The sequence below is a fragment of the Malania oleifera genome, chromosome 4, assembly GCF_029873635.1.
Source record: "Malania oleifera isolate guangnan ecotype guangnan chromosome 4, ASM2987363v1, whole genome shotgun sequence".
Classification (NCBI taxonomy): Eukaryota; Viridiplantae; Streptophyta; class Magnoliopsida; order Santalales; family Ximeniaceae; genus Malania; species Malania oleifera.
In genome coordinates, this window is record NC_080420.1 from 6,207,260 (window position 1) to 6,351,438 (window position 144,179).

Genomic DNA, 144,179 nt, shown 5'->3' on the forward strand with positions numbered 1-144,179 from the left:
TAAGGTGTGGTTAAAGGTTGGGGTCAACCCTGTGAATATGACCTGGGGTATTCCCTTTCCCAGCAAGGAAAGGGTATCATAATCGGTGACGCTCCACTCGTAAGTCAGCAAAGTTAGTGGAATCTTCTTGCTAGTTAACCTGAGACGGGGACGTAGGCAATGTTGGGCGAATCTCGATAACAAATATCGTGTTTGCTTTCTCTTCCCTACGATATTTAATTTCTGCACTTAAATATTTATAATTTTATTATTGTGAATGATTGGGAAGTACTGAACTTGCTATATCTGTTATAACTTCTGCTCAGTTTTATATTGTTGGGTGATTGATATTTGCATAGACAAACCCTAGGTTGTGAAATACTGGTTGTGACTCTAATTTCACCTAGGAATTTTTTAAATACCCATTTCACCCCCCCCCCTTCTCTTGGGAATACACCAATTCCAACAAACAAATTAGTGGCAACTCCATTGAACCTTTAATATTATTATTCCTCATCATTCCGAATTCTTCTCCAGGACATTACGACAAATAGAAAATTGAGAATGTGTATAGTTGTTCCAACGAAAATACTTTGGAATAAAATCATCCCCTAACATTAATGAGTGCATTTAGATTTTATAATTTCACATTATACATTGATATAAGTATTATAAAATGTGTAAAATAGTACAAATTAAAATACTTTTAAAAGAATAAAGGGAAAAAAAAAAAAAAAGATAATTCTCTGGTGACCAAAATTGTAATACCAAAATTTTCCATCATGTGTAAATTTTAATTTCCTTCCATGTCCAAAAAACCAAAAGCCAATATCATGTTCTTACTTTTTCGTTAAGAAACAAACAATCTTCATGGAGTCATACTGCGGAAAACCATAAATCAATATTCCATTGCTTCTTATTCGTTCAACAATTGGTCTTCCCACACACCTCTCCTTCTTTCATCGGTTGTTATATCCAAGGTGTTTCTTTGTTGGAGCTATTATGTCATAATGCCAAGAATCTCTCCTCTATGGCCATTTTCCTTCGTTGTTCATGTAAAAATAACAAATAGAGAAAATGTTGCAAAATAGAAAACACTTCAAGACACATGATAATGTCGTTTTTCTTAAAATGATATTTGCCCCCACTAGATCAGTGTGTATTAAGTTAGCAAATATGTTTTCATGATACAATGAAGCCTATAATATAATATGATATCAGTTTCCATTATACACAAATGGAAAACTGGTCACAAACACCCTTAGAAGAATCTGAAAAAAAATTCCAAAATTCTATTTTTGCAAAAAACAGAACCTAGGATTGAAGAAAGCATAATTTGTGAAAGCTTTATGAGAGAAAGAGAATGAGAGAATGATTGAATATTTCTATATATTCTTGAAGTTAATTTTGTCTTTAAATATACATAATTAAGCCTTTTTGCAAAGGTTACATCTGTTCAAATATGTTTCATTAACTGCCATTCGCGATGTCAATTTATGAAATCGACTAGGCATTGACCTAGTCACACCAAGCGTCAACCTGGTTGCGCCCTGGTCAAGCCTTCGTCGACATAGTCTAGAATATATTCGATTCTTTCTTCATGTTCAGTAGACTTGGTCGCACTTCCTAAGGTCTCTTGGTCGCGCCCTAGTCGAGACATTCTGGAAAATCAATTATTATGACCGTTAGATTAATTATATGGTTCTGATTGCACCATTTGATCTTATAAAAAATATAATATTAATTTTAAGTCATCCAATCAAAATCAATGGCCTTGTGTGCCAACTAAATGCACTACTAGTGCCCTACATCACAAGCCACGCCACGCCGCGCACGCACGTGTGTGTGCGGATGGTGTGAAGCACCGTCCTAGGGTGCACTAGAGTACACACTAGCACTATCTCTTAACCAACTTTAAGAGATTATTCCACCTTATCATTTATTAATCAATTTTATTTTTTTACTCTTTCCAATGTGGGACAAACCCACATAGAATTAAATGCTCCTCATGAATGCTTTAGAGAATTCATAAAATGGAAGATTTTGAAAACCCATAAAATCGATTATTTTAGAATATATTTCAACATGTCAACCAAGTTTGGCCCTCTTTTCTTATAAATTCTCCCCATACAAAGTTTCATCCCATAGCAATCTTGAAGAACATTTTCTTAAAGAGCAATCCCTCCCACGAAGAAAGACTATCAAAGCTTCTTGTGCAAACCGAATAAGTTATGTAATGCCCCGACCCTCTAAGTGGGCCCGGAGTGCTACTAAACATACATACTCTCTAATACCAACTGTAACGCCTTGACCGTCTAGGTGGGCCCGGAGTGCTACTAAACATATATACTCTTTGATACCATACATATACAACCCGCCCAAACAAGGGAAAAACAGGTGTTCCATACTGATTTGCTTAAACATACATAGCGAAAATACATACATCATCTAATACGTACCAGAGTTTCTAACTGTTTCTTATATACATCCATACGTAACTAAAAACATAATTTGCTATTACAATCCCCAAAATAGACAGACACTATCTAATATCTCACTAGCTCTGACAATAATTATATGCTATCTAAACTCAGCTCGGAAGAACGCTAGGCTTGATCCCTCGGAGGACTTGAAACAACATTTGTATACTAGGGTGAGACACCTCTCAGTAAGACGGATTATATTATCTTCAGTGTGTGGTTAACATGAAATTTCGGGTGTACATATATTGCTAACAATTAAACACATTTAATTGGCAATTTAAAACTGTACTGAAATGTAGATCTGAAAAAATACATAATTTCTTACTAACATACTGCTAGCTCAATATAGCCATTTTTATAGTAAATGTGCGCATATATGCCCAGAAGATACAACCTGGTCTGTAGGACTAGCATCGTTACACCATCACATACACGTGTGACATGCTTCCCCCCATGACGGGTTGTACGACTTGAAGGCTGGACCTAGCAAATAGCCGACCTACTAATTCTAAGTCCAACATAAAGTAGTACGATGGTGCCTACTCTCTCTATGCCTGAAGGCTGGCCGAAGGCTGAGTCATACGAAATTACTACATCTGATGGGGCCCCAGAATTTCTGCATCAGGGAGTACTTTACCCAGGTCACCAATCGCCTTTCCATACCCACACTCTATTCAAGATGTGTGGTTGTAACTCTTGCCTAATCATATAGCAATGGTACCGTGCTCTTACCATGAGATCATCATAATAGGGCTCTACTATCATATATGGCAATTTACATCGTATAAAACTATAATCATAATTCATTTCATAAAACTGTATACAACATAATCTATACATATCTCTATAAAATATTTGTTAGATACTGTCTCGGTAAAAATTGGCGTATCTTAACTCGGCTTTTAGCCATCATATCTCATATCGGCATATAGTCATCTTATCATATATATCATATCTCGACATCTAGCCATTATAATTCAGTATTACACAAAACCTGCTTATTTAATGCCAATTAAAAACTTTACTCATGCCACATAATTTTCCATCTAGTAACCCATAAATAAATCATCTGCTTGAGAAAGTAAATACTACTGCCAAAACTGGGGTATGAATATCTCCAGGTTGTTATTTTACTAAATATAGATATATAGCTAAATACGGGAAAAATGGAGATAATCAACCCTACCATCTTTGGTTGGTTTTAAAACAAGCCTATGGTTTAAAATAACAATTTCCTAACCGATGAAAAAGTTCAGAAAGTCCAATACTATACTTTAAAAATATCATACTTAAATTTAAACGGTTGGTTTCGAAAATAAAGTCGGTTAACCGAACTTAGACCCAGAATGTAACGACCTGCTATTTAACTGGGGTTTTTTTTTTAATATATACTATAACATTTAAAATGCTCTGATACCACACTAGATTAAACCCAATCATCAACCTAAGCAGCGAGAAGCAAAAATCAAATAAACATAACCATATGTAATTATATACAATACCAGAGTGCTAAATTATTTCCCAAAATATACATGCACGACTGTTCCCCAAAATACCCTTAACTGGTTATGGCTATACAGAAATACTCCAAAACAAATACTCACTCTCTACTGATAGGGCAGTACTAAAGACCCTCTACCTACGAGCCTGATCAGCTCGCTTACCTGGATCACCTGAAAAATATTAAATTAATTGGGATGAGCCAAGGCTCAGTAAGACGAAATATGCTATTACTAGTGTGTGACAAATGAGTTACAATATTGTGAAAATCTATTATTATATAGTCATGTATCACTGAATCTGTAAAGTACAATACCAGTAATATAATCTTCATCTTTTACCTGTTGCTTAACATTTCTGTGCTTTAGGTTTCTACTCAAAATACTGCTAATATATATATACATATATTTTCTATTTCTGTAAACCTGTATAAACATAGTAATAACTGTAAACTTCCCTGTGGATAACTGTGTGTCATGATTTAACCCCTCATGACAGGGTTGTGCAGCCAGTAAGCGAGATTTACCCTGGCTGGCCAACTAGGAATAAATCACTATACTCCATAGTCTGATCAACCCTCCTCAACCCATATTTAATGGGGAGCCTATCCACTTGTGGGCTCTATGCAATCGACCTTTATACCACATATTATCTGAATAGGTGGTTGCACTATATATACTATATGTAGCTACGGTATCATGCTCTATAACCGTATGATCCAACAGGGTCTGATACTATATAATACATCTCAATATACAACTATCTGTTTTACCATGATTCTATAATAACTGTATAAACCATGATGCTGTAGAAAACTGTATCTATATCAACTTTGTTTCTGCAATTAACTGTAAATTTGTACGTCATGGTACTATAAAACAGTATAATCATGGTATTTTTGTAATTGCTGTAAAATACATTCACTGTCTGTATATTCTGTAAAACACATCTCTAAAAAATACTGTAAAGCATATTTCTATACTATATCTATATTCTCAAGCCACACAGTAATTTTAAAACATATTAATCATACTTGATAAACTGTATAAGTCTCTGCTATGAATAATACTCTGGTGGAACATTTATAATTTTATACTAAAATTATACTCAAATAACCTAGCATAGCATATTTCCCTTACCTGTTTTCTGCTAAAAATTCCCTACTATAACGGGTCCAACACCCGCAGGGTTCTCCACTCAACACCTTGAAAACCATAAATCCCAGAACAAAATGTCACTATTTCTATGTCTACAACATTTTCTACAACTGCTAGAAAGTCAAATTTCGAATGAAAGACCTTACCCTGGATTTGTGATGAATCCCAACTTCGTTCCACCGACGATTCGCTCTGGTAGACTTGAAGAGAACTCCTCCAGGAGCGTCGTGGTGGCCTCAAATCGTCGATCCGGCGATTGACGGGATTGAAATTGAAGAGAGATAGAAGAGGGGTCGTAGGAGAGAGAGAGAGAGAGAGAGAGAGAGAGAGAGAGAGAGAGAGAGAGAAGAGAAAAAAAAGCGGCGCTGATTTTCTGTGATTAAAATGAGTTTAGGGCTATTTATACTGTGGGCTTCGTCGGCGAGCCACGTCATCTCGTCGATAAGTCCTTAAGTAATTTCATTGACAAACCTTTCCCTTCGTCGAAAAAATTCAAAGTAGCCCAAATTCTTCTCTCGGTATTTTCTCGTCGACGAAACCCCTGTATTCGTTGACGAGGCTTGGAAATTTCTTGAAATTATTATTACCTCCAAAATGCAATGTCGTCAACGAAGTCGGCTACCTCCTACTATTACTGATTCCATTTCCCTCCCTCTTTATTATTTTAATACCATTATTACTCGTGTTGTTACACGGAAACCCTAGAAAAGTCGTAATTGTATATCTAAAAGTTGTTTCAACATTCCATTCAGTTAGAACTCATAAACATAGCTAACATAATATAATTCCCTTACTTGTTTCTTGAAAAACGACTCGAGACGCTTAAAAACCAAACCCTAGATTTTTACCGAGATTAAGAATCCACTCCGCTAGACTTGTAGAGATTCGCTCCCTGATTCTTGCGGCAACTTTTGATCGTCGAAACGGGAAACAATCAGCGAGAGATCGAAGAGAGAGAGAGTGTGGGCGCTAGTCTAGAAAGAGAGAGAGAGAGAGAGAGAGAGAGAGAGAGAGAGAGAGAGAGAGAGAGAGAGAGAGAGAGAGAGAGAGAGATTTAACTTTCTTAATGAAGAAGCGAACAAAAATCCCATTTATAGACCTTTGACTCGGCCAGCTTCGTCAACGAAATGACACCTTGATCAACGAACTATAGAAGGTCATTTGTCGATGAAAGAAGGGCTTCTTCGACGAACTCTAAGCTTGATATTTTTTGTTGTTCTGGATCTCTTCGTCAATGATGCTCTGAATTTCAGCGACGAACCACAAAAGGGCCTTCGTCGACGAGAACATGGACTTCGTCGACGAAGCCTACTAAAATCCCCTTTTTAAAATTTTCCTTTCCTATTTTCTTATTCAATTTCCTTATTTTCCTTGTTCGGGCCTCTACAAGTTCCTTGTTCTGTCCAAGTATAAATTTTCATCGATTCAAATACAATATTTACTGTTAAAAAATGCATGTTGAATACTCTGTGTGGCCATGTTTAGTGTTTCAATACAATTTCAGTCAACATGTCCAGTGATTTTTATTAGTGTTCTATAAATTTTAGTCTAGTGTTCTCGAGTGTGCATTTGGTTGTCGAAGATGTGGTTATATTTGAAGAAGCTATCTCAATGCATATAGGATTGTAGATATTCTTTTCTAATCTCATTGAATACATCCGATAAAATTGTAGTAAGGCAAATATATTCTTCTTTGTACTCTTGTTCTTATAGTTTTGATTATTGAGCGCTTTTGACCAGCATTGTTAGGGATGAAAGGAATATGTGTATGGTATTTGATGCACTATATCTGAGCAAATTTTTTATGGTGAAAATATTGATCATATTTTATTATATACAAAGAAAACTTTTTGGAATAATGAATTGAATCCTTCGTAGTAACACTTATCCAAATAGTTGCATGCGAGAGTATGATTTCAAACCTTAAACTTGAATATGGGTGAATTTGAACAAATTTTAATACAATTTTACATTACGTCTTATTCAAATCCAATATAAATTCAAATTCAAGACCTTTCCAAACACAAGGATCAAATTTCTCTCTATGAAACTTACTGAAAAGATGAAAATTAGGAGGAACTTGTTTCTACTGAAAGTTGGCAACCTCTATTTTTGGACAAAAATTCAAAATATGAATATAAATACCATAAGTCATATTTAATAATTGTTTTTCCTTTTTCCCTAATACAATTTAATTTAGAGGTGAATCTAGCTAGTGGAAGGTTGGATTCTTGTTCAATCATTCTACGGCACATGACTAGTATGTTAAACGTTAGCTACTAAATTCATAGTTCTTATTTAGGCGTAAACCCTTAATAAATAGGCTCCATTTGTTTAAAAAAAGGTATGATATTGTTTAAGTATTACATTTATAAAATTTATTCTTTATGCATTTGACAAGTCAAATTTTGTTTGCCATTGTCATAAAATAGTAGATATATTGATCATACATGTTCTTTGGCGTATGTATATATATGTACATAGGTTATTTTAACATTAACTAATGACATAATTAAACTAATTCTAAAATACAAAAACCAAAATCATGATAGTATTTTAAGTGACAAAAATCAAAATTTTAATTCTACCTTTCATTATAAATTTATGAAATTAGCACATATGTCCAAAAGTCAAAATTAAATGTCATCCCTTTACATCTCACTTGATTAATGTATAGTATCTATTGGTAGGCTCGTCAAGGCTTGAGTCCTTAACTACCAAAAATAATATTTATAATCCTAACTATCCCAAGTTCAGTAGAAAGTGGGTAAGTCGGGTATCGATCCACGGGAACTTGAAACGCAGTCAGTAAACCACTTCCAAGTTAGTTTATTATGGCCTTGTTATGAAAAAGAAGTAAAAAGGTGATAGTTTGCAATAGTGGGTGTTTTCTACTTTCTGGAAAGCGATTAAATCTATTACTAGAAAGCAAGTAAATTTACAAGTTACCCTACTCCCACAAAGCAATATCGTGGTCCGAATCAGATGCTGGACGCCATGCCTTTACCTACGTTCATTCAAAATTCCGTAGAAGTACTAACCCGAGCGGGCCAAAGCGGGAGAGAGGCGATTGAGGGCACGAGGTAGTAAAGGCGCACCAACCGTCCAGAGCACGCTTGGGAACTAGAGTATACCATGTCTCAACGATAAACGAACACCTCTGCAATTCCGTAGCTGACTATTTCCCTCTGATTGATACGTAGAAGTGCTTATCCTTTTCCGCAATCCTTCATCAAACACACAGCAGGTAAATGGAAAGTAGTAAATGAAAGCATATAAATGAAAGCAAGAGTAAAAAGATCATCCCTTTATTATTCAGAACGTCTATCACTAACGCCAAGAATTACAAAAGGAGTGATCGTGTAATATACACTGATAGCACACGAACGCCGTCGGTTGTCATAACCCGGCGAACACTTCATGCTCACACTGAAACAAGAATGAAAAAACTATGCTACTCCTAATCTAACTTGGCTCTCAATGACATCTTAAGTCTGTCACTAACCTAAGAGAGGCTAAAAAGGAACCCAAAGCTCATGTTCGTAGCAATTATTTATAGGCTCTAGGGTTTACAATGCTTGTTTTACAATTTAGGAATGTTTGCAAAAAATCTCGCACAGCAGATTGTCGTTGTTGACCAAGTTGCCCCTCTGTCATTCTTGTGCACGCCCTGATCGAGGCTCACGGGAAGTCAAGGATTCAAATCTTTAATGCCTTCGACTTCATCGCGCTTCATGGTCTTGCTGGTCAAGACTTACAGTATCTCAATCTTCAAGAAATCTCAGTATCTTGGCATAGTTGCCCCTAAAGGTCTCTTGGTCGAACACTTCATCGAGATTCTCGATATTTTTGAATTTCAGTTCTGTCTTAGCAGCTCGACGTGGTCGCCCCAGTGGTCACTTGGTTGAGCATTTGGTCGAACCTTGCAACAATTTGATCTCAGTCTCAACCTTGGAGTTTGCAATGGAAGACTAAGTCGCCTCTGTGGTTTGCTGGTCGAGCCACATGGTCGAACATCATCTTCTTGTTTAATTATGCTCTAAAGCTTCTGGAGTTTGGCTAAACGTCTAAATTCAAGCTTCGACTCCTCCAAATTCTCCTTGGCTTCTTGTAATGTCCATCTCCACAATTTTAACCTATTTTTCCTAAAAAGACAAACAAACCTTACATAACTCTGAACAATGATAACTCTGGGTAAATATATAATAAAAGAAGGATAAGCATAAGTAAATGAGGGTCTAAAATCATATATTGAGCTAATTCTAAAAGACTAAAAGCAAAATCATGATAGTATTTAAAGTGACAAAAATCAAAATTTTAATTCTACCTTTCATTATAAATTTATGAAATTAACACATATGTCCAAAAGTCAAAATTAAATGTCACCCCTTCACATCTCACTTGATTAATGTATAGTATCTATAGTCTCCTAACCTTTTACAATTTCCAAATAAATGTGTAGTTCTCTCCAAATTCTCTTTCGTCTTTAACATTGCTTCTTTGGTTCCTCTACGACTTTCAATTTTTCCCTCAAAACTTTTTCCCTTCCTCATCTGAACCTATCTTTATGGCTACATATATTTTTGGTTGTAAGTTTTGGTGAAGGGTTATGAATTCAATCTCCTTGCAAATTTAAAAGAAAAGTTTGTTTTTGGAAGTGGGTTTTGTTTTTGAGATATTAAGTCCCAAACATATTGGTTTGAAGGAAAAATATTATATTATCCTACCTCAACACAAGAAGCAAACTTTTTTCATTCCTCCCATCTCTAAAAAGTTATACTCGTGCCTCCCAAACACTTCCTAATTGGTCAACATTCAGAAGATCACCTTTAGTTACCCTCTCCCCTTTTGCTACACCTCAATTGTTTATCTTCCCCCTCCCCTACTACTACACATTGTTATTGACAGTCATAGAACATTGCAAATGTTGCAGCTCACAAATTATTATTATTATTATTATTATTATTATTATTATTATTATTATTATTATTATTATTATTATTATTATTATTATTATTATTATTATTATATCGTTAATAAAAAATTGTATAATTAATTGGACTAGCAGCATGGTCTGTGTAACTATGGGTTCTTTAGTCCTGAGCAATAGGGAATCCATAGAAAATCAAAATTCCCCAACTCAAAATGTAGAACCGAAGGTATAGAATGTATTGTCCAATATTCACTCTTAAAGGAAGAAAAGAACTCATCTCAAAGCTTTACAAGAGCATCACAGTGAAAAGAGAAAACTAATTCAAACAATCACCTTCTTTTTCATCTCTAACTATGATATCAAATTCAGAGTTGATTTTGTAATAGGATAAGTTAAGACTGCTACTGCTCTATGCCTTACCGACAACATACCACACTAACTCTATATATTGCTTCGTCTAAATCCCTCTCCTCTCTAAAAAATTATACCTATGCCTCACAAACACTTCCAACTGCTCAACATTATGAAGATCACTTCTAGTTTTCCCCTCCTCCTTTGCTACACCCTTGTTTCTCATCTTTCCCCTTCCCCTTTACTACACATTATCACCAACAGTCATAAAGCACTGCAAATATGGCAATCCATAAATTATTATTATTATTATTAAACTACTCCTTAAAGCCAAAATTTATTTAATGGTAGTCATCATGTGATAAATTTTATAATGCCTATAATACCCTTGAAAAAAAAATTAGTTCATAAACTAATTCCCACAGTATCCCGAGGAGTTGAATAGTAACCCACATGACCACAAATGAGGCCTCTAATTCTTCCATGTGTCCATCTTTGCATTGATTCAACATTTCTTCTTCTCCATTTACGGTCAATCACCATGCTAATTTATTGCAACTTTATGCTACAAAAAGTCTAATGAAGGCTTCTATAACGACCCCGACCCGCCACGTTGGCCCAAAGTGCTACTTTAGTGACGTCAGTGTACCTAGTACCTTATTCATCATATATATAAAACACATATATGCAGCGAAAATAAAATATAAAATCCTCAAATTACTTTATCAGAGTTCTAACTATCTTTATATACAAATATATCCGTTTTCACATAATTATGTCTCATAAAACTAAAAAAAAAAAAATCTCTATCTACACACTACCTACATAAAATTTACACCTCTAGCTCGGCTCTTCTAACCCGCTAGAACCGATCTTTAGGATTCCCTAAAAAGACAGTTCGTAAAGTAGGGGTGAGGCATAGCTCAGTAAGGGAAAGATTAAGTTAATGTCAGTGTGTAGCTAACATGCATTTAGTGTACATAAATAACCAGTTTACTAAGCAAATAAACACATTTATGAAAACATTTTTATTTTACACTCACACACACAATTAGCCGAGGATAGGTAAGATTACTCGCCCATACAAGTAGCTTCCCTCTGCTCTAGTACCATTACTGCTACCAGGGTACTCACCTTTCTCAGTAAGCCCTCAAAATTATCTTATTAATTAACCGTATTCACATAAATTAACAGATATGCATATAAGACACTCCTTGTGACAAACACGCCATTTACATCCTCATTGCACGGGTTGTGCGGCCCGAAGGCTGGATTAAGCCTGGGTGATCAGCCCAAACAAAGTCAAATACAACATCCTATGCAAACACATCTGCAGGTATCCACAACAAAGCTGCAGGTCAAACGCCCTTACTTCAACCTCACGCAGGCAGTCGGCTGGACCCCCTACACTTCTATCCAGACAATGTGGGTGCACTTGGTCTAACTAACAACGGTACCGTGCTCACAATACACTGGTCCCCAGGATTACTAAAGTATATCATGCAATTTAGATAATAGAAATCACCATTTAAAATATTAATTCATATATATTTCCTGTTATTCCAAACACCTAGCCCCCGACCACAAAATATAACCCGATATATAGCCATCAATTAAAACTCGGCCCTTGGCCGTCAAATAATAATCCTGGCCCTTGGCTAATCAAATAACACTCGGTCATTAGCCGTTAATTCAAACACCTGCATTTCATAAACAATTCCAGTATTTTCACAAGCATTTCCAGTATTCTTCAACAATTCTAGTATTTCTCAAACAATTCCATATTTCAAAATCTCAAATCCAGATATACAATAATCCATAAAAATTAAATCATCTGCCACACGATTTTTTCCACATTCTAACATATCCATATAAATAAACAAGCTTTCCACCGTTTATTTTATTCAAAAATACCATATCATATATCCTAGGTTTGTTAAATCCATTTGAACGGCTGGTTTTCAAAATAGCCTTTAAATTCCCAAATGAATAAATAAATAAATAAATTTATATAAACATAACAATTTAATTGATTCAATTTTCTTAAAATTACTGACTTAACTTATCCTCTTACCTAGTTCCTAAAAAAATAACCCGATAACACCTCCGCCTATGCCCTAGGTGTTCAAAAACCCCTAAATCCTGAAATTCAAATTTCACCATATTATTCGTCATAATTCCTAGAATAACTTCCCCTAAAATTTTCCTAAATTTTGAATACCCTAAATAGCCTAATAAAAGCCTAAATTATCAAATTTACCCCCGATTTAGGATTGGTACCCCGGAACTCCGATTCGAAAACTCACTTCGGTTAGATTGTAGAGAATCTCCCCACGAGTCTCATGGAAATTTTCGTTCGTTAATGTGGCGTATAGTTTAAGAGAAATTGAGATAAGTTTGAAATTTATCCTTACCCCAAGAGATATGCTTACGCCGCTCCCACGACAGATTCGTCCCAGTAGAAATGTCGGTGGCGGCGAGTAGAGCCCAACGGTATTTTCAAATTTTTGATCAGCCGAGAAACGAAGACGAGATGGAGGAGAGTGGGAGAGAGGAGCTAGGGAGCTAAAGGACGCCAGGAACTTAAGGACGCCCTGTGCTGTTTTTCTTTTGTTAGAAGGTTACTTCCTTCCTGAAGCCAGAGGGTTCAAGAAGGTTATATGTATTATATTATTATATTATTTAATTAATTATAATTAATTTTTTTTAATTTTTTTTAAAATTTTAATTTTAAATTTTGATTTTAGTTTTAATTTAATTTTAATTTTAATTTTTAGGATTACTACATTCTCCTCTCCTTACGAAAATTTCGTCCTCGAAATTTGTTATGAATTGTTAGAGATCCACCTATAACAACCCCGACCCACCACATGGGTCTGGAGTGCTACTTTAGTGATGTCAATGTAACTAATACCTTTTCATCAAATATAAAACACACATACACAACGGAAATAAAATATAAAATCCTCAAGTCACATTACCAGAGTTTTAATTATCTTTATTCACAAATATATCAATTTTCACATAATTAAATCCCATAAAACTAAACAAAAATAAAATCTCTATCTACACACTACCTATATAAAATTTACACCTCTACCCCACTAGACCTGATCTTTAAGATTTCCTGAAAAGATAATTTGTAAAGTAGGGGTGAGGCACAGCTCAGTAAGGGAAAGACTAAGTTAATGTCAGTGTGTGGCCAACATGCTTTTAGTGTACAGAAAATAACCAGTTTACTAAGCAGATAAACACATTTATGAAAACATTTTTGTTTTACACTCACACACACAATTAGCCAAGGATAGGGAAGATTACCCGCCCATGCAAGTAGCTTCCCTCTGCTCTAGTACCATTACTGCTACCAGGGCACTCACCTTTCTCAGTAAGCCCTCGAAGTTATCTTATTAATTAACCATATTCACATAAATTAACAGATATGCATATAAGACACTCGCTATGACAAACATGTCATTTACATCCCCATGGCACGGGTTGTGCGACCCGAAGGCTGGACTAATGTCCTGGGGGATCCACCCAGACAGTAGTCATCCATACTCTCCGCTAACATACTCCGCGGGTACACGCAGCTACAACTGCTGGTCCGATTGCCTTCACCCAAGGGTGCATTCTCCTCACGTAGGCAAATTGGACAAGGCCACCCTACACCTCTCAGCACATGTGTGGGCGCACACGGCCACATAACAAATCTCTAGCAACGGTACCGTGCTCATACTACACTGGTCCCCAGAGTTCCTAAAGCATATCATGTAATTTAAATAATAGAAAATATCATTTAAAACATCATTTCATATATATTTCTTGTTATTCCAAAAACCCAGCCCCCGGCCAAAAATACAGTTCGACATATAGCCATCAAATAAAACTCGAATAATAATCATGGCCCTTGGCTAATCAAACAATACCCGGCCACTGGTCGTTAGTTCAAACCCCTGCATTTCATAAACAATTCCAGTATTTTCACAAGCATTTCCAGTATTTTTCACAACAATTCCAGTATTTCAAAATCCCAAATCTAAATATACACTAATCCATACAAATTAAATCATCTACCACACAATTTTCCACATTTTAACATATCCATATAAATAAACAAGTTTTCCACCGTTCATTTTATTCAAAAATATCATATCATATATCCTACATTTATAAAACCCATTTCGAACGGAACTCCCAAATGAATAAATAAATAAATATATTAATTTAATCGGTTCAAATTAAATAAAATTCCTGAATTAACTTAATCCCTTTACATGATTCCTAAAAAAAAACCCGCTAATACCCCAGCCTACGCCCCAAGTGTTCAAAAACCCCTGAACCCTGAAATTCAAATTTCACCATATTATTAGTCATAATTCTTATAATAACTTTCCCTAAAATTTCTCTAGGTTCTGAATACCCTAAATAGCCTAATAAAAGCCTAAATTATTAAACTTACCCCCAATTTAGGATTGGTACCCCGGAACTCCAATTTGAAAACCCGCTCCAACTTGATTGTAGAGAATCTCCCCACGAGTCTCCTGGCAATTTCCGTTCGTTAATGGGGCTTATAATTTAAGAGAAATTGAAATAAATTTAAGATTTGGCCTTACCCCAGGAGATATGCTTACGCCGCTCCCACGACAGATCCGCTCTAGTAGAAATGTCGGTGGCGGTGAGCAGAGTCCAACGGTATTTTCAGATTTTTGATTGGTCGAATAACGGAGACGAGATGTAGGAGAGTGGGAAAGAGAGGACGAGGAGACGAAGAAGGGGGGCCGTTGTCTATTCATCCTGCAAGGTTCTTGAAGGATAAAGATCCTTCAGAAAAGGTAAGTTTATATATATATATAATTTATATTTTTATAATATTATATTATATTATTTAATTAATAATAATTAATTAATTAATTTTAAAAAAATTTAATTCAATTTTAATTTAATTTAATTTAACTCCATAGTTAAGCGTGCTTGGCTTGGGGCAATATTGAGATGGGCGACCTCCTGGGAAGTTTTCTCAGGAAGTGTGTGAGTGAGGACAAAACACACTGAAAAGGACACGTGTTGATCTGTGGGGCCAGTCATTAGTCCGATAAGGCCCGCCCCCCTTTTGTTTGGTACAGGTGGAGGAGGAGAGATGTAGTGCTCCCTGGCAAACCCAGGTTGGGGCGTTACAGATGGTATCAGAGCCAACACCTAGCTAGAAGTGTGATGAGATTCACATCGCCTGGGTTTGGAAATGTGGGTTCGCAATGAGGACGTTGCGTTCTATAGGTGGGGGAGAATGTGATACCCCATGGATGAAAATACTTAAAAAGATTAGATGTTACTACCTATATCAACAAGGTGCACCTTTCTTTTCGGGAATTTTCCCATAAGAACTCCATAGTTAAACGTACTTGGTTTGGGGCAATATTGGTATGGGTGACTTCCTGGGCAGTTTTCTCAGGAAGTGTGTGAGTAAAGACAAAACACGCTGAAAAGGACACGTATTGATCTGTGGGGTCAGTCATTAGTTCGATAAGGCCTGCCCCCCTATTGTCTGGTTTAGGTGGAGGAAGAGAGATGCAGTGCTCCCTAACAGACTCAGGTTGGGGCATTACAGCTTCTATAAAGAAGTGCAATAATAGTAGCCAGAAACACAACAATTGATTGCTTTGCGGCTATGTTTTCCTCTTCAAATATATACTTCAAAGCACATCTCAAATTAAAAAACACTACAAATGTGGCAGTGCACAGGTTATTATATCGTTAATAAAGAATTGTGTAACTAACTAGACCAATAGCTTGACCCGTGACACCATGGTTTCTTTAGTCCGAGCAATAGGGAATCCTTATAAAATCTAAACTCCCCAATTCAACATGTAGAACCGAGGTATGGAATGTATCGTAAAATATCACTCCTAAAGGAAAAAAAAAAACCTCATCTAAGAACTTCACAAAAGCAATCATAGTTGAAAGAGAAAATTGATTCACTATTCTTTTTCATCGCTAATTGTGCTATGAACAACATTTAAAGTCGATCCTATAATAGGAAAAGTTAAGACCGCCGCTGCTCTGAGCCTTACTAACAACATACCACACTAACTCCATTTATTGCTCCATCTAATCCCTATACTCTCTAAAAAATTATACCAGTGCCTCTCAAACACTTCCGACTACTCAATATTACGAAAATCACTTCTAGTTTTCCTTTCCTCCTTTGCTACACCCCTGCTATTCATCTTCCCCCTCCCCCTCTGCTACACATTGTCATCAACAACCATAAAACACTGCAAATGTGGCACTTCACAGATCATTATTGAACTACTCCTAAAAGCCAAAAGTTATTTTCATGGTAGTAGTTGTGACGACTTGCTTAATTTCCACATTTTTTTTATATTAGAAAATCACAAAACTCAACTCAGCAGATCATAATTCACCTGGACCCGTGGGTACCAAGGATACATCAAAACACATTACGGAAGCCTAAGTTGTGACAACCCAAATAATAATGGGATTTAAATAATAAAGAGGAAGGGAAATGGAAACAGTAACAGAAGGAGGAAGTCAACTTCGTCGATGACATTGTACTTTGGAAGGAATAACCGAGGGGAAACATCAGAGCTTCGTCGACGAGGGTTTTAGAAAATTCGTTGACGAATGCAGGGGATTCGTCAACGAGAGTTTTAGAGAATTCGTCAATAAATACAAGGGATTTATCGACAAAGAGATACCGAGAAAAGTTTTGAACCGATTGAATTTCGTTGACAAGGACTGAATTTCGTCGACGAAATTATTGAAGGACTCGTCAACGAATGACGTGGCTCGTCGACGAATCCAGTTCTGTAAGTATCTAAAATCTGAATTTTTTCTTCTAAATTAAGCAAACTCTCTCCCCTCTCTCCTCCCTTCGGTCCTCTCTCTCTCTCTTCGATTTTGGGCTAGATTTATGCCGGTTCGACATTCTGAAGTCACCACGACGCTCTTGGGGAAGTTCTCTCCAAATCTGCCGGAGCGGATTGTTGGTGAAAGCAAGTTGGAAATCATCCCTGAGTTGAGGTAAGGTTTTTTAAGCCAAATTTGGTCTTATGGTAATTATAGGAAATGATGTACACATGGAAATATTGAATTTTAATACTGGAAGTTTTCAGTTTCAGGGTATTGATCAAGAAATCCTACAGGGGGTAGACCAAGATATTTTAAGGGCTTTCTTAGTAGCCAAGTAAGGGAATAAACTAAAGCAGTTATTTTTCCACACGTTATTATTATTATCAGCGAAGAAATGTTCAGTAAATATGTATGATTCTTGTATACTAATGAGAAAATGTGTGTTACGGGGAAAATATTGCTGTTGTACGAGAATTGGGATTTAAAAATGAAAATACATGATTTGCCCAACTTGTGTGGCATGAATGTTATTTTTCATGAAAAATATTATGATATGAAAGATTTTACTAGTAAAGCATGTTTTCAGGGATTACGTAATAATGCAGTAAATGATAATTCTGAAATACATGATAAATGATTTATTTTCAGAATGATATGTAGATATGTTGGGCACAAGGCCGTAATTATGATATGTTTGGCACGAGGCCGTAATTATGATATGTTTGGCACGAAGCCGTAATTATGATATGTTCGGAACGAGGTCGTAATTACGATATGTTCGGCACGAGGCCGTAATGATGTTATATATGATCATGTATTATATGTTATCAAAACCCGAATGTTAGTTTAGTTCCGTTCAGGGGTTCGGTACCGTAGCTTATAGATCAGATGTTTATGATCAGATTAATGCTAACCACCCCACGAGAGGGTGGGAGTTAAATAGTCGATGTGGCTTTTAGTAAAGTGTGGACGTCCACCTGGTAGTCCAGACCAGGGTGTGGTGGGCCCATCGTACTTACAGACATTTTTGAATCGGTAGTGGTCGGTCAACCATTGTCGGGTCCCTCCTTCGGGCTGCACAACATGTCATGGGGGCTAATACATGACATCAGTTAACTATTTATCTTGGATATGTTTTTAGTATTATCAGTATAACAGATGTTTACATACGATATGATTTATCAGCAATTATGAAAGTATATGATTATTCAATACATTACGATAAATGTCTACAGATATATAAAATCTACTGTATATGAATAATTACATTAAATATTCATGTTGTCACACAACTGTATTTAGTTTATTTTCCCTTACTGAGAAGTGTCTTACCCCCGAACTAAATGTATTTTTCAGGAGACCCTGAGTGACCGGCGGGTCGTGGCCGCCGTTGAGTTAGTATTATTACCCCCTTAGGAGGGTAAGATTTTGTACTAGGGTCAGAGTTATTTTGTGTTTGACCCTAGAGTTATTTTGATGTTTATAAGGATGTATAAAAATACAGTTTTATGATGTTGTAGTAAACTTTGGTGTTATGCTTTATGGATGGATGATTTAGATTTTATATTTACTGCTACTTAGGTTTCCGCTGTGATTGACAAGTGTCCCCGTTACCCATGGGTTTGGGTTGACTTTTCCATTTATTATGTTATATTTTATATTAATAAATTGAGGTCGTTACATAAGCAGCACGAAACATACAATCACAATATTATAAATACGAAAACATCCATCACATTACCATAAATACCAGAGTCACTATATCCACAGTATTTCAGTATATACATCCCAAAAACAAGATCTAAGGACATTTCCCACAAAATCTAACTGTCCCTACTAAAACTTACCCTTCAAAGAGAGCAAACAAACAACACTAAATCAGTGGGGCTTTTCTCGCTCTCCTATCTGGGGCTCCTGAAAAATTTATAAAATTTTGGGGTAAGACACCTCTCAGTAAGGAAAATAAACTAATACCAGTGTGTGACAACATGAGTATTCCGTGTTACACATATACCATACAAAACATATTCAGTAACTGTTTTGTCAAATCTGGAAAAACATATATATATCATCAAACGTGGTAGAACATACTACATTATCATAAACATATTTCATCTCATATAATAATAATAATACAAAAACATTCCTGGTAGGTTAGTTGGCTGTTGTCATGTATTACCCTCACATGACTGGGTTGTGTGGCCCGAAGGAGGGACCTGACAATAGTTGGCCGACCACCACCAAGTCAAAAGTACATTCTGTAAGTCTGATGGGTCTGCCAGACCTGGTCCGTACACCATGGGTGTTCAAAGACTTCTTATAAACCACATCGACCATCCAATCTCACACCACTCCGTACAATAGCGTTAACACAAATATCATGATCATGATGACCATGGACACATAGCAATGGTATCGTGTAAGTGCTACCCTAGACCAAGCTTTCAGGTTCTGATATCATATAACATATACTGAAACTGTGATACATGGATATTTCACATCATTAATTATCAAATCAATCATATCATTTTGCATATATACGTATATCATGAAAATCATCGGCCCGTGCGCTAGTATTACACATTTTACCATAGCTCGGCCCGTACGCCGACAAATCATATCATAGTATAGCCCGTACGCTAGAAAATCACATCCATAACTCGGCCCGTGCATCGGCAAATCATATACATAGCTCAGCCTGTACGCTGGCAAATCACATCCATAGCTCAGCCCGTACGCCGAAAAATCATATACATAACTTAACCCGTACATTGGCAAATCACATCCATAGCATGGCCCATACGTCGACAAAATATATCCATAGCTCAGCCCGTACGCTGGCAAATCATACACATAGCACGGCTCGTATGCCGGCAAAACATATAAAAATCTCGGCCCGTACGCCGGTTTTCCATTATAAAAATCTGTATCATTAACACATTTCCAGAAACAGTATTTCATATTAATGTCTACTCATGCCACACTAAACAGGTTTTTCGTATATTTAACTTATCATCACTTTCAACAGCATTTTCCTAAATATAAATCATATATAAATATATTTATTGTCCTAAAATCAAATGCTATAACAATATACATATTTTTCATAAAATACCGACTTAGTTTATCCCCTTACCTGATTCTTGAAAAGCCCCTAAGAAAATTTGTCCCGCACCCGCAGGGTTCCCAACTCAACACCCTAGAAACAGCATTCCCCAAAACTAAAGTTTAGTATTTCTACATGTATAACACTTTCTACAACTGCAAAATTACCAAATACTGAGTAGAAAGCCTTACCCTGGATTTGGGATGGTTTCCAAATCAATCCCACCGACGATCCGCTCCGATAGACTTGTAGAGAACTTTCCCAGAAGTGTCGGGGTGGTTTTAGATCGTCAAACCGGCGAAAATCCGGCCCAAAATCTTAGTGAGAAGAAGGAGAAACCGTATGGGGGAGAGAGAGAGGGATTCGGTGTAGGAAAATAACTAAAAATTTTTATTTAACCCTATTTATACTACGGGATTCGTCGACGAGCCACGTCACCTCATCGACGAGTCTTATAGAAAGTTCGTCGACGAACTTCAACCCTCGTCGACGAATTTCTGGTTTCCACAAATTCTCTCTTGGTATCTTCTCATCAACGAATCATGTCCTCGTCAACGAGCTCCTGTTATACCTTTGTCGATGAGGAACTGAAAATTCCTTGGGATTATCCTTTCCAAAATGCAACGTCGTCGATGAACACAAAGCGTTCGTCGACGAAGCCGACTGCCTCCTTCTGTTTCCGATTTCCATTTCTCTTTCTTTTATTATTTAAATACCATTATTCTTCGGGTCGTTATAATAGTCCTACAACAACGACAACAAAACCAAGCCTTAGTCCCACAAAATGGGGTCGGCTATATGAATCCTTTTTCGCCAATTTATGCAACCATAGACCATTTCTTTTGATAGATTCAAGGATATTAAATCCTTACTCACTATCTCCTCCCAAGTTATTTTAAGTTTGCCCCTACCCCTTCTACTGCCTCCCACAGTAACTAAGTCACTCTTCCTCACAGGTGCACTATGTGGCCTACGTTGCAAGTGTCCATACCATCTAATTCGTCCCTCCCTTATCTTATCTTCTATAGGAGCTACACCTAACTTACCATGAATATGTTCATTCCTTAATTTATCTTTCAATGTTATACCACTCATCCATCTAAACATTCTCATCTCAGCAACTTTTACTTTTTGGATATTATGTTTTTTCGTCGCACAACATTCCGATCTATATAGCATAACTGGTCTTATAGCTATCCTATTAATGTAACGACCCAGCCCTTCATGTGGACCCAGGTCTTCATGTGGACCCAGGTGTCACTCAATTATACATAATATCTGTACATGTTCAAGATACGTAATCAACCCGCCCTAACCTGGGACATAGGAGTATAAATCATACATAATTTCGATGTAAATGTTGTGGAAAAACATAAACATCCATAGGGATTTCTATTAGTCTTATACCAGAGTTTACTAATACATCCCCAATTACATAAAACCAGACATGGAATAAATCCTGTTATTACAACCCTCCAAAAAAAGAAACTTCATCGAAGTTTAATACAAGACTCAAATGCTTACGTAAGCTAACCAAAAATAATCTCCTAAGGCCCTTTTTCTACTAGGACCGACGTACTGATGGACCTGAAAACAAAGATTGTATAATAGGGTAAGACATCTCTCAGTAAAGAAGAAAGTGTTACAACAGTGTGTGACTGCATATATGCACATTTTCATACAAACTCATACGTTTGAAACATTTGTTTATAATACTGTTTCGTATAACATTTATCTGCATCATGCATATGAATATTAGAACAACAATCAGCTTGTCATACATGTATTGCCTATTTACCCCGTGGCATGGGTTGTGCACTGATATCTCCAACAATGCCCTGTTCGTGCATGCATATGTCAAGTATCTATATATAGTTTGCCCCCATCCAATAAAAATTGAAATCAGGTCCCTACCTTAATTTTTGGGAAAACCCAAAAATCTCCAAAACGACGATCTGATCCACTAAAATTGTAGAGTTTCCTCTTTTGATCCGCGCAGTACCCTCCGTCTTTGGAAACGGACGACGAACGATAAAGAATCTTAGAAAGAGAAAGAGAGAGAGAGAGAGAGATTTCGTTGGTATAGGGAGAGAGAGAGAGAGAGAGAGAGAGAGAGAGAGAGAGCTTTTGGGAGAAACTTAGCTCTTAAGCAACTCAAGACGGATATTTATAAATCCTTTGACCAAATCCAACTCGTTGACGAGGCGGCGTCTTCGTCGACGAATCCACCACACAGCTAGTTGACGAATCCGCGACACAGCTAGTCAATAAGGCCATCCCTTCGTCGTTGAGTTCAAGTTCCGAATATTTCTCTGATCCGCTCGGTATTTGCTCGTCGACGAGGCTCTGAAGGACTTCATCGACGAATGTGACCCTTTGTCGACGAATCCAGCTTATACAGGTTTGGGTCTCTACAATTAAACTTCCCTTTCAATTTTAAAGGTATTCTACGATCACATAGCACACTTGAAACACTTCTCCATTTTACCCAACCTACTTTAATTCTATACATTACATCATCTTCAATTTCTCTTTCAACTTGCATAATAGATCCAAGGTATCAAAATTTACAAGTGCTTTTTATTTCTTCATCATTAAGTTTAACTTTGTCTCCAATATTCCTCTTATCATTACTAAAATTACATTTCATATATTCTGTTTTATTTCTACTTATCCTAAAGTCTCTAGATTCCAAAGTTTCTCTCCATAATTCTAACTCAGCCTCTACTCCATCCCTAGTTTCGTTAATTAATACAATATCATCTGCAAACAACATACACCATGGAACCTCCTTTTGAATAGTCATAGTCAATTTGTCCATCACTAAAGCAAAAAGATAAGGACTCAAAGTAGATCATTGATGTACACCTATGGTAATTGGAAATTCTCTAGTTTCTCCATCTATAGTCCTTACACTAGTCATTACTCCATCATACATATCCTTAATGACAACGATATACCTACAACATACACCCTTTTTTTCTAAAACCCACCATAGAACTTCCCTAGGTATCCTATCATATACTTTCTCAAGGTCAATAAATATTATATGCAAGTCCCTCTTCTTTTCCCTAAATTTTTCCATTAATCTTCTTAAAAGATAAATAACTTCTGTGGTAGATCTCTTAGGCATAAAACCAAATTGATTTTCTGAGATCTTCATTTCTAACCTTAATCTTTGTTCAACTACTCTTTCCCATAGTTTCATTGTATGACTCATAAATTTAATTCCACGATAGTTATTACAATTTTGAATATCTCCTTTATTTTTGTATATAGGTATTAAAGTGCTTTTCCTCCATTCATCTGACATTTTCTTAGTTTTTACAATTGTATTAAATAAATTAGTTAACCATATAATTCCGTTATCACCCAAGCATTTCCAAACTTCAATTGGGATGTTATCTGGTCCATAACTTTCCCATTTTTCATCTTTTTTAGTGCAAACTTAACTTCATTAACTCTAATTTTGCGAATAAATCTTATATTTTTAGTCTTTTCCTCATTTGACAACTCTAAGTTTAAGCCTTCTATTTGGTTTTCGTTAAACAACTTACTAAAATAACTTCGCCAACTTTCTTTAATATCTTCGTCCTTAACCAAGACAATATCATCCTCACTTTTTATACATTTTACATTTCCTAAGTTCTTGTTCTTCCTTTCTCTAACTTTAGCAAGTTTAAATATATCTCTTTCCTTTTCTTTTGTACCTAATCTATCATACAAACTATTAAATGATCTATATTTAGCTTCACAAACGGCCCTTTTTGCATATTTTCTTGCCTCCTTATATTTTTAAAAGTTATCTCTATTTCTACATTTTTTCTATGTTTTATATCAAATTCTTGTTGTCTTTATTATTTTTTGTACATCTTTATCCCACCACCAACTCTCTTTGCTATTCAAGAATCTTCCCCTTGATTCACCTAAAAATTTTTTTGCCATTTTTTTATAGAGCTAACTAATCTATTGCAAAGAATATTTGTATCTATCCCATCCTCTATGGTCTAATCCCCATCTTTGATCATTTTATCTTTAAATTTTATTATATTTTCTCCTTTTAGGTTCCACCATCTAGTTCTCTTACACTAGTTTATTTTATCATTTTTCTTCCATTTTTTAATACATATATATCTAACACTAAGACTCTATATTGTGTGGTTAAGCTTTCACCTAGAATAACTTTACAATTCTTGCATGATAAACGATATACCCTCCTAGTTAAAAAAAAAAAATCTATTTGACTCCTATTTTGTTCACTTTTAAAGGTTATTAAGTGTTCTTCTCTCTTCTTCAAACAAATATTCATTATACTAAAATCATATGACATAGCAAAGTCTAAGATCATCTCCCCAGACTCATTTTTGTCTCCATATCCATATCCTCTTTGTATCCTCTCATAATTTTTATTATCTCTTCCAACGTGTCCATTCAGATCTCCTCCTATAAATATTTTCTCAATCCCTGGCATGCTTTGTATAATACTATCCATATTTTCCCAAAATTATCTCTTCAGATTTTTTGCTAAGCCAACTTGAGGAGCATAAGCATTATTGATATTTATTATCTCTTGTCCTAATACCATCTTGATTTTTATAATTCTATCCCTTACTCTAGTTACATCAATAATGTTATCTTTTAAGTTTTTGTCTATAATAATACCTACTCCATTCTTATGTTTTTTCTTTTCCAGTGTACCAAAGGTTAAATCCTGATTTATCAATTTCTCTAACTTTCTCTCCCACCCACTTAGTTTCTTGAAGGCAAATTATATTAATTCTTCTTCTAATCATAGTATCCACAATTTCCATGTATTTACCTGTAAGTGTCCGTATATTCCAAGTTGCTAATCAAATCTTAGTTTCCTAAACTAACGTCTTTACCTGCCCCATCTAGAATGATGCAGGAACCCTCGCATATTTGAGACCGTACCCGGGAGACGACACAGCGCGTCGCTTCGGGACGTCAACCTAACCCACTTTTCACTACACCCGAGTGGTTCAAGTGCAACGCGTCACTCGTAGGGGACGCCCTAGCAAATATTTGGTAAGGATTCATATCATAGTGATTTGACAAATTTAAAGCTGGCTATCAGCTATCTAATGCAATCCTCCTCCTTTACTCGGGCTTGAGATCTGTTGTGTGTGAAAAATTAGGATATTAAGTGCATCACAGGCGGAGTTATAGTAATAGTCCTCATGTTCTAAATGTTATAATGCCCATAATACACTTGAAAATAAATTAGTTCAAAGACTAATTCTCACAGTACACTAGGAATTTGAATAGTCACCCATTCAACCATAAATGAGGTATTTCATTCTTTCATACATCCATTTTTTTGTTGATTCTTCATTTTTCTTTGCCCTTTACAATCAATCACCATGCTAATTCATTTCAAATGCACGCCATAAAAAGTCTAACTAAGGTTTCTATAGATAAGTGTGATAACATAATAACCAAAGGTCCCCACTTGGTCAACCCCAATGCTTAAACATAGAGAGAGAGAGAGAGAGAGAGAGAGAGTCAAGAACCAACGGTCATAAGAAAAAAAAAATTAGGAAACCAACAGTCAAAAAAAAAGAGAGAGGTCTTTGAGAAGACTAACTTGATTCTCCCCCTCCATTAAAAGACTTCGAATAATAGGTTTCATATGGATCCCACATGATAAGTATCATATTTAATCTAGTGGAACCCATTTTTATTTGGAGTGATTTCATTGATTGGAAGGGCTATTGGAGGACTTGATTTTGTTTTTTCAATAATCACAGGATAAGAAATATTATTGCAAAAAATGAAGCCACTTTGAGAGAAATTATCGGGTAATTTTTTCTGCCATATGCTTTGACCCAAACCCAAGGAGATGATTTGAAATGGAAAGGTATAAAAAAGAGAACGGGTCATGGGTCAGCCCATGGGCTGGGTCTAACTTAGTCAGCCGTCAAAATTTTCAGCAATTGACCCATTTAACTTTGGTATTATATAAATAAGAGATCAACCATGTCCCTCTGCCCACTTCAATTCTCACCCTTAATTTTGCCTCCCACAGATAACCACCACCATTAATGGCTTCCTTACAAGCTTCAACTCTCCTACTCTGTTCTTCTAAAAGAATCAACTCTGCCATACATGTCCCAAAAAACCCAAGAAGACTCGGCCTCTCTGTTCCAAAACTGCCAACTAGAAAGTTGGCAATAGAGGAACTCATGTTGAGATATGGATTCACAAACACAATCCCAATAGAGAGTACTGAAACAAATACGAAGGAACCTCAGAACAATTCTTCTCCTCTTCGGGTGGCAGCCGCCAAGCTTTACACCATCATGGAGGCCGTGGCTGACCGAGCAGAGATGCACAGCAACCTTGCCGAACAGAGGAATAACTGGAACACACTTCTCTTGAACTCGATCAACATGATGATTCTCACTGCCTCAACCATGGCTGGACTTTCGTCCACTGGAATATTTTCATCGCCTTTCGTGGCTTTTAAAGTGTCTTCCACTCTCTTGTTCGCTGCAGCCACAGGAATGTTTATGTTGATGAACAAAATCCAGCCGTCCCAGCTGGCCGAAGAGCAACGAAACGCGACAAGATTGTTCCGGCAGCTGCAGACCCAAATCGAAACAAAACTGGCCTTTGGCATTGACAACCCAACTCAAATGGAGGTGAATGAGACAATGGAGAAGGTTTTGGCACTGGACAGAGCTTACCCACTTCCCCTGCTTGGAGCTATGCTTGAGAAGTTCCCTGCAGAACTAGTCCCTGCTGTTTGGTGGCCCTCTAACGACCATGATCATTCCCTAGGAGATACCAAACTAAATGAACAAAACAAAGGGAAAATTCTTAATGTGATGACACAGAAGAAAGGAGAAAATCTTAATGGGTGGAGTGAACAGCTGGAAGGCGAAATGGGTGAGATTGCAAGAATTTTGAAGAGCAAAGATGAGGCAGAGTATGTGAGACTAGGCAATTTGGTGTTGAAAATTAACCGGGTTATGGCTGTTTCGGGCCCTCTGCTCAGCGGGGCTGCGGCTCTCGGATCTGCTTTTCTGGGTTGTGGATCGTGGCCAGTGACACTGGCCACGACTGCCGGAGCATTGGCTGCCATTGTGTGTACTTTGGAGCATGGTGGGCAAATGGGCATGGTGCTTGAGATGTACAGAAACACTGCTGGATTCTTCAGGCTTTTGGAAGAATCGATTGAATCAGAGCTTGGAGAGAGTGAAAAGGAGAGGAGAGAGAGCGGGGATATGTTTGAGATGAAGGTGGCTTTGCAGTTGGGAAGAAGCTTGTCTGAGCTCAGGGATTTTGCAGCTCATAGAGATGGTGGAAATGGTAAGGATGAGTTTGCAAGCAAGCTTTTCTGATGTACAAAGAGAAAATTTTTTAATTTTTTAATTTTTTATCTGGTAAGGTAGAAAGAGAAATTCTCGATAGTCAAAATTCTTTTATAATCTTGAAGTTGTATAAAGAGAAATTGCTTCCATATTGTCTGGCATGTCTGCTGTATATGATTTTTTTCACCAGGTTGTAAAATAAATGAATTGTTTTCTTTCGATTCTTGCTTATTAAGGCTTCTGCTCTTCACCAGTAGAAAAACCAATGACACTTTGCTGAGAAGAAGTAATAATTTACAAGATTTGAACTCAATTTAGGTTTCTATGGCATCATCTTTCAGAAACTGGTTTATTTTATACAGTCTGTTATCCATGCATCATTGAGTAAACAAATGAAAAGAGGGCAAAGGAAAAGATAAGAAGATGACAACTGAGAATATCCTAGAGCAGGTCCCAAAATAATTTTTTTTCCCTGAGAATACCCGTGCATTACTACGTTGAGAATAAGCCACGCCTCCATAAGGCTGCCGTATCCTTCTACCAATCCTGTAAAAGAAATGGCTAGTAAGTCTTCCATTCCAAATCCTCCAACCAAAATCAGTGTAAAAGGAGACCAGAAGCTGTCTCAAAGTTCTTGAAACACAGCCACACAAACATCGGGACAAAGAAAGAGCCTCCAAAGGTCTTCTGATTTGCAACCAGTTATATTAGCAATTATTTTATATAGCACAACCACCTTTATGCCTAAAGGTAATATGGTATGGTTAATTGACTGTGTAATTTGAGTGTCGAAGGGGCTGATATGATGAAAGGAAATGGTTGGATATGGGCAAGAAGACCATCGGCAAAAGTTCTAGAGTTTCAAGCCAATCTTAGATGCAATCCTAAATCCTAATGCAGCTGAAAATGATTGTATTATTTGGGAGAAAACTATCTCTCCTCAAGGTTTCTTCAATTTCCTACTCAGCATGGGAGCACATAGAATTAAAGAAAAGTGCAGTCCCCTAATTCTTTGTTAAGGCATTGCTCACCCCACAATGCAACAGCTTAAGCATTTAGGTGAAATGATTGCTTAACATGATATCAAAGAGCCATGATTGCCAAGAGATCCTAAGTTCAGTCTTGCTGCCCAATTTATTGTATGATCGATAAAAATTATCTTATTCCCATAGGGTGATATGGGTCTATTTGTCTCTCTCCGTGTGGGGAAATGTGTGTGTGCGCGCGCACGTGTACATATGCATATGTATGTATTTATGCTGCTAAAAGTTGTTTTCATTTGTTATTTTTAACTTAAAAAATACGAAAGTATCACATCATTTCCAGTTTTCTTAGAATACAATTTTTATTTTTCAACTTAAAAACTTTGTTTTCATGAAAAGATTTTTAGAACTAAAATCATATTCTTAGATTATTATTTTACATGTAATTTTTTTAAAGAGAAGGCAGTGCAGCAATGGGACAAATGCCTGGCTTATACAGCAAGTATTTAGAACATCCCAACAATAAATTAACAAAAGCATTCAACAGCAGATGAAGATAAGATTACAAAATTGCAGGAGAGATCAGACACATTAACTCCTAGAATATCAGAATCAAATTGATGTCTAGAAGTTAGACTGAAATTGGCTGATAAATGATCAATGGAAAGATGTAATAATGTTAAAAGAGGGAATTGAGGCATCCATGGTTCCTTTTAAGTTTACCTAATACTGCCTTCTTTTCTTCTTCATCTTTTCCCCAACACTCAAAAAGCACCAAGTAATATAGTAAAGAAATCCCAGCTATCATTTGGTACTGATTGCAACTACCGATTAAACTTTAAAAAATTGACTGCATTTCACATGCTGAACTTTAACAAATCAGTCTATACAGAAGTTTATCTCCTGTAGAAACAAGAAAGTATGGATATTTATACAAATGGTTCAGGAAGAAAAAAGAAAACACTGGAAGCATCTGATGCATAACGTATGGACTAAAAAACATTGTTTGGCTCCATTCTTTTGATCCACATTTCTTGCTCCTAATGGTAACAATCAGGCTAAAAATCAAGAGATAACTCCGGCCATGGAAAACAACTCTGCCAAATCCCCGACTGATAATTTTCCCAAGAAATTCAAAGAGCCAGATAAGGCCCTGCAATGAAAACAAAAATAAATGCATCAAGTCTACTTGCAGGTGAAATCCTATTGTAACCAGTCTACAGAGGTGAAGGCTGGTCAGGCATACCCTTCTACTGCAGTTTCTTTCTTCTCCTGCAGCTTTAGAATTCTTTCCTCAACACTGTTCTTAATTATGAACCTTACAATTCTGAAGTGTGCCAAAATTATCATCCAAAAAATGAGGATTGCTTGGTGGATGATTGATGACGGTAATAAGATAAAAGAATTCAAAACTAGCAGGTTTTATCCACAAAAATAAAAATAAAAATAAAGCATAACCTGATTGGCTTGTACTGGCCAATTCGGTGTATCCGATCAAATGCCTGTCGCTCCACAGATGAGTTCCACCAGGGTTCCATCAAAAAGACCTGGCAGGTCCAATGAGAACTAAATGATTATACTGGAGGGAATTAGCTTAAAAATTGTAGGGACCAACAGGAGCTTTATAATTTCTACACAAAAGCTTGTTCAAGAGCAGCCATTTAAAGAATCTCCCATTTGGGAGCGGCCACTCTCCCATGGTTTCCCCACAAGGAGGAACCAGAATAAAATTCCATGAAGCTGGATATGTCAGCGAATAGGGGCCACATGACCCTGAAAACTCCGTGCTTCCCTTGCAGTTTTAGTATAATATTTCTATTAATTGTATGAGATGAACTTTAATAGGTTTAAACATAAATTTAACGCATCCACATTTTTTAGAAATGAAAAAATGTAAGTTTGCATCAGCAATCCTCCCCCCCCCCCCCCCCTCCTCCTCCTCCTCCTCCTCCTCCTCCTCCTCCTCCAGACCCAACCACAACAAAACCCAAAAAAAAGGTTTGTATCCGCAGTGGTACTTGCTGTGGGGTCTACCAAAAAATACTAGGACTACTTTCATATACCATTTTTTTAACTACAAAGCATAGGATTAACAGATAGAAAAACAAAAAGAACAGAATTCTGGAAGGATGCTATAGGACCAGCCATGTTATATGGATCAGAATGCTAAGCAACTATGTAACAAATATCCAAAATGTTAAAGTTGTTGAAATATAAATGCTAAGGTGGATGAGTGGTGTAACATTAAAGGATAAACTAAGGAACGAATATATTCACAATAAATTAGGCATAGCACCATTAGAAGATAAAGGAGGGGAAGCTTAGATGGTTTGGGCATTAGAAACACAAACCAAATAGTGCACAAGTGAAGAGGAGTGGGCTAGTTATTGTGAATGGTACTAGAAGTAGGCATAGACTTGCAATGAGATAGTGAGGAAGAATTAACAACTCTGAAGTTAGTTGAGGAAAATTCTGTCAATCGTGTGAATTGGTAGAAAAGGATTCATTTTGCCGAGCCACACAGTGGGACTTAGGGCTGGTTATTGTTGTTTTTGTTCAAAATGGACCCAAGACTTATCCTATGGGAATATATAGTTCAATGCTTGGATTTGGATTTATGTGGATTTATTGATTGCGTCGAGTTTTGTCCAAATCTGCGCATCCATCTCCGTGCTGCCAAACACAGCATTAGAATTCTCCAAACTCCACAAGATTCATTTCTCCAATGGATAATCTCCCTACAGCCATTATATCTCTTTTTTTTTTTTTGCTGATCCATTTTACTCTGATGTATGAGGAATGTTTTGGGCCATATTTCCAGAAGAGATATCATAGACAGACCATATAGGAGGAAGATGCAATTCCTGAACTTTTTGCGGCCATTAAAAATAACAGAGGCAGGTCTTGTTAGAATCTTCTAATCCTGCCTCAACAAGAAATCAAGCAGCACAAAGCAAGGCATTTTACTGGCTTCCAAACAAATAAAATGAAATATTTCATTTTTTTTTCTCTAAACTACATTTTAATAAACGAAAAAACAGTATCTCCTGTAGACACCCCATTCTGTGTGGGGCCAAATGTAATAAATTAGGCATTCTCATTATTCAGGGGGGGTTTGGAATACTGAATTCAGGGAAATACATCAAATAAATACCATGGAATATAAGAAAAATACAAAAGGGAATATGCCAGAATATTCAATTAAATTGAATGATTTATTTCTCAAAATTGAATGATTTGCAATAAAGAATGATGATTTGTTTCCTAATTCAATTGACTTGCTTGAGATTTACATGGAAAAAAATTAGTAGGAGACATCCAGTTGAGCCTATGATGAAAACTTTCTGTGAATGGAAAGCACGCCATGGAAAGAAATGAAATTGTCTAAGATAGTTTGATTTGCTTTTAATGATGAATGAGACCCTAGCACTATAAGAAAGGGGCATCCGCAAGGGGAATGACGGCCACACGAGAAGAGAGGAGAAAAAGAAAAAACAGAGAGCTTTGTGCATCCTTGGGACAGCTAAGAAAGAGTGAGGAAGAGAAGAAAATTGTTTGCTGAAAATTCACGATTGGAGGTGACTGCGCAGTCAGCTTGATCTTGACGATCAAACGCCGATTTCTCGTCTGATTGAGCTGAAATTTTGATAAGTTGTTCATGACTCATCCTTCTTCATTTTGGTCTGACGGATTGTCATTGGAAGCTTTGTAAATTTGGTTTCGTGGCTTGGACAGCAGCCTCATTGCGGCAGCAGCTTCAGGATTGGAGAAGAAGAGATCAAGAAGAGAGAAAGAGGAAAGGGAAGCTAGGGCTGCAAACCAATCAAAAGAAAAGAAAGAGAAGAAAGCACACAAAAAGGATTACATCTTCAAAAGGTATGAGTTTCATGCAAAATAGCATTTTTATGTTTATACTTTGATGATTGCTTGCTTCATGTTTGATTTCTCTTATGTATTTGTGTTTAAAGGAGTGAGCTTTGAAGGGAGTTAGGAAGTTTGGCAACTTCGCATGGCAGCCTTGGTGGCCAAGTGGGCTAGGATTAGGCTTTCTTCTTCTTTTCTCTTGATTTAAAATGTGCAACCTTGTGATTTGAATAAGTTGCAGGGCTGCTTTGGAGGCTTGCAACTTGGTTAGGGTTGGCTTTTTCTTATTTTATGATTTAAATCTTGCGTCCTTGATGTTTATGGATTAAGTCAAATTGCTTCTTTGATTTGAATGGTTGTTGGTTTCCTTTTTATTCATGTTTCCTTTTATAAGAATACAAGGGTTGTTGGTTTCCTTTTGATTCATGTTTCCTTTTATGTGACCACAGGGTTGTTGGTTTTCTTTTTGATTCATGTTTGCTTTTATGTGGCCACAATGGTTGTTGGTTTCCTTTCTTTTGAATCAAGTCTCCTTATATATTACCACAATGTGTTGTTGGTTTCCTTTTATTCACATCTCCTTATGTATTACCATAATGGTTGTTGGTTTCTTTTTTAACCAAGTTTCCTTATATATCAGCACAATATGTTGTTGATTGCTTTTAAATGCTTCATTGTTCTTTTTATCACATGATATGACTTTGGTTTGCTCATCAATGCATGCATGTTCTTAAAAGCCAATTCATGGCATATTGGACATTTGGAACTTAAACTAGGTTCTCTTGTGTTTTACCACATGATATGGCTTTTTACCAAAAAATGAGGAAAAGTCTTTAAAACCCAGAAAAATCTAGGAAAAATGTTGAAAAATTTTAGAAAATTTCTACAAAATTTTGGAAAATCTGGGAATTTTTTTTTAAAGATTCTTTTGCTTAAAAAAGTTTGATGATTTTATTTGATTTTTGTGAGTGTGTGTCCCAATAATTTTAAAAAGGGCAATTAGGTATACCTCACCTGTATTAACTCTGAGGGGGGTTTATCTAACAAGACCCCCTCATTTGGAGGTCTTATCAGACATTCTTAAATCGCACTAAGATTTTTTAATCTCCCGTTAATTTTGTTCATTTATTCATTTATTTGTTTGTTGATTTTAAAAGGAGTTAATTACAAATTATTAAATTCAATTTGGGGATAATTCATAATTAATTAGGTACTGTTCGCCGAATGGATGTATAGGGGTACAAATACCTTCCCCTCACATAACTGTACTCCCGATCCTAATTCTAGTATAAGCAAATTGAGACTACTAGTTCCTTGGCCTAGGTTTAGTCTAGTGACTAATCAAATGAGTAGTAATTAGGTGTTCTAACCGTACTCAGGTATATAATAGGTTAGTGTTGACTCCAAATTCAAAATTTTCAAAAATCAAATTTTATCACCTCGCCTCCCCGAGGCCCCCACTCCCAATACATCGCGACATCTCCAACAGTGAAGATATAAACATATTTTATGAAAATCATAGCAACATTTCTTTCAATTTTAAGTTGGGAAAGTTTGCTCACATTTGATGCAACAGTGAGGTTGAGAGCCACACCTCCAGCTTTCAAACTCAAGAGGAAGATCTTGCAATCTGGATCAGCATTAAATCTTTTTACTGCAGCATCCCTTGCAGCCACAGTCATGCTCCCCTGCAGTTTAACACAATTTATGCCGGACTGCAAAAAGTTCAATAAGTTAAAATGGTTATATATAATTATTTTATCACATCCAACAACCATAATCAAAAGGTTTTATTTTTACCTTTTGGAGGGAATAATTGACCAAATCCAAAAATGATGTAAATTGACTAAACACAATGGCTTTTGCAGAGCCATCCATTTCCATCATGAACCTGATTTCTTCCTTCTTTAAAATCATCAAAAATGAAACAATGCATAAGAAAATAATGGATAAAAATGGCAAAGAAAATATGGAAATTGAATTAAAAAGAAACAGGACCCAATACATCAAACTGTGGTAGCCCCATTGTAAAGAGGTATGAATTTTGGCAGAGCAGCTGAGCATACATCAGTACACAACTCACCTCAATTAAATCTTAATCACTGCTAAAATAACTCCTATTTTTGACCGATTCTATAACAAGATTTTGGCACCAAGTGGTAGTTTGAAAAACTCAAGTGTATGCAAGATGATCAAATTTTGTGTGGCTAAAAATGTCGAGCAATTGAGAAAAAGTATGTTTACATGATTGCATCCAAAATGAAAATGTTGAGATCAATGAGCAATAGCATAAGAAAGGATAGAATCATAAATGATTATAGACATGAGAGGTTACAGTAACAGAATCCAAGATGAGGTGAATAACAGAAAAATGGAATTAAGAGTTCTCTTAAAAATTTCAAGTACTACTCAAATACTTCTAGTACTCTTGGATTATAGTTGAGGTTCATTACTTCTGAATTGACTTTTGGAGCTTTACAATTGATTATGATTTAGTAATATTTGAAGATACAAGAAATAAAGCCAAGTTAAATTTGCTCATAAACAAAAGAAGACAGAGTAACAAAGTATAAAATATGCAAGTGACTTTACTTTATCCACAGAACCTACTTTTTCTTTCTTAGAAACAATTTAAATTCTTATTAAATTTATTGTATATTTTTTAGTGGTGTAGGGACAGGTCTTATAAGTTTTGATATTCTTTTTTTTCCCAAAAATCAGTATGTTAAAAACTTGACATACACCATTGGCTCACAACCTCACAGCTTAAGCTTTTAGGTAAAGTGGTCGTCTAACACAATATAAGATATCGAGTGGATTTCAAAACTTATAATATATTAATTGAATTTCAAAACTTATATATTCAGTGAAATTCCAAAAATCTCACTGCAAAATTGTATAGAGTTTCATCCAAATCCACACAAATCCAAATCCAAGGCCCCAAATCCTACACCTATCAATGTGGCTTTGCCCCTGATCTGTTTCTAATGGCAATTTTTCTTGAATATATTGCAGCTTTCTCATTTCCATTAACTAAGACATAAGAAAAATCAGTTCTAGTAAGCCCTCCATCATTATCTGAAGATGGAAATTTTTCTTATGCATAGAAGATGCTATAGGACACAGGAATGAAGTGCATGGGTGTCAAATTGTGCACATTTTACAAAAGAGTGAAAATTAGTTTAAAGCATAAAACGACTGGTGTCTGAATTAGATTGGGTCATATTTGTTAGGCATACAGTTCTACATGGTGATATATGGTATACAAGGAGAAAAGATTATTATAACTGCTGCCAACCTGACTAAATTTTTAAAAATCTGGAAAATATGACTGTTTCGGCTAACTTCCTTCTAAGAAATAATTCACTTTAAATCTCACTTTAAATGAAATAATGTAAGCTTAATATTCAGGCATCAAAGGTATCAATGAATGCAAATCAACTAATAGAAATGTAACTATTGATGCATCAAACTCCAAGCTCTCTTTCTTATCTCAGTTTATAAACGGCTATATCAAGTTCTCCTGTTGTCAATGGGGGAGATAAAATAAATAATTACAAAGCAGTCATACCAGAGCATCAATTTTTGTGCTTGTTTGAAAATCTTCAAGATAAATGCTATCTAGGATACTTGATTTAGAGACTTTATTGGCTGATTTTGTGCAACAATTCTCAGAATTCATCTTCGTTATAAAGTCAACAGAAAGAGGAGTTGAACAAGAGGGGCATGAAGCTTTTCCCATCAATTCATAGAAATTCAACAGGCATGCTCTGCAAAAGATATGCTGACAAGAGGTGACCTGAAATAGAAAGCAAAATGGAGAGAATAAATAAGAAACTAAAGCAGATCATTTTTGACATAAATTCCATAATTATCACAGATGAGTAATAATTATCACAGATGAGTAAATAAGTAGGAAAAAAAAATACAAATGAAAACTCACCACTTGATTTTCTGCACTCTCATTACAAATGCCACAGTCCTGATACCCAGTCTGCCATGCTGCAGTCTTATGATAAACCACAAGATAAGGGTGATCAAGTGCCTGCAGATTTATAGGACATGCTGGTCAAGCATTGGAAAACACAATTCATCGGTTAACTAGGGAATTGTATTGAACATAGAATACATGGACTACACAAAAAGGGAGGGAAATATGAGTTTCAAATGAAATTTACAGCACATTAACTCAAACTTCGGTCAAGAATTTAAGTTTCATTACAATCAATTCGAAATGACATAGGAAGAAAAAGGATTCACATGAAAACCAGAGCACCAGGTGTACACAAAGCAAAAAATGGAATTTACCATGACTTGAGTATATATTTTTTTTCTACTATATCGTAAAATCAAAGTAACTTGGTTCACTAGTTTTTCACAGGTTCCATAGCATTAACTTTCAGAGTGTCTGACAGTGTATTATTATTACCAGATTGCAGACAAAAGCCTTTACCCTTTCCTTTTAATTACTCAACATCTTTCCATACCACGTGGTATAGCTCACCAGGATTTTGGAAAATAAGAAATGGTTATGACCCCCCAAAGAAAAATCAAATGAAGACTCTTCTATAGGAAGACCAACAAAAAAAAATGCATGATTTATGATTTAGTAGTTAGTGTGTACAAAGAGCACTCAATATCTCATGCCCAATTAGGGCAATATCGCTACAAACAAGAAGAGCTGTTTTATGGACAACTCAGCTTGTTTTGGTATGGTACAAGGCTCAGGTTGAACTAAGAACTCAGTCTTGGTCTCTGTATGAACAGACAAAGTTGATCCCACCAAATTAGGTATGTCTCCTAAACAAACAGAGTTCTGATGCGCAGGTTGATGCAGCCTGTGTGCTTAACTTGCTTTTTATCAATCCAAGCTTAGCAGTGACTTGATTTGGCTTGAAAGGCTTGTTATGCCATCTCAAGATTGAGCTTGAGATTGAACTTTATTCGGCTCGATTAGTTTTAACAGTGTTGTGTAAATTTGAAAACCTAATCGTGCAGATAGATCTCCCTCTCTAAGCATAATCTGTGTCATGTACATTACGATGACCATCATACCCTTACTAAGTCACATTTACCAGCACACAGCAGCTACTAAATAACTGAACCAATAACCAGTAACAATGCCCCTCAAGCTGGAGCATATAGATACCACATGCTCCTAGCCTGTTACAAATGGGTTACCAGAGCACTCGAACAGCTTTCCCATGTGGGTTACCAGAGCACTCGAACAGCTTTCCCATGTGATAAGACTCACTAGAGACTAGAGACAGAACTCAAAGCAGGAACCATGTGTTTTAACTTGTCCAACAAAAGATGACCAAGACAACACTGGATTTGAAGTTGTGTAGCAGTAGCACTGAGCAGAAAATGAAGGTAGCAACTAAAAGTAGTAAAGTTAACCAGCCTGTCCCCCGCCAATTGTTTTCCTCATCTTCGAATCTTGAAATTTGAATGACGACAGAATGAGGAAAGAATGTTATGGAACAATGCTAAGCAACATGACAAAACATGAGAGAGAGAGAGAGAGACGAAGTATGATTTATTGTCCCTATTCCGTTTAGGGTAGTGAATCTATCAGCAAAGGAAAAATAGGGCAAGTTTTCAAATACAAGCGCAGAAAATATGTCAAGTATACATGACATATGGTCATAACAAGTTAACAACTGAATCTATAACCCAAGGATTAGTGAGAGAGGTAATACATGGCAGGCTAGCAATGCCTATCTGAGCAAGAGATGCAATGCAATAGAAGCTTGCTTGTACACTTCATACTGCAGGTACTTCGAGTACTCCCCCTCCGAAAGAGATACAATACATTGGTCCCCGACAGAAGATCCAGTGAGAGTGAAATCTGTGGTGTCTGCATTGGCGATGAGTGGGGGTTTACCTTGAATATCACAACGCTACTCAACTGTATAATCCCTTCTTCCAGAATGAGTACACTTGTATCAGGGACCTCTACCATGCTTGCCCCTTCCTCACGACTAGCCAAACCACCTTGAGATCTTTTGCTACTACCCGGGTGATGGACAAAACCACCTTGTGAAACAAATTTAATCGTCTTGGAACTTGAGGTTAACCAGCAAATGAGGGACAGGTAATAAATGGCAACTCTGCATTAACAAGAATCTGGTACAAAACTCATTCAACTGGTTTTAAACCCGCTAGGACTCGAAGAACTCTGTTTTCCTTTGCATCTTATGGACATTGGTTGTTATTGGTTGCACGATGTTGAGCTGTGTTAGGACCCTATGAGCAACTAGAAAAATTGAGACACCAGAAATTTACATGGTTCGGTCAAGATCGACCTACGTCCACGGAGCACACCACAATTCACTTAAACCACTGGGAAAGAAAATACAATTCTCTCAGGCCTCTCTTCTCCTCTTCCTCACACTCTCTTCTTCCTCTCTTTTCTTGTCTGTGTATTTCATCTCTCCACAGCTCCTCTATTTATAGGTAGCTGGTAATCAATCATAATAAATTATAATAAATTAAATTTGAGAAATTACATTCATCAAAATTAAATGGCCACGGATAACATCTCCAACTTGCAGCTCACGCGTCTCTAGCTGTACTCACGCATCTCCAGCTCAGCTCACGCATCTCTTAGCTCCAGCACAACAATCTTCCACTTGGAGATGGAGACGCCTCCTCAACTAGTATCAGTATATGAACAAATGATGTGCTCAAAATATGTCTTCAGGTATGAAGACCAACTGAAGTTGAACACAACTTCAACTTCTCTATAGTCACCACCTTAGTTAACATATCTGTCGGATTTCTGCTACCTTGGATTTTTTCAAGTGTCAACACGCCGTCCTCTATCAGAGATCTGACAAAGTGATAACGCAATCCAATATGTTTAGTTCTGGAATGAAATGCGGAGTTCTTTGCCAAATGTATCGCACTCTGACTATCACTGTACAAAACATTCCTCTCTTACTTTAATCCAAGCTCTGTTAACAAACCCTGAAACCAAATCATCTCTTTACTGGCTTCTGTCACTGCTACATACTCAGCTTCTGTAGTGGATAGAACAACAATCTTCTATATCTATGACATCCAACTAACAGCTGTTATGCCAACAGTGAATATATATCCGGTGGTGCTTCTGCGATGATCAATTTCACCTGCAAAATCAGCATCTACAAACCCTTGGATTTTCAAATCGCTTTTGCTAAAACATAGGCACTTATCAATAGTGTCACGTAGATATCTCAAAATCCACTTCATTGCTTCCTCGTGTGTCTTCCCTGGATTTGACATATACCTGCTGACAGCTCCCACTGCTTGGCCAATATCTAATTAGGTACCAACCATAGCATACATGAGACTTCCAACAGCTAAGGCGTATGGTACCTTAGCCATGAAATCTTTTTCTTCATCTGTCTGGGGAGACTGATTCTTAGAGAGACGGAGGTGACCTACCAATGGTGTATTTACAGCTTTGGCACTGCTCATGTTAAACCTCTGTAAAACACGGCTGATGTACTCTGACTGAGATAACCACAACATACCTTGTTGCTTATCTCTAGAGATCTGCATCCCAAGAATCTGCTTTGCAGTACCCAAGTCTTTCATATCAAATTCTTCTAACAATTGCTGCTTCAATTTTCTGATCTCTTCTATATCTGATCTTGCAACTAGCATATCATCAACATATAACAATAAGATAATATAGTTAGTACGATACCTCTTAAAGTAGCAACAATGGTCGGCATTGCACTTCTGAAAATTGTTCCTCTGCATACAACTGTCAAATTTCATGTACCACGGCCTAGGAGCTTGTTTGAGACCATACAAACTCTTCTTCAATTTGCATACAAGATTCTCTTTACCTTTAATTGAGAAACCTTCTGACTGTTGCATATAAATTTCCTCATCAAGATCACCGTGAAGAAATGTTGTCTTCACGTCCAATTGCTCAAGATGTAAACCCTCTGAGGCAACAATGCTCAAGACAGATCTGATGGTTGTTAGCTTCACAACCGGTGCAAAAATATCAGTGTGGTCAATTTCTTCCTTCTGTTTGAAGCCTTTGACTACTAATTGGGCTTTATACCTCTTGGATCCATCATGCTCTTCTTTGATCTTGTACACCCATTTGTTGTGAAGAGCCTTCTTACCATTGGGCAACTTAGCTAGTTCCCATGTTTTGTTACAGTTAAGAGACTTCATCTCGTCTTTCATTGCAAGCTCCCACTTGCTCAAATCTCCTGCCTGACATGCTTCAACATAGCATTCAGGTTCTCCTCCATCTGTAAGAAGTAAATGATTCACATACCTCCTATTTGGTACATGCTGTCGAGAAGATCTCCTAAGCTCTGGTGCTAGAGTAGGAGGTGGTGGTGCAATAATCTGCTCCATAGGTTCCTTTGCCAGAGGATTCTCGGTATTCTACTGAGGATTCTAGGTGTTCTGCTGACGTATCCTTAAACCTTCTAGAACATCATCCACATCTACAAAGGTTGTTTCAGACTGTAGATTCTGTTGTGTGTCTATCTTTGTACATCACCTTTTGTTCAAAAATCACATCTCTGCTTCTGATCACCTTTTTGTTTTCATCATCCCATATACAATACCCATATTCATCTCCACCATAACCGATGAAGGTGCATTTCTGGGATTTCGGATCCAACTTATTCCTGACATGATCATTGATATGTACATATACAACACAACCAAAAACTCTCAAATGTGAAAGTCTTTCCTCTTTATTGCTCCATACTTCTTCTGGTAGATTATAGTCCAATGGCACTGATGGACTCCTGTTAATCAAATAAGCTGCTATGTTGACTGCTTCTACCCAAATCATCTTTGGCAAGTCTGACTGCATACGCATGCTTCTGGCTTTTTCTGTCAACGTTTTGTTCATCCGCTCGGCTACGCTGTTGTGTTGAGGTGTACCTAACACAGTTCTTTCCATTCTGATACCATGCCCATAGCAGAATTTCTTGAACTCGGTGTCAACATACTCACCACCGCTATCTGTTCTCAACTTCTTAATTTTCAAACCAATTTCGTTTTCTACCATTGTTTTCCAAATTTTAAAAGCATAAAAAACATCAAACTTATATTTCAGGAAGTAAACTCATACCTTCCGTGAATGATCGTCAATAAATGTTATGAAGTAATGCTTCCCAACTATGCATGAAATGGTCATTGGTCCCCATACATCTAAATGAACTAGCTCAAGTCTCTCCTTCTTTGGGGTACTGATGTTCGTCTGGAAACTGACTCTCTTCTGTTTCCCCATTATGCAATCCTCACATGTGTCAATCTTCACCGACTGTAAATCACTCAACTTACCCTTTGAGTGCATCACCCTGAGTCCCTTCTCAATCAGGTGTCCGAGTCGTTGATGTCATATGTTGCTATCATCATTTCTTGTAACAACTATAATAAACATGCATGCATTAGGAGTTACATAAAGAGTACCACTTTTCTTACCTCGTGCAATCGTCAGTGCACCATTTGAAATCTTCCATTCATCACCAATGAAAGTTGTGTTATATCCTTCATATGCCAATTGACCGACTGAGATCAAATTCTTCCTCAGGTCTGGAATATATCTAACATCTCTCAGTTTCCATATTGACCCATTCATTTTGATCTTCACTGTCCCCTTACCGGCAATGTCACAAGGTTGATCATTGCCAAGATATACTTTACCGAAATTACCTAATGTATACTCCTCTAGGCAATCTCTACTGCAAGTGGCATGGAATGAAGCTCCAGAGTCTAACACCCAAGACTCCTTTTTGCTCTCCAAAGAGCAAATCAACATATCATCATTTCTGAAGCAACATTTGCTTCTGTCTTTGCCCTCATCTCAAATTCTTTTTTCAAAATTTTGCACTAGTTCTTGTAATGATCAGTTTTTCCACAATTCCAGCACTCAATAATTTTTGTGCCATGGGAACCTGTGTCCTGAGAACCTCTGAGATTTCTAGATGTAGACCACCTAGGCCTAGATCTGCCGTGGTTGTTTGATCGTCCATGCCTGTTTCCTCTGCCTCGACTTTCCATGTTCAAGGCTGAACTCGAAGTGGAACCATGGTTTGACTGCATTCTGATTTCTTCCGTCAAAATTATGCTGACGACCTCATCGTATACAAGCTTTGATTTCCCTGCGGTGCTACTGATTGCAGTAACAAAACCATTCCAACTTTCGGGCAACTGACTAAGAATCAGTAGGGCACAAATCTCACTATCAAATGTAATCCCGATTGAGGCGAGTTAATCAAACAACTCGTTGAAATTATTCAAATGTCTGCTAAAACTTTCACCTGCAGACATGGTCATAGTAAATAATCTTTTCATAAGATGTACCTTGTTAGCAGATGACAGCTGCTTGTACATATTAGAAAGCGCATCCATTAAAGACTTGGTGGACGATATATGCTTGATATTGAATGTCAGAGACTTTGACAACGTCATTCTGATGGCTCCGACTCAGCGCTAACAGGACGCGCCGCTGGCTCACTGACGTGGATGGGCCGGGTATGGATCCAAGTGGGGTCTGGAGCGGGTTTCCGAGTCGGGTCAAGGGTTGTCGGGTCAGGTCGAAGCGTCCGGGTGAGGAAGACGCGTGGCGCGCGTGCGGGCGCATGGCCGGCAGGTCATCGACGCATGACGGTGAGTGAGAACACGGACCGCTCCGGCGAAGCGCATAGTGGCGCATGTGCTTCCGTCCGAACTCCTTTCAAGCTCCGATTTGCACCATTGGCTTTTTCTCAGCAAAGTGAAAGTGATGGTGGCCTCAAAATTCAATTTCGAGCCACTGGACAAAGCTCTGATTTTGGTGAAAAACTCTAATCTGGCCTTTCTGCTCCAAACCGGGCTCTAATACCACTTGTTAGGACCTTGTGAGTAATCAGAAAAATTGAGACACCAGAAATTTACGTGGTTCAGTCAAGATCGACCTCCGTCCACAGAGCACACCACAATTCACTTAAACCGCCGGGAAATAAAATACATTCTCTCAGGCCTCTTTTCTCTCTTCCTCACACTCTCTTCTTCCTCTCTTTTCTTGTCTGTGTATTTCATCTCTCCACAGCTCCTTTATTTATAGGTAGCTGGTAATCAATCATAATAAATTACAATAAATTAAATTTGAGACATTACATTCATCAAAATTAATGGTCGCGGATAACATCTCCAGCTTGCAGCTCACGCATCTCTAGCTCAACTCACGCATCTCCTGGCTCCAGCACAACAAGCTATTCATTAATTGACCTCATCTATGCAAAATTGCACTTCTGCCTCCCTGTTCAAGTTGAAAATACTAAAAGAGAGAGATCGTACATGCGGGTTAGAGTTACAAGAGATAGAAGTTTGAGACAGTTCCAAACTACCTTACTTACATCCACATACACATCTAGTATTCTGAGGTTCCACTGAGTTCTGCAGCAAGGAGACAATCAATTTGTCTTCCTGCACCCATACTTCTTTCCATTTTTCATCTTTGGATCCATAGTGAAACAAGTGTCCGGACATGCCTAAGCCTGTCAAATAGATCTTGATAACCTTAGGCAACTGCACATGGCTACTTCCATTCAACTTCTCAGTTGTAATATGTGACAACAAAGAAGGAAATGTACTTCTAAACGGACTTCATCCCAACATACACATAATTGAGTCCACCGACGAACAAGATAAACAACCAGCTTGAAGTACAAAACCACAAAAAGCAGATTACACTGTTTCAAGCTCAATGAACTCAGCCACCACTGGCAAACAGCCTCCAACAGTACTATACAAGTACTCCCAAAGCACCGCACATGAAGAACTAAAAGGTGAGATTCTTTGGATGAAACCCTCTCACAAAAAACTTGATAATATGATTTAGAGTGGGATTCAAGCCAAAAACAAGGTTGTAGGAAGCCTATCACAATGGCTTGTGGAGTTGGCACGGTGAGCCTTCTATCAGCATGTGAGGGATTCTCTGGCAATAGGATTGTAGAGCTTCGCAGATTGGCAGTGTCTGTGGGTGATTATGGTCTTGGTTTTGCAAGATCTCAAGGAGTTTTGGTACTCCTGAACATGCAGCGTCGTCCACCAGGAAATTTCCAGCAACTACAATTTCTTTTGATCAAGATCTTAAGTTCTGATTTTGACAAAAATATCAAGGCTACAAAATTGTGGAAATTTGGAAGGAAATTTAAATATTCGTTGTCAATTTTTTATTTTTATTTTGTCTATCAGTGAAAGAATTTTATAAATTAGGCATCAAAGGATGCCAACCCAGAGTGCACACAGTCAACCACCCTGCAGGGTGTCACAGAAATCTACAATTACATTGAGTACATTCACTACAAGCCCACTATGCCAGCTGGAAACTGCAGTAACCAACTGCTCTTCACTAATCTGAAGCAATGTACTTGAATTTCTGAATGCTGTCCTGTTCCTTTTTTAATAAGTACACCAGAAAATTGCAAGAGGGTTGACTGTTGAGAGACAATGCCTTTCTCTTCTCCTTGGTTGCCCAAATCCCTTTGCAAGCCCAGAGCTCCCCTGCCACAGAGTTGGCAGCAGCCCACCATTGTCCAATCAAGGTCAGAGCCATATTCCAAAGGTTCCTGGTCCAGGAGCAATAAAGGAGGATGTGCTCAACTGATCCTGCATCACTCATGCAAAGAAAATACCTGTTGGCGATGGTTGACCCCCTTTTCTGCAAGTTGTCCAGGGCTAAAATAAGCCATGTGTTGCTTCACAGGCAAGAAAAGTAACCTTTGTAGGGGCAGCTGTCTGCCAAATGTGAGCCCATGGGAGGTTGTTGAGGTTTGATTCCACTGGCGAGAGTTTCCTGTAAAAGGATCTGATTGTGAAGACCCTGTTTCTATCTAAGGTCCATTCTAGTTGAGCGGGAATGTTTTGGTGCCGGAAGTTGTAGAGATTGCTGTAAAAATCAGTGAGATGATGGAGTTCCAAATCTGCAATGTTTCTAAAAAAGGGGAATATTCCAGAAGATTCCCTGATCTGATATTTGAAGGTGATGAGTGATGAATGATGAGGGCTCCTTTATCACATGCCAAGTTGTAGAAGGAAGGAAACAAAACACGAGCCTCAGAGTCATCATGCCAAAAGTAAATGTTGTCCCCATTCCCCACTTGAAATCAGATAAAAGGAAAGAAGTCAATTTAGCCTTTCCTGATGAATTTCCATACCCCTACACCATGTGTCCTCTACCAGCCTGAGTGACAGAAGCATTGATTCACCATCAAAGGTGGTCTTTCTCTTTCATAAACCTCCACAATCATCCCCAAGAAGGGCATTATTGAAAGTTTGGAGGGATTTCACCTGAAACCTCCCAAACAAATAGGTTGTTTAACCACGCCCTATTTGACAAAGTGGGATTTGAATTCTGTCCCAAAGCTCCTCGATAGGAACCTCCTTTGAATTCCTTCAAATCTCTTGGCAACCGAAGCTGGTAAGGAAGAAGAGACATGGGAATAGACGGGAAGAATTGTCAAGGTATTTGTGATCAGATGAGTCTCCCACCGTTTGATTTTCATCTAGGTATTTAGATTTTAAAAATGAATTAGTAGTAAAGCATGGATTTAATTTATGAAACTTTAGAAATTGTTTATAAACATATGAATGCAAGATATATAACTAAAATATTATAAATAAAATACATCAATGACACATGTGGTCTATAAAGTGCAATACTATAATATAATTATCATTTTAAACATATTTAATTAATATAAATGAAATTCATAAATTAGTTGGATATTATTGCTTATACAATGCAGATAACTTGGACATAAATAGACAAATAAAATGTTATAGTAGATATCCAACCTTAATTTTTCATAATTTTAAGTGTTTGAAGCTATAATTCATGTCATTCTTGTAACAATCTTTGGTTTTGTAAATGCAGGTTCTTGGATGTGCCGATGTGGATGGGAGGCAATATTGCATACAAGAAATGGAATGTAGTGGAGGTTACCAACAAGGAGAACCGGGCAACCTTTAGGAGCTCAAATGTGAAGTGGCGGGATGATTATGTGATGATTATTACAGTTTCAGAGCGAGAAGCTCTAATTTATAGAGAGAAAGTCTGGTGAGAAGTGAGGGCCAAAAAAGTTTCAGCTGAATGAGGTGACAAGGGTAGTATTTATAGTAATAATTAGAAGCCAGCCTCTTGTTCAATGAGGGAGGATCATGGTTGTGTAGAAGGTTTCTACCAATGGGAGAAAGACAAATTCAGTCATCCAGCAGTATAACAAGAAGTAGCTAAAATGAAAAATAATAAGGAAATGCCACGTCTGATGGATGACACTTGAGCTAGCTAATGAAGGGTTAATTTAAGGGGGTTGGGCCACCCTTAATGGCCTGGTTCAAGCCCACCAAGCCAAATCTCTCTATAATATCCTATGACCCAAGATTAACAGGGAGACCTACCACGTGTCTGGCAAAACGTGGGCATGTGTGGGTAGGTTACAGCCCCAGCAAAGATTGCGGGATTATAAGTCAGTAGAACAAGCAAGTAACATTTGATTGAGGGTGCAAATAATATTTTATTAAGTGATTGATGAAGATAAAAGAAGGCATACAGAGAGAGAGAGAGAGAGACTTCAATGTCATGACAAGTCATGCCTCGACCAATAAGAAAGTGATAAATTGTCGCACCAACAACATCATGACACATGGTCAAGGTGAGAGAAAAGAAAAGAAAAAAAAAAAAAGAAAAGAAAAGAAAAAAACACATCACAAATGACATGTAGTGAACACTTAGCATCCTAGAAAAAGGTTGAGTCATGATTCTTGTAGCAAACCCTGATTTGAACTCATCAAACTAAGGTCTCTAAAACATCCTATGACTAGGATTAGTAAAAACCGAGCCACACGTCTTTGTGGCCTATATGAGGCACTCTTTGCCAATTTTGACCTCTTGCAAGAGTGCAAACATTAGATAATTAACAATTAGTTCAACATTGTGCACTTTAAATGTGATAACCATACTCTTATGCCACAATAAATTTAAAATACTTCGATAAATTAGCATGACTCTTTGTTTTGCAATAAACAGGTTCAGACTAACCATCTTATTCATTTAGTTGTGTTAACTTATATTGGAAAATCCCATTTGACTTATTAGTGGTAGGAGGGGCTTAGAAGAAAACAAATTATGAGGGATATGCTAAAACATAAATGACATTTTGGGGAAAAGAGGGGGAAAAAAACAAGATGGGGCATGCTGAAACCAAGTGTGACACCTGGCAGCACTACAAACCTGCAGCAGCCACCTAGCTGCTCTTTAAACCAGCAGACAACACCTAGCACACAGATGGTAGCATTGCACGACCCTTGTTGCCACCAGCTGCTGCTCCCATGTTTCCAGCCTAGAAGAAGACACTTGGCAAGCAGCTGGCAGCAAGTAACTAACATCTTGACCCTTCCAGCCCTGCAGAACAGCCTCAACACGGAAAACAAAAAACCACAAACTCTTGCTGTAAACCCTAGTTATAGAGAGAGAGAGAGAGAGAGAGAGAGAGAGAGAGAGAGAGAGAGAGAGAGAGAGAGAGAGAGAGAGTGAGAGAGAACTCTGCAAAAAATCAAGGAAATTCAGAGAAAATCAGGATAAAATATAGGAATTCAAAGGGAAACTTAAACTAAATTTGAAGAAACTGAAAATCAAGGTAGGTGTTCTTAATTTTCATTTATTCACCTAGGGATTTTGGGTATTCAAAAGAAATAAGGGTAGAATCTTGCACAGAATTGAATCCTAGTAAGGGAGATTTAAGCTTGTTATTTCTAATTATATGGATGCATATATGTTTTCTTTGGTTATCATAACTGCATATCTTGTTTAGCTGGGAAATGTTCATGTGTAGATATATATCTTGTAAGGATGATTGTTATACTTGCTATGGAAAAGCTTGTGTATGCATATGTTGAATTGATGTTGTGTGAAATAGCTGGCACCATGTGTTGTTGTGACTGTGATATAGTGGAATTTGAGCAAGTAGGGATTGTGTCTCCCTTGGGTTAAATGCCTCAAACCTCTGGAGGGTATTTTCGCGTTAAGCAGTGGTTGGCCAAGCTGGAATCTGGCACTTGTTTGAAATAAACTGTACACTTAGTTGGGATAGCGCTGCCATGATGAGAGAAAATGTGTAAATGCATGCTATTTGGATGTTATGCGATGGCAACTTTAGATGAACATATTGCTCTAAATAAAGAGTGTGTTCATGCATATTGCTTTAAATAAAGAGTTTGTACATGCACCTTATGATTATGCATGCATGTAAGAACTCATGTGTAAGTATTGAAATCCTTATTTGACTAAGGGGGAATTAAGAATGTCTACTAAGCCGGTGGTTGCTCACCCTATTCCTTGATAATTTTAGGTTCAAACTGAAGGAGAGCTCCACTTCTTAAATTCTCCAAGGGACTGCCATTTTTTACATGTATTATAGGTTGGCAGGAAGACAATAAGGATACTAAGCTTGTATTTGGTTGGTGGTTTTGTATGTAGAATAGCGAGTGTGAAAAATGTTGTATGTAAAGTACAGCCCAATGTAAAGAGCTTGTCACTGAATGAAAAATGTATTTAGTTGCTTCATGATATACATGTGTTTTTCAACAAATAATCGCTCTTAACTGGTTTTTAACTTGTTTCCAAATTACAGTTTTGTAAAAAGAAATTATTGCCTAGGCCTAGTGACTCCATTGGATTTTAGTTGGAGTCCCACCCAGCCGGTCACGTGCCAGAAAAAGGGGCATGACATATAAGCTCAATCTAGGTCAATTTCATAATCTAGAGAAAAACAATAACTTCACCCTTTGCACCATTCACCTCCCTCATGACATGCTACAAATGGAAGCCTAGGGCCCTCGGTGTTTAAGAACACATAATCATCCATGTATTTTGCCTCCCTCTTTTCTAGCCCCATTAGAATGTTTGGACCTCTCTTTGCAATCTCCTTCACATAACAAACTCAATTTTTCATAAAATTTTAGCTCTATATATTCATAAAGTAAACATGAATGTTATTCTTAATGACATTTTATTACTTATTCAAATTCCATTGTAAGGGAGAAAAAGTGTCACCCATACAATCATCAAGGATTGGACTCAATTTGAAATCCCTAATTAATGTTTTTGGAAGGAAAAAATTTTAGAAATTGGATTAAAATAAACTTTAAACCCTTGTTACATCTCAATCTAACAATCTCTGCTTTCAGAATAAGTGGTTGTCTATCTTGCTAATAGAGTCATTATGACATCAAGATCTAGTCTTCACATCCAGATACCAACCCCATTTATTTAGAATTACACATTTAAAAAAGGATTTAGTGGGTATTTAGTCATTGTTACACCTTGAACTAACAACTTGGCTTTTAGATTGAGTATTCTCAAAAGTAAAAACATTAAGAATGATCTGGCTATTGTTTGATGATACTTTGAATTACTCAAGAGAAATTAGCATACAAGTGGCAAGATACCAATGATGTCTCATGGAGTAATTACATGAAAGTGGGTAACGTGTCACTTATTTGTTTGTGAAATAATCATGTCTTGACACCAAAAAGAAAGAAAGAAAGAAATTGAACATCTCATGCAATTTCAAGTTGAATTTTTTCCAAAATTTATGTCATATAATACCATAGAAGGATTTTATATTTTCATAATGAAGAGATCAATTAACGTGTATCCAAGACTAGTAATTCACCTGTCGCAATCGTGTAACTAGTTGATATATGTGACAATAATTTTCCATTACGGTTCCAGCTTCGACATAACTGCAAACAACAAAGCTCAATATATTGAAAGACATTTAGGATTTGGTCGAGGTCCAACATAATAATTAGCTATACAAAGAAAGGAAGAGCAATGCAAGCAAGGGTACTACAAAGCACAAGCCAATGTCTTATCAAACAATGCCAGCTAAGATATACAAGTAAGAATTTATGCTTTAAGATGAAACTAATCTAGTAAGACGGTTGCAAAATTGAAGAAGTGATATAATATCCAAAAACTAGAATAATAAATTTTATTCTCATCAATGTATGAATTCATGGAAAGAAAAATCCCAAACAACAAAAAGGCAAAATCATTGAGTGGAGAGAGAAAAAAAAAAAAAAAGTGAAAGCTAACTACAAATTATCGTTGTAGGTGGCCTAACATTATATTACCAGATTTTTAACCCTAATGACTCTTAGAGTGGATGACAGAGGATAAGCTTAGAGATTTTGGAGATTTGAATTTTGCAAATAAGTCAAAATGCTAAAGCTTAATTGTATATTCTAAGTACAAAACTAATATCATTAAGAAGGTACACTAGGAATTGGAGGTGGTGAATTACAACAAAAGATTAACTCTTACTAATTATAGAAACAAATTAGGTGTCAACCAGCTTACACTTGAACTCACAACAAGACACTCACAGCCAAACTTCAAACACTTACTTATACTCAATTATATTCCATAATTACAATATATCCAACACTCTCACACAAATCTTACACCCATACTTGGATTGGTGCACAACGCCCACCACTCACTTTCTCTTAGCACTTTGCACAAGCTCACACACCTTTCTTGCTCACTATAAGAATAAAGCCTTAAGCTCCTTATATAGAAACTCAAAAAATTCTAGAGCTAAATTCTTCTGCAACCCTAAGCTAAATTCTTGTCTATCATGGACTTCTATCTTTCTGGTGACTTAGCTCTTCTTTCTTCTCTATCTTGACTTTCTAGGGCTATATCTTCCTAAACTCCCTCTTGGCTTGGCTTGGCCAGTCAATGTCAATCTAAATTTGCTTCTGTATTTTATCTTGCAACCTTTCCATAATTTCCTTGTTATTTGGAAGCAATATTGCTGTGAATTGTGATGACTACCATGATGATGCCTATCGAGCACTACATTCCTGGGGGCATAACATCTCCATCCCTTCCTTTGATTGTCATAGCCCATGAATTTACAATGGCCTTCTTGTCAAACTTGCTACATGATCAGGCACAAATATATAGCATATAAAGCCAAATTACTCAAAAATGACACACCTTGGGTTTGATGTCCCACAATTTCTCAAACAGTAAATAAATCCTAGCTTTGTTGGAGGTCGCCTGTTAATCACGTGTGTTGCACGTTTTCAATCTTCATGCACTCAACCCAAAAAACGCAATGGCACATTCTTGGAATGTAGCATACTTCTATATATTTCTGCAAGATGCTAATTCTTTCTTTCAGCTATAACAACTTGTTGCAGTGTGTCTAGACAAGTCAATTGTCAATGTAAACTACATTCTTGCAGATAGTCTAAGAACTCTTCCCATGTATATTCTCCTCCATTATCTATGTGGAGACATTGCATTTTCCAGCCTAATTCTTTTCCACCATCTTCATGAATTCTTTAAATTTGTTTAATTCTTTGATTTTTCTTTCATAAAGTCAACCCAATAATACCTAGAGAAGTGATTTGTGAAAGTTATCATGTATTGAAATCCGTTGATGGAGAGTTGTTTTACTTTCCAAACTACATCTGATGAATTAGTTCAAGAGGATTCTTAGCTCTAAACTTTGTATCCTTGTGTGCTAACTAGCGTGATTTCACACATTGGCATCTAGAGCACGCAATATCTTCTCATAACATATACCTAGAGGAGGCATGTGAGCATTGACTTCTTCATCATTATATTTAGCTTGTGATAACTACATATCTAAGTCTTGCGTGCCACAAATCAGAAATCCCTTTATTTTTGTCTTATTTAGGTATGCTTCTTGAGCTGACATTATGTAGATAGATTCCAATCTTTGTCCCTTCATGCTCAACTCACATGCTCAAAAGTCTTGCAAACCCTGACATCATTCAGGCCAAAGATCTTGCAATTCCTTGAAGCAGTGAGCTATGATACCAGTAGCAAATTTTTCTCCGTTCCAAGAACATCAAGAGTTATTCACAGTTTAGAGTTGTTGGTGGTTACCACTACTCCCCCTCCCCACCCTTTGTATTAGGAAATACTTTATAATTTCTCCTTGTTTCTAGTGTGATTGGAACATCCATAATCTACTATCCAATCACCATTATAATTAATTAGTTTATCACTTACTGTTATAAGTTGTGATTCTTTCTTCTGTCCGCTGACACAAGAAGACTTGTCCTCTATTGCTGCAAAGGATGCTTCAAGGTCCCATTCTTCTTTGTTGGCATTCTTACTCAGGATCAATGTTGCAGCATTCCCTTCTGCGTCTATACCAACAATCCTGAGCAAAGTGTCCTTATGCAGTAATTATGGCATTTGTTGTTTTGCAACTAATATTTCTTATCTTCATTTTCTTCTTTGTCACAGTAGCTCCCAATGTGTCTCACCCTTTTTGCCTGTCTTCTCGCTTCCTTCTTCATTTGACTTCAAAATGTGATCTTGCAGCTACTTTATCCTTTCCTTTAAAGCTTCTCTTATTAAAGAGAACCTTTTCATCATCCTTTATAGTGACTAGACATTTTTTTGTCCAAAGCCTCTCAATTCGCTAATATATTTTTCAACTCTATTAGAGTTGGTTCTTTGGCCCATCCACATTTTGAGACATTATATTCCAACCTAAGGATAGGAATAATAATTCTTCTTATTCTTGTCTCCGAAATTTTATTTTGGATCTAATTTTGAAATTTCTTCACCAAATAGATTTAAATTTTGTAAATATAGACTTCCCCTCATGTTTTGCTATGAGATTAACAAAAGCTCATTTTCTAACCATTGGAGCTTTGCATCAATTGTTTTGGCGAAAAAACTGCTAGGGTGTCCCACACATCCTTGGGTGTTCTCACATCCTTGATGTTTTGTAATAACTCATCTTCTACCATTACTGTTAGCACACACAATGCTTTGCTGACTCTCACGTTCCTTTCTTCAATTCTTCAACATCAGTTGGTGGCGTAGTCTAACTACCAACAATGGCCTCTCACAAGTCTTATCTAAGCATGTAAAATTGAATGCAGATACTCCAATTTTTATATTTGTTGTGGTTAAGATTCTTTATGTTGCTTATCGAGGTAGCAATATCTTCCATCTTTACTTGGTGATGCCCCGCACTTAACCAAGTACTCTGGTCCCAAACCAAATGACCTTGCAGTCCCAGACTACACTACTAGAGAAATTTCCTCATACCACGATCTTCTACAACAGTCACTCATTGCCGATTCTAATACCAAGGAATTGGAGGTGGTGGACCCCAATAAAAAGATTCACTCTTATTAATTAATGGGAAAAAATTAGGTGCCAAGCACATTACACTTGAACTCACTTCAAGACACTCAAACCCAAACTTCTTTTTTTATAATTAAAGAGGATGTATTAGGAAAGAGAATGCACAATGATAGCAAGGATACTAAATCCTCAAAAGGAAAAGGGAAAAACAAAATAAATAGAAAAAGATAATATAAAAAATAAAAAACAAAACAAAATTAAAATACCTTTGGAATCTTTCTTGATAACTTTTTGTGTTTTCTTTTCCTCCCTTCAAAACCCATTTGCACTTCCTTTTGGCGAGCATAAACCATTCAACTCCTCGAATTATTCGAATTGGCCCCCTTACCAACTGGATTTCCAACCAAGCCAAAATAAAGTCCTGGATTTCAACTTGACAAGAATTAATATTCTTAGAAGCAGAACCCCTACTTTCAACCCTGGAAACCCACTCATTATTGTTCTTCTCTTGAAGAGGAGAAGCATTATCCTCTAGAATATTAGTAGATTTTTTCTTTCTGCTTCCATCTCCTTCTCTTTATTGATATCAGAGCATCTCTCCTCATGATAACTAGGATATTTTTCGAAAAGGAGCATAACTCTAAACCGATCAAAACCCATGTATATCGCTTAAAGATGAGTGCAATTCATCCTACTTCTGCTTTGAAGAAAGACACTGATCTCCTATAGCCTCATAGGTCTTTAACAAAAGGGCTTCATCAAGATTGGGGATCTACAAAGGCTTTTGGCCCTACCCATTCATATGGCCCATCCGTGTATTACCCTGTTTATTTTCTTTCTCACTAACCAAGCCCAATAAAGAGTCATAAGACTGCTATTGGGCCTCCTTAACCAACAAGCCCAACAAAGATTTTAATAGGCTTTTATTATTTTCAAACAACCGGCTCAAATCAATATTAATCGAAAAAGACCCAAGCCCAGCCCATTCGATCTTCATCATGCTATCACCCATGTAGGGAACCCTAGCTGCCTCTGCTCTCAACTACTCAACCAGAACCTTTGCCCCTAGCACTGTTGATTTCTCGTGCATAGCAGGCAGAAGGAACTCCTCTTGCATTTTATCTTCACATTAAATGCAGACACCTTGTACACACCCTTAGAAAGCAGCACCTACGCTTCTTGAAACTACCTCACTATAGGATAGATTCCCATAGATCTTTTTGCTATCTACTCCAATAGAGCCCGATGAAAAAGAACTCACCAAATCAACGAATTCATCCCCAAATCGAGACCAACCATCACATTCGGTCCTTCAGGAACAAAAATGGAATACCTTTTACCTCTCCATCCATACCTTAATTCCAAAATTTCCCTACCCTGGTCGCATGAATCCCCATCCAATAATCAACATAGCCCATCCTGAAGCTTCAAAAGCCTTTGCTAAACCTATCAACAATAGACAAGAACCCCTGTGAAACCCATGTTGCTGCAGCTAAAGAAAGTCGTATCCACTGATTGCATTTATGTTTCTCCTCAAGAACAAAAAGAGCTCCAACCTTGCCTACTTTATCCAATGTCATATCGAAGGACTTCCCATTGATCTGGATTGAGTGAATCCCCACCATCAATAATTGATGGCACCATAGTAACGAGCAGAAGTGAGATGAGCGATATAGAAAAAAATAGCATGAGAGAAAACCATTCCAAGAGAACTAAGAGTTTAGAACTTTTTTAGCTCTCCATTCTTCCCACTCCCACCCAACTGTAAACACTTACTTATACTCAATCGAATACCACAATTACAACGTATCCAAACCCTCTCACACAAATCTCATCCCCACACTTGCATTGATGCCCAACACCCACCACCCACATTCTCTCGCATTCTTGACACACACACCCATCTTTCGTGCTCACTACAACAATGGAGCCTTGAGCTCCTTATATTCTGTGAGAGTTCCTCTAGGAAGATGCCTTCAATTTCCAAAAATGAAGAGAGAATTATAGAGAGAGGGAATTTCTAGAGAAAAAAAAAAAATAGAACTTTCTAGAGGAAAATAAAAAGAGGGAGAAACTTCTAAAAAAAGAAATTTCCTGGAATGAGAAAAGGAAAAACATTCTAGAGTTTGAAAGTCAATGTCCTCTCTACAAGGTATACACATTAAGAAAAGAAGATTGCATGTTGTGTTTGGAATTGGAGGTGTGGACCACAATAAAAGACTAGCTCTTATTGACTTCAACTCACTACACAAAGCTCCCGCGTATGCGAGGCCCGAGGAGGGGGTGGACCACTATGGGTCTATAGTACACAACCTTACCTTGCATTTTTGCAAGAGGCTATTTCCACACCTCGAACTTGTGACCTCCTGGTCACACGGCGACAACCTTATTGTTGCGCCTAAGCTCCCCTTCCCTAGCTCTAATTGACTTGAGGAAATAAAATAGATGCCTATCACCTTACACTTGGACAACGAGACACTCACATCAAACAACAGACACCTTTACACTTGGACTTACAAGTTATAACAAAATACTCCCATACATTCCAAGTATATCTCACACTTACAATGTGCCCAACAATCACATAAATCTTACACCCACACTTGGATTGGTGCCCAACACCCATCACTCACTTTCTATTGGCACTTTGCACACACTCACACTTCTTTCTTGCCCACATAGCACACACAATTTCCTTGTGCTTATCCAACGTTGGAGCCTTGAACTCCTTGTATAGGTGCTTGGTGCCAACCAACTAGAAATTTCTAGGTAGCTTCCAGCGAGTGCTTCTAAAGAGGAGTAAAGAGAATTCTGGATAGGAAAGTTTTGGAGAGGGGCAAAGAATTTTCTAAAGGAAGGAGAAATTTCCCAGAAAAAGAGGGAAGAACATTCTAAAGATTGAGAGAGAGAGAGAGAGAGAGAGAGAGAGAGAGAGAGAGAGAGAGAGAGAGAAATTTCTAGAAGCATCTAGAGAGAGAGAGTCGGTGCTCTCTGAACACTCCCCTCCATGACTACACTCTCTCAATGTCATTCTAGAAGTCCTACCAAGTTGTTTTCTATAACTTCTGAACTTGACATTGCTAAGTCTTTTTATTAAATAGGTCTACAACTTGGTTTTACGTATTAATGCGCTCCTATGCTTTATCTTCTTCAGTTGCTATAATAGCATTTCTAGGATTTGCCTTTTGTTCTCTAATTAACTAGCGCGAAGTTGAGGTTGAGGAGCTACTTCTTCTAGCTCATCTAATTTACTCAGTCTATCTTCTTCTGTAGCCTTGGGGTAAATTCCTATCTGCCACAGACTCTTAGATTTTTCCAAGGGCTTAGTTCTAGACTTTTCTCTTGTTTGATCTTCTAAGGGTCTACCTTCCTTAACTCTCTCATGGTGCTGAAAATTGTCAATTGAGTTTGCTTCTCCATTTTGTCTTGCAAATTTTCTTTGATTTTGTTGCCATCTAGGAGCAATATTGCCTATGAAGACCATCATGATGATGTCTCATCAAACACTACATTCATAAAGACACAACAACAACCTGTTATGGGATCACAACATCTCCATCCTTTCCTTTAATTGTCCTAGCCCACAAATATGTAGCTTATTCCCTTCTTGTCAAACTTGCTCCGTAAATGATTAGACACAAATACATAGCATGCACAGCCAAATACTCGAAAATGACTCACCGTGGGTTTGATGTTCCACAACTTCTCATATGATGAAGTGAGCCCACTTTGCTTGAGGTAGTCTATTAATCACATGCACTGCTATCTTCATGCTCTCAACCCAAAAACGTGGTGGCACGTTCTTGGCATTTAGCATACCTATTTTTGCAAGATTCTAATTCTTTTTTTTCTGCTACTACATTTTGTTGCGGTGGGTCTGGGCAAATCAATTGTGGATATATATTACATTCTTGCAAATAGCTCTTTCAATGTATCCTCTCCCCCATTTCTATGTGTAGGCATCATATCTTTCGCCCTATTTCTTCTTCCACCATCTCGTTGAATTCCTTAAATTTATTTAATGCCTCTAATTTTTCTTTCATAAAGTCAACCTAGACTTACCTGGAGAAGTCATCTATGAACATCATCATGTACCTAAATCCGTTGATGGACTATTGTTTTACCCTCCCAAATGTCTGAGTGAATCAGTTCAAGAGACTTCTTGGCTCTAAAAATGGTAACTAATGTGCTTTTCCATAGCGGTGTGCAAGACACACAATGTCTTCTCGAACATATACCTAGGGGAGGCTTGTGAGCATCGACTTCTTCATCACTATTTTAACCTTGTGATATCTTACATGCTCAAGTCTTACACGCCACAAGTTTGTTGTCTCATTGTTTCTTCTCCTACCTACATATGCTTCTTGAGCTGACATTACATAGATAGACTCCATTCTTAGCCCCTTCATGATTGGTGCACCCACAGGCTAGAAAATCTAGTACACCTTGACATCGTTCGGGCCTAACACCATGTAATTCCCTAAAGTAGTGAGTTGTAATACCAGTAGCAGATTTTTCTTTATTCCAAGAACATGCAACGCATTCAGCTGTATCGTTGTGACAACCAATGCTATAACTGCAGGAAAAGAGGGCACTACGCTTGAGATTGTTGGTACGAACAAGCTAAAGGGAATGCCATGACACCCATCTAGAGTAAAAATGGTAGTGAAGAAGAATGGGACCTCGAAGCATACTTCGCAATAATGGAGGATATGTCAAATGAAGAGCATGCAGCTTCCAAACCAGAGGAAGAATCAACACTTATCATGATAAGTGATAAACTAATTAATTATAATGGTGATTAGATAGTGGATTCTGGATGTTCCAATCACATGAATGTATTATCACTATCTTGCCAATATGAGTTATTGGCAATTTAGAGTTGTTGGCAGTTACCATGAATCGCCCTTCTTTATATTCAAAAATACTTTCTAATTTTCCTTTGTCTATAGTCATGTGATTGGAACATCCAGAATCCACTATCCAATCACCAACAACAACAACAACAACAAAACCAAGCCTTAGTCCCACTAAGTGGGGTCAGCTATATGAATCATTTTCCGCCAATTTATGCGATCATGGGCCATTTCTTTTGATAGATTCAATGATATTAAATCCTTACTCACTATCTCCTCTCAAGTTATTTTAGGTCTACCCCTACCCCTTCTACTGCCCCCCACAGTAACGAAGTCACTCTTCCTCACAGGTGCACTATAAGGCCTACGTTGCAAGCGTCCATACCATCTGAGTCGTCCCTCCCTTATCTTATCTTCTATAGGAGCTACACCTAACTTACCACGAATATGTTTATTCCATAATTTATCTTTCAATGTTATACCACTCATTCATCTAAGCATCCTCATCTCAGCAACTTTTACTTTTTGGATATTATGTTTCTTCGTCGCCCAACATTCCGATCCATATAGCATAGCTGGTCTTATAGCTGTCCTATAAAACTTCCTTTTCAATTTTAAGAGTATTCTATGATCACATAGCACACTTGAAGCACTTCTCCATTTTACCCAACCTGCTTTAACTCTATGCATTACATCATCTTCAATTTCTCCTTCAGCTTGCATAATAGATCCAAGGTATCGAAATCTACAAGTGCTATTTATTTCTTCGTCATCAAGTTTAACTTTGTCTCCAATATTCCTCCTATCATTACTAAAATTACATTTCATATATTCTGTTTTGTTTCTACTTATCCTAAAGCCTCTAGATTCCAAAGCTTCTCTCCATAATTCTAACTCAGCCTCAACTCCATCCCTAGTTTCGTCAATTAATACAATTTCATCTGCAAACAACATACACCATGGAACCTCCTTTTGAATACTCTTAGTCAATTGATCCATCACTAAAGCAAAAAGATAAGGACTCAAAGCAAATCCTTGATGTACACCTATGGTAATTGGAAATTCTCTAGTTTCTCCATCTACAGTTCTTACACTAGTCATTACTCCATCGTACATATCCTTAATGACATCGGTATACCAACAACATATACCCTTTTTTTCTAAAAAACACCATAGAACTTCCCTAAGTATCCTATCATATGCTTTCTCAAGGACAATAAATATCATATGCAAGTCCCTTTTCTTTTCCCTAAACTTTTCCATTAATCTTCTTAAAAGATAAATAACTTCTGTGGTAGATCTCCCAGGCATAAAACCAAATTGATTTTCTGAGATCTTCGTTTCTAACCTTAATCTTTATTCAACTACTCTTTCCCATAGTTTCATCGTATAACTCATAAATTTAATTCCACGATAGTTATTACAATTTTGAATATCTCCTTTATTTTTGTATATAGGTATTAAAGTGCTTTTCCTCCATTCATCTGGCATTTTCTTAGTTTTTACAATTGTATTAAATAAATGAGTTAACCATATAATTCCGTTATCACCCAAGCATTTCCAAACTTCAATTGGGATGTTATCTGGTCCCATAGCTTTCCTATTTTTCATCTTTTTTAGTGCAAACTTAACTTCATTAACTCTAATTTTGCGAATAAATCTTATATTTTTAGTATTTTCCTCATTTGACAACTCTAAGTTTAAGCCTGCTATTTGGTTTTCGTTAAACAACTTACTAAAATAACTTCGCCATCTTTCTTTAATATCTTCGTCCTTAACCAAGACAATATCATCCTCACTTTTTATACATTTTACATTTCCTAAGTCCTTGTTCTTCCTTTCTCTAGCTTTAGCAAGTTTAAATATATCTCTTTCCCCTTCTTTTGTACCTAATCTATCATACAAACTATTAAATGATCTATATTTAGCTTCACTAATGGCCCTTTTTGTATCTTTTCTTGCCTCCTAATATTTTTCAAAGTTATCTCTATTTCTACATTTTTGCCACGTTTTATACCAAATTCTTTTTGTCTTTATGATTTTTTGTACATCTTTATCCCACCACCAACTTTCTTTGCTATTCGAGAATCTTCCCATTGATTCACCTAAAATCTCTTTTGCTATTTTTTTAATAGAGTCAACTAATCTATTCCAAAGAGTATTTGTATCTATCTCATCCTATAAGGTCCAATCCCCATCTTTGATCATTTTATCTTTAAATTTTATTATATTTTCTCCTTTTAGGTTCCACCATCTAGTTCTCCTATACTGGTTTATTTTATCCTTTTTCTTCCATTTTTTAATACATATATCTAACACTAAGACTCTATGTTGTGTGGTTAGGCTGTCACCTGGAATAACTTTACAATCCTTGCATGATAAACGATCTACCCTCCTAGTTAAAAAAAAATCTATTTGACTTCTATTTTGTCCACTTTTAAAGGTTATTAAGTGTTCTTCTCTCTTCTTCAAGCAAGTATTCATTATACTAAAATCATATGACATAGCAAAGTCTAAGATCATCTCCCCAAACTCATTTTTGTCTCCATATCCATATCCTCTATGTATCCTCTCATAATTTTTATTATCTCTTCCAACGTGTCCATTCAGATCTCCTCCTATAAATATTTTCTCAGTCCCTGGTATGCCTTGTATAATACTATCCATATCTTCCCAAAATTGTCTCTTAAGATTTTCTACTAAGCCAACTTGAGGAGCATAAGCACTAATGATATTTATTATCTCTTGTCCTAATACCATCTTGATTTTTATAATTCTATCTCTTACTCTAGTTACATCCACAACGTTATCTTTTAAGTTTTTGTCTATAATAATGCCTACTCCATTCTTATGTTTTTCTTTTCCAGTGTACCAAAGTTTAAATCCTGATTTATTGATTTCTCTAACTTTCTCCCCCACCCACTTAGTTTCTTGAAGGCAAATTATATTAATTCTTTGTATCCACAATTTCCATGCTTTTATTCCAAGTTGCTAATCTAATCCTAGTTTCCTGAACTAATGTATTTACCTGCCCATGTCCAGAATGATGCAGGAACCCTCGCATATTTGACACCGTACCCGGGCGCCGACATGGCGCATCGCTTCGGGGCGATGACCTAGCCCACCCTCACCCACTTTTCGCTACACCCGAGTGGTTCAAGTGCAACGCATCGCTCGTAGGGGACGCCCCAGCAAATATTCGGTAATGATTCATATCATAGTGATCTGACAAATTTTACGCTGGCTGTCAGCTACCTAACGCAACCCTCCTCCTTAACCCGAGCTTGGGACCGGCTGTGTGTGAAAAAATTAGGACATTAAGTGCATCACAGGCAGAGTTCCACTATCCAATCACCATTATAATTAACTAGTGTGTCCCATGCATCCTTGGGTTTTTTGCGTCGTTGATGTGTTGTAATAGCTCATCTTCTACTTTTTATCGTCAGCACATACAATTCTTTGTTGGCTTTCACTGTCCATTTTTTCAATTCTTCAACATCAATTGGTGGTGTAGTTTGACTATCACCAACGATCTACCATAAGTCTTGTCCAAGCAGGTAAAACTGCATGTCAATGCTCCAAGTTCTATGGTTGTTGTGGTTGAGCTTCTCTATGTTGCTTGTCAAGGTTACAATATCCGCCAATGTTACTTGGTGATGCCCTGCACTTAACCAGGGAAGCTTGGTCCCAACCAACTTACTTCACGTCCCAAACTGCATACTAGTGTAATCTCCTCAGACCACAATCTTTGCAACAGTCTCGGATTGCTAGCTCTGATACCAGTTGTTGGGAATTAAAGGCAGTGGATCACAATAAAAGACTAGCTCTTATTGACTTGAGGAAATAAAATAGGTGCCCAGCACCATACACCTAGACAGACAATGACACTCACCAAACAACAAACACCCATACACTTAGACTTGCAACAAAATACTCACATACACTCAAGTATATCTCATAGTTATAATGTGCCAACACACATAAATTTTACACCCATACTTGGATGGTTGCCGAGTACCCACCACTCACTTTCTATTGACACTTTGCACACACACACTTTTTTCTTGCCCACACAGCACACACAATTTCTGCTGCGTACACTCTTGTTCTCTCCTTGCAACAGCACACACAATTTCCTTGTGCTTATCCAACATTGGAGCCATGAGCTCCTTATACAGGTGCTGAAAGTTGATGCCAACTAACTAGAAATTTCTAGGAAACTTCCAACTGGTGTTTCTAAAGAGGAGAGAATTCTAGAAAGGAAAGTTATAGAGAGGGGCAGAGAATTTTCTGAAGGAGAAATTTCATAGAAAGAGGGAGAAATTTCCAAGAGAAAGGAAAAAAAAAAGGCCGTACCCAGTGCACAAGGCTCCCACTTTGAGTGAGAGAGAGAGAGAGAGAGAGAGAGAGAGAGAGAGAATTCTGAGGACAGAGAGAGAACTTTCTAGAAGGTTCTGGAGAGAGAGAATCAGTGCTCTTTGAACAAATTGGTGATACTTACAGACTGCTAAGCCAGATTAGGTGCAAGTATGATACCACAATTTGGGTAAGGCAATCACTTCCTCTCTTTTACAAGGTCAAGCTCATCCATGCAGACACCGAGCTTGTCAGTTTGGTACTGCTTTGGTACTTGAAAGCCTTGAGTACCATATCAAACCACATTTGCACAGGTTTGGGCATCAGACGTAGGTGCAAATTTGTCAGATTTGTATAATTTCCAAAAAATAAGAACATGTGGAAATGGTTGAATTATTAAAAGAAGCCAACTCTCTGTATTTTATTCCTCATGGATACTATATTTGGATTTAAAATGGTTTTTCCAAAATTAAAAAAACCACTCATATATGTACACATGCAGCAAAATATATATATATATATATATATGTATATATATATATATATGTTTCATAAACATGGCTTACAAGAAGAAATCCAAAGAGATCATCTGATCCTATGCCCAGATCAATATTGTGTGCATAAAAAGGTTCTAAGATGTGCCGAATACAAATCTAAATTTGGTGGGAGGGGCAAGAATTGTTGAACTAGCACGGCTCCTTCATGGCACCATGTAAAGATAATGTTGAATGTTGAACCACCGCCTAAAATTTATGCTTCTATGTGAAGTGGCGGCTTAACATGCTGTCAAAGGTTTGGTTCCAGGTTATCTGCATTTTCACAGTGCACTTTGTTTTCAGTTCTTACAACTTGTTCAAGTTCATCTATTTGCATCCTTGCATGCAAAACATGAGGGAGAGTGTGGATTGTTGAATACCTTTGGTATACATTGTCAGCCCACCACCTAACAGCTTAAGCTTTGCTAGGTGAAGTGATGACTAAACTGACATGTTCAACAACAATCAAGCATATGCGACATTTGTCTCCAACTGTGGCGTGGCAATAGCAGCTCATCAAATAATTCTGAGTGTCTCACTAAGAAATTTGTAATTTGAAACTTGAAAAACATTAAAAAAAATTAAAAAAAGAATAATTAAAAACTCATTAAATACAGAAATATCCACCAGCTTAGTTAGTAACATTTTAAAGCATTCTAGGTACAAAATGTCTGCCCGCCCAAGTCAAAACATTTCTTCACCTATCAACAACTAAGCATTCTCATATGCAATATATTAATTTAAAATAAAGTAACAAAATAGGGTGACTAGACTTCATGATAAAAAATTAAAAATTTTAAAGAGCCCCAGCATGAACTACATTCCATGTGCAAGTACTTTACAGCTAACAGTACATAAATAGAGAGAGATAGATCTAGGTGCAAAATGCCAGCCTAAGTCAAACATTTCTTCTCCTATCAACAACGAAGCATTCTCATACACAATATAACAACAACAGCAACAACAAAACCAAGCGTTAGTCACACTAGGTGGGGTCGGCTATATGAATCCTTTTCCGCCAATTTATGCAATCATTGGCCATTTCTTTTGATAAATTCAAGGATATTAAATCTTTACTCATACACAATATGTTAATTTAAAATTAAAGTAACAAAATAGAGTGACCAAACTTCATGATAAAAAATTAAAAATTTTAAAGACAGACCACCAGCATGAACTACATTCCACATGCAAGTACTTTGCAGCTAACAGTACATAAATGGAGGGAGATAAAAAGAGAGTATATACATTTTTTGCTAGGTAAAAGGAGAATATTTCAAATAAAATAAACAAGAAAATTTTTTATTATAGAGCATGTTTGGCATATGGAAGACACACGTATTGAATTCTGATTGACTTTGTTCACGTAAGGTCTTGTAATAATCTCCCTCTTTGACATCCAAGACATCTTGCCTCAGGACAACCTAAAAAAAAAGCAGTACAGAAGTCAGAAAATTAAACAAAGACCAGTTTACTACTACTAATCTGGCATACGAAAAAAAATAATCCAAAAAATAATGGTTTACGATTATTAATCTCAAGAGGTTGTTCAAGATACCCAAAAATGCGATTAGGAGGAGTCATTTTCCCAAAATAGGATTTAGGAATCTGTTTTTTGAAACCACACTTAAGTGAATTCTCACTTGATAAAAAGAGGCATGGGGAACTGGTGTAACTCAGTTGCCAAAATTCCCAAATAGCCCTTTCAGAGAGATGGAGGGGGTATGATGGATAAACTACTTACAATTCTAGGTGGGAGAGCAAGATCTGCAGCCCTTCCTTTCTTAGTTCGCCTTAGCATTATACTTTTAAGAACCTTGTGCTTTAGCAAAATCATAGCCCTTGTGTGCACAATTTTATCCTGCGATCTTGTTCGTTTTACTATAAACTGACACAAAAAGATAGCAAATTTAACTAATGTCATCAGAATCAATTTTGGTTTAGGAATGTTGTCAGGAATTGAATCTAATCAAATTGACATCCCAAAATAAACTACATGATTTACCATGAATTACTGAAAAAGCTCATAGGAAAAAGGTGTAAATGAAAAAAAAAATCATGATAAATGCATAACAACTTTTATTTCACCTGAAAGATTATGTTATTAATTATAATCTATGAAAAATTTCAGGGTTGCTGGGAGTTCTTCAAGGGAGGCCTTTTCAAAGTTATTCATATATATTTTGACAATGGAGTGGTAGGAAGGAGTATGAATTCTATTTTCATTACCCTGGTGCCTAAAAGAGATAGTGCGGCAAAAGTAAAGGCACTTTAGATCAATTAGCTTAGTAACTAGTGTTCATAATATTTTAGCTAAAGTGTTGTCTAAGAGATTTTTTCTCTTAGTCAGAGCACTTCTATAGGTGATAGACAGGTTCTAGACACAGCCTTGATAGCAAATGAGGTGGTTGTAGATAGAGTCTGAAGGATAGAGAGGTCTAGTGTTGAAATTGACTTCAAGAAAACTTATGATGGATGAGTTCGAGTTTCTGGATAGGAAAGGATTTGGTTTGAGGTGGAGCAGATGGATTCGGGGGTGTTTATCTTCGGTGGTTTTTCCAGTCTTAGTGAATGGAGAGGCAAAGTCTTGGTTTCGTGCATCCAAGGGTCTGTTCAAGGAGTTCACCTTTCTCCTTTCTCTCTTTACTATTGTGGTTGATGCTATGAGGATGATTGACAGTAGAATTGAAAGAGGTTTGTAAATGGGCTTGACATATGCTATGAGGATTTGACCATATTACATCTTCAGTTTTGCAGATGATTCTATCCTTTATCTTTTACCTTGCGTTTGGGAGCATTGGATTAGGACCTTAGACAAGTCACAATGCCAAAAACTTACTTGTTTTTTGGAAACCTTTATATATTACCATATAAATATTGTTTTGTGTCCATGTCGCATGTTCCATTCTTCATAGCTCATAACTCTTAAATTCAGAGCTAAAATATGGTATTAAGGTATGATAATGCAATTATTTGTATTTAAAAGGAAATTGAATATGACAGCATTTTAAGTATGAAAATTAAATTCTTACCGATTCAATTGAAAATTTACAAAGTTCTTCTGCACAGGACTAGTAAGCATAGATTCAAAATTAACTATAAGATTCAAACTGTTCACTTAAAGAAACAATTGTCTATGATTTGCAATACTCACTCTGTTAAACCAGCAAAAATGCCTTCCATGAGAACAAGGACACTGTCCTACATGACTGCAAGGACAAAAGATAAGTTTGAATAACAAACTGAAAAGAGAACTGAATATTTTAAGAGAAAAATAATATGAACAGACAAAGATAATAGTAAAAATGAAAATGTGTGATAGGATGAAAGAAACAAGCATAACTCCTTGTCAACACGCAAAACCAATAAATCAAAATCCCTCTCTCTTGAAACACAAAATAGAGGTTCAAAAAAGATACCAACAAAAGAAAAAACTAGAGTTAAGACAAGAAAAATGACAAACATGCATTATACATTTCTGTTGCGAAATCCCAATGTCAGATCACAATAGTATTGTTTCAAGTTCTAGATGCAGCCTTCATGCCAAGCAAGACAGCCCTTGTCCCTTTCCTTTTTCCATTCTGCCTAAGATGGTATAGGTAGAAGTTAAATATACCACATCTTCCTATAATTGCATGTTATATACCACTTTACCCAAAAGCTTTAGCTGTCAGGTTGTAGACCAACATTGTATATCAAGCCTTACCACACGCCCACACCTGCAGCCCAACAGGACGTGGGAAGATAAAACACACAATAAATAACACCCGTTACGGGGAATATGATAATTTTTTTTTAACACCACACAATAAATGCGGGCAACGAGAGTAGAACCTAGGACCTCCTAGTAACCTGGCTCTAATATCATGTTAGATTACCACTTTACCGAAAAGCTTAAGATGTTAGGTTGTGAGGCAACAATGTATATCAAGCCTTCTCAGTGCAATAGTTTTGTTTCACACTTTGGTTACTTAATATATGAGATTCCTATTCTTCCCATGACAAGAAAATGCTACTTATGGAGGGGAAGACGCCAAATACTTTTGGGTGGCAAAACCCCTAACAATTTCATGGTATTTTTCTGCTCACATAACCATTACTTAATGAAAGATCAGTAGAAGAGGAATTTCAAAATATCACAATGGCAAACGTCTCCCACCTTTTTCCTTCCATAATTAAGCATATGTGACCAGGATCAGTGCTCAGACCTCTTACATGGGTTCAGGCATTCTAAGGAGCTTAATTTTTGAAACTTCCAAATGGAGGGAGGCTCATGCAAGTCATCTTTGGGCTGCAATAATCAGCACTTGAAGGAGCATAACTTTAGAAATACCATAGGGGAGAGAGAACATCTCTACCTTCTTGTAAACCATGATGGTTCACATAAAAAACAGGGAGATCACTAACGTTGGCTCTTGTTAGAAAGATACTAAAGTCATTCTTGGGTCCTCTTCTAAGAAGCTTAGCTTCTAGGTGGAGTGGTTTCTTAAAATGGTGTTAAAGCCTCTTTGACTAAAGAATTATGTTTGGAAACTTACTTAACCCTATTCTTCTAGCTAAAATTAAAATTTCAACATCAGATATAGTGAGCCTGTGCTTTATTCACTCTTCAAGCCCAATGAACTTTTGTGTGTGGGCAGTAGAGAGATAGGGGCCCTCGCCTGCCAAGATTCAGCCTTTAGGTGGAGCAGTTGCTTAACATATCCATTGTGGTTGACTTTGTGTTTTTCCTAAAGCTTTATTTTTCAGTTTTTCAGTTTTTAAGCCTTCTAGACTTTTGAGGCTTTGCAATGTTAGTGAACTTCTTGTTGATGTTTGTTTAGAGATAAAGATTCAAAATATTCATTAAAAGAGCCATAAAAACATCAGTAAATTTAAGAGACATATGAACCTTAAATTGTGAAATTTTAATATCACGTAAGAAATTTTTTTAGATAATAGAATTTTTTTTATTTTTTTATTTTTTTATGTTTTAATTTTTGGTTTTTGGATAAACAAACTGTAAGATCATAGAAGAGAACTGCACAAACTATCTAGTATGGCTAAAGTTAACAAGATTAATAGAAGTACAGAACCCAACGCACAAGGCTCTCATGCCATAACAGGGGTCTAGAAGGGTGGTTTGCCAAAGTTAAAAAGGTATTTGACCAAAAAAGATGATACCTAACAAAAAAAAGTACCAAATATATTTTTAAAAATTCAAATTTCAAAAGATGAATAGGAACATCATAAATGCTTATGAACCAAGTACTACGATTAAAGTCATTTAATTTAAAAACCAGAAAAAAATGAAGTTTTTAAGATTCAAACAATGAACCTTTCTTGAAAACCAAATTACAGAAAAAAATTCTTTTAAGTTGAAAAGGCATGAAACAAAAAATATTTTTAAAATTATGTCTTAAAAATCATTTGATGATACAATATTCATATATAGACCCAAAAAAAGACGATTTAAAAGGCAAAAACTAAAGTTCCTCTCCACACTCTGCCCCAGCCAAAAAGGAAGCGGTGCACAGCCCACATTCATTAAGCAACATTGAATTTTACATGTTAAAAGTCACATTTGGAATTAGAGGGTAAAATTTTGCAATCTCTTTACCCAAATATTTTTTAGATTAATTAAATGCATAATGAACACATAATAGTACATTTGAGTTAAAAGAGACTCTTCAAATTAACATTAAATGGCCTAAAATCTTCATCATTAGACAAACTATAAAACAGGCATGTGAATTGTTTTTTGCAATCAAGGAAAGCAAGTAGGCTTCAAGAACCAAGGAAATATAGTAAGATGTATTCAAAAATGTAAATTAACTGAAAATGGAAAATGTGTTTGGGTGTTCAAAGAGTGTTTCTAATATCACAACAAAAGGAAAAACATAATCCATTTATATCTATAATTTATTATAACTATGTAATGTTTCTTTGGCATCATGAAACACTGCCACATCTAGGGACATTACTTGTCATGAACAAATAAATCAATACTGTCTAATATCACTGCAAAAAGATAACGAAGTTCGTTTATATCTACAATTTTTTAACCAATGTGTAATGGTTCCTTGGCATCATTACACAGTGCCATATCTAAGGACATCACTTGTCATGGCTATTAACAAATAATATGTTTTCACGAAGATGATCACTTATTGTTACATATGACATTCACTAGCCAAACAAAAGCAGTTGGAACCACTAAACTTCACATGAACGCCAATTCCAAGCATCTAAAAATAATTTGCGAGTTAAGACAAAAACATTCATCATAGTTTTATTTCATAGATTTTCTTTAGTCTTTACAATTGCCAAATATTGACAAAAAAAACTCAATGACTGCACATGAAACTATTTTTGGCAGGCTACATCGCATCTCTTAGTTTATCACATGCAAATTGTTGGGTGGAGTTCCTTAAAGGTTTCAAATCAATGTGGCATATTTCGATATGTTCCAATATCACAACAAAAATAAATCAACATGACTTGCCATGAATAAAGTAAATCAATATGTACTCATACCACCAAAAAAAAAAAAGCACGATTCGTTTATGGCTACAATTTATTATCAATGCATAATGGTTCCTTGGCATCATGATATATTGACATATCTAAGGGCATAGGCACCATTATATTGCAATATCCAAGCACATCACTTGTCATAACTAATAAAATAATATGTTTTCAGCTGCAGTAGCCAAACACAAGGAGTTGGAGCCACAACACTCCGCATGAAAGTCAATTCCAAGTATCTGAAAATAACTTAAGAGTAAAGAGAAACACATTTGGTAGCTTCGTCCCAAAGATCTCCAAAATTCTTTACAATTTCCAAATAATAACAAAGAATCAAGGACTGCACTCGAAATGATTCTTGGCGAGCTAAACCACATCTCTTTGTTTATTGAATACAAGTTGTTGGTGTGGTTCCTCAAAGCTTTCAAATCAACATTTCATTTCACTTCAATGAAAACTGAAAGGAAATTAACTCGCTACCAAATCGGTAGAATAAATAACCAAAACTTGATTACTAATTAGAAATACTAGAATTTTGGAAGGGCTTTGCAGTTTTTTTTTTAAAAAATTCCCAGGCTGTCTGCTTCTCCAACCTTCTTTTGCTCGTGTATAAGAAGCATGGTCTTAAATTTCAACAAATTTGTTGAAATTTCCACTTTACACCATCCCCAAAATCAAAACAGCAGACAGTTTATGTTAAAATTCCACGAATTATCCAAGAAATTTCAAAATCTTGTAATTTCAGCAAGATTTTTCAAATATTTGTCTATGGAGCAAGATATCCTTGAAATTGAAATTTGAGATTCAAAACCCAAATTGAAATTTCATTCTTTGCAAGTTTTCTTCTTTTATTAAAAATAGGGTTATTACTAGAAGGATATGAATGAAATTCTTCAGCCTTTTGAAATTTTATGCAAAAATTGAACCTTGATATTAGCTACAACATTTTACTTGTTATTTCTAAATTAGTAGTATATGCATATAACTAAGCTTCAGTTGATTTATGAATTTGATTTATATTAAAAGAATATGGTTGGTATGATTTTTGTACCCTAAAATAACTTGGAATGAGATTGTGAGGAAGGACATAATAGATCTTAAACTAGTGAAGGAAAATACACTCAATCGAGAGACTTGGTGGAAAAGAATTCATGTAACCAACCCCACCTAGTGGGAGCTAAGGCTTGTTGTTGTTGTTGTTGTTGTCTTACAGTTATCATATCTTAATACATCACATACCTGTCATTAATGCATTCTATTTGCAATGTTTCGGTTCTAAATCTTGCATTATCATATTTATCAACAGTTCTAAATCTTAGATCAATGGTAAGGTTGCTCCTTCGCGACCAGTTGGTCACGGGTTCAAGTCCAAGGAAACAGCCTCTCAGCATAAAAGCAGGGATAAGGCTGGCATACACTGTGACAACCCTCCCCCTAACCTCGCAAAGCTCGGAGCCTTGTGGCCCAGGGATGCCCTTTTTCAGCTGCTTTTTGAGCATGCCTTGTCCTCCTCTCTTTGCACTTTTGTCTTTTTAGTCAACATACTTTTCCTATCCAAAGAAGGGGAGCCTAGAGGTTGTCACGATGTGACCTTCAAGGTCATGAATTCAAGGCGTGGAAACAGCCTCTGCAAAAATGCAAGGTAAGGCTGCATACTATTGAACCATTGTGGTTCACCCCTTCCTAGACCCCACATACACAGGAGCTTCGTGCACTGGGCTGCCCTTTTATATTTTTCTTATCCAAAAAAAAAATGTAGACAACAAGGAACTTAGAGAAGGATGAAGTAGTTATGAACTTCTACTGCCAAATCAATGCAGGGCCGATTGCCAAAGAAGTACACAGGCAAATAATAGAAAACAATAGGAAAATGAGAGAGAGAGAGAGAGAGAGAGAGAGAGAGAGAGATTAAAAATGAAGAGAGAACTCAATTTAAGACGTACTGTATGGTTACACATCAAGCCTTTATATAGGCTCTTTCATTTTGGTAAATAAGGAAACAATCTCTAGGAGGGAAAACAATCTTGGAAATAAGATTAAATCCATAAAAATTACACCATCAAATAATTGTAAAATATTTGAAACATAAAAATCTAAGAGAATCATTAGTGCCATTTTGACACTAGATTTTAATGACAAACATTTTCCATAGTTGAACGTTATGGAAAACTAATAGAGGACAGTTACCAGCGATAATTAGAAAAAAGAGAAATGACACCCTTCTTAGGGGGTCAATTTTTAAACATGTTTTCTTTGAGCCTGTCCTCAAGGTGCTGGTCACCTTCATATCTAAACCCTTCAGCCAGAATGTTCATTCATGATCACTTTCCTAAAAATCATGATGTTTTAGGAGGAAAAAAATTAACATTTCTGACTTCAAAGCACAAATATAGTTATTAATAAAATGAAGTACATACAAAGAAGTGTGTGAAGGGATGGCGAAGAATCTTACCAAAAAAAAACATATTCACGTACTGTTGCTAATAAATTGGAATTTTATTAGATAATAAGGAAATATACAAAGGGAAAACAGAGAAGATGCATACAGAAGTACAAACACTAAAAACTGAAAGTAAAAAAGCAAATCACCACAGTACAAAACTATAGTTATCACAAAAGTACAAGACAAGAACCCTGTATGTAATGGTTCATCCACCTTAGATCTGCTTCAGGCTCACATCACTTCACAGCCTACCCCCTCCTTGGCTACTGAAGCAGCCTTCCCAACAATGATGCCAACTCCAGTAGAACTACAATAGTTTCTCTCCAGTGGCACAATAAGCAGATATTACTTAAGGTCAAATGCCTTTACTGACAATCTTGAAACAGAACTAGGCAAAAGTTAAGAGAAATTCAAGACAGGGGAGTACACCAGGAAAACCAATAAATAAAAAATCCACTTACCTAGCCCCTCACAACAAAACCACAACATTTTCATCAATTCAGGCAATAGGTTCAAGGAATTCTCCAGAAACACTCACTTTTCAGGCCCTGTACAATCAGCATCTCAAGCTCTTGTTGACAAATAGCCTTGTGCTGGTTTTGTAAGACCTACTGGAACACTAATCATTTCAAAATATTAAGCTACTGGGATTTGAGCCCAACAATGCATATCAAGCTATCCAATCCTCTACCTTAAATGCTTTCCCATTTCATGCAGGTGAACAAATAGAACATTAATGGATGCACAAACACAATTAGAGAAGCTGCGGTATAACAAATATAATGGGGGAAGAAACCCAGATGACAATACAAGAACTTAGGACCTCCTAGAAGTAAAGCTATGATACATGTCAAATGACCAATTACTCCAGAAGCTTAAGTTGAAAGGCATTGGGCCCAACAATATTCGTCAAGCAATCGAACACTATCTCTCATTCTATAAAGCTGATTCTTTTCCCATGTATTTTTAGTACATCAACACAGATGATTTATAATAGGCTAACATTTTTGGGGCTTTTGGCAAGGGAAGAATAAGAAAGACTTGCGGCAATGCTCTGTTGTGGCTATTATTTGGTGCATCTGATTGGAAAGGAACGCTTGAATTTTCAAAGATGTGGCTACTAATAACAACTTGTTTTGGAGTAGAGAAGTCTATGTTGCATTGCTGTGGATGTTTTGCTAATGGATTTTTACATCATGCAACATTCTTCTCCCTCCTAATAAATTTCTTTGTTTATCAGAAAAAAAAAAAAAAATGGCGTGCATTTCAAAAACATGTATTTCAAATCTTGAATTTGAAATACATGGATTTTCAAATTCATTGTTTGAACAATATTTTAAGGACTGAATTTGAAAAGTGCGTATTAAAATTCATTCATTGGAAACTCCAAAAACTTAAGTCTTTAAATTTGAATTTGAAGCAATGTGAACATGCCTCAAAACTGTAAAGAGGGTTTAGTAAGCCCTTGCCACAGCCAAGGATGCCAAGCCCTTGTACCTTAACTCTATTACCAGATCCCTCTCCACCACTGCCACCCTCAGCATCTCAGCTGCAGCCTGCCTTGTCATCCACATCTCACTGCTCCAATACACAACCAATCAAGTAATCAAGCAGTCCATTACATTTTTACTCAATGTGTTGCTGGCACCAACTATGCTGCCAATCAGTGACAAAAGTGCCAGCATGGCCTTGAAGCTCTTAACCTTGGTAATTTCAACAGAATAAAATCTTCAACAACTATATTGGTTCTGAGTCTCAGAAAGCATCAATGGCTGCAGCAAGGCATATCACCAGCACCATCAGCGAGTTGTACTCCTGCTCGAGTGTTATTACTTTAGGCAATGACTTCGAGAATGCAGAAAACGGTAATTTTAAGATCTGCAATGACATGGCAGTGACAGCATCCACGTAGGCAGATATGACAACAGAATGGGGGTTGTAGAGGCAGAGGATGACAGTTGCGAGCATCTTGCAGAGTGAAGGAGAGAGAATGTGATCATGAGTCCAAGACGAACAGAACAAGCGGTGAGCAATCAACAGATCATGTAAAGAGGTTTCAAAATCTCACCATGCGTCTATTTGAGCTTTCCAAATTCAAATTCACAAGCCCAAATAAGGGTTCCCAAACAGTGAAAAAAAATTGGCTCACATCAATTATTTAGAATATGTTCAAAAGAACCACAAAAGGCTAATTGTCCAAATCATGAAAAAATAGTTTCAACATAGGGAGACACCAACTAGTCTTCCTGCTCATGCACCAATTTTGTATCATCCTCAATACCATCCTTGATCTAAATGTCAAGATGAGAATACTAAGATGGATGAGTGGTATAATGTTAAATTAAAGAATAAACATATTCACAGTAAGTCAAGCATAGCTTCTATAGAAGATAAGATAAGGGAGGTGTTAACCTTATAGGTCACACCCGGTTTTGATAATGACAAATACTTAGGTATTTGATGGCTTTCAAGTGTACGTGCAGGCTTGTATGAGCATTTCAAGGAATGGCACTTGAAGCAAGATATGAAGATTCTAAGGATTCTCTTTCATATTGCAAATTCAATTAATGTAATATGTGTCTATAATAGTAACTAGGTATATGGTCTGTAATAATTACCTGCATGTCATGCATATAGGATCTATTGTAAGCTCAGTAAGACCCTAGTATGACTCTAGGTCCCAACACTCATGCACATATATCATACAGAATTCAGGAGTGTTAAAAATGAATTAAATTGAATATTATAGGGAAGTTTGAGAGAGCTCGGGCAATCAAACCCCAGGAGTTCAAAACTCCTCGGGCGCCCGAACTGTTGAAAAGTCAACAGTTGACCTAGCTCTTTAGCAACCAAACCATTTTTATGCATATCTTCCACGGGCGCCCGAACCCTTTGAAAGGGACCCCTCACCAACTCGGGCTACCGAGAAAATCAGTTCAAAAAAGGCCCGGGAGACCGAATATCTAAGTTTGGGCTACCGACCCAATGACCGGGCACCCAAACCTATGAACAAAATGCTATTGACTTTTTTTTGGGCTACCAAACCAAAACTCAGGCTGCCGAACTTATTTTAAAGGTTTTTAAAAATGAGTCCAGTCGGGCGACCGAACCTTCTCGGGTTAAAATTATTTTACTCGAGGTAAACACGGGTTAATTTGGGTTTATTCTTCCTAAGCATTTTAGAACTTTTCTAATAATACCCTGAAGGTCCCAAACGGTTATATTTTTTACCTTGCTTATAAATATAGGCTCATTTGTGAGGATTAGCAATTAATTAGCAAAATCATTAGCCAAGAATCCTCTCTACTCTAAAAATCCTACTTTGCTAAAATACCCTCAAATACTCATTTCTTTGATAAATCTTGAATTGCAAGAGCTTAGTGAGTGTGCTTGTTATTGCTAGATAGTGCTAAAACTCTCATTTGCTTGATTGATTATTAATATTATTTTTTGGAGAGTTTGGCTAAGGTTTATCCCACTGATTTCATATTATAAATCTTTTGTTGGGATAGACTAGCAAGCTTAGGAGTCTTTGCATATTTGTTGCAAGACTCCCATAGCTTTGATTTTTGTTGTGCAAAAATATTTTCAACAAGCCAAAATATTTTTCAAACTAGTAGTGTGTTTATTTCATTGAAGAAAATTTCTTGAGCTAGTTTGAATATTTGATTGATATCTTTGGAAGCTTGATTAGCTATTGAAATTTGCTTTACCTAATTTCAAAGATATTGCTTGTATTGAACACTCTTGAGCATTCCATTGATCATACCCTATTGAGAGTTATTTGCACAACTATTTACATCATTAAACTTACACTATATTCATATTGTTGATGTATATGTAACAAGTTATATTGGGTACATATTTGCTTTACATGAAAGCATAATCACTGTACCAGTCTTATTGTGAACATATTGTTGTATTCCAGGCGTGGCTTGAGGGGGCGGTAATCCAGTCCGGTAAGGATTGTCTGTAAAGGTTGAGGTCAGCCCTGTGCTAATTGACCTGGTTGTTTAGGTGTCGCTCCACCCGTTTAAGTGAGCATTATAGTGGTAATCATTGTGCTTGTTAGCCAAGGCGGAGACGTAAGCAATTGGCCGAACCTCGATAACACTTCTGGATGTCACTTACTTTTTACTGCTTTCTGGTGTATGCTTGGTTGATTAAATTGTGCTATTTAATTTCTACTACATATTGCAATTGATTTATTTTACTTGTACTAGATTGACTTTAAGGTTGTGAAAATACTGTTGTTAGGGTATTGACCTAGGGCATCAATTTTAAAATATCAATTCACCCCCCCCCCCCCCTCTTGAGATCACGGTAAAGCTAACAATTGGTATCAAAGTCACATAGCATAGACTCATAGTTATTTTGCAAAGGATCTTAGCTGGCTCATAGCACCGTGACCCCTTTCCCTGAGGGACCATCTTCCACACGACCTCTGGTTTTCAGTGGTGTTAATTACACCTTTTGGAAACAGAGGATGCGCATCTACCTTCAAAATATAAATTGGAAGGTGTGAAGGATCGTCTCTAAGGGAAATTATGTTCCTATGAAAATAGAGGGTGAGACTAAAGTCCCTAAAACTGAGGAAGAATATAATGATGATGATATGAAAGTTGTTAGTTTGAATGCTACTGCTATGAATAATTTGTATTGTGGTCTTGATGTGAATGGGTTTAATAATGGCATGTGCTACGGCACAAGAAATCTGAGATAAATTAGAAGTCACATATGAAGGTACTAGGGATGTGAAAGATAGTAGGATAGATATGCTGACTAGTGAATATGAGGCCTTTAGGATGAACGTAAGTGAGTCCATTTAAAGCATGTACACTAGTTTCACACACATTATAAACTCACTGCATGCACTAGGTAAGACCTATCCTGCATATAAGATGATTAGGAAGATCCTTAGAGGCTTGCCTCCCATTTGGGAAGCTAAGGCTACGGCCATTTTTGAGGGTAGAGACCTTAAGGCTATAACTCTAAATGAATTGATAGGTTCCCTGATTACCTATGAATTAGCTATAAATGAGAGACTCGATTAACATAATAAGGCGAAAAAGGTGACTGCATTGAAAACTTCCACTAATACATCTAGTGAATGCAGCGAACCTGACTCTGAGGATGATATGGCCATGCTAACTAGAAAATTCAGCAGATTCTTCAGGAAGAATAGAAAGCCCTACAAAAGATATAGGGAGTCTGCATCTGAGAAGGGAGAATCTAGTAAAAGAAAAGAAAAATCAAATGCTCCCACGTGTTACAATTGCAACAAGTTGGGCACATCAAGCCGCACTGCCCACTACTGAAAAAGGATGCTAGGAAAAAGGTCATGAAAGTAGACACTTCATGTGATAAATTAAGTAGCAGTGACTCAGACTCATACCGCAGCGACTCAAAGGTTGCTAATCTGTGCTTAATGGCACATGATGATGAGGTATCGTCTTCTTGCTCTTTATCTTCATATTATTCATCTGATGATTGTGATTCTGATTGCATACCTACGTTTAGAGAATTACAATTTGAATATATTCGTATATTTAAACTATTGAATAAAATGACCAAAGAAAATGATGATTTAAAAAAGAAATGCGAAAATTGGTCAAAATTGTTTGGGGTTGCAAAAACCTCTCATGCTTCAATTTTGAAAGAAAAAGATGTGACTATAGCTAAGCTTGAGAGGAAATTGGAGGATAGCTCCAAAATTGTTTTTAAATTCACCGAGGGCAAACGCAATTTTGAAAAACTACTTGGTGCCTAAAGAAATTCTCTAAGTAAAGAGGGTCTAGGTTTTAATGGCATTGAAAATGTTAGACGACCTAATCTTTACTTCGGACATTTCACACGCAAATCAAAATCTCAAGTCCCACCTAAAGATCCTAAGGATAGAATGAAATGCTTTAAATGCAAACAAATTGGCCATATTCAATTTGATTGTCCACTTAGGAATAAGCATGCGAAAATTAGAAAGGTGTGGGTAGTTAAGGGTGATCTAGTTACTAACCCTCGTGGACCCAACAAAATTTGAGGACTAGCATCAGTTACTTAGTCTATCTTGCAGGTGTGCATGAGATCGTCCTCCTCCAAGGATAAGTGGTACCTGGATAGCGGGTGCTCACAGCACATGACTGGCGACAAGGCAAAATTTGCGTCAATCATTCCCAAGGATGGAGGGTATGTGACGTTCGGCGACAATGCAAAGGGACGCATCATCGGCATAGGTAAAGTTGGTAAGGATCCTTCCTTGGTTATTGATAATGTTCTATTAGTTGATGGGTTGAAGCATAACTTATTAAGCATAAGTCAGTTGTGTAATAAAGGATATAAGGTATCATTTGAAAATGATAAATGCATAGTTGAAAGTAAATCGGATCATAAAGTTCTTTTTACTGCAGATCGCCATGAAAATGTATACACTACTACTTTTGATAACTTAACTTCACAACAAGTAACTTATTTTTCTACAATAAATGAAGCTAGTTGGTTATGGCATAGGCGATTAGGACACGCTAGTATGGATTTATTGTCTAAACTAGTAAGAAAAGATTTAGTGAAAGGCTTGCCTAAAACACCATTTGTGAAAGATAAAATTTGTGATGCATATCAAATGGGTAAGCAAACAAAATCTAGCTTTAAGAAGAAGAAATTTATATCTACCACTAGACCACTTGAAATGTTTCACTTGGATTTGCTTGGTCCTAATTCTGTGCAAAGTCTTGGTGGCAAATCATATGCTTTTGTCATTGTTGATGACTTTTCTAGGTTCACATGGGTGTTATTTCTCTCACATAAAAATGAATCATGTGAACAGTTTACTAAACTTTGCAAGAGAAACCAAAATGAAAAAGGCTATAAGATAACTCATATAAGAAGTAATAGAGGCACTGAATTTAAAAATGAAGGCATAGAAAATTATTGTGACCTAGAGGGCATATCACATAACTTTTCTGCACCTAGGACTCCTCAACAAAATGACGTGGTAGAAAGAAAGAATAGGTCATTACAAGAAATGGGTAGAACTATGCTGAATGAACATAAGCTATGTTAAAATCCCAAGTATCATTGTAAATAATTAACAAATTAGGAAAGTGGGTAAATGTGGGGGATTTGATATTATTCAGTAAGGGGATTGTTTCCTTGTTTAGAATAGGTAATTGTATTATATAAGATTGGGATGTACATATGAAAGTTCAATAGAATTCAAGGCTTCTGCTTACATGGTATCAGAACTAGGGTTTCTCAACCTTAGCTAACTATGGCCAGCGGCACCGTCAATAGCAGAGGGTCGACCTCTTCTGCAAATATCGACGGCGACTCAGAGGCCACATTTGTTGGGGGTTCGAATGTGCTAGACAACATATCCTTTCCACTCTCAGTGGAGAAATTAAATGGAAAAAAATTCCGTCAGTGGGCTCAATCCATAAAATTGGTGATTGAAGGAAAAGGGAGGCTAGGTTATCTTACTGACTAACGAAGGAAACCAAACTCCACCGACGTTGTCACCTTGCAAAAATGGAGGTCTGAAAACTCCATGGTCACCACTTGGCTTGTCAACTCAATGCAGCCATCACTAGGGAAAATCTACCTGTTCTTGCCAATGATAAAGGACGTTTGGGATGCCGTTCGTGAGACATATTCTGACGTCAAGAGTTACTTGCAAATCTTCGAAATCAAGACCCGATTGTGGCAGATGAGGCAAGGTGAGAGAGGCGTTATTGAGTATTTCATGGAGATGACACATCTCTGGCAGGAGCTTGACCTAAGCATTGACGAGGAGTGGGAGTGCTTCGGCGACAGCACACGATACCAAAGGAGGCTTGAAAACGAAAGGGTCTTCGAGTTTCTTGTCGGCCTGAACCGAGATCTGGACAACGTGAGGGGATGCATCCTTGGCTAGCGACCTCTTCCTTCAACCCGAGAGGTCTTCGCAGAAGTTAGGAGGGAGGAAAGTAGGAGGCGTGTGATGCTAAGGCCCCGAAGTGATCTTGTCGGGCTAGACCTACCCATATCCACCCCAAATCTAAATGGGCACACGAATGGGCCTAATGTCTCGGCCCTTGTATCAAAAGGCCCAGGGGGATCCAGTCAACAACCACAAAAAGGTAAATTATGGTGCGAACATTGCCAAAAAACAAGTCATTCAAAAGATACCTGCTGGGATATTCATGGAAAACCAGCAGATTGAAAGTCGAGAGTGACTCGAGACAATACCAAAAAAATCATGGGTACCAGGCTAGCACTGACAAGTCAACTGAAAATTACAAGGAGAAAAAACAATACCTCTTCAAGTAGTGCATTCAGTCCTGAACAGTTAGATCAGCTATATAAAATGATTTCGTCAATTCAAACATCGGGTCAATCTTCTTCTGGTTCCCTGGCTCACCGAGGTAATTATCTATCAGCTTTAAATACTACATCCTGTTACAAATCTCCATGGATAATTGACTCGGGTGCATCTGATCATATGACTGGTTCCTATCAATGTTTTTCATCCTACTCATCATATTTTGGGAATTTGAGAGTAAAAATTGCAGATGGCTCTCTCTCACCAGTTGTTGGTAAAGGAAGTATTCGCATATCTGACTCTATAACTTTACAATCTATCCTACATGTTCCCAAGTTATCTTGCAATCTTTTATCCATCAGTCAATTGACAAAAGACTCAAATTGTTCTGCTAAATTTGTTTCATCTCATTGTGTTTTTCAGGACCTATCATCGGGGAAGACGATTGACACTGCTAAGGCGTATGAGGGACTCTACTACTTTGAGGAGGCAAGCTTAAGTGAACTATGTAATACTGCAATTTGTGATTCTGCATCTATTTCTAGAGATAGTGAACTTTTGTTATGGCATTCAAAAATGGGCCATCCCAATTTCCAATATTTAAAACGTTTGTTTCCGTTTATTTGTTCAAATAAAAAGTCTCCTAAGTTTCAATGTGAAGTGTGTGAGCTTGCAAAACACCGTCGTACTTCTTTCCCATCATCCATATACAAAGCATCTCGCCCATTTACTATGATTCACAGTGATTTGTGAGGTCCCTCGTGTTCCCTCAATCGCACCAATACAAAATGGTTCGTTACTTTTATTGATGACCATACTCGTCTTTGTTGGGTTTACTTGCTGAAAGACAAAACTGAAGTCCGCTCCATTTTCATCAGTTTTCATTCCATGATTCATACACAGTTCTAGACTCATTCAAATTTTACGTACTAATTATGGTATGGAATATTTTAATAATATTTTGGGAACTTATCTTCAAGAAAATGGGATTGTTCATCAAAGTTCTTGTGTAGATACCCCTCAATAAAATGGGGTTGCTGAACGAAAAAATAGACATATACTTGAAGTAGCCCAGGCATTAATGTTCACTACCAATATGAAAAACTATTTTTGGGGCGATGCCGTCTTAACAACCACACATCTCATTAATCGAATGCCGAGTCGAGTACTTTCCTTTATCACCCCTCTTCAGAAATTCCGGGAATACTTTCCTACCTCTCGACTCCCCTCCAGTCTCCCGCCGAAAATCTTTGGTTTGTACTACTTTTGTTCATGTTCATGCACACCACCAGGATAAATTGGATCCACGTGCCATTAAATATGTCTTCCTTAATTATTCCCCTACCCAGAAAGGCTACAAATGCTATGATCCGATCTCAAAAAGGTTGTTTGTTAGACTTGATGTTACTTTCTTTGAAACCACTCCTTGGTTCCCAAAGCCCTCTCTTCAGGGGGAGAAATAGAGTGAAGATCGGTTCTTTGACCTCTTTATTATTGAATCTGCGTCATCTGAACCCGTACCACCTATTAAGCCTCCCGTTGCTTCATTCCCTAACCCATCTATCGAGCCTTCCATTGCATCACTTCCTGACTTGTCAAACACAACAGAACACTTAAACTCAAGGGGAGATACAGGAAAGCAAAACAACGCAGACATACTTGTTTACTCAAGAAAGTCGAACACAAAGAACAGGGAGAATCTCATACCTGAGGCACCGAGAGCGTCAGAACCGATGATGGCTCCGAATAACCAAGAGTCCATGCCCAATCCTGATCTGGTAATTGAGCTTTCTTCTGATAATCCTGTACCTGATGATATCAATTTATCTATTGCAATCAGAAAACAAACCAAGTCATGTACTCAATACCCCTAGTCTAAATACATGTCTCATAAAAGCTTGTCTACAGGACATCGTGCTTTTGTCTCTAACCTTGACAGGATGAGAATACCAAAGAACATTCAAGAAGCTCTAGAAATACCTAAATGGAGAGAGGCAGTCATGGAAGAAATGCGGGCCCCAGAAAAAAATGGAACTTGAGAGTTGATAAATTTGCCGAGAGGGAAGAAGCCAGTGGGTTGTAAATGGGTCTTCACAGTGAAATATAAATCTGATGGGACAGTTGAAAGATATAAAGCCAGACTTGTTGCAAAAGGATTTACACAGACTTACGGCATTGACTATACGGAGACATTTGCACCAATGGCAAACTTAAATACAATACGGGTCCTCTTATCCTTGGCAGCCAATTTAGATTGGTCACTACAACAACTTGATATTAAAAATGTCTTTTTATATGGCGAGTTAGAAGAAGAAGTATACATGACTATACCACCAGGATTCAATGGGAAAGGTGAAGAAAACAGAGTGTGTAAACTCAAGAAGTCCTTGTATGGACTCAAACAATCTCCCAGAGCATAGTTTGAGAGATGTGCAAAAGTAATAAAGAATCAAGGTTATCAACAAGAGCAATCAGATCATACCATGTTCTTCCAACAGTCTAAAAGAGGTAAGAGAACAATTCTAATAGTGTATGTTGATGACATAATCCTTACTAGTGATGATACAGTAGAGATAGAGAGATTGAAGAAAGTTATGGCTGCTGAATTTGAAATTAAAGACTTGGGACAAATGCAGTATTTTTTGGGCATGGAAGTGGCGAGAACGAGAAAGGGAATTAGTGTTTCTCAGCAAAAGTATGTTACTGATCTCCTAATTGAAACTGGCATACTTGGATGCAAACCTAGCGAAACCCCAATTGAAGCGGTAAAGAGGGTTGAAGACTGTGGAATACCAGTTGAAAAGGAAAGGTATCAGAGATTGGTTGGCAAGCTAATCTACCTATCACATACTAAACCAGATATTGCATTTGTAGTCAGTGTAGAAAGCCAACACATGCATTCACCAAAAGAGGCCCACTTAGATGCCGTGTACAAGATTCTTCGATATCTCAAGGGATCCCCAGGAAGAGGACTCTTCTTTAAGAATTGTGAAAGTAAGGAAGTAGAGATCTTTACAGATGCAGATTGGGCAGGATTAGTGGAAGATAGAAGGTCCACCATAGGTTAATGCACATTTGTCTGGGGAAATCTGATAACTTGGAAAAGCAAAAAACAGAATGTGGTGGCTCGTAGTAGTGCTGAAGTTGAATTCAGGGCAGTTGCTCAAGGGATATGTGAAGGACTATGGTTACGGAAACTCTTGAAAGAATTACAGGTCCCGGTGAAATTTCCTATCAAACTCTATTGTGACAATAAGGCAGCTATCAGCATCTCTCGCAATCCAGTTCAACATGACAGGACTAAACATGTGGAAGTGGACAGACACTTTATCAAAGAGAAACTTGAAGAAGGAATTTTCTGTCTGACTTATGTACCTACCAAGGAACAAACTGCAGATATTTTCACTAAAGGGTTGGGAGGACAAAACTTTGATGATCTCATTAGCAAGTTGGAGATGATTAATATTTATGATCCAACTTGAGGAGGAGTGTTAAAATCCCAAGTATCATTGTAAATAATTAACAAATTAGGCAAGTGGGTAAGTGTGGGGGATTTGATATTATTCAGTAAAGGGATTGTTTCCTTTTTTAGAATAGGTAATTGTATTACATAAGATTGGGATGTACATATGAAAATTCAATAGAATTCAAGGCTTCCGCTTACAAGCTACCTAAATATTTTTAGGCTGAGGCTATAAATACTGCATGTTATGTCATGAATAGGGTGTTGATTAGACCGTCACTTAATAAAATCCCTTATGAATTGTAGAACAACCATAAACCTAATATTTCCTATTTTCATGTTTGTGGTTGTAAATGCTTTGTGCGTATGGATAATGAACATTTAGGGAAATTTGATTCTAAATCTGATGAAGGCATTTTCCTAAACTATGTTCTTAATAGTAAAGTATATAGAGTTTTCAATAAAAGAACATTGGCTGTCATTGAATCTATCCATGTCGTTTTTTATGAATCTAATCCATTTTCTAAGAAAGATGATGAAGATGATAATGACATTAGAAAATGCTTAGACAAATTATCTATTGAAAATAATGCAAGTGAAAATTCAGAAATAAATGATAAATCTTCTGAAGATAATGACAATGAAAATGAAGTTCAGGAGCTACCTAGAGATTGGAAATTCATTAGGGACCATCCTATAGATCAAATCATAGGTGAACCATCCCGTGGTGTAGCCACAAGATCTTCCTTAAAGAACCTAGTGAGTCATTCTGCTTTTTTGTCCCAAGAAGAACCTAAAAATATTAAAGAAGCCATAGAGGGTGAGTCTTGGGTGATGTCCATGCAAGGAGAACTTAATCAATTTGAAAGAAGCAAAGTGTGGACCCTAATTCCTAAGCCTAATGATCATACAATTATTGGAACTAAATGGGTATATAGAAATAAGAAAGATGAGAATGGGGTAATAACTAGGAATAAAACTAGACTAGTTGCCCAGGGTTATAATCAGGAAGAGGGAATTGATTTTGATGAAACATATGCTCCTATTGCTAGGATGGAAGCCATTCGTATGCTACTTGCTTATGCCGCTTTTAAAAATTTTAAATTGTTTCAAATGGATGTTAAAAGTGCTTTTTTAAATGACTATATTAATGAGGAAGTATATGTAGAACAACCACCCGGTTTTGAAAATCATAAATTTCCAGATCATATTTACCGGTTGTCTAAGGCCTTGTATGGATTGAAACAAGCTCCTAGAGCTTGGTATGAGAGGTTTAGTGGTTTTCTGCTAGAAAATGGGTTAACCCGTGGCAAGATTGACACTACACTTTTCATCAAATCCAAAAAATGATGATATGCTCCTAGTTCAAATTTATGTTGACGATATCATTTTTGGAGCAACTAATGATGAGTTGTGTAATGAGTTTGCCAAATGCATGCAAAGTGAATTTGAAATGAGCATGATGGGTGAGCTTAGTTTCTTTTTAGGGCTGCAAATTAAACAAGCTGAATATGGAACTTTCATATGCCAATCTAAATATGTCAGGGACTTGCTAAAGAAATTTAATATGGAAGAGTGTAAAATTCTTGGTTCCCCTATGAGTTATTCCATTAAACTTGATAAAGATGAGCAAGGGATCCCTGTTGATGTGAAATTGTATCGTGACATGATTGGGAGTCTTCTATATCTCACTGCTAGTAGGTCTAATATTATGTTCAGCGTGTGCATGTGTGCTAAGTTTTAGGCCGCTCCTAAGGACTCTCACCTGGACTCTCACCTATTAGCAGTTAAACAAATCCTTAGGTATCTAGTTGGAACTATAGAGTTAGGCTTATGGTACCCTAAGCATACTACCTTTGAGATTGTGAGTTATACTGATACTGACGTTGCCAGTAGTAAAGTTGATAGGAAGAGTACTAGCGGTACTTGTCACTATTTAGGACAATCTCTCGTTTCTTGGTTCTCTAATAAACAAAACTCAGTTGCCTTATCCACAGCCGAAGCAAAATATATTGCGGCTGGAAGTTGTTGTGCTCAAACTTTTTATATGAAACAACAACTTATGGACTTTAGATTGCACTATGATACGGTCCCGATTAAATGTGATATACTAGTGGAATCAACATCTCTAAAAATCCTATCTCACATTCACGAACAAAACACATTGAAATTAGACATCACTTCCTTCGTGATCATGTGCAAAAAGGGGATGTGGCTCTTGAGTTTGTATGCATTAGTGAGCAGTGGGCGGACATTTTCACTAAACCATTTCCAAAAGATAGGTTCATTCAAATTAGACGTGAATTAGGTCTCATGCATAGTAGAGATGCTTCCTAGATATTTGATAGTTTGCATAAACTTAGGGGGAGCTTTCAAATAATTTCAAATTCTAACGACTAATATAACTATTGATATCTTTCATTGGTTTGGACTTTATGAAATTGATTATGTTTTGCAATGAACAATTCTCATATCTACTGCATGATGATGATTGCATTTATGTTTTATGTATTGATCATACTGGAACTGTTTGAGTTAAATAGTTGTGGATAAACTGTTAGATCTTAAAACCTCAAAACAAGTCATTTTTATATAGGATTTTTTTTGGGAAATGTCCTACTTTCAAACGGCATGCTGCCGAAATTTTTAAAAATTCTTAAACTTATCTTGTATACAAATGATTCATACTCAGTGCCTAAGGCTATTACTTTCATAGCCCTTTTTGCTGTTGCCAAAAGGGGGACAAGGCCGGCTCTTCCTTTAGGCAGCTGAGGTGCTCACCTCCAAATTTTTTTTAATATTATAATATATTTTTGAGACCCTAAAATTTTTTTTAATTAAATAATGTTAACATTATTTATTATGCTCTCTTCCCATACATTGACTTCCCAACTAATAAATAAATGAAATTATATTTTAAAATGTAAAATAAATGCAATTTAATTCTTTTTTTTTAAAGTCTCATTGACTTCCCAACTAACAACTTTATTATAATTCTAACTATCTATTACTCTCATCTCTCTCTCTTAGCCTCTCTAAAAAAATCTTTCCATCTCTTTCACTCTCATCTCTCGATCTCTCTATGATTTTTGCTCTGACTCTTGTGTTCATCATCTTCGGACCTCTGATTCTTTGTAATTTTCGTCAACCCTAACTTTGATTTCAATGTTTGTGCATTATTTTTTTTTTTTTTTCACTCTGAATTTTTTTTTTTTCTATTTTTGCTTAGATTTTGGAAGCTTTGAGGTCAGAGCGTTGTATCCGACAAGAATTCGATATCTCTAAAGCCTCGCTCGCCAATTGATTTGCAATAATAATAATAATCAAGTTATATTGTTTCAATCTACTATTTCTATAGATTTATTAAATTTATTTTTATTTGTTTACATAATTTGTCAATTTATAGTTAGTGTTAATTTTGAAATTTAATTATGTCAACGAGAAAATATGAATCCGGATATGAAAGACAAAGAAAGAAAAAAAAATATTAAACAAAATATTAAGGGTCCCTGATTAAATCTCGCATAGGGCCCCATATTGTGAAGAGCCGGCCCTGAAGGGGGAGATGAATAAAAGGCAAAAATTGGGTTGCAAGCACTTAAGGAAAACACTTTTACATAATGCACATTGTTAGGGGGAGCCTTCTAAGGCTATACCCATTTTTTGCATGGTGTATTTGTCATCATCAAAAAGGGGGAGAATGTTGACTTTATAGGTCACACCCGGTTTTGATAATGACAAATACTTAGGTATTTGATGGCTTTCAAGTGTATGTGCAGGCTTGTATGAGCATTTCAAGGAATGGCACCTGAAGCAAGATATGACGACCCTAAGGATTCTCTTTCATATTGCAAATTCAATCAATGTAACATGGGTCTATAATAGTAACTAGGGATATGGTCTGTAATAATTACCTGCATGTCATGCATATAGGATCTATTGTAAGCTCAGTAAGACCCTAGTATGACTTTAGGTCCCAACACTCATGCACATATATCATACAGAATTCAGGAGTGTTAAAAATGAATTAAATTGAATATTATAGGGAAGTTTGAGAGAGCTTGAGCGACCGAACCCTAGGAATTCAAAACTCCTCGGGCACCCGAATTGTTAAAAAGTCAACAGTTGACCTAGCTCTCGGGCGACCGAACCATTTTTATGCATATCTTCCACGGATGCCCGAACCCACTGAAAGGGACCCCTCACCAACTCGGGCTACCGAGGAAATCAGTTCAAAAAAGGCCCGGGCGACCAAATATCTAAGTTCGGGCTACCGACCCACTGACTAGGCACTCGAACCTACGAACAAAATGCTACTGCTTTTGTTCGGGCTACCGTACCAAAACTCAAGCTGCCGAACTTATTTTAAGGGTTTTTAAAAATGAGTCTAGTCGGGCGACCGAACCTCAGTTCGGCCACCTGAACCTTCTTGGGTTAAAATTATTTTACCCAAGGTAAACACGGGTTAATTTAGGTTAATTCTTCCTAAGCATTTTAGAACTTTTCTAATAATACCCTAAAGGTCCCAAACGGTTATATTTTTTACCTTGCTTATAAATATAGGCTCATTTGTGAGGATTAGCAATTAATTAGCAAAATCATTAGCCAAAAATCCTCTCTACTCTAAAAATCCTACTTTGATCAAATACCCTCAAATACTCATTCCTTTGATAAATATTGATATTACAAGAGCATAGTGAGTGTGCTTGTTATTGCGAGATAGTGCTAAAACTCTCATTTGCTTGATTGATTATTGATATTATTTTTTAGGGAGTTTGGCTAAGGTTTATCCCACTGATTTCATATTATAAATCTTTTGTTGGGATAGACTAGCAAGCTTAGGGGTCTTTGCATATTTGTTGCAAGACTCCCATAGCTTTGATTTTTGTTGTGCAAAAATATTTTCAATAAGTCAAAATATTTTTCAAACTAGTAGTGTGCTTATTTCATTAAAGAAAATTTCTTGAACTAGTTTGAATATTTGATTGATATCTTTGGAAGCTTGATTAGCTATTGAAATTTGCTTTACCTAGTTTCAAAGATATTGCTTGTATTGAACACTCTTGAGCATTCCATTGATCATACCCTATTGAGTGTTGTTTGCACAACTATTTACATTACTGAGCTTACACTATATCCATATTGTTGATGTGTATGTAACTGGTTATATTGGGTATATATTTGTTTTACATGAAAGCATAATCACTGTATCAATCTTATTGTGAACATACTGTTGTATTCCAGGCGTGGCCTAAGGGGGCGGTAATCCAATCCGGTAAGGATTGTCTGTAAAGGTTGAGGTCAGTCCTATGCTAATTGACCTGGTTGTTTAGGTGCCGCTCCACCCGTTTAAGTGAGCATTATAGTGGCAATCCTTGTACTTGTTAGTAAAGGCGGGGACGTAGGCAATTGGTCGAACCTCGAAAACACTTCTGGGTGTCACTTACTTTTTACTGCTTTCTGGTGCATGCTTGGTTGATTAAATTGTGCTATTTAATTTCTACTACATATTGCAATTGATTTATTTTACTTGCATTAGATTGACTTTAGGGTTGTGAAAATACTGCTATTAGGGTATTGACCTAGGGCATCAATTTTAAAATACCAATTCACCCCCCCACCCCCCCTCTTGGGATCATGGCAAAGCTAACAGAAGGGTTGGCTCAGGTGGTTTGGGCACCTGCAATGTAGGCCAAATAGTGTGCCAGTGAGGAAGAGTGGATTAGTTACTATGAGAGGCAGTAGAAGGGGTAGGGGTAGACCTAAAATAACTTGGAATGAAATAATGAGTAAAGATTTAATAGCCTTGAATCTATTGAAGGAAATTGTCCATGATTGCATAACTTAGCAGAAAAGGATTCATGTAGACAACCCCACAAGCAGGACTTAGGGCTTGGTTTGTTGTTGTTGTTGTTGTACCAACCCTAATCTAAATGACACTAAAGTCTCAAGAAATTGAAGTTAGTTAACATCCTGTTGTATGGCATGAAAATTAGCCTTTCTAAATAGGATCTGCAAATAACATTTAATCCATCCAGCAAAAGGGAGAAAAGGGTTAATAAAGGAAAAATGGGATGCTCCATCAGTCCTACAGTTGAACTTGAACCATCAACCATCACCGACAGTTCTCTTATGACCTGTCTACTATGGCAAAGAAAATCCCATTCAATGTGGCATGAGAAATTAATTCCATCACTCTCCCAGGTGCACTCATAGCAGCACTGACTATATATCTTGCTGACAAGGTAATTGCCATAACCACTAGTCTTATAAGCAGTATTAAATAGCATAGTAGAAAATATTGCCAAGCTTTCAACATATCTCATGCAGCATCATTCTTCCAGTTGATCAGATTAGATTTACAGGACTGCAAACCCCCTGCAGATATCGAAGTACAAATATTGCAAAAGACAACTATGGTCCTTTGAATGTAAATAAGCTGAAAGCCCAAGTGTGATGAGGCTGCCACATTTGGATTCAGTCCGTAAGGACACTTACATAAAGAAGCTCACAAGGGCTCAATTGTTATTACTTACTGGTAAAAATGCACAGAAAATTGCAAATGATCATAGATACATATATTGCAAATGCGCAACAAAGCAGAGATGCAATCTGAACAGACCAAAAACAATGTGAAATATGCTTTTGAATACTCACGTATAATGAAGTGATTTGCATTCACAAAAGTCACAGAAATAGTATGAAAAGGGCAATACTTGTAGAAAGAGGATCTGCACAAAGAAACACATAATAGCAGCTGATAAGCAAATGCAAATATACACACAACTACTAAATTAATGAAAGATAGAATCCTGACCAATGAGTAAAGTTCCTCAAGATTATTCTGGAGAGGACTGCCACTTAGAGCCCATTTATATGAAGACTCTAAAGCAAAAATAGCTTTTGCACTGATGCTTTGTTTGTCCTTTATAAAGTGAGCCTGCATTCAAGATAACACATTATTGTTGTTCCGAGTCAGAATGCAAAATGGAGTTCCCTTATCCCTATATAATTGTTCATAAGTTTTTGTCCAGATCTGAAGAGCCACCTATTTTTTTAGATGAACAATTTTTTCAGTTCAGGGATTACACCCCTTCTTGCACAATTGCACTTTCAGGAGATCAGACTTTCTACCTAGCAATTAAAATGATAAAGGTGATTCAACAGCGGCTAAAGCATATGGTACAGGATACTGGGAACAAAACTTCATAAAGGAACACAAGAGAAACCTGCCTCTTCAGAATTCAGTTTTATGGAAATGACAGCACTAAACCTTGGTAGTGTATAGTGATAACTTGTGGCTAAAGCCAATGGTTGTATTAACTGTGAAGACTTTCAGATTTGATTAAAAAATTTATTATGTTTTGTGCAAGCTATCCAAATAAAGCTTGACAAGGGCATCATGCTAATAAGTTCAACAAGTTTATGCTGTACATGAAATTTATTTGCAAGTGGTTGGAAGGACAATTGGCTGCACTGAAAGATGGTGAACAACTTGTGCACTATGAAAGTTCAACTGGACTTTTTATTTGAACAGAAAAAGGTGGGGGTGCTGGTTGAAGTTAGGAGCTCATCCCAATTTAAGGCAGAAACAAGCACTAGTAATAGAACTGGAAATATTGAACTCATCATATCAAACAATTATAATCAGACCAAGCCTTGATCTAGTCATCTAGGTAAATAAAGTCTGAGACAAGATGCCCATGCTACAAGATATAATCAAAGCTTAGGAAAAAAAATAGCCACAGAAATATTGTCTATAGGCAGGTGAATAAACATAAAAATGAAAGCTCTAAAAAAAGTAAAAAAGAGAAAATCTAAGGTTGACCCTTTTATAAACATGCAGCAAGGATAAAGGAAGTGCAAGGTCCACATCATCATTCATCAGTTGCCTTTTTTTCATCCATTATTTCTATTCAATATTCTTATTAATTTTTTACAAGAGAAAAAAAAAATCTCAATAAAAAAAAAAAAAACTGTGTGATCACTCAGCATGAACAGAAAACCTAATAAAATGCATTTTTCACTTCTTCAACTACTTAACAACTCCTTCTTATAGGCAGGGCATGTAGCTTTACAAAGCCCATGTTATGCCAATTATTCAATAGTACAGCACCAGCAAATTTCAACTCCAACGTGATAACCCTAATTGGCTAATTGACAACTTATGTGTCCACTAAAAAAGGCAGATTCATGTAAAATTGTTTTGATATAATTTGTTGAAAACCAAAACATCTTTACCTCATCCAAAATAATGCGTTCCCACTTAACAGAGTGCAAGAGTTTCTTAGAGGGCTGGCATTGATCATTGCCTGCTGGACTTGACCTGGAAGAGCCAGTGACTTCCTTCTTTTCTTGCATATGCTGTTCTTCAATTTTACAGCCAGCTCCATTCTCTCCAACACCATTAACATCACTTATTTCGTCTCCTATATCAGCAGATTCTGTACCGCGTTTGGAATATTTCTGCAAAAGTTTCTTTAAACGCTCTTTTTCCTTTTCTATCTCAGCCAGTGGATGACCACGGTGACTGTAATAGGTCAGGTGAAAATTCAATTTGTCAAGAGCATACAGCCTCCCAGACTCACAGAATTTACACCTCGCTAATAATCCACTTTCCTTGAAATCTGCTGCAGCAGTGGCATATGTGGTCAGAACAAAATCATATTCTGAAAACTTGTGAATGAGCCTTCTTTTGTTGGCACCATGATACACTAACACTTTAATGCTCCCTTCTGTTGTACACCGTGCTATCTCATCTGTCCAATGATTTACAGCGGTCGTAGGACAAATGACAAGCGTGCATTTAATCTCCGGCAATCCTGTCTTAAAGGAACTTGATTTGCATGTGAGTGTAGATGGCGCAACCTCAGTCAATTTAGGAATACCTTGTTTCTTGAGGACAAGTGCAATGGCTTCGATTGTCTTTCCCATTCCCATCTCATCAGCAAGAATTCCCCCTTTACATGCAGACTCTTCTTGCTTCAAAGCCCAGGCCAGCCACTCCTTTTGATACCTCAGTAGCGGCACCAGCAACTCTGGTGGGGCCTCAGAAAATTCAGCAGCTTCTTCATTTTGATCGTCTGAAACATCATTTTTCGTTCCCCATTCGTTGAGAAATCTATCAAACTCTTCTCCCCATATTTGCCACTGCAATTTCTGTCTGGGCTGTCTCTTGTTAGGCTTTTTCCCCTTCTTTGAAGGAACCTTGTCACAATTAGTAAACACTTGTTCTTCAACTGTTGCTTTGTTCTCTGGTTCAATCGGCTTACTATGAGTTTGCAGAGAAACGCTACCTGAATTAAATTCACAAAAATATTCATTCTTAACAAGAATCAAAGAAATCAATAAATTTCCGTTCTATTGCTAAGATATCACGAAGATGAAAAAAATTATAAATAACAAAAACCAGATCACATGGCATCTACAACAGGTTTGAGTTAGAGGAACAGTTGGAAGATTCCGAGCCACTTTCTTGTCTTGTCCAACATTGTCCTCCGCAGCCATACATATCTTTATATTAAATATATTAAACACGAACCTTCGTCTCTATTATCGTTTTCCACATGTTCTGCGAGAAGTTCTTCGCCAGAGAGATTGCCGTCTTCATCAGAGCTCCCTCCGGCTCGACAGGCTCGACGCTTCTTATCTTTTAATTAAAGATGCATAGAGAACGAACGAGACATAATTCAGATTTAAAAACACAAATACAAGAATCTGATAAATATGGCCAAAGAAACTAATAAAGTTTCCTTCCATCAATTTCTCGGGAAAAAAAAAAAAAAACGAAAGAAAAGGGAAAAGAAAGTGAAAAACTTTAAAGTGAAGCTCGCTTCTCGTTTTTCTTTCCCGATAACCAAAAGCGATAACTGAAAACACCCAAAATAAAGCCAATCTTCACATTTTTTTTTTCTCGTGAACCTAACAGAATTACAGAGAGTAGCAATGGGCATTCCGAGAGCAACCTGCAGGGGCAGGCTTTGGGGCGCCGCGCTGGCGCCGACGTCGCATGTCTATTTGGCAAGAGGGAAAAATAAAATTGAATAACCAGTGGGATAGGGTCTTTCTTGCTGCTGCTCCAGAAAATATCAAAATTCTGAAACTGGTTCAGTCGAGTGTGATAGCCTCTCCCTTCTTGGCGGGAAAATTCCAAAATTGAGAGAGAGAGAGAGACTGTCCTTCTACCCCTCCCTTTGTCCCTCATCTTCTGACTTCTATTAACCCATTTCACATTCTTTTCCATTAATTCTAGTGACTTGAAATCAATACTCCTTTTTCCATCAATATTTAACTTATTTGGTATTAACAAAATTTAGAAAAAAAAAGACCCTCACTTCTAGATTTGATAAAATAGAATGGTTTCGAAAATGTCACAACATCTTATAAGATTTGATCAAATGAGATGTTTCTAAAATTTTTAAGTCTCTGTAGAGGTCCTGAAACTTTTAAAACCTTAAGTAAAGTCATTATCCATTTATCACATTTCATAAGAGATTAGTATCTTTTGTCAAAAAATTTATAATATATTTTGAATAATTGACCAAGATTGTTCTAAATGCCTTAAATTAATTATGTTTTAAATTTTTATTAGAAACAACACTACTATTTCATAGATATATTTGCTTTTCAATCTTCATATGAATGCAAACTTATAATGTTTTGACAGATTATAAGTATTTTTATGTTATTTTGGTAGCATCACCAAATTATTCCTAAGCTTTTGACAATAATAATATCACGTACATTCCTATGTATATATATAATAGAAATAATTGCAATATGTTTTATTAAGAAAAATCATAATAAAATAAAATAATAATACTTTTGTAGTAATAATAATAACAGATATTGTCTTTGCAGGTTTTCCTACAAAGGAAGCTTAATAGAGTTCCAAACATGGTCCAATAATCTAGATGCCACATTCTTGGATAATCCAAGCCATACACTCCCTTAAGAGTATCAACTGCGATTAGATTTTACATTGTATAAAAATTGATAAACTTTAAAACGACAATGTATTATCCTAGAATTCCGAATTCAAGGCTCAAACTCAAGGCAAACAATAGAGAAATTTAGAATGCAGAATCAAATACAAGACTCAAATTGCCTTCACCTTGTGACTTGCACATAATAGTTGAAGACAATTGCCAAATGAACCTGTCCTTGTTCTCAGTCCACAACAGAAGTTTCTATCTGGTAATGAACATGTAATGAAAAAATAAAACATGACCCCAATTTCACCAGAGAATTTTAGCGAGCATATAAAGAGATTTAGTATTGATTTGTAACATCCAGTTCATAAAAAACATGTCAAAAGGATGAACTAGTAAGACAAATCTCAGAGCTTAAGTGCAGAAGATGAACTAGGATGGCTTGTAGTACTTGGTAGGTACAAATGGCATTTTTGTGATAGCCCCATCATAGGTCTTTCCTCGTATCACGATCTTTAATTTTGTTCCTGCTTTGTGGGATCCAGATTTCACATACCCCATGGCAATGTTCTTCTTGAGGCATGGGCTAAATCCCCCACTGGTAACTTCACCGATGCCATTTCCACTCTCATCCTGAATCTCATTGTGGCTTCGAGCTGGGGGGCCCGAAGAGAAGAGACCAACTCGCCTGATTGAAGGACCTTCTTTGAGTTGTTTTAGTATAACATCGGAACCAAGGAAGCCACCTTCTGCCCTTCTTCGCTTCCCTATGGCCCAGGTGAGTCCAGCCTCGACGGGAGTTGTGTGCTGCTCCATGTCATTACCGTACAAACACAACCCAGCTTCAAGTCGGAGACTATCTCGGGCACCAAGCCCCGTCAACCTCACCTTAACTTCAGATTTCTCCAGAATTGCTTTGGCAAGGTCTACTGCATGTTCAGAAGGAACTGAAATTTCAAATCCATCTTCACCAGTGTACCTGAAAGTCTCATGCAAATACCCAGATTAAAGAAAAATAATTTTTAAAATTACTCTTCATAAATCCTGATAAATATTTAAAGGGCGAAGTGTAGCTTGAATACACAACTTCTAAACTATGGCTGTAGTTCTGATTAATAAGAGTCGAAGCAGCAACATACCCTGTCCTAGTGAGAAAGCAATGCACCCCATTGATATCCAGCATTTGAAACTCCCCGAAGTACACCTTGCTCAAATCGTCTTTTGTCAGGTGTTGAAGAACTGGAGCAGCAAGAGGACCCTGCAGTAGGCATTCAGAAAAATTCTCAATAGTTTTACAGATACGAGCTAAAAAAGGGCAGCCCGTGCAAAAACCTCTCGCGTATGCATGGTCCGGGGAAGAGGTGGACCACGATGGGTCTATAGTACGCAGTCTTACCTTGCATTTTTGCAAGAGGCTGTTTATAGATACAAGCTAAGTGCTATCATATTCAATAGCATTTTACATCAACAATCAACATGAGTGTAGCGATGAAGTAGCATCAATCCAATATAGTAGCGATGTACCAGTAGATTTCAACAGAAGTGAAATTCTAACTCTAGTTATTTATTTTTGACAAAAAAACTACCTCTCATATAGAAGAATTCTTTGAAGTTTTGCAGATACAAGCTAACTTGATAAGTGCTATCACATTCAATAGAGTTTTACGTCCACAATCAACATGACGGCAACAGTGAAGCAGCATCAATCCAATATAAGAGCAATGTATCAGTAGATTACCACAGAAGTGAAATTCCAACTCTAGTTATTTATTTTGACAAAAAATTACCTAATGTAGAGAAGAAGAAGAATAAGAGAAGACGAAGAAGAAGGTAAATTTTCCTTCAATTAAGAAATCCTCAAATCAAATAAAAATTAACCAACTATTTTCCAAAAAAAAAAGGTGGAAATGCAGACAAACCTGAAATTTATCCCATCATATATAGAAGTACAGGACATGTATTTTAGTACAAGCCAAAACGTGAATCGAAAAACATTGAAAATGCAGCAGCTGCTAAGTATAGTTCAAGGCAAATTAACAAAAGATTCTTGGGTGGATACGACAAGGTGAAAATAAACAATTATATGAGTATAGAAACCCACCTGGAGAGCCAGAAGAGATCTCTCGTCGTGTATATGCCATGAGACGTCCCCACCTTTGGCCTTGAATGACTTCATATGCTCCTCAATGTGGGCCAAATCCTTGTCCCTACAACCCGCATTGACAACCAGGTATATGTGATCATCCTTGACCTTGGTGATCACTGAATCATCAATTGCACCACCCTTCTCGTTCGTGAAGACAGTGAGAGTTCCAGTCCCTGGGGCAAGACCAGCAACATCGGCAATGACGAGCTTTTCGAGAAATGGGATGCAGTCTTTCCCCTTCAAGCTCAACCCACACATGTGGGAAACATCAAAGAGACTACCATTCTCCCTACAGTTCAATGTGGAGTCCATGATTGAGTCCTTGTACTGAATAGGCATGCTCCATCCAGCAAAAGGTACCATTTTCCCTCCATTAGCAACATGGAAATCATAAAGAACAGTCTTCTTAAGCTCAGCTTCCGAGGAAAAACATCGACGGGCTGCAACCTTCTTATCGGCCTGAGCAAGGCGACGGGTGATGGATTGTCCAAGTTGCCACAAGCTCCCTCCCCTCATCTTGTTAGAGTAAAATGCCTGATTAAACAAATGATTTGATACTTTTAGATATGTATAATAGTATCGAAAACCTCAAAAATACATCTAGAGCCACAAATAATCACATAATTCAAAATTATCTAGAAAAAAGCAAGACTTTTAAGTTTGTATATGAAAGCAGATGCACAAATATTGCAGAGATTCCTAAATTATCTATGCAACTCCTCATCTTCTCTAGAAAATTGGAAATTTGGAATCCACGGGTGGTGCATCCCCACAGCTAATACACACACAAACTCAAACACTGCCTAGAACTAAGTCAACTTATTCGAATACCATTTAGGATGTCTTTGAAAAATATAAGGAGGCAAGAAACGAGGCAAAAAAGGCCGTTAGTGAGGCTAAATATAGATCATTTGATAGTTTATATGATAGATTAGGTACAAAAGAAGGGGAAAGAGATATATTTAAACTTGCTAAAGCTAGAGAAAGGAAGAGTAAGGACTTAGAAAATGTAAAATGTATAAAAAGTGAGGATGATATTGTCTTGGTTTTAAGGACGAAGACATTAAAGAAAGATGGCGAAGTTACTTTAGTAAGTTGTTTAATGAAAACCAAATAGAAGGCTTAAACTTAGAATTGTCAAATGAGGAAAATACTAAAAATATAAGATTTATTTGCAAAATTAAAGTTAACGAAGTTAAGTTTGCACTAAAAAAGATGAAAAATGGGAAAGATATGAGACCAGATAACATCCCAATTAAAGTTTGGAAATGCTTAGGTGATAATGGAATTATATGGTTAAATAATTTATTTAATACAATTGTAAAAATTAAGCAAATGTCAGATGAATGGAGGAAAAATACTTTAATACCCATATACAAAAATAAAAGAGATATTCAAAATTATAATAACTATTGTTGAATTAAACTTATGAGTCATACTATGAAACTATGAGAAAGGGTAGTTGAACAAAGATTAAGGTTAGAAACGAAGGTCTTAGAAAATCAATTTGGTTTTATGCTTGGGAGATCTACCACAAAAGTTATTTATCTCTTAAGAAGATTAATGGAAAAGTTTAGGGAAAAAAAGAGGGACTTGCATATGATATTTATTGACCTTGAGAAAGCATATGATAGGATACCTAGGGAAGTTCTATGGTGGGTTTTAGAAAAAAAAAAAAAAAAGGTGTATGTAGTAGGTATACCGATGTCATTAAGGATATGTACGATAGAGTAATGACTAGTGTAAGAACTATAGATGGAGATAGATGGAGAAACTAGAGAATTTCCAATCACTATAGGTGTACATCAAGGATCTGCTTTGAGTCCTTATCTTTTTGCTTTAGTGATGGACTAATTGACTAAGAATATTCAAAAGGAGGTTCCATGGTGTATGTTGTTTGCAGATGATATTGTATTAATTAGCGAAACTAGGGACGGAATATAGGCTGAGTTAGAATTATGGAGAGAAGCTTTGGAATCTAGAGGCTTTAGAATAAATAGAAATAAGATAGAATATATGAAATGTAATTTTAGTAATGATAGGAGAAGTATTGGAAACAAAATTAAACTTGATGATGAAGAAATAAATAGCATTTGTAGATTTCGATACCTTGGATCTATTATGCAATGCATAAAGTTAAAGCAGGTTTGGTAAAATGGAGAAGTGCTTCAAGTGTACTCTGTGATCGTAGAATACCCTTAAAATAGTTTTATAAGACAGCTATAAGACCAGCTATGCTATATGGAACAAAAATGTTGGCCAACGAAGAAACATAATATCCAAAAAGTAAAAGTTGCCGAGATGAGAATGCTAAGATGATGAGTGATATAATATTGAAAGATAAATTAAGGAATGAACATATTCGTGGTAAGTTAGGTGTAGCTCCTATAGAAGATAAGATAAGGGAAGGGTGACTCATATGGTATGGACACCTGCAGCGTAGGCCACGTAGTCAACCTGTGAGGAAGAGTGACTTAGTTACTGTGAGGAGCAATAGAAGGGGTAGGGGTAGACCTAAAATAACTTGGGAGAAGATAGTGAGTAAGGATTAATATCCTTGAATCTATCAAAAGAAATGGTCCATGATCGCATAAATTGGCGGAAAATGATTCATATAGCCAACCGCACCTAGTGGGACTAAGGCTTGGTTTTGTTGTTGTTATTGTTGTATGGGGAGTTATGGAAAAAATTTTAAGAATTTGAAATTGAAATTAGTGTGTCAAATTACATATCTACTTGTGTTTCGAGAATATGTTAGAAAATGATAATTTGTGCTTGGAAAACAGTCACAACTTTAATTAACAGTGAGTGTATTAGCACTCATGGTTCAGTTAAAGTTTAAACCATGCCCTTAAGGCATATACCAAATTTTCAGTTCACCAAAAAATGGAACTGAAATTGAATTATTTCAATGATTAATCAAAGTTTGATTAACCAGTTCTTGGGCTCATGTCTAACTGTTAACCAAACTAAACCAATTAACATAAAAAATCATACTTAGAAAATTATATTTTTCAAAAAAAAATCACAATTTATCAATATTGAATCAGAATTAATCCCTCCACATGAAAGATGAACAAATAATAGAATACAAAAAATTAAAATAATCCCATATTCACCTCTCTTCAAATGTATTTTAATACATATTTACAATATATCAGTTATGTTCAATTAACTGTGCTTATTAAACAGGTCAAACTGAAACCAAAGCATTGATTGAAAAATGAAAATTCAAAACCAAAACTGAATTGAAAAAAAAATTAGTCAACCAATTTTTTTAACTTGCTTTGATTTGATTTTACTTGCCTATCCCCATTGTGTATGTAGCACTCTATGGAGGGGCCAACATCTTAAATTGTCAATTTAAACAGAAACTAAGCTCTCAGGACAACATCTAACCTCAAATTAGTTATTTAAGCATTTTGTTCGAAAAAAATAAACAAAAAAAATAAAAACAACAAAAATATTCACTTCTCCTAAAATTTGATAAATAAATAAATATATATATATATATTAACTTTTCCTAAATTTTGATTAAAAAATATGGACCCTTTTTTAGGTTTCAAAAATTATAAAGACTTATCTTGAGATTTTAAGAATTCTAGAGACCAATGTTGAAGTTAAGCAAAATGATACAAACATTTCATTGTATTTTTAAAAAAAATCAACTCTTTTAAGGGGAGGTTTATTTCTTTTTACTAAAATTTATGGGAGGCCTATACCATTTTTAAAACCTTAAAAAGGTCAATGAAAATTTTGAAATTTCAGGGGAGATGCATTTATTTTTTTTCAAATCTCCGAAAAAATGAATGTGTCATTAGCAGAAAGGTGAACTCGTTGTATTAAAAATCAATTTGACAGGATGACATGAACACCACACTACTCAAAGACCCAATGGGAAATTTCCTCCCAAGACGATCTAAAATTTGACATTGAAGACAATCTAGGCGTTTGGTTAGGATAATTACAGGCCAGGGAATAAGATGTCATTCCTATTCCTATAGGAATCCAGAACCATCAGAAGAAGTATCGGTAATGTTTGGTTTGCGAAATGGAATGGGGTAGGAAAGGAATGAAGAGCACGACGATATCAAGTAATAAATTTGATTCCATTCCCTCCCATTCTATTCCATTCCTAGGTACCCAAAACGCGCAATCAAGTGAATTATACAATCCCACTCTATGTGGCCAACTGGATTATCAGCAATGCTAGATGCCCACAAGATAAGATTCCAGGAATAACCAAACTTGAGCATCTACGATTCCCAACAGACATTTTCCTACAGCCAAACGTGCGCATTCAAACATTCCAAAGTCACATTTTCCAGAATCCTCAAAGATTCCATACCCAAACCAAATGACTGGTTATTTACGATGGATGAATCACAGGAAATGCAACTGATACTGAATTGAAAAATTAAACATGTGATCTAGAAAAACCCAACATCCTACAAGACTTGAAAACATCGATCTGTCATCTAGATCTCGTGTGTGCGCGCGAATGTTCTCTCTAAACCCAAACACTCAGATCTCAGAAATCAAAGCAGAGATGCGAGACAGATACCCATATGAAAAGTGCAGCTAATTAAGGAACACTTACAGAGACAAGCTATCTTCTTCCTCAAAAACAGGCAAATCCGAGAGCAACCCAGAAGAGCATTTCTGATTTCTCCACTGGACACAGAAAGAATCGGCTTTATTTCTACACCTGTGTTTGAATGTAAGAATTATGAATACGCAAGTGTGTTTGTCTCTGTGTGTGTGTGTGAATATATATGTATATATATATATATATATATATATATATATATATATATGTTTATGTTTAAAAAAAAAAAAAAGGGAGAATTGGGAGAGAGGGAAGAAGATGTCAGGTGGGTGGAGGAGGGTTGGCGTGGCAGATGGAGACAGAAATACCCCATCGCCAGCGAGTGGTGGTTGGAGAGTGGGGGCTCTCTCCTGAGCCCTCCGGTTCGTTGGTTCAGGTACGGCACAGGAGTACTGTGCTTCTGTGTATAAAATGCATTCAAGGGCTGGTACTAGGTATTGAATCCGACAAGGGCGTATCTTGACCGTCGGATATGATGGGAACGATGGATGGGGGCCCAAAAATGAGAACAGAAAGGGAGTATGCAGATAATTGTAACCGTCTTTAAGTTATTTATAACCATCCTAAACTTAATGGTACGATTACAAGAGAGTTACTATTGATGTCTTACATAAACTCTCTTAAGTTACCTATAATCCCCCTAAACTTAATGGTACGGTTATAAAAGAGCTACTATTGATGTCTTACATAACTCCTACTAAACAATCAATAATCTTTGGTGCGGTTATGGAGACTACAATTGATAGCTTACACAACCGCTCATTAGTTGTTTGTAACCCATTAGACATAAAAGTACCTCATGAATGTCAAGCTGAAGGAGGGTTTGCCTCCACCACTATAAAAAGGGATCTTAGGAGGAGGTAAGCATCTCACTCATACTTGCTTTTTCTACTATTGCAATTCAAAGTTTTTCACTCATTAGTCTCTTACTTAGGCATCAGAGTGATCCCCTGAGATACACCTCGGGGTCCTTGATCAAGAAACAATTCATGAAAGTCGTTTGATTTTCAAGCAACAATAATTGGCACTACTTGTGGGAATTCTTTTGAGGGGTTTTTTCGATCCTTGATCATGTCTACAGCACACAATTTGAAGTCAGAACCGCCAATGGGTGACCAATCACCCCCAATCCATATATTCTGCACTAAGTGACAATTCTAGCATGACGAGAAGTGAATTCCTTGCATTTCAGAAAAGGATGGAGGACATGTTCACTATGATTCTACAATTGAAAAGGGGTCATGAGGAACCTGCTCCTCGTCCTAACTGAGTAGAACTTGAGTTAAATGAGAAAGTTTCAGTTCCACCAAAAGTCGCTGATAAAGCTTCTAATCTAGTAAAGAAGTTTAAGGACATGAATAGCGTAGGCATTTATGAACAACGGTCACACGAATTAGAAGAAAAATTCAAAAAAAAAATTGAACAATTGGAGAAAATGATGAAGGGAGCTCGCAGCAACGCTTCCACCGAGAAGTCCTCGGTCAAGTCTTAAGATCCACCTTTCACTAAAGAGGTAATGGATGTTCTCCTACATAGTAAGTTTAAAATGCCAAATATAGAATGGTACAATGGCTTTTCTAATCCTGTTGATCACTTGGACATATTAAGAGTGCTGATACAGTTGCAAGGCGTACTAGATGCAATCATGTGCCGAGCATTTTCAACCACTCTAAAAGGAAATGCCAATATATGGTATCAATCCTTAAAGCCTAGTTCTATTGGATCTTATTGTGCTTTGTGGAGCCTAGTTGTATTTGATTCGGATGACGACTGTAGACGCCCCATTTTTACCCAGGCCCAATATATGTATTACTATTATTATTATTATTTTATTATTAGTAGTATTATTATTATTTATTCTTATTATTATTATTATTATTAATCTTCACTAATCTTGTTATTTTTATTATTATTATTATTATTTTCTGTATTATTATTATTATTAGTATTATTAATAGTACTTTATTATTATTATTATTATTATTATTTTCATTAATTATTTTTATTATTTTTTTATTATCATTAGTATTTTTATTACTATTATTACTATTATCTTATTTATTATTATTATTACTTTTGTTTTTATTTCTATTTATATTATTTATTATTATTATTATTGATTATTATTTATTATTATTTTCATTATTATTGACATTATTTTTAATTATTATTATTATTAGTATGTTTACCTTTATTATTACTATTATTATTATTATTATTATTTATCTTTGTTATTACTATTATTATTATTATTTATTTCGGTTATTATTATTATTATTATTATTGTTGTTGTTATTATTATTTTTAGTATCTTTATTATCATTATTATTATTACTATTATTTATTTATCTTTATTATTATTATTATTTTCTGTATTATTATTATTATTAGTATTATTAATAGTACTTTATTATTATTACTATTATTATTTTCATTATTATTTTTATTATTTTTATTATCATTAGTATTTTTATTACTATTATTACTATTATCTTATTTATTATTATTATTTTTCATTAGTATTATTATTATTACTTTTATTTTTATTTCTATTTATATTGTTTATTATTATTATTATTAATTATTTTCATTATTATTGACATTATTGTTAATTATTATTATTATCAGTATTTTTACCTTTATTATTACTATTATTATTATTATTTTTTTTATTTATTTATCTTTATCATTACTATTATTATTATTATTTTATTATTATTATTATTTTTACCTTATTATTATTATTATTATTATTATTATTATTATTATTATTATTATTTCCTTACTTACATGATAGTAGTATATATTATTACCAAAGAAAAGAAAAATACCATAAACCAAAAAAAGAAATGTTTTTAGGGTTTCTTCAAGATTATTTTTATAAGAAGAGGGGGGCGCTGCACAGAGGGGGAGCGGAGGGGCACAGCGGGCGCAGACGAAAAAAAAAAATTCCCATCTTCTTCTTCTTCTTCTCCACAAAAAATCCACTGTTCCAGCCATCCCCTCTGAACAACCTCCATCCGAAAGCACAACCATCACCGGCCATCTTCCCACTCGTCAGCCAGCAACTCCACGTAACGTCTCCATACCTACAGCAGAAAACCAGCCTTCACAGACCACCGTCATCTCCGGCGAACAGCAACCTCGGTGACGAATCCCCCTCTCCGTTCTCGCCTGTAACTCCAACCAAGGATCCCGACGGCAGAACCACCACTCCCGGCTTCATCGTCACTCTCCTCTGTCCTGCGCCAGCCTCCACCCAGTTCGGAAAACTCCACGGCAATCGCGAGCCACCATCGAGCGATCCCCTGCACCGACCACTCCTCCGGTGTCCGTCTCTGCAACTGCTGCTGCTGCTGCTCCTTCCACACCGAACTCCAGCTCCCAGCGCCACCGGCCCTGCAGACCCGAGAGGCCACCACCGAGCCGAGCCAAGCCATCATCTCCGGCAACCCCTTGGTGATTCTCTCAAACACACACACCTTGTAAACACCCACACACACGCACAGAACACACACAACACGCACACACGCACACTGTGCACACACAGTTCATTACATACTGGCATGTGTATTGTTTTTATTTCATTTTATTTTATTTTCTTTCTGTGATATTAACTAGCTATTTTTACTGCAGAATTTTCTTTTTATTTAATAATTGATAGTAAAAAAAAAATGTCTATTGTTGTTACATTATGTGTGTAAACATATACATATATATTTAATTGGTATTGTACTATTTAGGATTAGGTATTGAGATGATAATGTTTTTAGTCTTTTTATTATGTTTTATTATCTATATGTTTAGTAGGCTTGATTTATTGTTATTATTTAAGTAAACTATTTTTTTTTTTCTTGGTGTTGAACTAGTCACATTATTTCTTGTTTATATTTATCTAGGATTTGAAATTATTAATTGTGGGAGTAGTTTCGAAGTCTTTTTAATAATGTTTACATAAACTCTAGGGTTATTATTGTAAGGTTTTAGTATTGTAATGTTTGCTTCAATGTTTAATATATAAGATTTGTTTGTCTTGTTGATGTAGGGTTTACTACGCTGTAAGATTTGTTTAAAGGTTGATATTCATGTTTTCATTTTTATTGTGTTTATGATTGAACGGTTATTATTATTATTGTAGATTTTTTTTTGTCGTCTTAACATTCAATGTTTGAACTTTGTTGTTGATATGATGCTCATATTGTAGGGTTAGATTTTTGTAATATCTATGGTATATATGATTAATGTTAGTATGGTAGAAATTTTTTATTGATATTATATATTCCTTATATTAATTAGCACCTTTATAATATTGTAAATTTATTATTGTGATAATGTGGCATTACATATTTAAGAGCTTGGTGTTTTATTGACATTATATGTAAATTAATAATTTTAGTTATATGTATATCGCATATTAGCATATTGGTAAATATTACATATTTAGCATTTTTGTATTTTCTTTCTAATATTATGTATTTAGTGATTTAGGGTTTAATGGATATTATATGTTTGGTAAATTAGTATTTTAATCACATGTTTAGCATCAATTATTTTATTTTATTTATTTTTTATTTTGTATTTTTAATATATTAATATAGTTAGTATTAATTATTAGTATCCTAGTATTTTTAGTATCAACTATTTTTAGTATGTAAATATGTTTAGTATTAATCATTATTAGAACCTTACTATGTTTAGCATTAAGTGTCCCTAATATATTAATATATATAGTATTTAGTTACTTATTTTGACATTCATAATATGTTAGTAGGTATGTGAGGCTTATTATTCTATTACCATATATTAAAAACCTCCCATGTTAGTATTTTTCTATAAAAATTTTATATATAATTTCAAAATTTTGGGAGTGTATTTTCTTAATTATAATTCCCTATGATTTTATTGCGGGGATATGAGCCTTCGGGCATCACGTACCCTAAGCTCTGAGGGAATATATGTATATATTTATTTATTTTCCTATGTATTTATAAATTCATAAAAAGGAGTAATGTAAAGATTTATTAGATTAACTTAGGGATAATTTTAAATTAATTAGGTGCCGTTCTTAAGAACGGGCGCGTAGGGGGTGCTCGTACCTTCCCCTCGCGTAACCGAACTCCCGACCCCAACTCTGGTAATGTAGACCGATTCTACCCCTAACGGGGTAGTAATCATGTGTTCTAACCGCACTAAAGGTTAGTGGCGACTCCTACACCATGTTTTTCTTGAAAATATTAAATTAATTTTTAATTTCGCCGCTTGGGGCACACGCGCTGCCGGGACGTCGCGACAGCTTGGCGACTCCGCTGGGGACTCAGAGAGTCAAACCATTAATTAATTAAAAATTATCCCAAGTTTAAATTTAATAAATCTTTTAATTACTCCTTATTTTGTAAATATAGTAATTCATAAATAACCTTGATTAATTGTAAATATTGTACTTCCATAATTTGTAAATAATCAAAATTAATTAAAAAAATATTTTGTTTCTTAATTTTGTGAATATTAATTATAGATATTTTATTTCCAAATATTCTGAATAAAGCATATTAATTGTAAGATATTTTGAAAAAGTAAATTAATTATAGATATTTTGTATACTAATCGTAAATATTTTGTTTCCTTATTTTTGTTTCCAAATTTTTTGTGAATAAACATATTAATTGCATATATCGTGTTTCCTTATCTTTTGAATATATATATATATATATATATATATATATATATATATATTAATTGTAAATATCTTGTTTCCATATTGTTTATAGCATGTGAATAAATGTGGGGATAGTGGGATTAGGTTAAAAATTAAATTCACACACTCTCACGCTCTATACCCGAGCTTTCCTTACTAGGATTAGATAGGAGTGTAATAGCGTTTGTCCCCACGTGGCAGGGCTTGTGGGGACCCGCGAACCACTCCACTCAGTTTAAACTTTGTCCAAACCCCTTTTGGGTGAGGATGGAGGTTAGATTGGGAACCTGTTTTATATAGGGATTAGAGCCTACCCACACGTACTTGTCTATAGTCTTCCCTAACTAGGATAGAGCCATGAAAAACCCTGTATATACGTACCTACCCTAAGTTGGGACAGGAGCCACATCCTTCTCCATGTATAGTGTGTTGTATATATGTTGTGAGATACTTTGTATTATACCGTGTATTTGATATCAATTTAGACATGCATCCTACTTTGTCAATATTCTGAAAAAAGCCCAATAATGAGACCAAGGCCCATCCTTTCAAAACATGAAGCACTTGGTCCAAGCATTTTAAAATATGGGTCGGCCCAACCCTTTTTAAATAACTCGGGCCCAATTTTTTGAGAAATAACAAGTATAGGCCCAACATTTTCCTAAGCAAAAACTCGGCCCAGGCCTGATTTTCAAAAAAAAAAGGGGGGTTAAACCCAAATTTCAAAAATAGGCTTAGGTCCTATTACCTAAAAATTCGGCCCAACCCTTTTCAAATAACTTGGGCCTAATTCTTTAAAAACAGACTCAGGTCCGACCTTTTCCTAAGTAAAAACTCGGCCCAAGCCTGATTTTCAAAAAGGTTAAAACCCAGATTTTAAAAGTGGGCTTCGGCCCTATTGTCTAAAAATATGGGCTAACTTTTTCTAAGCAATCCAAGCCCAAGTCCTTTTAAAATTAGGGCCTGATCCCATTATGAAATATATTGAAGCCCATATTTTAATATACTTGAGGCCCAAATGCACCCTAAAGTCCACAAGCCCGTATTAAACAAATCCAGTGGGTTGACTAACCTGGGTCAACCCCAACCTCAGATCATAATTTGACCCCTCATAGAATCTGAGGTCCATGGACCGTCATCAAGGAAAAGAATGATTGAGAGAAGAATCGAATTGAAACTGTGATGGTCTTAATCTTGAAATCTCTCATTAGTGGGACTTTTCCTAGAATGCTGACAAAGTAGTTAGTTAGGATTACATTGCATCCATGCATTCATGCATAATTTCACACATAATCATGCATGATAAGTCACATGCATGGTCATATCTCTATTTGTATGTGTAATTGCACTAGTTGCATCCATGCACAAACATTCATTGCATACATTGCATTCATGTACTTCATTTCATATATGATCATGCCCGATAGGTTGCATATATGTTCATATCCGTGTTTGTATGTGTTTGAGCACTAGATACACCCTAAGTTTGAAATAAAAGCTTCATTTTTCTTTGTGCAATGTCATCACTTTAAACTTATCATACTGTGCCTGATATATTACATCCATGTAGGCATACCTTGTGCTTAGCCAAGATTTTGGAAAAGATAAAAGTCATTCATGGAAGACACTATAGTCACGCTTGAAAAGGAGTCCGCGGTACAGATATACTCTGAGAATCAGCAAAGTCAATGGGGAGATAGCGTGGATAAGGAATCAGTGATCGAGGTACTAGATCGAGTCAACCTAAATACTCGGTCAAACTCTTTGGAAGAACTGAGAGTCATTTGGAAGGGGTGGTCACCTCAGCGCCGGCTGAAATTTTCACGACTGTATGGGCATATTGGGTTCTTACTTCATGTGTTCGTAAATCTCCATGTGATCGAGGTGCTAGTGGAATTCTGGAATCCTTCGTATTGTTGCTTCACTATGGATGGAGTAGACATGGCACCAACTATTGAGGAATATACCTCCTTGCTGCATTTAGCTAAGTTAACGACGCCCTACAAAACTTACGTGCATGATCCTAGAGCATCTTTTGTAAAAGAATTGCATGACGTCATCGGGGTTAAAATTCAGAAGACAGAAGATACAAAAATCACCTGGCCATGCTTGAAGCGACTATTAGAAAAGGAAGATGGGGAAGAGGCTCAGATGCATATGTTAGCCTTAGCTATTTATGGATTAATCATATTTCCAAAGGAGGTAGGAACTATCGATCAGAATACTATTTCTTTTGTGGCACAGGTAAAGGAAGGAATCAACCCAATCCCTGGAATCCTAGCCGAGACTTTTCGATCTCTCCATGAGTGTCAGGTCAAAAGACATACGAGAATGAGATGTTGTGTGCCCCTACTGTATGTATGGATAATGAGTCACTTACCTTGCACCCCGGGGTCTTTTCGTACCACTTACTCGACACTCAGAATTCCCTTAGCAGAATTCGAAACCGTCCAGTGGGAAAAACATGCCAATAAATTTGAATGGAAGTCAAGACTACGACATTTAGTCAGCAGGGGACTCGTTTGGCAAGCACCATGGATGGGCCCGTCCAATGTCATATACAGGTGTGGAAATCTCCCATGGGTGCCTCTGCTTGGCCCTTGGGGAGGGATAGCGTATGCGCCCCTTATGCTTAGAAGGCAAATAGGGGCAACCCAGTTTATACCCATGACACACGGACTGGCTAATTCTCGATTCTCAAACGAAACAGGTGATGATCAAAGACGAGTCCGAGAATTTACAGTAGCATGGAGACATGTGTACTTAATAGAATCAGGCCATCAAGGTTCAGGTACTCAAAGAAACTATGAACTATGGTTGGCTAACAGAGTGAATTCACAGGTCAAACAAATGGCGAGGGATCCTATAGCCCAAACAAAGGCACCAGCAGAAGACATACAGGAAAATTTGCAAGAAGGGCTACGATTAGCAGAAGAAAAAGCAATGTGGGTAGTAATGAAGGATCAACAAGAAAGGCAAAAAGAAGAGAAGTTGGTTACATTCTATCGTCGAAAAATCAAGCGACAGAAAGCTCAGTGTTTACAATCAGAAAGGGAAATAATGGCATTAAGAAAGAAAAGACGAGCACTCCAAGTAGCATTGGACCAGAAGTCTCAGATGTTAGAAGAAGCCAGAACTGAAAATGAAAGGAAATCACTCTACATACAGGAATTAGAAAATCAGTGGGATGAGCAGAGAGGCAAATATAACCAAGTTCTGGAAAAGATGGAGCCGTGCATAACAAAAGCTGGCTACTGGGAAGCCAAGTTCCGAGCTTTGCATAAGAAGATGACACAGCAAGATGTAGAGGTTATGAAATCATGAGCAGATCTTGGTTCAATATTCGATTGGATTATTTCTGAAAGTGTTGTAGGCAATAAAAATAAGGAACAGGGATGAATGACATATTGTATAAAAGGATCCTTTTAATGAAAAGCAGATTTTTCTTCTAGAATGATGATGATCTTTTCCATGAACCTTGGTTAAAGTGCATTAGGTTGCATACATATGTTTCATATTTGTGAAATTTACACGTCTTGAAAAGACCATTGCATTTCATGCATTCATATCTATGCATTCACGATTCTAAAAAGGGAAAGTTTTGGTTTGCAGTGCCTAGCGACAAAATTTGTCTAAGCAAGCAACATTGAGACTGTCACGCATCAATACAATACCAGGAGAAGGGCAAAAGAAATGAGTGAACAATTGGAAGGTAGAGTCCTGGGTATAGAGCAAGGACAAGAAGAATTGAATGAAAAAATGAGCAAGATCCTGGAATTGTTGACGAACAAAGGAAAAGCAGTGCAGAATGATCCGGAGACAGATATGGATCCTACTCATCCTCCAGGGTTTACCCCAGTACATGGGCAAACGTCAGTTCCACTACCTGGCGTCATGGAGGGTTCAATGCCAAGTATACCCCCGTTCATCCCTAATATACCAGTCCAGGGGTTTCCAGTAGTGGGGACTCCCCCATTAGTAGCTTCTGATTTGGGGGTGAACAGATCTGAAACTGAACGTCGATACGATGTACTAGAGGAACGTCTGAGAGCTATTGAAGGATCCAATACATTCGATTCTGTAGATCCCAATGATTTGTGCCTCGTGCCAAAGGTCACCCTGCCACCAAAATTCAAAGTACCAGATTTTGAAAAATTTAATGGAACTAATTGTCCTCGAACTCACCTGCGCCTGTATTGCCAAAAAATGGCTGCCCATTCTGATAATGAGAGACTAATGATGCATTGCTTTCAAGACAGCTTGACAGGGGCGGCTATCAGGTGGTATATTCAACAAGATCGGACTCGGATCCGCACATGGAAAGATCTGGCTAATTCTTTTATAGCTCAATACCGCCATGTTATAGAAATGGCACCCGATCGTATGACCTTGCAGAGTATGCAAATGAAGCCCACCGAAACATTTAGAGAATATGCATATAGGTGGAGGGACATGTCTGTCCAGGTCAATCCTCCGGTGGAAGATAGGGAGGCTATTTCCCTATTTGTGAATACCTTGAAAGATCCTTACTTCGGGCATCTCCTAGGGGCAACCCCCCATGACTTCATGGACATTGTTTCTACCGGAGAGAGGATTGAGACGGCCATCAAAGTCGGGAGAACTAAAAGTATTAGTACAGAGACTGGTCTAGGCAAGAAGTGGACAAGCAAGAAAAAGGAAGAAGAGGTCCAGATGGTTCAAAGACAACAATATCAAAGAGAGCATGGCCAAGGGGCTAGGAGGAATTTTGTTTTCGAGCCCTCTGTCAATCAGACTGTTCATACGGGAGGTAGACCCCAAGTTGTTCCTTCCGGGGCCATGCCCGCCCAACCGAATATGCGAACTCATGATAGAGGCATCCAGAGAAATATGAGAAGGATAGATCCTATTCCAATGACATACTCAGAATTATTCCCACAATTGATGGAGAGGAACTTAGTTTCAGTCATTCCTGGAACGGTCGTTACGGCACCTTTTCCACAATGGTATGACCCCGAAGCCAAGTGTGCATATCACGCTAACACTCCCGGGCACACTATTGAACGTTGTTGGGCATTCAAAAATAAGGTTCAAACACTAAGAGAAGCCGGATGGCTAGCATTTGATGATAAACAACCAGGAATTCAAGGGAACCCTTTGCCCAATCATGGGGGTAACAATGTCGGAATGATAGAAGAAGGGACGAATGAGGTGGATTTTGAACAAATGTCTTTAGATTGGGTGTTCAATGAACTTATTGCGGCAGGTCGGATAGGGCAAGAGGCTGTTTGCCCCACTAATGCACTTTGTTTATGTCAGAGTAAAGATGGAAGATCTGTGAAAAAGTGTGTAACTTTTAGAATGTTTTTGCAAAAGATGGTGGATAACAAGTTTATAGAGATTGGTTGTACCCGCAAAAGTGGAGAGATTGCAGTCATTGGGGAAAACGGGCCGGTATATCATCAGTGCACTAATCAACCATTCATACCTACCATGAACAAGGCTCTTCCCACACAAGAAGCGCCAGCTCGCTTGGTGATCTCTACTCCCAGGCCATTCCCATACAAGAGTAACCAAGCAGTACCCTGGAAATATGAATGTGAAGCGTATGTCGAAGGAAGCACCAGCAATATAGCAGGGGTGAAAGGGATAACTCGAAGTGGTAGGGTGTATATGCCAGATTCTTCTAAAACAAATCGACAGAATGTAGGGGAACCAGACAGGGCAGTGAAAAGTCCAATATCTAATGGAGAGGCCGAAGAATTCCTGAAGATAATAAAGCATAGCGAGTACAACATCGTGGACCAACTAAAGAAAATGCCGGCTCACATATCTGTTTTGTCGCTTCTACTAAATTCAGAAACCCATCGGGAGGCGTTACTTAAAGTCCTGAATCAAGCCTACATTCCCCAAGATATCAGCGTTGATAAATTCAATCATGTGATCGGAAGTCTAGCAGCCTCCAATTACATCACTTTTACTGATGAAGAAATTCCGCCAGAAGGCCAGGGGCACAACAAGGCGTTGCATATATCCACCAAATGTAAGGATCATATGATGTCTCGAGTCCTGATAGATAATGGATCATCCCTCAATGTTATGCCAATGACTACACTGCAAAGGTTACCCATTGACCCTTCTTATGTGACACCAAACAATTTGGTGGTGCGTGCCTTCGATGGGACACGAAGAGAGTCAGTAGGGTCGCTTGACATCCCTATTCAGATTGGACCCGTAACCTTCAATATCACTTTTCAAGTCATGGATATTACGCCTTCATACAGTTGTCTCTTGGGAAGGCCTTGGATACATAATACTGGGGCAGTTCCCTCCTCTTTGCATCAGCGAGTGAAATTTATAGTAGGGGATAAACTGGTATGTGTTTATGGAGAAACCGATATAATGGTTACTAAACCTTCTTCCACTCCCTATGTGGAAGCAGCTGAAGAAGCCCATGAAGATTCATTCCGAGCATTTGAGATCATCAACGTCATTACTATAATGGAGGGATCTTTTATCCCTCAACCTCGGATCTCTTCTTCCACGCGCATGGTGGCCGCTGAAATGATTAAATCAAGGTTTTGCCCGGGAAAAGGGTTGGGGAAGTATCTTCAGGGCATCGCAATGCCATTGTTACCAGAAGGCATGAATGAGAGATACGGCATCGGATATACTCCTACTTTAGCTGACCATAAGAAGAAGGCAGAAGAGAAAAGAATAATCCGAATCGAGAGGCGCACAGGAAGAGTAAGTACCAAGTGGGGGGTAGAAGTCCCGCCAATGAATCAGACCTTTCGAAAGGGCAATCAAGTCACTCTTGAGGAAGAAATGAAACAGATGAGCATATTGGCCTTAGAATCAGGGGACCACATGAATGACTCGAGTAGATGGATCTACCCATTGACAGGAGCAGAAATTCAGAACTGGACATCTTTTGATTACCCAATTCACTTCATGTAATGGCTTTTGCTCATTTTGCTTTCTTTTTGTAATCCGTGGACATTATTGCCTCGGACCGTTTGTCTTTTTCATCAATAAAACCAGTATGCATTTCTTTCGCATTTATTGCATCATTGGGTCATTTGTCAAAGAATTGTTTACCTTTGTTTTATGCAGGGATAGGGAAAATAATCATACCAGTATTCAGGAGCCAGAAATTGATGTTAACTTTGAAAACTTAATCCTAGAAGCTGAAATAGAAGAGGAGACTGACTTATCACCTGAAATGCAAAGAATGTTGAAATCAGATGAAAAACCAACTTTAACCAGTAGCGACCCCACGGTCACAATAAATTTGGGGACTAATGAGGAATCAAAAGAAGTAAAAATCGGGGCACTGTTGGGAGGAAAAGAAAGATGCGAAATGATAAACCTTTTGAAGGAATACCAAGATGTTTTCGCATGGTCCTATCAGGACATGCCGGGTTTGGATACGGACTTAGTAACACATAAAATACCCATTTACCCAGATAGCAAGCCGGTAAAACAGAAACTGAGGAGAATGCGCCCAGATATGTTGATCAAAATAAAAGAAGAGGTACAAAAGCAGTTTGAGGCTGGTTTTTTAGAAGTAGCCAAATATCCAGAGTGGATGGCCAATGTAGTTCCAATAATGAAGAAAAATGGAAAAGTGAGAGTCTGTGTTGACTATCGAGACTTGAATAAAGCTAGCCCTAAAGATAATTTCCCACTTCCACACATAGATGTGCTGGTAGACAATACCGCGGGACATGCCCTGTTTTCATTCATGGATGGGTTTTCTGGATATAATCAAATTAAGATGGCCCCAGAAGATAAAGATAAGACCACGTTCATCACCTTATGGGGGACCTTTTGCTACAAGGTTATGCCCTTTGGTTTAAAGAATGCAGGGGCAACCTATCAGAGAGCCATGGTAACGCTATTCCATGACTTGATGCATAAGGAGATAGAAGTATATGTGGACGACATGATTGTTAAGTCTCGAGATGAGTATAGCCATGTGATGAACTTAAGGAAGCTATTTAAAAGGCTACGAAAATGTCAACTGAAATTAAATCCAGAAAAATGTACATTCGGAGCTTCTTCAGGAAAATTGTTGGGATTTATCGTAAGTGAGAAAGGGATTGAAGTAGACCCAGATAAAATAAAAGCTATTCGAGAAATGCCTAGTCCCAAAACTGAAAAAGAAGTCAGGAGTTTCCTAGGCCAATTGAACTACATAGCTCGATTTATATCTCAGTTGACTGCTACTTGTGAGCCCATATTTAAGCTGCTGAAGAAGGATAACCCCGAAAAATGGAGTGAAGAATGTCAGAAAGCTTTTGAGAAAATAAAAGAATATCTATTGAACCCTCCAGTTTTGGTTCCCCCTGTACCTGGAAGGCCTCTTATATTGTACTTAGTAGTATCAGAGAATTCCCTGGGGTGTGTGTTAGGACAACACGATGAGTCTGGAAGAAAGGAGCGCGCCATCTATTATTTAAGCAAAAAGTTCACGGAATACGAATCTAGGTACTCTAACCTGGAGAAGACGTGTTGCGCTTTGGTGTGGGTGGTTAGTAGATTAAGGCAATACACGCTGTATTACACAACATGGCTGATTTCTAAAATGGATCCGATTAAGTATGTTTTCGAGAAACCTGCAGTAACAGGACGGATGGCTCGTTGGCAAATGCTGTTGACTGAATATGATATTACATATGTGACGAGAAAAGCCGTCAAAGGGAGCATCATAGCAGAATATTTGGCTGATAGGGCCGTTAATGATTACCAATCCATGGAGTTTGACTTCCCGGATCAAGATATTGATTCAATTGATCAAGAAAAGGAAGGTAGTGTTGGGTGGATGATGCTATTTGATGGGGCGACCAACGTATGGGGGCATGGAATAGGGGCTGTACTCATATCACCAGAGGGTAAATATTACCCAGTCACAGCCAAACTCACCTTTCCGTGTACCAATAATATAGCAGAGTATGAAGCGTGCGTATTGGGCTTACAGGCGGCTATTGACCGAGGCATTAAAAAATTGATTGTAAAAGGAGATTCCGCTTTGGTAATTTATCAGTTGACTGGAAAGTGGGAAACCCGGGATTCCAAATTAATACCATACCAGGAGTTCATTCAGGAAATGATGCAGGAATTCGATGCCATCAGTTTTTCGCATTTACCGAGAGAGAGCAACTTAATCCCTGATGCGCTAGCAACATTGGCGGCTTTATTTAAGGTCGAGTCCGGAATAGAGATTGAACCCATTCGAATAAGGATGCATAGGGAGCCAGCATATTGTATAATGACAGAAGAAGCTGATGGAAAGCCATGGTTTCATGATATCAAAACATACATTCAATGGAAGGAGTATCCCATAGGAGCCTCTAATAATGACCGAAAGACAATTCGGAGGCTAGCTATGGGATTCTTCTTAGATGGGGAGATATTGTATAAAAGGAATCATGATATGACCCTCCTACGGTGCGTGGAGTTGCAAGAGGCAAGACAAATCATACAGGAAGTACACGACGGTGTTTGTGGGACCCATGCGGGAGGACACTCGTTGGCCCGAAAAATCCTAAGGAGTGGATACTATTGGATAACCATGGAACGGGATTGTATGGAGTATGTTCGAAAGTGCCATAAGTGTCAAATCTATGGAGATCGCATACAAGTCCCACCCACTCAACTCCAGGTTTTATCTACACCTTGGCCTTTCTCAGCATGGGGCATGGATGTGATCGGACCGATAACCCCGAAGGCCAGTAATGGGCATCGATTCATTTTCGTGGCCATTGACTACTTCACAAAATGGGTAGAAGCAGCATCATACTCTAATGTCACTCAAAATATAATCAATCGTTTTATCAGGAGAGAATTAATTTGCAGGTATGGGATCCCAGAAAGGATAATATCAGACAATGCTAAAAACTTGAACAACGAGGTCATGACAAAATTATGCAGTCAGTTCAAGGTCAAGCATCATAATTCAGCCCCCTATCGACCTCAAATGAATGGAGCAGTGGAAGCAGCCAATAAGAACATCAAGAGCATCTTGGAAAAAATGACGGAGACCTATAGAGATTGGCATGAGAAGTTACCTTTCGCTTTATTGGCCTATCGAACCACTGTTCGAACATCTACAGGGGCTACCCCTTTCTCTTTGGTATACGGAATGGAGGCCGTAATTCCGATAGAAGTTGAGATTCCATCGTTACGAGTCTTAAAAGAAGCAGAGTTAACCGAAGCAGAATGGGTGCAATCTAGATATGACCAGTTGAACCTGATTGAAGAAAAAAGATTGACAGCTATAGTTCATGGGCAGTTATACCAAAGGAGAATGATGAGAGCTTTTAACAAGAAAGTGCGTATTCGACGGTTTCGAGAAGGAGATCTAGTTTTGAAAAAGATTTTACCAATTCATAATGACCCCCGAGGTAAGTGGACCCCAAATTATGAAGGGACGTATGTGGTAAAGAAAGCATTTTCAGGAGGTGCCTTATTATTATCAGACATGGATGGAGCCGATCTGGTGCACCCCACAAACTCAGACGCGGTAAAGAAATATTTTTCTTAGAAACCCTGTAAACTCTCAAGGAAATTCAATGAAATAACGATTTGCTTCATAAATCTAATGACTGTTCATTATTCATGTTTTGATCAAATGATAGATGGCCATCGTTGGCTGATCTGCTTTCCTATAAAAAAGCCAAATAACGATTTACCATTTGATTACCAAATTGAGCCTAAATGATAAACTAGTATTTTTTTTCAAAAGTCAGTTTACAAAATTTGACCTGGGTATGGGTCCTTTAGGGTCTGGCAAGTCATATGAGACAACAATTGGCTACTCGAAGTGATGGCAGGCCATCTTTTTGCTACCTAAAAGAAACAAAAAGAGATCCCTTGCAAGCCCTTCTTGAGCCTGGAAAATTCAATTTTTGATTAACCCGTCAAAAGATCACACCCCACACTGGGGCAATTTCGAAGGATTAGTCCCAAATGAAGTCCAATGACCGAATCCCTTCATAAAAGAGAAAAACAAAAGAGAGCAACAAAAGCAAATGGAAAAAGAAGAAAAGAGAAAGAAAATAAGGGACATACTACGCATGTGATCTTTGACCAAGTTACCCTTAATGAAAGTGCTGATTTTGAGCCTTATTTAACTCTTTCTTTCTTTAACCCGTACCCCTAGCCTATATTACAGTCCAAATAAAAGACCTGACCAGATTGGTATACATTGTTGTCTCTAATGATTTGTCAGACTCAATGATTGAGTCTGAACTACGTAATGACCTGATCCTGAAAAGGTACGTAGGCAGCTTGTTCAAAAGACAAGTTCGGTCAAAGCCAAAACAAAGTGCCTCAACTTAAACTGGGGCAGAGAATGTCATTATGGGTTGGGATTTTTGAGCCATAGTTTCCCTCTTCTTCAGAAAACCTATATCCCCAAGCCTACGTTTCGTCCCGAGTCTTAAAGACCATCTTGAGATCAAAACATGAACTGAACCTGAGGCAATAGTTTAACTTGAGAATTATAGGGGTTCGCAACAGAATAAGGCGAAAGGAGGGAGAAATGTTTGGGGTCATCGACGAAAAAGAAAAAAATCAGTCAAAGGGGAATTAAGCTTGACAACTTAACATTCATGTGCTTCGACTTTTTGAATACTGGTATAAAGTTTTTCCTTTGAACTGACATTTAAGTCTGGTAAACTAGTCATCTCGCATATATGATCTTTTGATATAGCAAAGGGATGTTCCAATTACATGGTTGGATATTTCTCAAAAAAAAAAAAAAAAAAAAAAAAAAAAAAAAAAAAAAACCTTTTTCATTGTCCCAAGAATAGGGTAATCAAAAGAGTTCGCTAGTATGCTTCCTGTTTCAATGACCTAGAGCTTTGGAAATGTGGTGTACAACCGATAAATAAGGCAAAATCTGAGGAGGTTGTGGCCTTCATATGAAACTGAGAGCTTTTACTAATGCATTTGCAATGAGGCAATTGTCGTGTCAAAACTTCTCTCCCTATCCAATTGCATTAAGCAAACAGGGTTAATATTGGTTGTAGGTCCATTCAACTGAGGCAGATTTTTTTTAGTGAGTTTCCATTTAGCCAAATCAATCATCTCCATGATTGGATGAATTAAGAAAATTGAGCCAAGATCAGTTACAGATGAAAGATGAGGTTATTGATCACAGACGCACCAGGGGAAAAGATTCAGGCATTTCCTTCATTCATTACCATACATTTCAGGCATTGCATAAAAACATGTAGCAACATATCCCCATGTTCTGGCACCACAGTAGACAGCATACATGCACTACTGCATTCTAGTCATACCCCTCTTGTCATGCATCTCTTTTGATCATTATCCAAACGACCTTTGTCTCACTAATGTTTGAGTTATTACTCCATGAACTATAGCTCGGGTTCCTACACCCGATGCAAGTCACCCCTCATGAACTATAGCTCGGGTTCCTACACCCGGTGCAAGTCATCCTTCGTGAACTATAGCTCGGGTTCCTACACCCGATGCAAGTCACTCCTCATGAACTATAGCTCGGGTTCCTACACCCGGGGCAAGTCATCCTCCGTGAACTATAGCTCGGGTTCCTACACCCGGTGCAAGTCACCCTTCGTGAACTATAGCTCGGGTTCCTACACCCGGTGCAAGTCACCCTCCGTGAACTATAGCTCGGGTTCCTACACCCGGTGCAAGTCACCTCTCATGAACTATAGCTCGGGTTCCTACATCCGGTGCAAGTCACCCTTCCATGAACTATAGCTCGGGTTCCTACTCCCGATGCAAGTCACCCCTCCGTGAACTATAGCTCGGGTTCCTACACCCGGTGCAAGTCACCTCTCATGAACTATAGCTCGGGTTCCTACGTCCGGTGCAAGTCACCCTTCCATGAACTATAGCTCAGGTTCCTACACCCGGGGCAAGTCATCCTCCGTGAACTATAGCTCGGGTTCCTACACCCGATGCAAGTCACCTCTCATGAACTATAGCTCGGGTTCCTACTCCCGGTGCAAGTCACCCTCTGTGAACTATAGCTCGGGTTCCTACACCCGATGCAAGTCACCCCTCATGAACTATAGCTCGGGTTCCTACTCCCGGTGCAAGTCACCCCTCCGTGAACTATAGCTCGGGTTCCTACACCCGGTGCAAGTCACCTCTCATGAACTATAGCTCGGGTTCCTACGTCCGGTGCAAGTCACCCTTCCATGAACTATAGCTCAGGTTCCTACACCCGGTGCGAGTCACCTTCCGTGCACTATAGCTCGGGTTCCTACACCCGATGCAAGTCACCCCTCATGAACTATAGCTCGGGTTCCTACTCCCGGTGCAAGTCACCCCTCTGTGAACTATAGCTCGGGTTCCTACACCCGATGCAAGTCACCCTTCCGTGAACTATAGCTAGGGTTCCTACACCCGGTGCAAGTCACCCTTCGTGAACTATAGCTCGGGTTCCTACACCCGGTGCAAGTCACCATTCGTTAACTATAGCTCGGGTTCCTACACCCGGTGCGAGTCACCTTCCGTGCACTATAGCTCGGGTTCCTACACCCGGTGCGAGTCACCTTCCGTGCACTATAGCTCGGGTTCCTACACCCGGTGCAAGTCACCTTCTATGAACTATAGCACGGGTTCCTACGCCCGGTGCAAGTCACCATTCGTGAACCATAGCTCGGGTTCTTGCACTCGACGCAAGTCATTCTCATGTGCTCTCAAGCATACATGCAAATCGGTTTTCACAAATCATTTTGGTCTCTTCCATTACAATGGGCCTGGTTCAAAATCAGCGTCTTTTATCTTTGCAGGTTTGTTGCCACAAATAACGTAGGAGAGATCTTACTTTTACTTTGAAGCAACGAATCCTACAAAGAGGGGCAGCTGTAGACACCCCATTTTTACCCAGGCCCAATATATGTATTACTATTATTATTATTATTTTATTATTATTAGTATTATTATTATTATTTATTCTTATTATTATTATTATTATTAATCTTCACTAATCTTGTTATTTTTATTATTATTATTATTATTTTCTGTATTATTATTATTATTAGTATTATTAATAGTACTTTATTATTATTATTATTATTATTATTTTCATTAATTATTTTTATTATTTTTTTATTATCATTAGTATTTTTATTACTATTATTACTATTATCTTATTTATTATTATTATTACTTTTGTTTTTATTTCTATTTATATTATTTATTATTATTATTATTTATTATTATTTTCATTATTATTGACAATATATTTAATTATTATTATTATTAGTATGTTTACCTTTATTATTACTATTATTATTATTATTATTATTTATCTTTGTTATTACTATTATTATTATTATTTATTTCGGTTATTATTATTATTATTATTATTGTTGTTGTTATTATTATTTTTAGTATCTTTATTATCATTATTATTATTACTATTATTTATTTATCTGTTATTATTATTATTATTTTCTGTATTATTATTATTATTAGTATTATTAATAGTACTTTATTATTCATTACTATTATTATTTTCATTATTATTTTTATTAGTTTTATTATCATTAGTATTTTTATTACGATTATTACTATTATCTTATTTATTATTATTATTTTCATTAGTATTATTATTATTACTTTTATTTTATTTCTATTTATATTGTTTATTATTATTATTATTAATTATTTTCATTATGATTGACATTATTGTTAATTATTAATTATTATCAGTATGTTTACCTTTATTATTACTATTATTATTATTATTTTTTTATTTATTTATCTTTATCATTACTATTATTATTATTATTTTATTATTATTATTATTTTACCTTATTATTTATTATTATGATTATTATTATTATTATTATTATTATTTCCTTACTTACATGATAGTAGTATATATTATTAACCAAAGAAAAGAAAAATACCATAAACCAAAAAAAGAAATGTTTTTAGGGTTTCTTCAAGATTATTTTTATAAGAAGAGGGGGGCGCTGCACAGAGGGGGAGCGGAGGGGCACAGCGGGCGCAGACGAAAAAAAAATTCCCATCTTCTTCTTCTTCTTCTCCACAAAAAATCCACTGTTCCAGCCATCCCCTCTGAACAACCTCCATCCGAAAGCACAACCATCACCGGCCATCTTCCCACTCGTCAGCCAGCAACTCCACGTAACGTCTCCATACCTACAGCAGAAAACCAGCCTTCACAGACCACCGTCATCTCCGGCGAACAGCAACCTCGGTGACGAATCCCCCTCTCCGTTCTCGCCTGTAACTCCAACCAAGGATCCCGACGGCAGAACCACCACTCCCGGCTTCATCGTCACTCTCCTCTGTCCTGCGCCAGCCTCCACCCAGTTCGGAAAACTCCACGGCAATCGCGAGCCCCCATCGAGCGATCCCCTGCACCGACCACTCCTCCGGTGTCCGCCTCTGCAACTGCTGCTGCTGCTGCTCCTTCCACACCGAACTCCAGCTCCCAGCGCCGCCGGCCCTGCAGACCCGAGAGGCCACCACCGAGCCAAGCCAAGCCATCATCTCCGGCAACCCCTTGGTGATTCTCTCAAACACACACACCTTGTAAACACCCACACACACGCACAGAACACACACAACACGCACACACGCACACTGTGCACACACAGTTCATTACATACTGGCATGTGTATTGTTTTTATTTCATTTTATTTTATTTTCTTTCTGTGATATTAACTAGCTATTTTTACTGCAGAATTTTCTTTTTATTTAATAATTGATAGTTAAAGAAAAAAATGTCTATTGTTGTTACATTATGTGTGTAAACATATACATATATATTTAATTGGTATTGTACTATTTAGGATTAGGTATTGAGATGATAATGTTTTTAGTCTTTTTATTATGTTTTATTATCTATATGTTTAGTAGGCTTGATTTATTGTTATTATTTAAGTAAACTATTTTTTTTTTTTTTTCTTGGTGTTGAACTAGTCACATTATTTCTTGTTTATATTTATCTAGGGTTTGAAATTATTAATTGTGGGAGTAGTTTCGAAGTCTTTTTAATAATGTTTACATAAACTCTAGGATTATTATTGTAAGGTTTTAGTATTGTAATGTTTGCTTCAATGTTTAATATATAAGATTTGTTTGTCTTGTTGATGTAGGGTTTACTACGCTGTAAGATTTGTTTAAAGGTTGATATTCATGTTTTCATTTTTATTGTGTTTATGATTGAACGGTTATTATTATTATTGTAGATTTTTTTTTGTCGTCTTAACATTCAATGTTTGAACTTTGTTGTTGATATGATGCTCATATTGTAGGGTTAGATTTTTGTAATATCTATGGTATATATGATTAATGTTAGTATGGTAGAAATTTTTTATTGATATTATATATTCCTTATATTAATTAGCACCTTTATAATATTGTAAATTTATTATTGTGATAATGTGGCATTACATATTTAAGAGCTTGGTGTTTTATTGACATTATATGTAAATTAATAATTTTAGTTATATGTATATCGCATATTAGCATATTGGTAAATATTACATATTTAGCATTTTTGTATTTTCTTTCTAATATTATGTATTTAGTGATTTAGGGTTTAATGGATATTATATGTTTGGTAAATTAGTATTTTAATCACATGTTTAGCATCAATTATTTTATTTTATTTATTTTTTATTTTGTATTTTTAATATATTAATATAGTTAGTATTAATTATTAGTATCCTAGTATTTTTAGTATCAGCTATTTTTAGTATATAAATATGTTTAGTATTAATCATTATTAGAACCTTACTATGTTTAGCATTAAGTGTCCCTAATATATTAATATATATAGTATTTAGTTACTTATTTTGACATTCATAATATGTTAGTAGGTATGTGAGGCTTATTATTCTATTACCATATATTAAAAACCTCCCATGTTAGTATTTTTCTATAAAAATTTTATATATAATTTCAAAATTTTGGGAGTGTATTTTCTTAATTATAATTCCCTATGATTTTATTGCGGGGGTATGAGCCTTCGGGCATCACGTACCCTAAGCTCTGAGGGAATATATGTATATATTTATTTATTTTCCTATGTATTTATAAATTCATAAAAAGGAGTAATGTAAAGATTTATTAGATTAACTTAGGGATAATTTTAAATTAATTAGGTGCCGTTCTTAAGAACGGGCGCGTAGGGGGTGCTCGTACCTTCCCCTCGCGTAACCGAACTCCCGACCCCAACTCTGGTAATGTAGACCGATTCTACCCCTAACGGGGTAGTAATCATGTGTTCTAACCGCACTAAAGGTTAGTGGCGACTCCTACACCATGTTTTTCTTGAAAATATTAAATTAATTTTTAATTTCGCCGCCCGGGGCACACGCGCTACCGGGACGTCGCGACAACGACCTAACCCGAAATAATGTTGCGTGGTATTTTAATGAGAGATTTTTATCCTATGGCTTAGTTCATGGAGCAAAGGATTGTGTCGATGCCGTACTTCTAGGGGTCTAAGGGCAACGCCCCCAGGAAAAAAAATTTTAGGCCCATTTTGTAGCCCATTGCTGTGCACAGAATATAAATTCATTGTTATAGTGATTAAGGTGAATTGGCTGTCGCAGTTTGAGAGAGAGTGACAGAAAATATTGTACTGTCGTACTCTCTGTATTTTCTTTCCAACAATAGTGAAATCCTTGCAACTCCATGGACGTAGGCAAAATTTCCGAACCACGTAAATATTTCCTTGTGCGTGTGATTATTTTTCTTTGGCGTGTGCTTCATTCTTTATTTTGTTTCTTATAGGAATTGTAAATTTCGTGTTAATTCCCTATAGATCTTCTTTCGAAATGGAGCAGGAGTTCACTAGACACTTCATCAGCAATCGAAAAATAGCAAAAACTGTAACTCATCTTATGAGCCTTGTTTAAGGAGAAAGGGAAATGTTAAAGAAATTCATGCATCGTTTCATTAATGCAACCCTGGAGTTCGAAACTTAGATCACGAAGTGGCAGTAGTAGCTTTGATAATGGCTCTCCAGCCAGGGGATTTCCTAAATTCACTAGGAAATAAGGTGGTCAATATGGGAGAGTTGATGACATGTGCCCAGAAATATATCAACCTAGAAGAGGTGATGACCACGAGAAGGAGTCAATCCGAATTAAAAAGGAAGGTCTCAATTGATGAGTACAACTTATGAGACCTGAAGGTTGGCCCAACAGATGAGCACCACTCATAAGGCCCGAAGAACAGCCCACTAGATGAGCATAGCTCATGAGGCAAAACAAATAATGAGCACTGCTCAGCCGAGTGGCCCAAGTGATGAGCACAGCTCATGAGGCCTGAAAACTGGACCAACAGATGAGCACCGCTCATGAGGCCCAAAAACTAGCCCACTTGATGAGCACAACTCATGAGGCAAAACAAAGACTCAACACTGCTTAGTGAAGTAGCCCAACTGATGACCATGGCTCATAAGGCCTAAAGACTGGGCCAACAAATAAGCACTGCTCATGAGGCCCGAATACTGGCCCAATTGATGAGCATAGCTCATAAGGCCCAAAAACTGGCTCAGCTGATGAGCACGACTTATAAGGCCCAAAAAACTGGCTCAACTGATGAGCACAGCTCATGAGGCCCGAAGACCAACCCAAACTGATAAGCAGAACTCATGAGATAGATAAAGTTTAATCTAAGAAATCACAAGGCATCCTACTCAAGTTGAGCAGAGATATAAAATAGATCAGGTTAAAACACTAATCAGCTTGAACTGAGCCAATTCGGGGAGAAACTGGCTTGGATTAAGCCAATTGTAAGCAAAACCAACTTGAATTAAACCGGTTATAGTGGTAGCCTTGGCTCGGATAAAGTTGGGAGCTAGAATCGTTGGCTCAGATTGGGTCGATTAAGAGTTGCAACTGGCTTAGATTGAACTGATTATCAAATAAACCTCGGCTAGAAGACCTACTTTCCTAGATGGGGCCGGAATTAATTGGAATTGGCCTTTATTGGTTATTTAAGGAACTAGTTTGAATTATTACTCTCAAAAACTTTGCTCTTCGAATATTTGAGAGTATCCGGGGGGCAAATGATACACCCGAAATTGATAGGAACACTCATAGGGTTGGACAATTATAAGACCAACATTTGATGTCTCACATAACTGTCCTTAAGTTACTTATAACCCCCTAAGCTTAATGGTATGGTTACAAGAGAGCTACTATTGATGTCTTGCATAACCTCCCTTAAGTGCCCTATAATCCCCCTAAGCTCAATGGTGTGGTTACAAAAGAGCTACTATTGATGTCTTGCATAACTTCCCTTAAGTTACCTATAACCCCCCTAAGTTCAATGGTACGGTTACAAGAGAGCTACTATGGATGTCTCACATAACTCCCACTAAACAATCAATAATCCCTAGTGCGGTTACGAAAATTGCAATTGATAGCTTACATAACCGTCCATGAGTTGCTTGTAACCCCTTAAACATAAAGGTACCTCATGAATGTCAAGTTAGAGGAGGGTTTGCCTCCACCACTATAAGAAGGGATCCTAAGAGGATGTAAGTATCTCACTCATGCTCATTCTTTCTACTATTTCAATTCAAAGCCTTTCACTCATTAGTCCCTTACTTAGACATCGAAGTGATTCCTCGGGGTACACCCCGGGTCTTCCAAGCCATTCTTATTTGTTTCTTTTCAAGTGGTCGTGATCAAGGAACGATTCATGAAGGTCATTAGCTTTTCAGGTAGCAGCAATAATAAATGTGCCCAATAAGCATGCATGGTTTAATTTGTTGAGATATTATTCAACATATCCTAATATCAATATGGTTTTGTAAGGTGTCTATCATATTATCATGTGAGATTTTGAAGATATTTTATATGGTTCATTGGACATGTGTCATGATATGATTGGTAATTTGTATTAAACACAATGTTGATTTATACACTAAATGTACTCTTTCGATGACGAAGAATTTTTATTGTAAAATTATTTTAAGGCATATCATGGATGATTGGTTTGACTTATTTTGAATGTCTCCATTTATGGTGAACTCATTATTGATTTAATTTTTGTATTTTATATGCTTCACTATATGTGAAAAATAGAATAATATATAAATATATACTTGTTGAATGAAATAATAAATTTTATCGTAAAAATATCTCATAGATATAATAATAAATAAATTTCGATAACATATTTAACAATAAAATGCACTTATAAACATGTTTTACTATATTTTGAATGAAAATAATAATTGATATCATACTTTTTAAATAGTATTTTTTTTTTTATCAAATTTGATTTTAAAAGTTAAATAGACCATTTTCCCAAATCAACCAACTCAAGCGATGAATCCAAGTTGATTTTCAAGAGTTGGATATATTCATCATATATATAATGTAAATATATAATCATTATCTTTTCTCAATTCGATTTGTGTCGCATAATCTTTTTTTTTACTTTCATTTTTATCAATTGGAAGTCAACATGGATTCTAAGTTATATAATAAGAAGGGATGTATCATGTAGCTGTATGAGCATGAATATAATGTGCAGCTTGGTGTATAAAACTCTCGCATATGTGGGGTTCGAGGAAGGGGCAGGGTAACACCCCGAACACGAGAGTGGGGCCGGGGATGTTATGCGTTCCATGCGCAGATCTCTGATACCATAATTATCATCCAAGCAGCGGAAAATAATTAAACATCCTCATATAAAATACCAGAGTACTATACTATTCAACCACATTACATAACCAAAAATTTAAACATAAACTTAAATACTTCAAATTCTTACAACCACTCAAACTATTCTAAATTATCCATCCTTGCCCTGGAGCTGGCTAAGCTCGATCGCTAGAAGGTCCTGAAAAATGAGTTGCATTATGGGGTGAGACACTTCTTAGTAAGACGAAATAGATTATTACCAGTGTGTGGCTAATTTGAGTTTTAGTGTATACAAAACATAACCATTTGTTAATCAACTACAACTGTAAGGACACTCATAAACTGTACTCACACATTCATCATTAATCATACCACAGAAATCTACATACACGTATTATACGTAACACCATAACACATCCACAATCACAATGCATTTAATTCATATACATGTACTCACACCCACAAAGGCTAATACACAAATACTTCACTTCCCATGGTTCTCATTGCATCCCTCCCCATCCTTCCCTCTAAGTACTGAGCATCCCTCCCCATCATTCTCAGTATGTACTTCACAACAGACATCCACTATTACAGTTTCGTAATGACCTATTCATAGTAAATCAGTAAAACGAACTCTTCATGTCAACGTTTTACCCCATTTATATAAATGACAATATAACGAACTCTTCATATCCTGCCAACGTTATATTGCGATTTATATTAAGGACAATATAACGAACTCCTCAAGCCTTCCAACATTATATTGTGAAATACACGAATAACCACGCATCACCCAAACATATAAGTTTATCCACCACAGTAATCACAACCGGTTTATTATGAAGAATTAATCTCATGCCATACAATTTAAGTGTTAACCATACTATAATATATTACTTGCAGAAAATATGCCATAATATGCTTGAACACATTATTTCTGAAAATAAGGATATGATGATCTCCATCGTTTGTAATAACTTAAGAATTCATATTTTAAAAAGAACGGAGATGATCAACCCTACTTACTTTAATCATTTACAAAACATGTTTAATACTTCAAACTAATAATTTAAATCGTTCAAAAATCCCTTACTTCAACCCTACAATCTTATACTTTCATTTAATTGGTTCAAATTTATAAAAAGCTGATATAATCTATTCCCTTTACTTATTCTTGAAAATATGCCAGAAACATTCAGAAAACGAAATCCTAGCTTCCGTAAACTTGCTACGGAGAGGAGAGAGAGACGATCGTGGAGCGTGAGTAGACTCTAGGGAGCCTTAGGAGTGAGAAAGACCTGTGAAGAATAAGAGAGAGATAGAGAGAGAGAGAGAGAGAGAGAGAGAGAGAGAGAGAGAGAGAGAGAGAGAGAGAGAGAGAGCAAATCGAGCCCTAGGTTTTAGACATCCAGAAAGTGAGAGAGTAGGTCGAAGAAAGAGAGAGATAGATCAGAGAGAGGAGGATCGACGCGAGAAAAAAGATGGAGAAATAGAGAGCAAGAGAGAGAGAGAGAGAGAGAGAGAGTGAGTGAGTGAAGACAGAGAGAAAGTGTAGTGACCCAAAAATTATACTGCTATGAATATAAAAATGCTCTGATACCAATAATAATAATATCTACAATGTCAACTCAGACCCAAAGTGGGGTATTGGGGGTATTCCTGTTCTTAAATACATACTATTCATGCAGCGGGAAACATAATGTACCTGAACCTCATATACAATACCAGAGTTCTATTATCTCCATAAATATACATACACATCCCCAAAAATCCATAAAATATCCTAGGGATTCCACAAACATATTCCCCAACTCATAACACTTACCCTAATACTATAGTACCAAGGTCTCCTCTACGTCGGAGTTCGCTCCACATGGCTGTCTGGGTTACCTGAAATATTTAAATTCTTGGGTGAGACACCTCTCAGTACGACGAGATAGATTATCATCAGTGTGTAGCAACATGAGTTCTAGTGTATTATAAACATATCTTGTAAATAATTAACTGTAACATAATTAACTGTAACTGATCAATCATGTAAATCTGTACCCATACTTATATAAGTTTGGTAAAATCATATTTTCAACATAAGCTTACTCTGGCACGATAAGTTTCTCCATACATGTAACTTGTATGTTATATCTGTATAATACTAAAATTTTTCCCTAGATGGATTTAACTAGCTGATATCATGTATTACCCCCACATGATTGGGTTGTGCAACCCATGGGCGGGACTTAGCAATGGCTGGCCTACCACGCTAAGCCAAAACTGATTCGTCTGTAAGCACGATTGGCCACCCCAACCTGGTCCGGACTGCCAGAAGGGATATACTACTCTTTAATGGCCCAATCGTCTACCATACACCAACACTCTATCTGAGATGTGTGGTTGCACTAATCTAAAATAACACCTACGGTACCATGCTCTTAATCTAAATTAACCCATTAGGGTTCTGTTACGATATAATACATAATATAACTGTAACATATCTCATTTTCATATTTCTGCATAAAAACTATTATATCATAATTTCTGAATAAACTGTCATATCATAATTTTTGAATAAACTATTATATTCTAATTGATCACGGCATAAATCCGTCTGAACTGTCACCGCATTAGGCTAGCTGACTATCACGTACGACACTGGGTTGGCTAAACTGTCACGACATTGGGCCGGTTGAACTATCATAGCATTGGGCCGGCTGAAAACTACCACATTATACTGAACAATATCACACTTTCTGTAATGTTTATAACATTTTCTAAAAATCATTATCAAACCATACTTGTTCTATGTAATTATAAAATAATCTGGCCTGTTTATATATACTGTGAAATATTTATACTCCTTCCACACAGTGAGTATTACTCTATAATATACTATCTGCTTGGGAGAAATATATTTTGCTGAAAGATAATATTAAATCAACTTCTAGCGTTTATTCAATTGAAACACCTGATTTTCCAAAAATACACAATAATTTATAAACACCATTTCCATATACCTGATTATCCAGAAAATCATACATATAATTTCTGTAATCAAATACTGCATTTTAACTGGTAAATTTCTAAAAAATACCTGACATAATTTATCCCCTTACCTGATTCTTGGAGAAATGCTTGCAAGGATCCTAAAACAGTACTTGCAACGTTCACACAAAACTCTGTATTCATCTACCTTAGTTCAATCAACTCAACCCTGGAATGATGACCATATTAACATTCCTAAGCCCATATACTCCCAATAATTGGTTAAATTTTAAAAACAACTAATATAATTCATCTTCCTTACCCTAACTTTGGAGTGGTACCCAGGATCCCTAAACTACGAATCTGCTCCGGTTAAAATGACGAGAATTGAAGCTAGGATCCCGTAATGGAGTCTGATCGTTGATTCAGGCTGAATTTAAGTGAGAAATGGAAGAGAGAGAGAGAGAGAGAGAGAGAGTGTATCGCAACCTTTAGAGAGAGAGAGAGAGAAGAGTTTTTAATTTTTCCTACAAAAGTGAGCTTAAACCCTATTTATAAGCTGCCGTCCCAGGGGAAACCGTCGATGGTTTCCTTGAAATCGTTGACGGTTTGTGTCAGGATTGGCGCTACTGGTTCTTCTAAAACCATTTGGTGGTAAAAGGGGTGCAACCAATACCTTTAAACGGTAGCGCAGAGCCCCATACTAAGCGTTGGGTGGACATAAGGGGCTGCACCAATTCCAAGCAGGGGTGTCGCGGGCTTGGCCTGCCAAGCCAATGCGATCCTTGGGCCCCTACCCTATTGCGGACAAGGTTGACTGCTGGCCCCCATAAAGCCAACAATCTCCCCCCCAAAAGCTACCCTGGGGCGCTCAAACCCGCGATCTTGCTCTGATACCACTTGTCAGGATCGACGCTACCAGTTCTTCTAAAATGAATTGGTGGTAGAAGGGGTGCAACCAATACCTTTAAATGACAGTGCAGAGCCCCGCACTAAGCGTCGGGTGGACATAAGGGGCTGCACCAGTTCCAAGCAGGGCTGCCGCGGGCTTGGCCCGCCAAGCTAATGCGATCCTTGGACCCTTGCCCTATTGCGGACAGGATTGACTGCTGGCCCCCATGAAACTAGCAGTTTGGTTTTTAATCAAACCAATATTTACCATTTTATCCTTAGTGGGCCTCAGTAACTCAAAATCGTCAATGGTTTTCTTAGAACTCACCAAACCGTCGACAGTTTGGTCCTGCACCAAACCAATTTCCCCTTTTCCGTATTATTTTTATTATTATCATTTTTTCAGGTCTTTACAGAAAGAGAGAAGATTTGGGGAAGGAATATAAAAAAAAAGTTTTTATGATAAAGTTTTCAAAAAAAAAAAAAAAATTAAAGTGAGACATGTGTCACCACACGTAGCATAACTAGGACCGTGCATTTGAGGGGAGACATCGTGCAATCCTAGGTGTCCTATGCCTATTTTCTATAGACTATCAGATTGTTGTCATGTCAGCAATTTGTGTCATAACCCTTAGGACCCGTTGTATTCTGCCATATGGTGAGTGATGTCATGCTAATGTCATCTAGTTGTAATAAATTCAAAAAATTAAAATAAAAAATATTTACACCATGTGTCACCACCGTTGATTGACACATGGCGGCCCTGTTCCCTAACTAAATTAGCTCGGTTTGACTTGAGTTGACCCATTGACATTAGTTCAAACCAATTGAACCAGTTTGATTTCAGCAAAGCACCCGATTCATTTTTAAATTTTAAAATTGATTTTTAATTTTAAAAAATTAGGAAAAAGATAAAAAAATAAAATGGAAAGTTATTAAAAAAATAATAAATAAAAAAATATTTGAGTTATTTTTTACTTAGATAACAAAAAAAATAGAAAAATAAAATAGCAAAAATAAATAAAATGAGAAAAACAATTCTTTAAAAGTCCCAAAAATTGCAAGAAAAATGTTAAAAAAATTAGAACATTTTTTAGAATGTTCTAAAGATTTTTTGTTTGCTTTTGATGAATTTGTTTAATTATTTAATGATTAAATATAATATTTATTATATTTTATGTGTGTGGGTCCTAATAATTAAATAAAGGATAAAAAAGTGTCTCAAACCTCACCTATATTAGTTATGAGGGGAATTTATGTAATAAAATCCCTTCCTTTGGAGGTCTTATTAAACATTTCTAAATCGCACCTTATTTCACTTTTTTTTTTAAGTTTTAATATTTATTTGTTTTTTAAGGAATTAATTAAAGAACAATAGATCTAGTTTAAGGATAATTCATGGTTAATTAAGTATCACTTGTAGAACGAGTGTGTAAGGGGTGTTAATACCTCCTCCTCCCATAATTGAATTCTCGATCCCAATTCTAATAAATGCAAACCAAAACTATTGGTTCTTTGACCTAAGATTAGTTTAGAGACCCATCAACAAGCAGTAATTAATTAGATGAACTAATCACATATAAACAAATAATAGGTTAGTGGCAACTACATTAACCCTTTAAAATTATTATTTCTCGTCATTCCAGACCCTTCTTCGGGACTTTGCGACACTATTAATTATTAATAAAATATAATTAAATTCTATAATGAATAAAAAAACCATCTAAAAATTTAAATTAACATTAAATAGACTAAATATTTTAATTTAGTTATTAATACTATTTAAACATAAAATAATACAATAATAATATGTTATAAAGATACATTAATAATAATATTATTGTTAATTAATAAATAATAATATTCTATATTATTTAAGTTAATAAAAATATTTAAATTTTAATTAAACAATTAATATAATTATCATTTAAATTTATAATTATAAAAAAAATAATATTTTTATTTATAACATATTTAAAAATAACTATATATTATTTTACCATGCACTATGATATATTAGCTATTATAATTCAAAATTTTGAATTGAACAAGAACAATTTATAAATTTAAATTAATATTAAATAAGTTGAAGTTTTAAATTTAATTAGTAATATTATTTTTTTATCATAATTTAATATGATTGTAATACGTTATCAAAATACATTAATAACAAAATTATTATTAATTAAAAATAATAATTTTATATTATTTTCTAATATAAATTTTTAAAATTTAATTATAAATATTTAAATTATCATTAATGAAACTTTTCAGTGAAAATATTAATATTTATAATTTAAAATGTATTTAAAAATAATTATATAGTTCCCTAAAATAAAAGTAAGTATCCAAATACTATTTATTTTAACCACAAAATACCACTTATAACTTTAAATACTTTTTTAATTTAACGTTTATTATTAGTATTATTAAATTCAACATTTTTTAACTTATGTCTATATAAACATAGCGGTGCCCCATGTGAGAGTTTTGAAAAATTAAATATTCTCTCTGGCAGGTTAGGGGGGGTCTACACAGACCCACAATTTCTTTTAACATTCTAATTTCTCTTCTACTAATTTTTAATCATTCAAGTGAGGGGAGGGGTCCCATGTGACTCCCACTAATTTTTAATAATTTTAATTTATTTTTTAAACTCCTCCTTTTTTCTTTGGTTTCCAACTAAATTCCTCTCTCTCACTCTACATTGATTCCTTTAATTTTTTAAAATTATTTTTAAAAATCTTTTCCTTTTTATTAGATAAAATTTTTTAAATTCCAACATTAATGAATTCTAGTAAATAATTTTTTTAAAAATGATTCAAACTTAATAACTTTCCATCACTTTCTTTCTTAATACTTTTATATTATAAAATTAATTCAAATTATTAATTCCTTACTTTCTTTATCATTTGTTTCTATTTATATCTACTAAAATATAGAATTGATTTTAATTTATATTGTTCGAAAATATAGAAATATATATACCATGTTATATTCCCGTGTACATACATTATAATTAACATAAATGATTGGAATTATTTTTATAATATTCAACATAATATCTATGTTTTATAATATTCAATATAATATATATGGTACAACAAAATTTTTCATCACTAAAATTATAGAATTAATTTTAATTAATATTATTTAAAAATATAGAAATATAGAAATATATATATATATATATATATATATATATATTAAAATTAGAACAAGTGATTGTTTTCTCGCTTACCTTCCACCAAAAAGTTCTAATATCAAAACATTAAAATTATATATATAAATACATAAACACATATAATTTAATAAGTATTCAACTGTTTATATGTTATAAAATAAAATATTTTTAAAAAATTACTCAAATTTTACATTTTAAATCCTCATTCAATATTATTATGGTTATATTTATATTTCATTTTTTCAATTAATTTTACATTTAAATTGATATGCCAGAAATAAATTTATGTCTTATGTATATGTTCATAATATTTTAAACATTTTATGTGCTACACATAATTTTTAGAAATATTAATTTATCAATATTTATCAATTACTTTTACTAAATAATATAAAATAATATATTAAATTATGATATTATTGTTAAAATTAATCACCAAAATATAAATCTATATCCGCCGCAAAGTTAGATGTGCGCTTCTAGTTAAAATAATAATTGAACAATCTTGATTAGGCACTTGAAATAGATATAGTTATAGTGAGGTTTACATAAAAGAATGTCAAAAAGATAATAATCTTCTTTGAGATTTTACAAAATTTAACGTCGTATAAAGTTTCAATAATTCCACATATCTCTCCTGAGATTTTCTAAAAAAAAAAACACTGACATTCCCTTATATTTTTTTAAAACACAAATTTTAAGGGTATAAGTATCCCAAATTAAAATTAATGTCAAGAGAGACGTGAAAATTTTAAAATCTTAAATAAAATTTTTAAGCCTTTTGAAACTTCAAATAAGGTCAGCATCTTTTTGCCAAATATTAAATAAGGTCAATGTCTTTTTATCAAACCTAAAAAAATATGAGTATCTTTTGTCCTAAAAGTTTAAGGGTTTAAAATTGAAAGGTTTCAATGTTTGAATTTTGAAAGATAAAAATTAATATGATAAAAGATAAATTAACTCCCATTGGTAGTACAAATTTGGATTCATAATTAACAAAATAAATAAATAGTGTGACAAATGTACAATAGGAAAAATGAAAAACTTGTCGTGTCTATCTAAAAAAAAAAAAAAGCACTTGTCCAATTGTATCATAAATATTTTAAAGAAATTATTGACCAACTATTCTTTGTCACTTGTTGATGTTTTTTGTTAAAGAATATTTTTACTTAACATATTTAAAGTTAATTAATACATTAGATACGAAAGTATTTTCTAAAAGAAATTATCTTAATGAACTAGCATCTTGAATGAGTGTCACTAGGCCACTCATTTGACAAAAATCAATTTTTGTACATGAAAAGTCTCATCGAATTTCTTCAATTTTATCTTATTTTGACAAAAAAAAAAAAAAAAGTCACCTATGTATCAAAATATAAAAACACTTATCCCAATTGTCTCATAAATATTTTGGGAAATTGTTGGCCAATTGTTCTATGTCAGTTGTTAATGTTTTTGGTTAAAGAATCACTCTTTTTTTTTTTGCTCTTTCAAATTATCTTTTTGAATTAGCCTTGAATTTTTTTTTCATGAAATTAATTTTGAATTCAATGAGTACGAAAGCCTTGAAACATGAAGTGGAGGATGGATGGAAAGCTTTAAAGGCAAGTTCCAGGGTTGCATTGTCTAATTAAGCTATTCCCTAGTTGGTATGTGGGAAGGAGGAGAAAGCAACCTAATTGTCTAACCTAAATAGGAATTTATATGCCCAATTTTAGAGTTTTTTATGAAAATATTAAAAAATATATATAAGAAAAAGCACAAATATAGAGGAAAGTAAAAAAAAATACGCAAATGTACCAAACTGACTTTTCAAAAGTCGATTTGGGTTTAAATTTTTTTCTTTTAAATGCAGGGATCGCTTTGTCAGCAATTAATTTTTAAAAATAAATAAAAAAGGGGAGGGGATAGCATTGACGCGCTCTCAGCGGTGATGGAAGAGGGAAGAGAGGAGAGAGAGATTGTCAACGGAAAAGGGAGGGGAGCATTTAATTCCTGTTAGCCAAAGAAAAAAAGGGGGGGGGGGGGGCGATGGGACACGCGGTTCAGCGTTGATGGAGAGGGGTTTGCTGAATTTAATGTAGGGGAGGGAGGAGAGAGATGCATCAGGGGAGATGGGATGAGACTGCCATTTAAAAAAAAAGGTGGGGGGGGGGGGGGGTGGGACGAAACGCTAAAAGTGCGTATGAATAGTGCATTAAACATGCATGTGTACATGAATAGTGTCCAAACCGACTTTTGAAAAGTTGGTTTGGTGTTATAAAATTAATTTTGCCCGCTCCTGCATGCATGCTCACTTGTGTAGGTAAAAAGACCAAAATGACTTTTAAAAAGTCGGTTTGGTCATGCGATCCCCTATATATTCATTCATCATCTCCCTACTATCACTCATCCTTTCTCTTCTTTCATTTTATTCTTCTTCCTTGATCCTTCAACCTCCTTCACCACCTTGCAGATAAACTCTATTTTTGAGAAGTTATAATGGCATCAAATTCGTCAGCAAACAAAGTTACGGTCTTATTATACATTGATGGTGTGATTATTTATGGATCGACCCGTATTGAGTATAGCACAAGGCCAGCGAAGGCTATTCAAGTTCGAAGTAGGATGAAGTTAGAAAATTTAAAACAGAAAATATATGAAGGATTATATATTGATCCAAATAAGTACATGTTTGAATTGACATCAAGATATCCGCAACAAAGGGGTGGCAGAAATTGTGTACATTGTCGTCCCAATAAAAAAATGATGTAGATGCCATAATTGCATTAGACCCGCAGAGTTCTTGTCCGGATGTATATGTAGTTGAGATTTTTGTAAAATGCATTCCTCGAAGCACCAATATAGGTGAAGTTGCAACTTTACAGGGGGAAACATTTATCCATTCTCAACCATATAACGAATATGATATTGGTGAGACAAGCAGACTATTTGATCACCTTCCACAGGTGACTGCGGCAATAGATTTGAATGACGTCCTTGGTAAATCATTTCAGTCAAAATTCTTGTCAACAAAGTTTCGATGTGCGGAGGCTACTTTGCAAGGGTTCAATGTGGGAAGCAATTATTATCATGAACCACAACCATCAACAAAGTATAGGCATAACCAAAGTTCAACTAGAGTTGTCTCCATACCAAACTTCCAAACAGTTCCATCTATTGTCATGAATGAGAGGGGGGCAAACACGGTCCAGGAAATACAACCTAATATGAACTTTGACCATGAATTAAAGGAAGAAGAGGATTTACAATAGGATTTTGAAGGAGTAGGCGTAGGGGTAGATGAAGCCAATGGACATAATGATTATGGGGTTCAACATGAAGAAGTTGTGATGCCTCCTCAGAACAAACCTATCGGTCATAGGAGGGTATGGGACGTGCCGCCGTTAGCGTACATGGTCGATGTCAAAGCTGGTCATATCAGAATTGAAGTTGAAAGTTCCTTCAAGGACACCTAATGGGATGCTGTCTCAGAATTTGGGAAAGGTATGATTTTCGATATGAAAGATGACCTCATCCACTCTATGCGTGTCCACCATGTGCAAACACACCCCAACTTTAAGGTGGTGCAATCCACCCCAACAACGTGGATGGTTAGGTGTAATGCAGACGAGAGTTGTGCTTAGCGGTTGTGTGCAACTCAACGTAGAAAGCATGGGCTCTTTTGAAATTACACAATACAAAGGGCGACATACATGCATAAATAAGACTCTCTCGCAAGACCACCCACAACTAAAGTCCAGTTTAGTTGCAAATGAAATCAAAGAAATTATCAAAAGTGATGCTGGTGCTTCCATTGTAGCTTTGAAAGCACACCTGAGGTCAAAGTACAAATACCATGTATTGTATAGAAAGGTATAGCACTGGAAGCAAATGATAGTTGCAAAGGTGTTTGGAGACTGGGATATTTCATATCAAATGCTTCCAAAGTGGATGCATGCTATGGGTGAAAAAAATCCCAATATAGAGGTGAAGTGGGCATAAAGAGAAATCCCTGATGCTATCAACGCTGCTATTTTAACATGTGTGTGTTTGTCATTTGCAGCATCAATAGAGGGATTTTGTCAATGTCCTTTAGTTCTCTATGTGGACGGAACACACTTGTACGACAAATATAAGGCAAATTGTTAGCTGCAATGGCCCCTGATGCAAATCAACAAATATTTCCTATAGCGTTTGCAATCATTAAGGAGGAGAGTCTGCGCACATGATCTTGGTTCCTTAAGTGCATTAGGGTGTCTTATATCAGATAAACATGTAGGTATTCTTGCTGCCATTCGTAAGAACGTTGATTGGAAACCATCGCGTGCACACCATCGGTTTTGCTTGCGTCACGTTGTTAGCAACTCCAACTAGAGGGTGCACAATACAATGCTCAAGCAGATTGTTGAAATAGCTGGTAGGGAGCACCAAGTTAGGAAATTCAATAGTATGATGAAAAGAATCATAATAGAAGGTGGACCAACTGTAAACTCTTTGTTTGAATATGAAAGTCGAGGAGTTATCCCAAGAGGGGGGGTGAAATGGGTTATTAAAATTTTTTTTTAATTCTTTTTATGAATTCTTAACCTCTTGTTAATTTAGAAATTACACAACAAAAACTTAATTGAATAAAAAATCCACAAACCAATATTCAATCAATCAAATAAACAATCAACAACAAAACCAATCAACCACAAAATACCAAATCAAGACAAGGTATGCAACTCTTTGGCAATTTTCAACTTTTGCAAGAACTCAAGATATTTGTTTATAGCCCTGTGTATATGATTGTTTCAAGCCCTGTAATGAATGAAATTTGTTTGCACTCTCTCAACTAAGATTTCCGCAAATGATTAAACAACGTACTCCCTTTTGGGTTTCCGAAAAAGTTTAATTAAACGTACTTTCATAAGTTAAGAATTTTCTTATTCTCGGTTTTTAATTTTAGAAACCTGCACTTTGCATACACGCAACCCAATGTGTTTATATATATATATGTTGAAAGTAAAGAGAAGGATAAGAGTGAGACCGAGATTTTTATGAGGTTCAGCTTATCCCTTGCCTACATCCTCGCCTTAGTCCAATACTGCCTAAGGATTGCACTATAGCACTCTTTTCTGGTCGGAGCAAACCTTTACAAATCCCTCCTTATGGGTAGAGCCCCTTCTCCAAGCGAGACCCCACGCTTGGTCTAACAATCCAAACAACCCTTGAATTGTCAATAACTACAAGAAATAAGAAATAATTCCTGTGTACAATAACACTCTTAAAAGAGCAGATTAGTACAATTGAAAGCACTATATACTTTAATATCAAATATCAAAAGAAATAAGATTGAAGCTCAAGAGTGATTTCACCAAATTCCTTCTCTAGATGAGAATCAGTGATTCAGTAGTCTAGAACTCAGAGAAGGATGATCAGCACTTCAGATTTTCACAGCAATTCAGTTTTGCAAAGAGTGAGTAAAAGAGATCTTTGAGAGAGTGAGAGGGTTTTTAGCTTATGAACAGATTTTCAATTTCTTAGTATGTTTGCTTTGCTAAAAGCATATATTTATATGCTCGTAAAGGTATTTTCGTGTTACCCAAGATTACTTGGAGTATTTCCCAAGTTTTCATAAAATTTGGAGCACAAAAAACCTTAGTTTGAATTTTAAAACATTTAAAAATTATAGCTGTAACGCCCCGAACCCTTAAACCCAGGTCCGGTGCGTTATACCGGATAAAATCCCTGATAATCCATAATCCATAATATATGCAGCGGAAATATAACCATAATCTCCATATTACATAATATCAGAGTTTACTAATTCTAACTACCAACCATAATAAATTAATCATACACCAGTATTCAAATATATACATGTCTCCAAAACATTATCCACTAATACCAGTGTGTTTCACAACCATTCATATCTTATAAAACTTAAAACATAAATTATAAAACATAAAATATACATATCAAAGTTAACATAAAAATATACTCTTTTTCTTATATCTTCAAGAAAATGTTATAAAATCTTGAGCTCTCAAAGCTCGATCCTGAGAAATCCTGAAAAAAATGAATTCATATTCGGGTGAGACACATCTCAGTAAGGGAAGAAACCATATATTAAAGCAGTGTGTGGCCAACATGAGATTATACATATCATTTTATAATATTTGCAAATCATTAACATAATACTGAAAGTCATTTTTTTTATCCTAAACAAACACATGCGAATGTTTAACCCATAAGATTTCCCGAGGATAGGGGTGATTATCCGCCCATACAAGTAGCACCCCTCTGCTCTGATACATTTGGCAACCCGAAGGTCACAATTTAAGCATATTAGGGCACTCACCTTACTCAGTAAGCCCTCAAGTGATAAATTAATCTCGTACTCACGCATTCAACAATAGTTTATTGGCAAAGGCCCTAAGGATAGGGAATTCTACCCACCCATACAAGTAGGTTCCTTCTGCCCTAGTACGTTATGTGGCTACTGCCACATCTGTAGCTACTAGTGCACTCGCCTTACTCAGCAAGCCCTCAGGCGAAAGGTACGCCTCGCTCAATCGTAACATGTTCTAGGTACATACGTACTTCTAATATCATAATACATCATTCTGTTCTGTCATTATACATTCATGCACATTCATTCCTGTTCATAACTTAACTTTGCATTTCGTTTCACTTTAAGTGACTTTTTCCCATTTACATCATTTGCCTTTGTCATTTCATTTCATTTCCATTTCATCAGTCATTTCATTGCATAACATTTCATTTCATTACTTCGTACTACAGCTGGTCTTTAGCCATCATCAGTTAGTCTACGTAGAAACGTGCTAAATCTGTTAACACGGCTCCTTTTAGCTGTCATCAGTTAGTCTACACAGAAGTGTGCTAGATCTACTAACATGGCTCTCTTTCAGCTATCTTACATTTACATGGTTGCATTTAACATACACAGGCAACATTGTCCATATCATATTTTATTTTCATTGTTTTACTTACTTAGTCTGCATCTCATACATTTAACATATATTTGCACAGAATCTTATGCCACACAATTTAGCAATAAAAATTCATACACTGCCTGTAAAATAAGTCAACCAACATTTAGTGTTTATATACTGAAAATACCTTTCATTTCTTACTTAATTATCCTTAAAATATTTGTCCACTTTCATCAGTTCATTTTCGCATATACATATCTAATAAACAACCCTAAATTCGAAGGAAATATAATTTAAACAGTTGCTATTTTACCCATACCGAAACATATACACGTACATATAACACAATTTATTATTTTCATTAAATTCATAAAAATTCTGATTTAATATATATTTTTCCCCTTACCTGGTTTCTTGAACTACGCCAACAGGGACTCCGAAAAATACCTGCGGCGCTCACCCGGATCCTGAAATTAAATTCCTAGTTCCAATAAATTATTCATGAATAAAATATTATTTAAATATTTCCTAGGGCCATAATTCCTAAATAAATAAATATACCCTTAAATTTAGCCAAATTGCCAAATTTTCCAATTCCCACTCTCGCTTTGGAGTAGAGCCTAGAAAACCCCAATTAAAAAATTACCTATGTCAAAATGACGACAACGATGATTAGGACCCCGTGGTGGTGCCTGATCGTCGATTCAACAACAGATTTAACCAAAAATTAAGAAATTGAAGAAAAATGACCTTTCCCCAGGAGTAGTGCCTAAGTCGTTCCTATTAAAAATCTGCTCCAATAGAAATGTCGGTGGCGGAGCTAAGAACCCAACGGCACCTTCCGTTTCCCGATTAGTCGAATATTCATTAAGAAATGAGGGGAGAGAGAGAGATGGAGACGGAGACGGAGAGTGGGAGAAGAAGAAAATACAAAGAGACTGAGACGAAGCTGAGAGATGCAGGAAGATGGAATTGAATTTCAAATTGAAATCCAATCCATCTTATTACCTTTAATATATATTATTATATTATTAAATCTTTTATATATATATATATATACTTTAACTTATATAAATATATTATAATAAACTAATATATATATATATATATATCTTTATTTCAATTTTTTTTTACTATTCTTTTATTTATTTAATTAATTTAATAATATTTAATTAATTCATTAATTAATTAATAATTACTCATTTTGTTTTCATACTATTTTTTTATTTGTTTATTTAATACATTATTTTAATAGTGTTTAGCCACTTAATTAATTAATAATTTTCTTTAATTAATTTTTTTTTCGGGTTATTACAATAGCCATTAATAGTGTTCAGTAAACTGAAGTATCGGGTTTAGTCTTCTAAAGTCCTTTAAAACACTAAAAAATATAACTCAAAATAGGGTTAGTCGACTAGGGTGACCAGTTCAGTCTTCTAGGCCTCTACTACCTCTTCAAGATTTCATCAAGAAATTCTTCAGTAGACTAAAATTAATCTTTAGTCTTCTAAGGACATTTTTCAGTAGACTGAACTTAATCTTTAGTCTTCTGAGGAAATTCTTCTGTTTTCTAGAATTACTCTTCAGTCATCTGGGCAGTTAAAAATTTGGTTTTTCAGTTTGATTTTCAAAAGTTCTTTGCTCTCTTAGTTTTATTACTTACAAAAATTCTTTTTGAGATTTTTCAAATAAAGTCCCTTGAAATTAGGAATAGCTTCCCAAGAGGGGGGGTGAATTGGCTTTTAAAAATTTCTTTTTAACTTCTTTTAAGAATCCTTAACTTCTTTAAACACTTAACTAATTCTTTAACTTATTTGTTTAATTTCACCAATCACAGAAGAACTTAGTTCTTTTGTCCAATCAATAACACAATTAAACAACCAATCAATTAAACATAATCTTCAAACCAAACAATCAATTTAATTGCCAAATACAAGTTAAACATCAAACAACCAAACCAAGATATAAAGTTTTTAGCACTTTGGTAATATAAAATCTTGAGGTTGTTTAT

At 36.3% G+C, this 144,179-nt stretch overlaps 4 protein-coding genes across 5 annotated transcripts; 2 read left to right on the top strand and 2 right to left on the bottom strand.

Moving 5' to 3' along the window:
- Window positions 1-26,392: 26,392 nt before the first annotated feature.
- Window positions 26,393-27,932, top strand: LOC131152881 (probable F-box protein At4g22030). Its single transcript, XM_058104817.1, has one exon. It carries the CDS (start codon window positions 26,442-26,444, stop codon window positions 27,741-27,743), a length of 1,302 nt encoding a protein of 433 aa, XP_057960800.1. The 5' UTR covers window positions 26,393-26,441; the 3' UTR covers window positions 27,744-27,932.
- A 1,595-nt stretch (window positions 27,933-29,527) lies between these two features.
- On the bottom strand, window positions 29,528-94,395 carry LOC131154425 (DNA repair protein RAD16-like). 2 transcript variants are annotated; one of them, XM_058107191.1, is made up of 16 exons: window positions 94,146-94,395; window positions 93,722-93,829; window positions 92,422-93,476; window positions 90,998-91,120; window positions 90,838-90,911; window positions 66,629-66,683; window positions 65,219-65,362; window positions 64,813-64,898; window positions 50,251-50,320; window positions 36,504-36,605; window positions 36,132-36,359; window positions 34,361-34,465; window positions 34,123-34,275; window positions 30,155-30,243; window positions 29,943-30,023; window positions 29,528-29,849 (listed from the first exon to the last, which is right to left on the bottom strand). In XM_058107191.1, the coding sequence occupies exons 1-16, from the start codon at window positions 94,189-94,191 to the stop codon at window positions 29,762-29,764; spliced, it is 2,607 nt and encodes an 868-aa protein (XP_057963174.1). In that variant the 5' UTR covers window positions 94,192-94,395; the 3' UTR covers window positions 29,528-29,761. The 2 variants fall into 2 exon arrangements, with proteins under 2 accessions (XP_057963174.1, XP_057963175.1); XM_058107192.1 differs by lacking the exon at window positions 65,219-65,362 and having other exon boundaries at window positions 94,146-94,344.
- A 1,033-nt stretch (window positions 94,396-95,428) lies between these two features.
- Window positions 95,429-102,136, bottom strand: LOC131152883 (aminomethyltransferase, mitochondrial). The gene is made up of 4 exons (XM_058104818.1): window positions 101,858-102,136; window positions 97,213-97,791; window positions 96,251-96,369; window positions 95,429-96,090 (listed from the first exon to the last, which is right to left on the bottom strand). Exons 2-4 carry the CDS (start codon window positions 97,771-97,773, stop codon window positions 95,544-95,546), a joined length of 1,227 nt encoding a protein of 408 aa, XP_057960801.1. The 5' UTR covers window positions 97,774-97,791; window positions 101,858-102,136; the 3' UTR covers window positions 95,429-95,543.
- Window positions 102,137-111,386: 9,250 nt separating this feature from the next.
- On the top strand, window positions 111,387-118,089 carry LOC131153657 (uncharacterized). The gene is made up of 4 exons (XM_058106109.1): window positions 111,387-112,076; window positions 112,335-112,566; window positions 112,807-114,496; window positions 114,657-118,089. Exons 1-4 carry the CDS (start codon window positions 111,387-111,389, stop codon window positions 118,087-118,089), a joined length of 6,045 nt encoding a protein of 2,014 aa, XP_057962092.1.
- Window positions 118,090-144,179: the final 26,090 nt, after the last annotated feature.

Bases quoted from the DNA above. Each gene is read 5' to 3' on its own strand.
- LOC131152881 (XM_058104817.1), top strand. From the start codon at position 26,442: ATGGCTTCCTTACAAGCTTCAACTCTCCTACTCTGTTCTTCTAAAAGA.
- LOC131154425 (XM_058107191.1), bottom strand. From the start codon at position 94,191: ATGCGACGTCGGCGCCAGCGCGGCGCCCCAAAGCCTGCCCCTGCAG. The intron at 91,121-92,421 runs GTAAAGATGTTT...TCTTGAATGCAG, and splicing joins AACGCATTATTTTGGATGAG to GCTCACTTTATAAAGGACAA. The intron at 34,276-34,360 runs GTAAAAATAAAA...AACTTTTTGCAG, and splicing joins TCAATTATTCCCTCCAAAAG to TCCGGCATAAATTGTGTTAA.
- LOC131152883 (XM_058104818.1), bottom strand. From the start codon at position 97,773: ATGAGGGGAGGGAGCTTGTGGCAACTTGGACAATCCATCACCCGTCGC. The intron at 96,370-97,212 runs GTGGGTTTCTAT...TGCCTACTGCAG, and splicing joins GATCTCTTCTGGCTCTCCAG to GGTCCTCTTGCTGCTCCAGT. The intron at 96,091-96,250 runs GTATGTTGCTGC...TGAGACTTTCAG, and splicing joins TGCTTTCTCACTAGGACAGG to GTACACTGGTGAAGATGGAT.
- LOC131153657 (XM_058106109.1), top strand. From the start codon at position 111,387: ATGGATCCTACTCATCCTCCAGGGTTTACCCCAGTACATGGGCAAACG. The intron at 112,077-112,334 runs TTGAAAGATCCT...TCTGTCAATCAG, and splicing joins TTTCCCTATTTGTGAATACC to ACTGTTCATACGGGAGGTAG. The intron at 114,497-114,656 runs GTAATGGCTTTT...TGTTTTATGCAG, and splicing joins GATTACCCAATTCACTTCAT to GGATAGGGAAAATAATCATA.